We start from the raw sequence: 124432 nt of genomic DNA on the forward strand, positions 1-124432 counted from the left end.
CAGACATCTCTGAGACAAAGTTTTCAGAGTTGTGATTTCGATTTGAAGACAAATTTATCTTAAATATTTACATATAAACCCAAATGATCAAGTGAGACAAAGATCGAATGTAACACCCCCCCCCACCCCACCACACATATATCTTTCTTTTTGTCAGTACAAATGTAAAAATTTAGAACACATTTACAATAATAATAATTAAAAAAAATCTCAGGAATCAGATGCAACAGACTTTGGTAGTAGTAGTAGTAGTTGTCCTTGATTTAGGTATGATCACTTTTGGAAATTCTGTTCTTCATCCTGGAAGAAGACCCCAAATTTCATCACTATGCTCCCCCAAAATCATCCTAAGCAGGTTTTTTCTTTTTTCTTTTCTTTTCTTTTCTTTTCTTTCTTTTTTTTTTTTTGCTTAAATGTCTCACTTTCACATAACTGTTGCAACAACACCGCTAATAATATTTCTGTCCATCTTCCTTGTTGACTGGCGCAATACGGCGAACAGGAAATGTCCGGTCCAGGGCTTTAATGTCCGGTCGGTTGGAGGTTTAGTCATTGGTATTTGTTTCAAGGTGTTTCGAGCTTGCGCAAATTCAGATGAGCTAAGGGTGTTCCTCCAGCGTGTCAGCCAGAGTGTCCATTGGTGCGACCGGTCCCAGCTCTGGCTGCTTCAGCCTTTTTATGGTGTTTTTCAAAGCCTGCCTCTTATTGCAAAACCAAACGCGCACCACCTCGCGATCGTAGTTCAGTTTCTCTGCGATTTCGGTCATCTCCTGGCCCGAGGGGTGTGTGTTCTTCTCAAAGTGGGTGTTGAGGATCTCCAGGGCCTGTGGGGTGAAAGAGGTCCGGCGCTTGCGCTTTTTCGAGGGCTCGCTGCCGATAAACTCGGTCAGGTTCTGCATGCCGGAGCGATGGCGGGCTTCTGCCTCGGCCATCCAGCGCTCCAGCACAGGCTTAATCTTCTGCGCGCTTTTTGGGGTGATGTCCAACTTCTCAAACCTGGCAGGATATAAAAGGCCAGGGTTCAGTTTGCCTGTCAGACTGCTAGCTATAGTGTTCTCTTGGGCTTCCTGTGGTAGGAAAAAGTGGCTTCTCAGGATGGTGTGTCTGGGGGAGAATTGAGAGAGAACAAGCTTACTCGGGTGCCCTGGCAGGCAAGGGGCTTCCTGTCTAGCCCAGTATCCCAGGAAGGGCGTCCTGGTCCAAGCTGCTAATGGGACAGAGAGTCTCTGGAGATACCTTTGTGGCATCACTTCTTTGCTCTTTCAGCAATAGCATGCTGGGAAATGTATTTATCTTAGAACTAACAGCCAGTGATTGCTTTGTTTGGAATGCAGCAAATGCACTTCCTGTGCTAGATCGTGTTTTGACTCTCTGTGCCCACCCTGCAGTGAAGGACTGAGAAGACCCTCCCACAGACTGGAACAGAACAAGCAAATTCTCCACAAACAGTCAAGTAGCTAACCACTACAGTTGAGCCCAAGCGCCATTAAACATTTAACTGGGCTTAAATGTATTGTTTATCTTCATTACATGATCCAAAGACTTTAACAAAGCACACAGAGCAATGTTATCATCATGAGAAACATTAAAATGTTAAAATGTCAACTAGGTAACCCAGCATGCACTAAATCATAAGATCCATTATTTATTCAGATTTATGCTTTAAATAATTCACTGTAATGCACAAACATTTTAATACACAACTTCTTTTCATGCTTAAATAACCCTGCTACTCATTAAATGTTTAATGCTAATACATTTTAATCCCTCAATTTTGAATACCCCTGCAAGTTTACAGATTTTAAGGAAGCAAACATCATTACCCTACTTCTTTCTTTTGCTTTGACTTGACATAGGAACATTATTTGCTGAATACTGTAAAACAAAATGACTGGTACTAAAATGTTCTATTATTACTATTATTATTATTATTATTTTTTTAAATGTAAATATTAACAGGCTTACATACACATAGTTTCATATCACTTGACTATCGATTATTTATTAACTCAAATTGATACACTTGAGAGCTTGTATCTACACTTAAAACCAGTCCACAGTTAGAGCTCCAGTTTCCACTAGGTCTGCAGCATAGCAATATACGGTGCTAAAACACATAACAAGTCTCTCAGGCGCTCTAATGGAGAACTGTGTCAGTGCATCCACCGTTCTGGCCTTCTCCTAACCAGCTCATGGACACCTGTCAGACAGGCAGAGAAAAGCATGGCAGAGGGAGGAGAGGAGCGAGCTTCTGCTCGCTGAAACAATGCACTTCCTCTCAGTCCCAGGCTCCTCTGCAGGCTCCTGAGAGGACGCATTTGATGGAATCATAACTGGCATTTGAAGAGACGCCTCAAGCAGGGGCAAAGGCCCCTGGTCTCCTAGGACCCCAGATGCAAGAAGACACTTTTTTTAACCCTCTTTTTTAACATAAGAATGAGTGATGGAATGAATGATGGACCAATGAGGAAAAAAACAGAAACATGGCAGAGTGTGGTCCTGACGTGTTCATTGATTTATGAATTATTGCATTAGTTGTTTTTGGTCATATTCAACTCAACCAGGACAATTTTTCATCTGGTTGAAAGGTCAGTGTTTGCATGGGGTGTTTGTGTGTGGTGTTTTTACAAACATTGCACATTTCAAGCCACATTATTTTAAAAAAAGAAGTTGTCCACCATGAGACTATTATTTCTACAGGGCTTCTCCAAAGCAGCACTGTGGCTTTTCTTCAGCCTTTTTTTTTGCCAAATAGCTGGAAGTTGTGTCTTTGCAACGTGTAGCGGAGTGCAAGAGTACCAAAGTATGAGATCCTCTCAGCTGTGACCTGCTTTGCCTTGTGAATACAGCAAACATGATGGGGCAGACTTGAGCCATGAATTCGACACAACAGCTAATGAATGATACAGAAAAAAAAAAATCTAGGGGTGGCCTAAGTTTTATATATATATATATATATATATATATATATATATATATATATATATATATATATATATATATATATATATATTAGATTCCAGGTAAATAACTACAGTATACTGTAGTAAGAGATGTAGAGATATTAAAAATTGTACACACAAAGTACACAGAGTCTTCAGAGAAACAGAACGATTTTGACAGAGGTCCTTCATCACCTGTGCAAGCAAACTGCTTCATTCATATATATATATATACACCACCATTAGATTAGTTTTTTTAGTAATGGTAGTGACCATATAAAATTATTTCCCAGTCTTTTTATTAGAATGCAACCGGAAAATACAGGAAAGTTATATGCAGTATTAGAAAACAGAAAAAAAACAAAATCTGAAAAAAACTGCTTCTATAGTCTACAGTGGCAAATATTTAGTGTGACCGCCCCTTACACTTGAGCAATAGCAGGAAAATACTAAATCTAAAGAAGAACTCTGGGTGCTGAATGAAGCCTCGTATAATATACCAGAAGATTACTTCAGAAAACGTCAGGACAGTCTCCTAAAGAGTTCAAAGATGTGCTTAGTGCCAAGGGAGGTCACACTAAATACCGACTTGTGCATGAACCCATGAAAAATTGTGTTTTTTAAATGTTGTGTACATATTAAAAACGTTTGTATATTAACAAAGACACTTAGAAATGATCTATCTATCTATCTATCTATCTATCTATCTATCTATCTATCTATCTATCTATCTATCTATCTATCTATCTATCTATCTATCTATCTATCTATCTATCTATCTATCTATCTATCTATCTATCTATCTATCTATCTACACACACACACACACACACACACACACACACACACACACACACACACACACACACACACACACATACTTCAGTCTAATTCCCTGTGTAAATTTGTTGTGCTAAAATTCCCGCCCCCCCCCCCACCTCCTGGGAAATTAATCATTGTTGGGAAGTGAGTGTTTTAGTGTGGATTAATGGTGTACATTCATGCAGCTTAAATGTGGCAAAACAATTTCCATTTTATAATTATGCAAACAGTGACATCTTGGGATTGCCCATGTGCAATGCTGCATTCTGAGTATCTAAGTAGAGTGCACAGTGAGGGTGGCTGTTAATCATCACATGTAAGAATCTGATTTGTCACCGAAAGGTGGTGAAGAGCTCTCTACCAATCTGATGCAAGTGAATTAGCAATTACTCTGTATAGTATTAAGATTTGTGTCTGAAATCTACATATTTGTTCTTGTTGTTAAGAACTGTAAGATTATTAGAATTTGTATTACTACTCTTTTTCTTTGCCTATAAAAAGCTAAGCATACCCTCAAATAAAGGTGACATGAAGCCTGTTTGAAAGTCTTCCACAGATCAGGTCGTACTGAACATTCTCTGAGCTTTTTAATCAAGGGCCCACTTTGATCGGGGCTGACAATGTTCCTTTTGTGGGGGTTGGGACAAAGCAATAAAGCCTGTTCTTTCTTTCGTTCTTTCCCACTCCAACTTAAGTGATGAGATCGGACAAGATGGAGACATCTGTCAGCCTGAGTTTGAGTGAGTACGACTACAGCAGCCCCAAGAGCCTGCACGATAAGCTCACTCTTCTCCTTGTCCCCGTGGTCTTGGTTTGATGTTAACCAGGGGAAAGCATGAGAAGCCTGCCTTTAAACTCTCTGAACATGGAGCAGGGTGTCATGTCCAGTGTCGTACAAGTGAACAGAAAATCAAGAACAACCTGGGGCCTTTCTGAAGAGGTTTCCTGAAAGAACACGAGGTGAAAACCCATCGCCCTTTATTTCAGAAGCTAATGGCTCTTAATATATATTCAAAATATCTGAATTATGTATTGAGAAATCTAAATATTTCATGCAGAATTTTTAAGACCTTAAGCAGTAGTTTGAAGCTTCATCAGCTATTCCCCATGTCCTAGATATTTATACCCAGTATTATGTGGTATGCACTGATAAATGTATGTTGACACATCTTGTCTGATTAAAGTTATATAAGATTAAATGTGTATAATGATTGAATATGAAGGCCTTAAAGGTGGGCTTGTTTGAAGCTATTTGTAGTTTGACACTATTACTGAATATTTTATTAGTAATGCTCTATAATGTCCCTAGTCCATGTTGTTATAGCTCTGGAAAACATGTCATTTTTATTAAAATGTACATTGAAATATGGAAATGGACCTTAGTAATTAATAACAGTTTTAAATGCATCTTGTAATACTTCAACTAATGCATTTTGCACAAGTAACTCGATCCTCATGTATAGACAAAACGCAGTAGTAAGAAAGACACAGGCTATGACGTCAAAATGAATGTGAGTGGATTTGAGTGTGATGTAAATCACTTCTCTTGCTTTTTAATGCTCTTTAATATCTTAAATATGTCTGTGTAATGAATAAATGAATAAATCTGAGTGGTGGGAGACCAATGCACAAATGATAAAATAAAGTTCAGAGAGTATAGTAAAAGAGTGGTGTTTGGTGTGGTAATATTAAAAGCCTGCCAGTCTACCAGTCTACCATTACACATGTACTTTCTAGTAGCTAATTTCTTGCTACATTTCTTGCATCTCAAACCTCCAGTTGCATTCTCATTCTTTATTTGTAGCATGATAAGAGTGGAAAACTATTAAATACTGTAATTCTGTTCCTTATGAACATCTACTTGCCTAATATTACATATTATACAAATTCCCTGAGGGGACCTGTCAATCAATCTCTGTAGACACTGCACAGTAATGTAATATATTAAAAACTTATCCACTTATAATGAAAGTTCAAATTCTTAAATTTTGATAAGTTTTCATCTGAATAAAGTTAGCTTTACTGTCAGTGTATGACATTTTGTGTTGTATTAATTGATAATAAGGACAGTTTGCAAGCAATGATTACGAGCCTGAGAGATGATCTAACCTGTTATCTAATAGATGCAGCTGCTATGTTAACAGCACAGAGATGTGCAGTTTGTTGTTTTTGGGTTTAGTTTTTGTTTGTTGCCCTGCACTTGATCCTCCTTACCTGCAGATGGCAGACTGACTGTAAGCAGGCCCCTCTGTGGCGCTGAGGGCCTGGCCCACCTGAGTTTGCGTTAGGCCTAGCGACAGGCGGCGGATTTTAAATGCTTTGGCAAATTCTCGGATCTCCTCCAGGTTCACCCCGTCCACTTCGCTGGGGGCAGTTTGAGGGTCTGAGGAGCAGAAAAGGCATCCGTGTCTTTAAAAAGATATCAGTGTCTTTATAAAGTGTGCTTAAAAAAAAAAAATGTTATTCAGTAATAATCAAAAATTGAATTTCATAAATTATGATAAGGTATTTTGGGGGCACTGCACAAAACCAATACGAGTCATGATACTGAAACCACAATCCATAAAATATCTGTTTCTAAGTGGCTAATTTTACCCATGACACTCCTTGTCTCTGAAGGTGATACATTTCACTGAATTGTACACAGCTCTGAATTCACTGCTGATTTACAATTCTTCATGGTTCTGCATTTTCTCTTTATCCTCCAGAAAGTAAAAAATATTTGATTTATACCCCCTTACTGTTATGGCTAACAACTGATACAGTGATAGTTGAATTGAAAATCTAAGCAAGCAGTCTTTATATGTGAGCACCTTGCAAACTGTTAATTGCAAGACCAAATAAATAAACAAAAATTTTTCAGAAGGAACCTATATTGATTATGTTTAGGAATCTTGTTCTAGGTTAGAACATTCAGCAGAACCGTATGAACAAGGTAGAAAAGAAGTCATGTTTTGTTGTGAATCCATTCGATTACACTGGTTTTAGGAATGCAGCTTATTAGTTCCTGCTATCTAAAAACTTCTGGATAAAATAAATCTTTCATGCTTTCAGACTGAAACACTCTCTGTTCAGTGAAATATGATTTTGTGTTGTACATCACTGTCCTTTACCCCAGCAACCTGCTTATGAGTGTAAAAGTTTGGCAGATTAAATAATTCATGCTGGTCATTATCTATGAATTATTAAAGCAATCCTCCAGGCGTAGAAGAAAAAACCTACTGAACCAGTGGCCCCTTGTCATTACCGTTAAGTAAATGTGATCTTCACACATGGAGCTCTGCTCATATTAAACACAACGTTTAATGGGGCAGATGAACAGCAATTGAAGATGAAGGTCTCCTAGGCAGCCCGACAAAAGCCCAGGATGCAGATGAACACCATAAACAACACCATTGTATGGAAAAAGCAGTCTTAAAATCTATTTTTTTTCCCAATTTGCCTTACGTGCATACACATGATCTCAAAACAACTTTTGGATTTTTTTAAAATATACTTCATGAGAAATTTGCTATAGTGTACATTGTGACCGATACCACCATTAGTAATAGTAGTCAGATTAATGGAAACAGCAGACCTCTTTAGGGGCTTTCCCTTACACTAAACATTTACAGTACATCCTATAAAGTTCCAGTGTACAACCCCTCCTTCTATGCTGTGGATGGCGATGACTGAAAAAGCACACCAGGAATGTACATGAGGATGTAACGTAAGGCTTTGCATTTGTTTTTCTTCTTTTTGGGGGTGAATAGATAGAGCCCAGGACTGAACCCTCCCAGCCGAGCCAAACATTCAGCCGCGTAGAGCTGCGGGTCACTTTGATTTTTTCCCTCCATTCAAACCGTGCTCTCTGGAGTTAAGTGTTAGCCAAGGACATCGCAACAAATGCAGTCTGACATAGAAAGCTGCACCACGGCAGAAAATTGACAAAATGAATAGAGAACGCCGGTGGTATTATGTACATTTTGACACAGAATGGGGGTGGGTAAGGAGAAAAAAGAAATATGAAACAGTCCATTGGTTCTGTTCACAACAAGTTGATCAATGGCAACTTCCCTCTTATTGAATTCAAAACTCCATTGCAGATGCCTTTGAAATGGGTTTACGGCAATTGCCTGTGACAAATGAGAATTTATCTAAGTAAAGCAGTTTTTAAGCGGATGCCATGGCTGTGACAGGCAGCTGGGAGTGATTTATATATGGTGCTTGTAGAGACTAAGCATCCCTGCACACAACCATGTTTATGAACCGTACTGTTTTTAATAGCACCAAAAAAATACCTGAAATCCATTCTGCTACTGACAAAAGGATGTAGAAAGTGTTTGGTCATATAGATGGCAGACCTCAGCACACACCAAATATAAGCAGAGTGAGAGAGCTCTAAAGAAAAGGATGCTTCTTTGTCTTCCAAATTGAAAGGACCTTTATTTTTCAATCTTGTACGCAGAGGTACAGAAAATACACGAATGATCTTTGATCAGTAATGTTTTTGTTATTTAAAGTTTGTGTGTGCATGAGAGAGAAAAGTGTGTCATCAGTCCGTAAAATGCGAAAACGTAGGACAGGAAAAGCTGTGATCACTCACTGCTGACTAGCTGTCCCACGCTGAGCGCTGATGAAGAGGGCGAGGATGTGGAGGAAGAGGAGGAAGCTTGCCGGAGTGGGCTCTGGCTGTGTGGCATCCGCAGCAGGCCTGGCTGAGACGCGGGGCTGCCCGTCTGGGCCTGGGTGGCCTGTGGCACCTGCGGCGTGCGCAAGAACAACATGTAAATACCAACTTTAGGACACGAATACATTTACACTCATTCTTAACGATGCTTTTTCATTAAAACATCACACACTGCACACTGTAGAGAAAAGGTGTGAATACCAGAGAGAGTCCAGGCCATGTGACAGACACTGACACTCAGGCTGTTTAAACCTTTTGAACTGGTTGTTCTCTTTACCACATTCTCCCTCCATGAACACTCATGTCACATGCCTTCATGTGAGCACAGAATGTGGCCACGATGACAGTGGCGCGGGAATATCCCGTCTAACACGGAGCTGCGAGTGTACCATCTTCTCCATCTCATGTTAAGTGGCAGCAGTAATCAGGAACACACTGTTGCCGCATGGGCCGTTATTAGGAGCAATGTGGCATGAGCGCAAAGCTTTGTATTTTCATGTTTTATGCACTACTGAGTTGCTTTTAAAAGATCAAGACAACGCGTGTCCTCTCAGCATGAAAAGGGCTTGTCAATCTAAAAGTAGGCTGACTTCTTTATGTGTTCTTGTGCTATTAATTATGGCCTCCACAGTGTATGTGTATGTGTGTGCGTGTGTGCACGCACACGTGTGCTTGTGTGTGCGTCTGTGAGAGAGAGAGAGAGAGAGAGAGAGAGAGAGAGAGAGAGAGAGAGAGAGAGAGAGAGAGAGAGAGAGATAGGGTGTTTGTTTGGGTGGTAAGAGACGTCAGAAGAAGTGCTGCATACGCTGACAGGACTGTCAACAGCTCTGGGAGAATTATCTGGACTCTCCAGAGCTTTCGGTGGCCATTTCTGACAGCCGTAAATTATCGGATCTCAAAAATTGTTCACGAGTCATTCTGAGGCACAGACAAAACCATAACATTATTACAAATGCATTAATGTGTTCACATGGATGATCAAAGTGCCTGTGAAAAGGACACATGACACCTCCCAAAGAAATGAGGTCCACCAAGTGTACATTAAATTGTAGGGAAGGAAAGGGAATAAGGACCTGCACCATCTGTATTCAAGACAAAGGCCTCATGTAATCTTCTGTTCTGTTATCACACATTTGTTTTTTCAACCCAAGCAATGGCATTAATGAACAGAACTGGTGTAGGCTTGGGGGGTGCTGGTTGTTCATAGGTGTTCTATTGAATGAATGCCTTCTAGTAACTCTCTGACAGGAACCACATGCACACACAGCACTGGTAATACAAAGCACAACGAATAAACATCCCATCCAGCTCAAATAAGCACTTATGTTTACTGCATATTGCACAACCCACTCCCACACCCCATACATTTGTCATTCATTCACATGTTTAACACATACATACTACACGCTCCAGCACTTGTACTCGTACACACAAACTGACCACAGTACAGGCTGATGTCCTTCTCTTAACTCACAGACACACATTACCCATTCAAACATCCTGCTGCTTATTACCCACTGAGGAAGACAGGATCTTTTGAATTTGTCAACAGAGGAGTTCTCTTTGTGTGTGTGGGTGTGTGTGTGTGTATGTAATCATAACTAGCCATGTCAGTAGTGTTCCTCTGAAGGGAAACGGAGACAATGAGATCTTACGCTAGTGTACTATTCTCTTTCTTAAGTCATTCAGAAAGCGGGGATGAGGAGAGACCCTTTCCATGTCAAGTAGAGTCTGGCAATGGGAACGGAAGACTGGAATTTTGCATGGGGAATACAGGTCTAACTAGTTTGGGTTTTAAATGCAGTTTCTAAACTCGAGTAACCTAATCAGTCCACATTGAATTGAATGTGTGTTCTTTTTAAAGCAATTTTTACATATACATAAATAATAGCACTAATAAAAGTATTACGTATTCTATCTTGAAATTCTGTAATATTCAATAATCCTTACTGATCTATTTGTGTTTATACAATTTATACAAAAAACAACAGATTACATTAGATGTGCTTTTCTAATATCAGCATGGTAATATAATCAACATACATGTTAGTGTATTTGGTAAACAATATAAGACTTATTTACATTCCACTGCAAAGTTGTACTACACAGAGAAATAGAGTAATGTAATGTACCATTGCGTGCATACTACATTGTGTAGGGTATTTGCCTTCACCTGCTGTCCAGGTTTGATTGGCGATAGCGTGATTCCCTGGGTGTTGATGACTGGCAGGATCTGGTTCCCAATCACTGTAGCAATGATCTGGCCCTGTGCGTTGGTCAGCAGCTGTGGTGTGATTGGCTGGACTTGTAGCGAAGGAGTCCCACCCCCTGTTTGGTTGGAGGGTCCCGCAGAGTTTGGCATTAATGGGATCGTACCAATTATCTAGGAAAACAGGGGGAGCAATAGAAAATTCAGTAAAACAGACATCTTTAATAAAAAAAATCTTTTCAGTAGCTGCTGAAAATAGATATGTGTGTTTATGATTATCTGTGTAGCAACACATTTGGGCCAAATTCAAAACAAATGGTTTAAGATTACAACACAATCAAGAATGATCTAATCAAACATTAAACATAATATTCCAGTATTCTCTCTGATCATCATATCATCATTCTGTTAGACACATAATGTCACCCAGCCATAAGCTATACGTATTATAATAACATGTTCCACTTACACACAGAGAAAAGGTGGAGGGCTGAGGAAATGGATTAAGTATCCCAATAAGAGAAAGATTAGCTGGAATAGTAGCCTGTCAGCATGTACTCAGACAGTCACCCACACACATGCACGCAGTATCGCCAGTATTAAAGACCTCTGATGATTAGGCAAAGTCTTCTTTACTACAGGAGACAGTCTCAACCACCTGATTATCTGTCAAAGTTCCTTTAGCATATGGCAAATCACTGCTGAAGTGCAGACATATACACACACACTCATGCACCCCCCCCCCCCCCCCCCCCCCCCAAAGCCAGCCTGATAATGCTCACTCACATCTAGAATACACCTACAAAAGGTCAGCATCTGAGTACATTTGTGTTAGCTGGTGCACACCACTGACTCAAAGCCATTATAAGACCTAACGAAATGAGTGTGCGCATACGTGTGTGTGTGTACATGTCTGTTACAGACACAATGTCTACTCACTGGCTGAGTAAAAGTACTGCTTGTATGTGTGGGTGTAATATAGACAGCGGCTGAGTTACTGATGTGGCCTCTTAAAGCATTCCCTCCCCTCGCTACCCAGTGAGGGCAAGACACACACACACACACACACACACACACTTCAACTCCCTGGGTGCCTCAAAGGTACTCCTACCCTGCAAGCTCTCAATGCCTGCTTACTCTGACCATTGCAATTACAGTGAATTGCCACCACTGCAGACAAACATTCATAAAAAACATTTTAAGTCTACAGCAGGGCTCAGAAGAGTGATTGTGAGTACGGACCACCTATGCGGCATTCCGTTACACACTTAGCCTTTATAATAAGTAATGTCGCGGGGAGAGTCCTGTGATGTTAATGGTTAACTGCTCTACACTACGAGTGTGCACATGTGCGTTTGTGTGTGTTTGTGTGTGTGTGTGTGTGTGTGTGTGTGTGTGAGTGTGTGTGAGAAAGAAAGATTGATGTCCCACCTAGAGAGTGCGTAATAAAAAAAACATGGCAATGATCTCTGACGTATAATTTACTCTTGCCTGCCAGGAGACGCCCCAGTCACGCTAGCACGCCCGCTAATCCGAGACCGACGCTCCGAGCTGCCCCCCCCCCCCCCCGCCTCCCCCCGCCGTTCCACCGCTCGTTGACATAATAACGACAGAACGGCTGGGGGAAAAAAAAGGCCGACGATCTGTAATGCATCCTCGCCACGGCTCATTTGCCTGCGTTACTTCGCATTAACTGACAGATAATTTATCTCTCTTTCGCTCTGCCGCTCTCTTGCCGTCTCTCTCATGCACTCACTCTCTCTCTTCTTCCTCAGCACTCACGGCCTCCATTTAGCATATTTTATTGCGCTGGGTGACGATGCCGGTGTCCCCTGTCTAGGGACGCGTTCTGCTCAATTATTCATCCTCACTGGTCTAAGTGCCGGTCCTGTATTTAAATGAGCAGAGGGGAGCGCTGACAGCCCCCGCTTCCGGTCCCACACACACGGAAGCATGGGGCGTTCGCTTACCTCTCGTCTATGGACACAATTACAGAAAAATTCTGTGCGCTTTCTGCTGCATTTTAATTGCGCGCCATAACATGGAGAATGGAAAAAAGAAGTACAATAAAGATTCTGCCAGTAATTTCGGATTTAATTATTTAAATATGAGTGATCAAATTTTGTGGTAGCACTGAGATAAATGCAAATAACATCGCTGTAGTGCCACTGGCTTGTGGTTCAGGCGAACGGGCCATCACACGCATCCTACCTTTTCTCAGGCATTTTTAGCATTGATTTTAGCACCTGAGCTTAACAGGTGTAGAAGATAAAAGAAGGCAACTCTCCCAGGCCCACAAGCACTTCTCTCTACCGTTTCCTGGACACAGCTCTCCTCAGCTCTTAATTTTCTCTCTCCATCCTCTTCTTCTCTAGGTGCGGTTTTTACAGTATGTAGCCGGCACGTCTGTCCTCAGCCACACTAACCACCCCCACCCCACACTCCCCTCCTTGCCCGTCCTCCATGAGCAGAACTCATTAGAATTATCCAGGCACTGTTTCCCAGGGAATGTCATCTCCTTCTTCCAGCCAGGCCAATCTGTAGCGTTCGCCATGGTCACCAGGCAATATCCCTGCCCATTTTCTCCCCCTCTGCCCCCCTGTTTGAAGGGGAATAGGATTGGGACCCATATTGTGAAGAGAAGCCCAAACTTCTAACATCCATTACTGTCAAAGAAACAAAGCACACACGCGATCAATACTGCACCCAAAAGAATATGCTCTATGTGATTCTCGTTACAAACAGCGATTGTCTGGATAACGAGTCTGACTTTAATTGGTCAAAAAAGTGGTCTCACTAACCTGGTTCCCTGCTTTGCATTCTCTGATGAGCTCCTTATGATATTTCAGACCCTTTCTGATCACAAACACTCTCTGGTGAATAATGATAAGGGACATTGTAGGCAAACCTCAAACAACAAACAAAAGCCTAAAAGCCTGACACTTTAAAAGCACCTATTTACAGTGAGAGTGAGAGGGAGAAAGACAGCATTCACGATATAGTTGTTACCCCAAAGGCCACAAAACGACTCACAAAGGCTTTCCTAGATATAAGTGCCAGCTGTACAGCACAGAGAGAGACCTCTGAACTCACACGGCTTCTCAGCGTGACCTGATGGATTTACGGCTCACAGTGGACACTGCATAGGTGCTAGTCACTCTGAGCTAGATCCATTTTAATAAATGACATTTACCAGTCTCTTTATTCAAAACACCTTATTTGGATCCATATTCACTGGCCTCTTTATTAGGTGCACCTATGCTATAGGTGCATTTCATGCACATATATTTGCAGTGTATTGCCTTCTGTATCCCATGCACAATTTGTGTGCTGCTCTTTGCCTCAGTTCTCACTGGTCAGTTTCTGACCACAGAACTACTGCTGACCAGGTAGTATTTGGGTGGAGGATACAGTAGTAACACTGACAGCAGCATTGCATTGGCCCTGAACACACATGTCAGTGCCAGTGCTTGGACGACAGTGGCCTTCCCCACAAACATGTGCAGCAAACTAAAGTTAGAGAGTTCCTAAGGGCGGTCTGGGGCAAAAGGAGATGGAACTGTACGTCTGTATGTTTTTTTGGATGATTCTATGCTTTGTATGTTGATGAGTCTGTTCTCAAGTGCTTATATCTGTCTACACATGAAACCTTCACATTCACTCTCCCTAAACATTATGAACAATATATAAAAAACACTCTTCCCTCATTCCATTCAATAAGAGATATTTCTAGACAAGGACAGTGTTTTAGTGGGATCAGCTTGGAGGAGAAAATACCACATTTAGATCAAGCTCAAGGGAAACTGACCACACCTGTGATATTTTAGTCCTTTAACCATACACTTGAGCCTAAAAGCTACAAAGACTAACGAACAACATGGCCACTCCCTTTGATCTGAAATTCAATGCCCCCTCTTATCATTTTTTCTGTTTCATGTGTTTCTTTTTCTTTGCCACGTGTGTGGCATCATCTGGCGGTCCGGCGGCCAAGTTCAGGGCGTGTTTTACAATCTTTAAGGCTGAAAGCAGAAGGGGGAGGCAGGGTCTCCAGGCCAAAGGCTGGCTGAATAATGGCCGCCGTAATAAGGTCGGGAGCCAAGGGCCGTAGCCGCAGGCTCCGGCCGTCTCCGTGACCCGATTGTGTCACACAGTGTCCGCTGCCATGACAGCACAAGCGTGCGTCGTGGCCCATCAAAGTGGTTGTCGTGGCGACACGTCCGGGCCAGGCCCCTGCAGGCACCTTCAGACTCTGAGCAGGAGAGTACACATGGAGCTCATTAGTGATGTTTAGCCTCAAGTACCTGACTGTTCTCTCTCTCTCTCTTTCTCTCATACACACACACACACACACACACGTGCATATATATATATATATATATATATATATATATATATATATATATATATATATATATATATATATACGTGTGTGTGTGTGTGTGTGTGTGTGTGTGTGTGTGTGTGTGTGTGTGCGTGTTCTTCACTTTGTGTTCTTTAAAAGAAAGGCTGGCAGGTGATTACTACTTAATCATACATTCACACAATAATGCAGCTTGACCACAGTAAGACACCAAAAGAAATTACACACATACTGTACCCTTTTATAAACTTAGAAAACAGTGCATTTGCTAAACAGACTTAAAAAATGGCATCTTTGCTAAACAGACTTAGAAAACCACGTTTGCAACATGCTCTTCTTCAAACAACACATTCCGTCACTTTAACAGATTGCAAGCGCTAGCTTCCGGAGAGAGATGAGATGAGGTTTAAGGTAAATAACGTCAGCTGTGGCATGAAAGGGCACATAGTCTTACCCTTTTAATACGGCAGTGGTGTGCACCTGTGATAAGATGATTCATTAGATAGGGCTCCGCTTTGACAAGTGCCATCGCTCAGGCTTCGGGCTACTGATGGCACAATTCAGCAACTGCCTGCCATAAATATGACAAGGTCAGCATTTTGGTCCTCATTGCTCTCCACTGCTGACCAACCAAAATGGGACGCTATGCTTAACAACGTGCAAAACCAGGCCACCAACAAGTCATGCTAATCACACACAGGTCAGGCTAACCACTTCAGATTACACCAACATCTTTGAAAGAGAACAGCAAATTCAGTTCAGACTAACAAGATTATTGTGGGGGCAGGAATGAAATTGTGCTTATAGGGTAAAATAAATTTATTGAAATGTAATGTGTCTCTAGACCTGTAGTGTCAAAAGTGCATTCACAGTATATTAGTGTTTGTGTGTTACAGTCAGCTACAGTCAGTTGAATGAATGAAAACTTACATTGAAGCACTTGGCAAATGTCCCCCCAGTCTTGAATGTAATATGAATATACATACAGTACCAGTCAAGGTTTGGACACACGTACTATGTTTATTTTAACAAACTTCTACATGAAAAAAAAAACAGGGACGGTATCAAAGCAATGAAATAACACATATGTGTTATACCTTAGATTTCAGATTCTTCAAAGTAACTATCCGATTCTTTGATGACAGCTTTGCACACTCTTGGTCTTGAAGACATTCTCACATATACATAGCACTTGTAAGGTGAGGAACTAAAGTTTTAAAAGTTCTGCATCTAAAATTGTGTGTGTTTGTGTGTGTGTGTGTGTGTGTGTGTGTGTGTGAGTGTGTGTGTATGAGTGTGTGTTTTGAAAATGAATTATACATGCTAACTCTTTTCGCAAATTATATTTGTCTTAGAACCAAACTTAACCATAATCCATCAGGTAAAAAACACCTTTATTAGTACGTCAGTCTCTGTGTATGAATTATGAAGCATTTAATTCTTGTCAAAAAATGTGAAAAACATTGTGGTCAGTCTCTTTAGTAAGCTAAATGACTGACCTGAAACCCTTTAGTAACTGTGTATACATGTGTATTTGTGTGTGCATATGTGTGTGTGCACGTGTGTGTTACTGACCTGTCCCTGTGCATTGGTGACCAGTTGCCCAGTAACCCCCTGCAGGCTGGGGAGAGTGTTACCAAACACCTGTGAGCCGGCAATGGAACCCATCGCTGCTGCTGCAGCAGCTGCAGCCTGACTGGCCAAAGGATTGAGCTAGGGAAACACAGACACAGAATGACGTTATACACATGTACAGCACAAATGCCAAAATAACTGTTAGAACCCAACCAAATCAAGATCTGTTAAAAGAACTAACATTTGGTTTAAAGAGGAAATGGTATGTCTTAGAGTGTGTACTGTTGTCTTTCTCATTGCAGAACTTCAAACTGGCACCCCTCTTGTGCTAATTTGATCATAAAATCATAACATACAGCATGCAGCATCTGAAATGGTGCCAATAACCATCAGCTTATTACTGGCACTGTCCAAAATGTTTTTTTTTTCTTTTTAAAGACAAGTTTCCAGCATTTTGCTGCAGGCTAGTGACTCCCCTTGCCTCACCCTAACTGTGGCTACATGCTTTAACTACACAGACTATTTGTCTATTCTCCATCACTCACTCTTCTATCCACTCGGAGAGGCTCATATGAGACAGTAGCGTAAAACCCCTGAGTGTGTTTATTCTCTCTCTCTCCCTCTCTCTCTCTCTCTCTCTCTCTCTCTCTCTCTCTCTCACACACACACACACACACACACACACACACACACACACACACACACACACACACACACACACACACGTGCACATTAATATGATAGTGTGCGTTGCGTGGGCTGATTATTTGAGCTAAACCTCCATTGAGTTGTAAGAGTGCAGTTATTAAACAGATCAAAAACTCAAACACTCCTTATAACAGTAGCTGGATATGGAACACAGAGGCCTGAGAGAACTTTAATAACAACGGCTGCGTGAAATTCCTTATTTAGGATATCAATTTGGTCTGGATCATTAATGAGGTCCCAAATTAGAATGACAAAAGGAGCATGTTTACATTTGAAAATTAGTAACCTTATTGTTTTTGTAGGACATTCAAATGATTTTGTTATGGGTATAACATATAAGACAATGTTGTCAGTAATTACAACTAGATATTCCTGTGGTTCTCAGTATTACACTTAGCCTACTTAGAAAAATGACACAATGACAGCAGCTCTGAACTTTAACAGAAGACACTTTATCATGGCAAAGGAGATGAAATTTAGAACTGCAATTTCAAATTTTATCATACTTTATCATTATAACAATGTACTTGTCTGGAGGTCCTGTGAGCCGTTTCATGTGCTTTCCTTTTGCAGTTCACGTGAAGATTCTGTAAGATTTATTAGGATTTGTTTTCTGCAGCAACCACTGTGCTGCTGAAATAAATGACAGAGTGTACTACTGAGGGCAACTGACAATGGCAAATGTGTACCCACAACCTTGCAACATCCTATAATGTGTCCATAACAAGACATGCAGAGTGGTTTTTCAGGAGCCTTGTGTCGTAATTCCACATGCAGTAATTTCTGGAATCAGTTATAGGCTGCTGACAGAGTTACAGGATGCCATTTTCAAGTCTGAGCTGAAGCACATTCATATGTTATTTAGCAAACACGTATGTGCACACGTGCATACACACATACAGTAAAACGCACACACGCACGCATGCACATGCACACACACACACACACACACACACACACACACACACACACACACACACACACAGCTATACTATTACACCAGGATACATTTACTTATTCCACTGTTCCAATACTAGCTCACAGTCAAAAGTGCTTTGCTATAATTCAGGCTGATGAAATAATTCATTTTTATTTTACATCTGCATTTTTGGCACAAATGTTTCAGAACCCAACCGATTATGCATATTCTGTCAATACACAGTTTCACAGTGCACTGTAAATTGAGACTGCATGGTCCTAAGTTTTAATGAAATAAGTAACCATATAAAATATATGGGCTTTTCTCTGTACGTTTCTCTTGAGAAAAGAGAGATAGAGAGAGAGAGGAAAATCAACCTTTGTTAAACTGAGACCACTCAGTCTCCATTCATCTTTTATCATACCACACCACCAATGTATTACCAAGCTTTCTGAAATCAAATGATGAAAAAATGCCACCGAAAGATCAATACTTTTTCATTGACAGTAAAGGTTAAGCACATTAAGAATGACACCGCATTTGTCTTATGAAATCATATTTCATGTTGGTGGCCTAAAATTGGCTGAGATTGATACCGCGTCCCCAGGACTGAAAGCCATTCTTTTTCTTATTCCTAATCACAGAAATCGCCTTGCTTCGTCCGCTGTTCCTTTGTCCTTCGGCAAAAGTCAAGTGCCAGTTGATAATATCAGAGCCCTAAATGTTAAGAGCAATGATTTCCGCCCTTCAATGCTTCACTGTTTGGCCATTGTGCCAGATAAACGCACTAAGAGGCTTGAGGAGACTTACCTGTCCTCAAGAAGACGACAGCATAACACAACGATTCTTAACAGATTGTAAGGTAAATTAGCTGATGAGTTTAATCTACTGGTGAGAAAACTTGCGAAACAACACTAAAATATTTCAGGAGAAATGGTTAAGGGAGACTCTATAAAAAACAGAATTAAAGTAGAAAGATGGAGACTGCCAGATGACTGGAGTTGTCTATGTAGAGCATGTCTCATCCTGTGGGTTTGAGAGAGGAGGACAAGGTTAGCTATATCAACAAGGGATTGAATTTACAGATAATCCCCTCACTCTACACACACGCAGTCGAGGGTAGGATGAAGCCCAGTTCTCCAGGGAAGAAGGTGATGGACAAAAGAAAGATGAATGAGCTTGCATGAGACTTGCTTTTGTGGAGGGCCAAGGTGTTGGCCTACAAGTCTTAAATCACATACAGCTCATTTCAGGCCTAAGGTAGACCTAGTTGCCTTAGGAACAGTGAAATGTCTCCATTGTGTTGCTACTGCTCAGTATTGTTTTTTCGTTTTTGTTTTTTTTTGTATTTACATGTCGACGTTTTGGTTTTTGGTCACTATTTATGTATCCAGCCCCGGTCCCCTGCACCAAAACAGTACTATCAGAGAAACTTGAAAACATCTGTCCTGTGCTTGCTCCAATTCACATGAACCCTACCATCATATCTCCTTAAAAATCTAGCACTGTTAAAACCCTTCCCATGTTTGTATATCACTAATCACTCCACTTAACCCAGTGCCTAACAGGATTCCTGTCAGAATCTGCAGACCTCTCTTTAAAGGACAGAGTGCGTCTCCTACTCTCCAAACGCACTTCAGAGGGACCATGACTTGTTGGAAGTCCTCAAGGACATGCAGTCATGACAGGGCACCGCCAAACCACAGGTGCAACAGAAACCGTAAAACTAGCTCAGCCACTAGTCTCAGTTATTGATATATTTATTTACACAATTACAGGCACGCCTTCCTGCACGTGTCAATGTGACTCAAGCCTGGCGCGGTTGCAGAGGTGCTGGTGTGGGAGCACAGAATTAGAGCAGCAGGAGGTGTTGGAGAAAGGTGGAACAAGAGGGGAGTAGGGCTGCTTCGTTTAACTCCACGCAGGTGATGTTCTGCGAGGCTGCCTCGCCCCCTGAAGAGGGAGGGGGAGGAGCGCCTCCTCTCTACACTGGCGACGAGGGCTGGGTGGTTGGCCTCCTGCCTCACAGGCAAACATCAGGGTGAGCGCAGGAGGAGTACATTCTTTCTCCTCTCCTAGAAAGGCTATCTTTTCTTTTCTTTTTTAAACAAGTCTTTAAATAAAGTTTTGGTCACAGTTGACATATCATCAGTGATTGTGGAGTGTTTCAGATAAGTGTTTGTGTTAGTAGGATACACTTTTAACAAGGCTGAATTAATCAACACAAAAATATGTAGGTGGAACTCAATTTAAGTTTATTTTTACATTTATTAAGGAGTGATGCATTTGTGAGATAAATATTTGTGAGAAAAATATATATACTAACATTATTCATTACATTAATTTTAACATTAATGTCGGTATCTCTGTACTTTGGCTCAGGGGTAAAAATCTCTGCAAGAATGTACATATAGCAATTACAAATGCAAACCAAACTGTATGCCTGTATAATCAGCTTGCACAGTTGACTTCACTTTGACTCAGTGTGGACAGAATTATTACCCACATTTCAGTCCACTGGGTGAAAAAAACTCTTTTTCTCTCTCTCTCTCTTTCCCCCCCTCTAACACACACACGCGTGCACACACACACACACACACACACACACACACACACACACACACACTTTGCACCCTTTGGCAAAGCGGGGTGAGTAAATTTTAAACTCTATTAAGTTCTGTGAGGCCTGCAATGGTCGTTTGACCAGCGTGGTCAGATGGAGCAACAACCCATGTAATCTCCTGAACGAAGGAAAAATGACTCACTGTTAGCACGGAGAGAGACCTTTGAACATGAAAGTGGAGCGCACCAAAAGCTGGAGCCCATTTTCTACCTGTTCTGTTCAAACAGCAGATTCAGACTCTGTTGCTTTCATTGCAAACCAATCCAATTTGACAGCCCTTAAGGTGACTGCAGTAAACACCTTTGTTGCCATGATCTTCAGGAATTCATCTAGCCGCATTTTAAGGTAAAAATAAAGCGGAAATCATCATAGCGGTAGCCACGCAAGATCAGTGCTACCAAGTCCAAAAGATCTATTTCAGGTGGGTTTGGGGTCCAGGAAAGGCAGATGATCTGATTCAAATCAATAAATGAATAACACTCCCAGCACAATGATAGTTCTGATACTAAAGCGTATCAAGCAAAAAGAAGAGAAAATAGTGGCCAGACCAGGATTAATCTTACCTTCATCTGTCCCACCATCTATCTCTCTCTCTCTCTCTCTCTGTCTCTCTCTCTCTCTCTCTCTCTCTCCCTAACTCGCTCATCTCCATCTTTTTTCACTGCAGAAAGGACATAACCAGCTGTGACACAAGTCTTTGCTCCCCTCTGCAGACCTCCCACTATCTTTGCACAAAAACCTCTCCCTCTGTTTCTCCCTCCCTCTCTCCCCTGGTTTGGCTCTCCCTTTTGCCTGGGAACATCAAAATGCCATTAGAGCGGCCAAAACACCTCTGCTCCCTAGCCGAAACCCTGGGCTTTTCTGCCGGACTCTCGTCACACGGCTACCGCCACTTCAGTTCTACTGCTATGGCTGCCTGTCGACAAAGACGTGAACATTTTTTTTAAAGAAAAGAATGTGTGCTGACTCTGGGGATGTCCGGGTGCCAATGACAACAGCTGGAACCTCGAGGAAGGAAAAGAGTATGAAAAATGATTATGAAAAAAGTCACAAGAGCTAAAAAAAAAAAGAAAAAAGAAAAAAGCATGATGGGCCAACATCCCATAATGCACTGCAAGAACACTAAAGCACCACTTGAAAGTAAGCATCATGTGACCTAAGTGCTGCTTAAGACCAGATCATTTTTCCAATAAAAAGCAAAAATGACAAGGAAAAAGGAGGACAAAAGGGGTCACACTTAACGAGCATGAATGCAAATGAACGTGAGACGAGGCGGGGGATCAAGTGACAAACGCACCAATAAAGCTGTGATTGAGTGTCCAGCGCTAGCCGTCAATCATGTGACTCATTAGCTCCTTCGATAATTAACAGCAGTCTCTGTCGTTACGGAACATCTCCTCTTTTCGATCTTTTGCTCAATTGCTGCTCTCTGATTTCATGCAAGGATTTTAAGCCATCAGTCTTTCATGCCTGGTCACGGCCAACAGGGCTCATGGCCTGGTGTGTCTCATCTTAAAAAAAGTATTAAGGATAAAATTCCATGGATTATATTTTATTCTGTTGAAAAACCACTGCATATACTTGGTGATTTGTTCACATGATATATTAAAGAAATGAATAAAAATATTTTTTTATGCAGTGGAGCTTTGAGAAACTGCTGAGTTGAAAAACGCATTCCGTGCGTTCATTCATATCCTAACTGGATCAAAAAAAAAAAAAAAAAACTCACAAAGAGCTATGATGGTTGTGAGTGATGGACAACTAGTGCATGTGTTAGGGTTCTAGGGGAATGAGCACGTGTCTTAGGGGTCTAGGGGAAGTAGTGCATGTCTTAGCGGTCTAGGAAAATTAGCATGTCTTAAGGGTCTAGGGGAAGTAATGTATGTCTTAGGGATCTAGGGGAACTAGTGCATGTCTTAGGGATCTAGGGGAACGAGCACATGTCTTAGGGGTCTTGGGGACGTAGTGCATGTCATAGGGGTCTAGGAGAATTAGCATGTCTTAAGGGTCTAGGGGAAGTAATGCATGTCTTAGGGGTCTAAAGGAACTAGTGCACATCTTAGGGGTCTAGGGGAAGTAGTGCATGTCTTAGGGATCTAGGGGAACTAGTGCATGTCTTAGGGGTCTTGGGGACGTAGTGCATGTCATAGGGGTCTAGGAGAATTAGCATGTCTTAAGGGTCTAGGGGAAGTAATGCATGTCTTAGGGGTCTAAAGGAACTAGTGCACATCTTAGGGGTCTAGGGGAAGTAGTGCATGTCTTAGGGATCTAGGGGAACTAGTGCATGTCTTAGGGATCTAGGGGAACGAGCACATGTCTTAGGGGTCTTGGGGACGTAGTGCATGTCATAGGGGTCTAGGAGAATTAGCACATCTTAAGGGTCTAGGGGAACTAGTGCATGTCTTAGAGGTCTAGGAGAACTAGTGCACATCTTAGGGATCTAGGGGAAGTAGTGCATGTAGTAGGGTTCTAGAGGAACTAGTGCATGTCTTAGAAATCTAGGAGAACTAGTGCATGTCTTAGGGCTCTAGGGGAACTTGTGCATGTCTTAGGAGTCTAGGGGAACTAGTGCATGTCTTTAGGGCTCTGTTTTGCCATGGCTGGCAGGACACTTTGGAGATGGTTGCTTTACGGAAGATTAGTACTTATGTATTTGTAATGAATTTATATATTCAATGCTGTTTGTTTCTGTGCGATTACTTACTGGCACTATTTACCTTTTTGACATCAATGGTAAGTCACTGTAATAATAAAGGATAGACAGAAAAATAATAAAGGAAGAAGGCACAAAATGATCAATGGTAAACTCATATTACATGATTTAAAAAGTATAAAAACTACACAGCTTCTAAGAAAAGGTACAAAATACAGTATCTGTATGTGAGGTAACCTAAACAGTCCTAATTCATCATACCAAATTCCACTCTCCGACATTTGCAAAGAATGCCATCCCTTTTCACTTGCGTGCTGTTCTGACATACAAACCCAGCATTTGAATGACTTTAATATTGGCCTAATCAATGGTTGGTGATCTTTTGATGGTCTCTATTCAATCTGGCGAGGGTCAGCTGTGTCTAAGCTTCATAAACAGAATAATGGTAAATGATTACTCCTCACTATCATGCCCCAAACTGAGAGCCACTAATGAAGAGGAATGGCTGAGTTTTCAGCCACGGCTGCCACCTGCCATTTGGAGTGGCGAGCGGCGGAGATTAATGGTGACTGAGCAGGGCTGTGTGGCTATGATGTGGTCAGAGGCTCAATCGATACCACACACACACACACTCACACATCTTACAACCTTCTATACACACAAAACTCAACATACACACTTATACTCTTACAAGCATGCACCGCCCCCACCCCCCCCACACACACAAACACACAATAAACACACACTTCCAGTGTATCATTCCTAAGTGGAGTGATGAATTGACGACATTTGAAGCCAGCATTGATCAGTTTCTTCCTTTATGTTCTTCAAGGCAGCCTACAGGGGTCAGACCAAACCTAACAAGTGCTACACATTATTGTCCATCTGTTTCTGAAATTGTTTCGTTATCTCTTTGCAATGTTATTTATTACTTTCATTATGCAATTGTGTTGGCATGTGTGATTTGTGTTTGGGAAGGACACTCTCGCTGTCTGCGAGAACACCAAAAGACCATGTGTGCACGCAATTTGTAACTGCGCTGCCTCGAAGAAAGGACGAAGAAAGGTGAAGAGAAAGATCATGGGAACAGCACAATGCACTTACAGCACCCCTGAAGGTCGCCCAAGGAGCGGAGGTCGTGTCTACCCTGTGCGCCAGTAGCGCAAGCACACAATTGTGCTTTCTGCCCTTCACCATGGACGTGAATATTTTTACCCTTCAATTTGTCACCGCACACAGTACACACACAGGTGCTGTCTTCATGCACGTGGACAAAGAGTTTGGGAGAAAGCGCCAAGTCTGAATTGCCATCTGATCTCTGTCTTCACGATCTCAAAAAGTAAAGTGGCTGAAAACATTTCAAACTTTTACACAGCAAAAGCGATATCAATAAAAGAAGCTCGTGCATATTTGCCACCAGTTCATCTCTAACCAGGCACTTTCTGCTACCACTTTGGGCTCGCCTCTGTATTTATTTATTTATTTCCCTAAACATAATCCCTCATTTTGGGTAAATAAAATAAAAAGCTGCTTTGCTTCCACTGGCCAGTCTGCGCTCATGAAAGCCGTGCCATGCTTTATAATTATTCATATGAAATGTGCTGCCACTGCTGATGTGCAATAGTCTTATTTTCTGCTTCAGTCACCAGTGCCCATTTGTACTTTACATACAGTGAGCTCCTCGTTACGTAAGGCAATTTTCTGCCTTCTTAAGAAAGACTGTCTGCTGGCCTGCCTGCATTAATGAGAGAGGGAGAGGGAGGGAACGGAGGAGAACGTGGAGGAAACGAGAGAACGAGAGAAGTAGTGGAAAAGAGACAAAAGGAAGCAAAGATAGTGGGAGAAGAGAAAGACTGTTTATATATATATATGTCTTTCTTTCATTACAAGGTTAGCACTTGTAGTGCCAACAATCATCACTGGCATTCCTCTGGCATTAAGAGCTGTGGCTGCTCTCTCCGGTGGTGGTGGTGGTAGGGACCTTATTTTACACACCTTTAGCACGCCTGGTCTACAGGATGCCACATGCATGACCAGAGCAGGCCATCAAGTGGGATTACTAGTGCAAGGAGACCACAAGGGATCTAGCAAGCTCATTACTTTAATGCTATTTCATTCAACAGCTTTAGTCTGTGAGCTGCCTAATTGAAAAGGGGGCTTTTATAATGAACCCATAATTACAGCACCACACACCTTAGTCATTGAAATAAAGAGATACATTAAACCCAATAAGATCATTGATGGATACCATTATCTAAGGATGAAATCATTAGCAATGAGGTCCTTCTTTCTCACTAAGGGAGAGGGGAGTGTGAAATGTGGGAGGCTTGGGGAGGGAGGCCGGTGGCACGAGCCAGCGAACGAACGTCTGAAGATGGCCCTGACTGGAGAAGTGTTAAGTGAAGTGTGTGTGTGTGTGTGTGTGTGTGTGTGTGTGTGTGTGTGTGTGTGTGTGCGTGTGTGTGTGTGTGGAAGGCCCAAGGGAGAACAAAAGCAGTGAAGGTAGACAGAGGAGAATGTGCGTGCTTGAGTTTGTGCGTGTGTGTGCGTGTGCGTGAACGCACATGCATTTGTGTGTGTGTGTGTGTGCGAGCGTGTGTGTGTGTGTGTGTGTCTGACCTTGGCACAGATGGGGTTTTAGGAGTGTGCTGTAATGATGGCTGATTGCTGGGGAATGGTGGAGAATGGAGAGCGAGGGAGGGAGGGAGGGAGGGAGGGAAACAGGAGGAGAGGAGAAGAGGGGACAGTGAAAAAGAAGGAGGAGAAGAGAGAGGGAGGAGAAGAGGCCTGCGTAATTACAGCACTCGTGAGCCTGTGCCTCCTGTGGTACACTGATGTAGGGGTGTATCTCAGAGAGAGAGAGAGGGAGAGAGAAAGACAGAGGTAACGAGTGTGTAAAAGATGAAAGGCCAAAAAGAGAGGACAATCAAGAGATAAATTAAAATAAGTAAAAAATAAATAAATGCAACAGCAACAAAACGTCACAGACAAAATGAGAAATAATAGGTTACTTAGGGTCTGACAGTAAATTGGCTGTGTGAACTCTGGGCAGTAGTAATGTGTAATTAAGCCTTATGGCTTAGGGCTTAGGGCTTAGGACAGACAGAGACAGAGAGAGAGAGAGCGAGAGAGAGAGGAACCAGCGCAATGGATGTAAAGTCGGGCTGGACATCTTCCTCCACTCTCTTCTGAAATTTCTCACCCTTTTTTCCTGTCCGTCCTGCAGCCCTGGAGCCATGGAGACCCACTCTGTCTAGGTCAAGGACATTTAGTGAACAGACAGTCCACACACATGTCAAGGCTGAGAGAGAGAGTCAGAGAAAGAGACAGAGACAGAGAAGCCCCCAAAGCACAGGAGATAACACCTACTGCACTACATTACTCTGTACAGCTACATACTGAGTTTCTAGAGTGGTGATGTTCCAGTGGGAGAGGTGTGTTTGGCTGTCTGAGCATATGTGTGGGTGTGGGTGTGGGTGTGTGTGTGGTCTGCACCGCTCCTCTCTCTTGGCCATAGATCAGCATGTGTGTCAGTGTGTGTGCAGCCGATGTAAACCAGTGGACTGGCAAATTACAGCAGGCCTACAGCTGTAGGCCGACATTATGATTAATTTGATCAGTAATTTCTCCTGTTTTTCATTCTAATCGCTGCAACCATTCTGCTGTGGCAGGTCTTTCAGATCTAATTAAGATCAATTCCGGTGTAACCAGCTCACCACATATGTGGAGGCCCTGCACACACGCACGCACACACACACACACACACACACACACACACACACACATAAATCCCCGAGCTTCTTCAGCGTGGAGAAGCCCTGCTGCCCTGATCAATCAGCCCCACAAATCCAGCCGCCCCACTAATCAGCCCATTAACACACTTAAGCAAATTTCATAATCTCCTCTGTCTCTCTGTCATCACATAAGCAGCTCGGCACCTGCTTTCCTCCAGTGCCTTCCCTGTGTGTCTCTCAGTTTCAGAAAAGGCTGGGAGGATTGCCTTAGAGCACGGCGACACATCACCTAGAAGCAGCTTCTCGAAACCAAGCAGTTCTGCCTTATACAAAAGTGCACAGCACAAGGTCAGCTGTGCTGGTTATTCCTGCAGCTCTCTCTGAGTTCTGGCAACTGCACCACAGAGAGGAGGAAAAACAGAGATGGAGGAAAAGCAAGGCTGAAAGAAAGAAAGAAAAGAAATGGGAGCTGACACAATGTCAGGTTGTACGTTCAGCTACAGAAGGCCTCTCTCTTTAGGCCCCCAGGTCTGTTCTGTGGACACCTGCATGGCCCCCTGTGCTCAAGTTATTATCAAGGGTTGGAGGAAAGGGGGAGGGGGCTGAGTTGTACCTATGCTACCAGAAGGGATATTTATCTGGGCCCTGGAAACACACCTTCACTTAATCCTCTGGGTGATAGTGGCACCTAAGCATGGATATCCCTCGAGGCCAGTCCAGAGACTTGGCTGAAGCGTAGCCCAGCTATCTCACTCTGATGCAGATGCAAGACCAATTATCAACACATGCCAACCCAGGAGGAACACTGCAAATACCACACACACACACACACACACACACACACACACACACACACACACACACACACACACACACACACACACACACACACACACACACACACACACACAGTTTGTGTGGTGATACCTCCCCAGCAAAGAGATCACAACCCCTGAAGACTATACCCAGTCATGTATATCCACCCTTTCACACAGTGTCTTTCTTACTAGTTTGTATCACTTCTACTTACTCTCTCACACTCACTTAGTGTTTAGGTGGTAAAGTGTAGGGGACGATTTGTTGCCCTGCTACCTGGTCTAGCTCTCTATGGATTTAAAGGCTGCTGATTCAGAGCTGGGAATCAGATGCACCTTGGACAGGACAACTAGGCAGTAGCAGCCAAATTCTCTTGCAGACCGAAGCCTTTCCATGCAGTCCCTGCTAAGGGTGTTCTTCAAGGTTCTGACAATAGTTCTGATCCGATGTTGCACTTGGTGGTGACCCAGGAACAACATAAACATTTTCCTGCTCATGGCCCCACTGTTCCATTGGATGAGGCAATACTGTAATGAGCCGGGGTGTGTCCTGGACAGACAGCCATGGCAATGATGCTTTGCTAATTCTCTCTCAAAAGTTTAACCTGTATGTTTTACGACCATAAAAACTGCACCATAATTCAAGGACATCAATGTTCTAATTTTTGTGGACATCAACGATATCTTAATTGCTGATGTAAAACTAAAGGAACAGTTTAAGCCTCAATCACTTGAGGATGGTGAAAATTAAAATGATTGTGTCTAGCTAACACTGAAACTTCAGAAAGCGTTCCTGGTCATTGTCATTAGTTCACCAGCTCCCGTAACCCCCCTGTAATTACACCCATTTTATCCACCCCAGCCCCGAAAGAGCTAAATCACATAATCAAAGGGTTGACAATCACACGCCAACCTGAATCAGATGTTCTTTAGCCGTCAACAAAGAAACATCTGCAGTGGCTGCTCAGCCCCGAGGAGCCTCTTTAAAGCACACTAGTTGTGGGCTCCAGGGACCATTAAGCGCAGGGCCCTGTAGGGTCCAGCTGGTGTGTATAGGGGTTCTGGCACAGGGACAGAAGGTGAAATAAATGGCTTAAGATGATGGTAGCCATGATTTTTTATTTTTTTTTTGGGGGGGGGGGGGTTACAGGGCAGGAGCAATAAGGGTTGTGACGCTGATGAATGTGAGGAAGGACACAGAGGCAACCCTGGCCTCTATCAGGCTGAAATGAAACCACTGGGATATAAAGGGGTGGGGGGGGGGTGGGGCAGGTTATTAGAGAAAGAGTGGGACAGCCAGACATACGGACGGAAGAGATGGATGGATAGACAGACATGGAGAAAGAGAAGACGAGGGAGAGAAACAGTGAGGGTTGCCAGGTGCTGAATGGCATGAGGTGTTTACCTTTGGCTGGGGGTATTATTTAAACTATTATGCACTAGAGTCAAAAGTGGGTCCTCGGAAGTCTGTGAATGCGGTTGTGATATTCACTTTTTACAGGTTGCAAGGTCAGAGAACTGGCCAAATTCAAAGTAATGTTCAGTAATGTAATGAATTACTTGTAGATATTTAAAACAGATGGGCAAATATGCTTTTTCATTTTACAATGACTTTATATGTCACTATATTAATAAAATTGCAAGGAACCTTTGAAATATTCATTACAAAAACTAGATTTAATGGGTTAATTGAGAGAAATGACACAATGTTATTCATAGGAGTGAAACTACAAAATAATATCAGTTAAAATCAGTCACAAAAATCCAAGCAGTTAAGTGCTGCATCAGCTGTGTCTACTGCACCCATATGAAACATGTCAATAAGTAATTATCATGTAATTGATTCAAATTACATTACACCAAAACCATCATAACATGTAATTTAATATTCTGAAGCTCTTCATCCTCAATAATGCTCTATTGCTGTCGCAAGCAAGATGGCAGGGATGAACTCTTAACAATAAACTTTCAATTTTCATTCTTTCACAGGGACCCGCTTGGCAAACAAGTACCTCCTCCAGAAACAATATTTGTAATATCCAAGATTTCCCCAGACAGCTCCAATCACTCAATTGAATTACTGCCCCATTCTCTAAGATTCATCCTAGACCTTGTGTCACTCCTAACCTCCATTCTTCCAGGTATGTTGTGAATAATGTAGAACAATATGTCCTTTAAGTGGGGCAACATCATATTTAGGAGACATTATATGGATCAGTCACAGAGGTTTAAATGCCAGGGAGAAATCTGGTCTATCGTTCAATCATTATTCAGCACTTATGTCAACCACCAATGTTTACAGTTGCATTTACTCTGTAAGGAGCTATTACCAACGTGCAGACTGTCAAGAGAAATATGCCAGTGGTCAGTGCTATTTTTGGCACAGACACATAGGGTTTTTATTCTGCCTTTTCTCAGGGACCATTGTGTAATTCTTCAATTGTGTAAACTGTAATAAGAGTTACTATTATTATTTTAAACATGCTCTCTGTGTACTTTTGTATGATTGAAACAATAAAAAATAAAATACCTCAAAACATTCAAAAGCATGGGCTTACCTGCAGTGGCAATGGAGGTGTGACTGGAGAGGGCAAATTGCGAGCTGGTGATTGGTTTGGCCTGTGAGAGGGAGGAGACTGTGGAGGCGGAGCTGAGCCATGACTAGACGGGGTACAAGAAGAGGCGGTGCCAGAAGTTTGTGACTGAAGGGGCGGAGTCAGCTGACGGTGGGACGGCAGCTGATTAGGTGGCTGGAGGTGTGCTGGTCCACAGTGGTGTTCTCGCTCACGCTCACGTTCACGCTCGCGCTGATGAAGCTGCTCTCGCTCTCGTTGTTCCCGCTCGCGCTGCTGCTGCTGCTGTTGTTGTTGTTGTTGTTGTTGTTGTTGATGTTGATGTTGTTGCTGCTGTATTTGTTGGAGATGCTGAAGGTGCTGCAGCTGGGAGTTCAGTGATGAGGTAGCTGCACAGGAAGAAACAGCATGTGTTCCATTGTCAAGTTGATACTTTTAAAGGTATGGTAACACCGGTGCAGCAAACCACAAACCGCAGTAAACACTAACACGAGTGTTCATTTCCAGTGGCTTTGTTGCTTTTAAAAGCAAGAAGCCAGATCCCTGTGTCCTACCTTAGCACACTGAAAACAAGACTCCATTAATTATTATGACTTTGAGACTGACTCACAGTTCAACTCACATTAGGTTAAACCCATGAAAGACTGCAAGCAGGTAACTTGGTAAGAAAAAAGGAAAATACCATCATTTATTCAGACAGTTATGATAACAAAGTCACAGATTTTCCATCTTTAAAGGCAACAGGTCCCGTTTTCAATTCTTTATGCTAATTTGAATGCAGTGATTTAGATGACATTCCCTTTCTCTTAAAAGTAAGATATCTAAAAATCAGCCCTTTCAAACTACAGACTCACACACAGACTCAGTATCTGCTGGCTTCTAGAATTGACTAGGAAAGTGGAGTAGCATCTCTCAGGCTACTTAGAGACATTTCAAGTTTTTCTTGTCGGAATGTTCCATCCATACCATGATCTTTAGAGCCCGTTGAGTTGAGGTAGCATAATTCACCTATCACTTTGACTGTGTCTGGACCGTTTAAGAAAACTTTTGCTGCAGTTAAGACCCAAGACCTGTTTTTTTAGTCTACAAACTATAGTAGACTAAAAAAACAGCCTAATACGTATTTACTTGAGGCATACCTTAGAGACTCTTGTCACGGAAACATTTCTATATGGATGGGCAGAAGATTTTTGTCAGACACTTTCAATACCATTGTTCCCACTAATATTTTTCTCATGAATGTGCACAGATGCAAAACATCTATATAGGAGTATAGGATAACACTTTTGTCACCTTTCCTTTGAAATCATTGTCCACTTCAGCTGACTGCAGTGCAAAACCGAACCATTGAGTTTGTCCTTCACTTACTCCAAAAGCTCCACTGAATATTAGAAAAGCAGTGTCCTTTGGAAAGATTCCACAGTGTTGATCCATGGTATGCACTGCAGAGGCCATAACAGCACAGAAGGACATACACAACACCATCACAATTCCATTCCACACAAACAAAAAGGCCCAACTTTTATTTCAGCTTATGCCAAAGTTGTCTACCAAGACAACATATTTAATGAAATAACTTCTCAAAGTGAAGAAGTTCTCAAAATGAAGAAGAGCCACAAAAAAAATAAACATAAAAAAAAAATCAAAACCAAGCAAACAAAAAACAGGACAGTTTTGATTTGGGTCCAATTTAAAACCGGATATTTTTCTGTGTAGTTGTAGACATGTGTACAAATCAACATGATGTTTGTTTGCAGCTAAAAGTACTTTTAGCCTTAGAGGAGGCTATACACTAGCCATGCTTCTTCAACACGACAGTATCAGACTGCAAAGACTGTTGATTGTTTGACTGAAGGTCTATGCATAATGATCATAATTCAGAGATTTCACCACAAAAGATTTCACCACATTTACTACAGATGCTACAGATCATTTTGATTTGAAGAAAGTAAAGACTGAAAGAAAGCGATGCAACCTACCAAAGACAAAAGATGCACACATATGCTTATCTACATCAAGAATGAATCATTTTGATTTGTTGGAATATTTCATTACAGAAGCATAATCAGTAGCAAAACAAATGACAGATCAAAGCAAACAAGAGAGTCATACTTGTATTGACATGGCAAGTATTCAGTTGTGTGCAGCGGCACAGACAAGCTAGTGTCCATAATTAATTGATGCACCTGAATAATTAAAAACTTTCTCTTTTTTTTTTTCCTGGGAGATAACTGGACATTGGTGCTGGTGTTGCTTTGATTAGCGTGATTACACCTGCATCAGAGCTGGACAGGCAGGCATGCATTTGATTCTCCCTGAGCCACTCTGCTCTTCTCCAAGAGGCAAGAGAAAAGAAGAGAAGAAGCACAAGAGAGGGTGTCTCTCGAACAGTAAACAGCCCACTTTTATTCTTCTTCTATTGGCTGACACATTGACACCACTCTCACACCCTGCCATGAATTATATATGTCATCTGTGCCCAGGAAAAAGCCAAGAGTCCAAATCGTGCTTGAAATGTTGGGCCAAGTTGTCTTGCAGGCCTTGACAGGGCAAACGTATGTGGCTCTCTCTCACGCTGGAGCGCTCTGAACGTCGGCGCGCTAGGAACTCCGGAGCACTCGTAATGCTGCCACCGGTGGAAAAAGACAGACAAAAGGGGGGCCGAAAAAGATGAGGGGGAAAAAAAAAGAATTAAAGAACTGAAAAACAGATTTCTGTCAAAAAAGTACTGAAAGAAGAGGGAAGATCAAAGGCTAAGGGAGGGCCCTTCTCTTGCCTTCAGTCACAAGGCCAGAGAAGAACAAAAGAGTTTGATGAGAAGAAAAACAAACAAAGACAGACAGACAGGGAGAGACAGACAGCGAGAGACAGACAGGGATAGCAGCGCAGAAATCCCCCGTGGCCCTATTATGCGGTTAACCCTGCAGGTAACAGCAGTCCGTTATAACGGCAGTGCTTCATAAACTCTATCATCTTGTTAAGGGGAGCCACTGACCTTCTGTTCTCCTTAAATGAGGAGAGCGACTTCATCAGGCTGGGTCTAATCATAGGATCGCAGGAGCTCATTGTTCAGAAAGCGCCATGCACTGCAGGCTCCAAAGCGCAGATGTTAAAGATGTAATGAGCACGAGAAAATGACAAGGTTTTGGACACAAGCAGACTGTGATAATGTTTTTTTACACTGTACGTGAAGGCTCCCTTTCCCGGATAGATTTTTTTTCTCTGTTAGAGCAGTACTGATTCAGTACTCAATTGTTAGATCAATACTGAATCAGGTTGTGTATTTACACACCATATAAATATTATCATCATGTGGCGTCTACAGAGAACTAGGAGGTAATATCACGTTTATCATCCAATGTACAACATACCGTTTATAAGGAAAATGTTTTTGTTACAAGATGCTGGGAATCACAGCCCAGCTCTAAGCTGTGTAAGTACAAGAACGCAAAACGCTAACCAAATGTCTGATGCATCTCAGGCGAAATGGTAGTCTATGGTGTCAAATACTGCAATAAAACAGAAATACAACCTTGCTCAGAGGGCAACAAAAGAACACTAACTACAAGCGCTGGGGAATAAAATCACATCTGAAGTTCTCTGACAACCTGCTTGGTGACAGTGTCTGTTTAAAACAAACACAACACAGAACTATTTCTAAATGCAAAATAAAATCAATAAATATAACTTTGCCATTCTCAGATCACAGTTCATTTCTCTTCATTTTAGGAAATGACACCAGATGTTTACCATGGCTTCCTGTCTCATTTGGCTGAGTCCTACCACATTCTGGTTGGACTCCCTGAAGCCTCCTAAATTAGCACTCAGTTCTGGCTCTCCCCCTCCATACCAGAGTCAGGTGAGGGGGACAGAGAGTCAGCATCTCTCTAGCAGATCACAGGAATGCCGGTACTTAACAGAATCTCACTCAGCTGACCTCTCTGGCACTTTGTATGTGTGTCCAGCCCGTGCAGTGTGTGTGTGTGTGTGTGTGTGTGTGTGTGTGTGTGTGTGTGTGTACTTGTGCTTGTCATTTTTTTCCGAAAGCTCTCATCTCTGCTGAGCTGCCATTGTTAAAAAAAACTCACCTGTTGTGAATTTGAGCACTGACAGACTGTGTGTGTGTGTGTGTGTGTTTGTGTGTGTGTTTGTGCGTGTGTGAATTTTATTGTGTGGTGGCTTGTCAGAGGTCAGCACTGAGGCCATAGCAAACAGGCTGGATGGGGTGCTTGGTTGTTTTTGCTCTATGAACAATGCGTGGAATGGACAGACACCTCTCTCAGTACAGCGCACCACCTGTCCGCCCTAACACTTCACCATCGCCACAGCCATTTACCCACTGCAGCCTGATTTAGTATCTACCACATCCTTAGATCTCAGACAGTACTAAACGATCCACTGGCAGTGATCTGGATAGGGATCAGACAGTACTACATGAGAGGCTGACCGAACTGTAGTGAAGTGGGCAGGGAGGTTTTGGGGACAACAGAAAGCAGCTTGTCAGGATTACGCAAGAGCTAGCATGAGGAGACGCCCGGCACTGTCATACATATCAGTCATATCAGGGATTTAGAAGGCTTTGAGACATTCTTCAGAGGGTATGAGGTGGAAAAGTAGAGGGAAAAAAAGTTCCACATACAGCCAAAAGTTTATAACTTTTTTTAAAATATTTATAATATATTAAGGTTTAATTAGGGGAAATGTTTAAGGTCAGCCCACTGCCTGAAGTAGTCTCGCACCCACCACCGCTGCGGAGGTCTCTCCTGTGCCTGTTCTCATCCTCCCTCCATTGGGTGCAAGGGGAAAGAGACTCATGCAAAATTTATGCTCGCGCGGCAGTTTCAGTGGGTGGAAAAATCAATAGAGGCCAGCCCTGATGCGTCGGGGAGACAGAGTGCTGGTTGACAGACAGTAAAAGCCTCGGGTGGGGGGGCAGCCTTGTCAGGATGGTGGTTGGATGTGGAGAAGGGGCGAAGACATTTACTGAGCCAGAGACGGACCAGAGCGTTGCGTCCAGACCCACCCGATCTGCTCACCTCATATCAGAGCCTCATCGGGGATTATTTCGAGAACCACTCGAAGTGTGGCAGGGTTTAGAGCTATTATGCTATTAGAAACACCACTAAAAGAGGGAGAAATTTGGGCTTTAAAAGGATCACGGCCTGCTTCTGTCTGAAATAAAAAGCATCTGTTGTTTTGTTTGTGTGCGTAAGTGTGTGTGTGTGTGTGTGTGTGTGTGTGTGTGTGTGTGTGTGTTGGTGTTTTTTTCCCCTTTAGTAGTCGCTCTGCCCGCAGAAGCACCGCTGGGGCTGATAAGCGCTGGCTTGCACAGACAGACACGTAGAAATGAAATGATTTATCTGTAATGAAAAGACAATGTGTGCCCGAGGAGGACATCACAGGGCCTTTTGTTGTACGTGTGTGTGTGTGGGTGTGGGTGTGGGTGTGTGGGCCCACAAAGCAATGTGGGATGCAAAGAAGGGCAGAGAGAAAGAATTTCAGATTTCAGTGGGATTACAGGAAAACTGAGTTTGCTTCCCTCTCCTCTCCTGCTATATTCACTTTAATTATTCTCTTTACTCTCAGCATGTATGTACATTTACCCATAGTGTTGGTAGAAGAGGGGAGGAGAGGATAGGAGAGGATAGGAGAGGAGAGGTGAGGAGAGGAGAGGAGAAGAGAGGGGAGGGGAGGAAAGGTGAGAGGAGGAGCGGGGAGGAGAGGAGAGGGGTGGAGAGGAGAGTAGAGGAGAGGAGAAGAGAGGAGAGGGGAGGAAAGGAGAGAGGAGGAGAGGGGAGAGGAGAGGAGAGGGGAGGAAAGGAGAGAGGAGGAGAGGGGAGGAGAGGAGTGGGGTGGAGAGGAGAGTAGAGGAGAAGAGAGGAGAGGGGAGGAAAGGAGAGAGGAGGAGAGGGGAGAGGAGAGGAGAGGAGAGGAGAGGGGAGGAGAGGAGAGGAGAGGAGAGAAGAAAAGGCCATGCCCACAAGAACAGTGGTATGCCAGCCTGTTGATTAGCACGATGGTATCTGGCATGTTGCTACCTGTGATTTTTAATGCTCTATAAAACTTGTTCAGCACAGCCAGACTCATACGCAGTAAATAAAACTCCTGCTGATACAACACCATTATTATCAAGAGAAAGGGAATGATGCCTATAAATCATCATGCACTACATATCATCTGCTTTTCACTTTCGTACCCAGTTACTTGTATGGGTTCAAGTTTGCGCAAGACCCAAAGGAAAGCACGAAGCACTGCCCAGAAAAGCCAGATTTTACTTAAATAGCCCCACCCCTCCGCACCACCAAAAGACCCCAAAATACTACATTACACCATCACCGGGACCGTACTGTGTAACTACACCATTAATTACAGTGTAATAAACTGAGCATGAATGCGTAACAATGCAATGATACTGTGTACTTACACCATAAAAAATTCATATTATGCATACAGAGTGCACTGTATCAGTGCACTGGTACACATTGTCATTCATTACTTTGATTTGGTATGATTACCGTGTGCCATTAGCAGTGTAAAGTACCACCAAACCCAGTAACACCCATGCGTTGCTTTTACTCACGTCGTTTCTGCACTTGTCGTTTAATCGGAGCAAAGCCTTCGGTCGAAGCGGCGGCCTGCTCGTTTTTTGTCGGTTTAGTGGTTTCCCTCCAGCGTGGCGTGTAAGCACGTGAGCGGCGTATGATGAATGGAGCGGCGAGTTGCTTATGCGCTTATCGTGCTCGCTGCACGGCAACAGGTCCGGCGGGGGCCGATGGCAGCAAATGAAATTCCTCCCCGGGACAATATATCATCAGAGCAAATGTATGCATCCCAAACTTATACCCGCATGCAGCTCGCCACTCATCCCCGGCACTGACAAGGTGCATGACGGCTGGGGGAAATGAGGGTGGGGGGTAGTGAGTGGGGGGGTGTCTGGGCGAGAGGCAGCAACAGCAGGGGACACAGAGCGCATTTTCATATTAGCTTCTGTACATCTTTCTTTGCTTTTGGGAGTAAATCGAATATAGCATGGCTAATTTAGCACAGTGATTTTATTAAGAAGAGAAAAATTAATGAGTAAGACAGTGTAAGACATTGCTGTGATAAATAGAGGATGTCTGTATTCCACCGGTATTCATTAGAGTTTTTCCTCTCTAAAGAGTATTCAGCTGTCTTTTCAAATTCAAACAATCAAAGCGTAAAAATTCCAAATTGATGCCAAGAAGCAAGGGAAGATGGGTGGTGAAATGTGTGCACGCGAGCAGAGCACTGTGGGAGCCATGGACCCGTGGAGCCACACACTGAAGTTGGGTGAAAGTGCGAGGGCGACAAAACCGCGAGGCGAGCGTAACTCAAAGTCGCCGCTGATAGGGGAGAGGGACAGAAAGCAGGGCAAAGAGGAAAAGACGGGGTGAAAAGCTGCTTGTTCGAGGTTAGAGAGACACACTTGAGCTCTCTCTCCCCCACGCCCCCTCCTTCGCTCTCGCTTTTCCCGCAAGCCCCGGGCCCGGTTCGGGAGAGATGGGAGAGCTTTAATGTAATGGATATCTGGTCTTGGTGCTCGGCTGCGGTCTGCTCGTGTGCTACATGATCCGGGCCCAAAGCGCCTACTACGTCTTCACCAAGGGGCCCCCGGGGGCTATTACACTCTTTATTCCTTCCTCTGGGGCCTCTTTCGGTCCCCCTTAACACTTAACACAAGGCCCCCAAATCCGGCCCCCTTGTCTCCCTCTGCTTTCCACTGAAAGCATGGCTATTAATTAAGGTAATTAGGCCCTGAGCCGGCAATTAGAAACCGCAGACGGCTTTTAGCTACTGCTTTTCGCCTTCCAAAGAGGGCTTGGTTTCAGCACCATCTGCTGAGCTTGAAATCACAGCAGGGTCTTGTGTTTCGGGGGCAGAGAAGCATCACGTTATCTGAGATACAGACCTTCACCTGACCCGTGGGGTCAAATTTATAGCTCTCCTGGATTTTGAGTTTTCCCTTCTCTTTTTTTGCTTTCCAATATGAAATGAGAAATGAGACTGGCATCGTATGTCGGTAAACGCTTGTAACTGAATGGCACTGGAAGAGGAAATGATCCATTTTTGAAGTGTGATCCAGGTTAATATATAGTGGAGCACTTTAAGTTGTATTGATTTGTTATTATGCCTGAATGTTTTCAAATGGAGTAGGCAGAACTGCTTTTGTTTATATTTAAAAGCTGTTTGACTGGTATTGATGGGTTGATTCTTTAGGTATCGATTAAATCGTGAGGTCATAATGATAAGGTTAGATTTCTGCAGCATTTGTGTTGATTTCTTGGGTAAGTGCCCACTGATAAGCTGTTAGGTTTCTATTGATTGTTGTGGACATTCAAGACACTACTCTCTCATTAAAATATGTTTTCTTATTTCAAATGCAAGGGTCTAATTCTGTAATTTCCTTACAGTTTTGCCAATGAGGTATAACATATTAAAACACTATTCATAACACAAAAAAACTGTTCATACAGCTTAAGTCTTTTAAACTTTTTATATGTTACATTTTCCAGGGGCTTGAACTAAAAGGGGAGCTTAGCCTGTCAAAAAATCTTTATCTTTGCCTCACCCTATGTTTTAGTACCCTTCCCATCTGTCAGAGGGAACTTTCACGCTCTCCTAACGCAAAATGGCATACCTCTGCCTTCACTGTCTCACAAAAGGTACATATTTGTGTCAGTAGGGATGTTAGTCATTGCTCTCTCTTTCTGTAAAAGCTTCAACAAAAAGCTTCAAGCTTCAGTCCTCATAGTGAGTTTACATGGATTGAGGGGGTGGGGGTAGGGGCTGTACCAAGCAATAAGTTACATTGTACACACACAAACACACAAAAGGAGTGACATATGGTTTATAGGTTCTGGTGACAGAACTCAACTGTCAGCGCAGTGTGATAACCCATTTTCATTGCGGCTCACTCCCATGAAATTACCATTAGCATTATGACTCATGCAGAACTGAGATAAATGCAAAAACGTCACCAATTCTTACAAACAGGAATACCAGTTCCTCGAGATTATGATCTGTCTCTCTCTCTCTCTCTTCCTCCTCTCTCTCTGTCTCTTCTAGCTGGCTAGTCTAATATTTAATTTACAACATATCGTTGATTCTTTCTCCTCTCACTGACCATGTAAATCACTAATCAATTTCCATTTCCAGGGTTTGATGACGGGTTGCTACTGAAAGCATATGAATTGCCACACAGTAGCTTGCACGCGGCCTCTAATAACATGATACACAGGGCTTTATCGGGAGAGAAAGGGAGTTTGGGTAATATGAAAAAGAACGAAACTTCCCAACCTGATGAAATGGTAGATGGTTTCAGTGACTTGGCAACCTTTTTTCACTAAGAATAAAACCTAAACCCGACCTTTTTAAGCCTAAATTTAAAAGCTGAATCTGGATCCTTCAGGTTGTTGCTAGACAGTCAACATTTTGTTGGATGACTTTGCTGTAAGACTTTCGAGGGGAAGATATTTACATCTTACCATCTGTCACACCTTTCCTTCTTATCTTTGTCTTTTCTTGTTTATCTGAGCTTCCACCTTCTTCTTCTCATCCCACATGCTCTTCATCATCAGGCTCCTCCTCTTCTTCTCCCTTCTCATAATTTAGCACTTCTTGCTCTGCCTCGACATCATCATCGCCCGGCCACGTTAATGGGTCTTCGCCGATGTCCGGCTGTGTCCTGTGCATGATGTATGTGCATCCCTGACTTCAGCACTCCCTCTCTCTCATTACATATCTGAGTGAGCACGGGCATGAAGTCTCCCTCCCTGTGCAGCTAGACTCTGGGAGCCCTGGCACTGCATCGGAGAAAGTGCGCACAGGGCGATTTGTTTAATTTAATGCCGTGTTGAGAAGCTTAAGTCATTTCAGGCCTCTCCGCACCACTTCCTCATCGGAGCCGGCCGCACCCCTTTAAAAACCTTTATTGGGGCTTTCCAATTATTTGGGAACTTACACAATTACCATAAAACATGTACCAAACATGGATGAAGATTATGGAGAGGGTGGGTGTGGTGGTGGGGGATCCAGTCGAAATTACAGACACATACTGTGATTGTCCACCACGCATGTATTTCTGTTTGTCTTTTAACACAAAGAGCGCCTGCTCTATCAAAACAGACAAAGCCACAGACACAACAGCAATTATTATTGTTACTGTCTTCAATCTGCCCTCATTCCTTTCTCTCTGGGAAGCCGGCCATGGTTTTTCCTTTTGCCTTTTAAGCGATTTGAAGATGCCACCAGTCAGAAGGACGAACAGCATGCGGCAGCCCAGGGGGCAGCTGAGGTCACTTCGGGACGTCAAATGCCACACACATGCCACACAGTAACAGCAGGAGTTCAGCACATGTGCCAAGGACACCCCGCGCTCACAGTGATGCAGCTGTAGGACAAGCACAGATGAGGCAGGGCTTCTTCTGTTCCACAGCCTGTTCTGTAATAATCGGTAAGGGGTTGTTTCCATGAGGTCCACTTTTCCATGTTTCAGTCATAAAACAATAACCAATTCAAATAAGAACATGAGATGTTTGGATCTTTTCTTTTGCTACATCACATAAGGCCATGATGTGGATGTGGTATGGAAAATGGAGTACGTCTGTGTTTGTCCTTTGATGTGTAGCCATTAAGACATGAGGTGGTCTGTGTGTGTGTGTGTGCGTGCATGCACAGATGTTCCTCCCTCACAGTGTGCATGTGTGTACATTACAATTTGTGTTATTTTTGTGTCTAACCCACTGTCATATGCAGTCACCTGGCAACACGCTTGCAAGCCTCTTATTCAAGTCAGACAATACTGAGGGGGAGGGGGAGAGGGAACAGGATAGAGGAGAAATGGAGTGATATCAGAGGTGTATGGGAGATGAGAAGCTTTATTTCTGCCGGGATCGCCTTGGAGAAGGAGCAAGGTCCCCCCCCCCCCCATCTCCGTCGCCACCTCTCACTCTCAATTATTTGGCTCCTGTCACAACAAATCAATCAAATTACCCCAGCAAGACTGTGTGCAGGTGCTGCTAGCATGTCGCTAGTCGCATTAGCTTTGAAATGTATGAGGGCTCTGGCAATTTTACCACGCTTATTTATTTAATGCGACTCTCTCCCCTGCGAGTCATCTTACAACTGCTGCAAAGTTAAATCATTAAAGGACAGTGTAGAAGGCTGACTGTTGGGAGCACTTTAAATTAAACAGAGAGAGAGAGAGAAAGAGAAAGGTAAAGTGAGGTTTTGAATCAGAATTGTGTTGTAATAAAGCCAGAGCTATAAATTCAGCTATAAATTCAGAGGTTGTTTAAATAGAATCAGCATCAGTGAAACTTGGGCAGCCTTAGAGTTGATTTCTACAGCCACCTACACCCATTTAGATGAGCACACACACACACACACACACACACACTCACACACACACTCACACACACACACACACACATATATATATATATATATATATATATATATATATATATATATATATATATACACACACACACACACACACACACACACACACACACACACACACACATACATACAGAATAGTATACACATACCCTCACATACTTCACATGTACTTCAGCACCATGGACAGGTCACCCAGTCAAAGACACTACTTGCTGCCTGCTGCTCTGGTTTGCTGAGGAGGGTTGCCTTTATAGAGACATAGGCTTTGAAAAAAGCTTTTAAAGAAGTTTGAAACTGGAACAGAGTAGAAAAAAATCTAATCTAAATTTATACACTGCTTCTGGGCCCAAACAAATATATCAAACAATTACTTTATTCTTGCTTTATTCTTTTTCTTCTCTTTATATAAGTTATGTGTAATCCACATCTCATGGAAAACTCTAATTATTAACCTACCATTGTCTATTTACTATTAACTTTACGCACCCTCGGGGTTTGAGTTTGTCTTTGAGTACTTATAAACTAAAGTAAGGGAGTTTGAAAAGCTCCCTGATCTCCTCTGCCTCTACGCCAGCTAATACTCCTCCATCTAAAGCCATCCAGCACTATGACAGCAGGCATATCCCAGAGAGAGCTCGTGAGACTGCTCTCTTATTGAGGCGGGGGAACTGTGTAGTGATTAGAGTCAACATGCCTCCTCATTATCCTACATGAGCCAAGAGACGCAGGCAATTACCCCCTCATCCCTGAGTGCCGTTTTATGTTTCCAACAGTGGGAGCATGCAGAGGCATGCTGTCTCTCTCTCTCTCTCTCTCTCTCTCTCCCTCTCTCTCTCCCTCCCTCCCTCTCTCTCCCTCGCACGCCGTAGCCCTGCCGTCAACCCCCAGCTCACTCTCTCCACACACTATGCCATGTGCTCTGATGTGCTGCGACCAGGCAGCTTACAATATGAATATGAAAGAGTCAAAGTCTACATTCGTTGTGCATTAACTCAGAGCAGTTGATTGGGGAGTTGGGGTTTCATTTGGTGTGGTACGTCTGAGGGGAAAAGACTGGAGTGAAACATTAGTGTTTCCAAATACAATTACATGGGTCATGAAAAGAGAGTTATTTATGATCTATGCCTGAGCTGACATCTTTAGTGAGATGAAGCTTGTTGAATCATTGAAATATAGCGCAGCTGCTATTTTCACTGCTTGTCTCATTAAAAGAAACTTTGCTGTCGAGAGAAGCTGACTTCGTTATGCTGTATGACAGAAAATGTAAGAGTTACAGAATCAAAGCAAATGTTTCAGACAATATAATTAAATTTTCCATTAAAAGAAATAAAGAAATGTGACAATATGGGAAAGGCATGAGATGCTTTGAAACACGTCCTATCACCACCCACACTGCACTTTTCAAATAACTTCCACTTTTATTCCCCCCAATGTCTCCATTCTGCAGGACTGAATTCCAGACAGTATTGTACAGTTGGTAACACAGCGGCGTGATGTTTTTAGGTTGATAGACAAACAGGGCATAGGCTGCGCGTCCCTTTATGCCACAGGAGGCTGGTTCGCACCGTGCCCCCTCCAGATCACCTGCAGTCCATTTTCCTTTTTTTATTTTCTGAGGAAAATCACTTTCTTTACGGGACGCTTCCTGGCATTAATCTTCCTGACAAAATAACAAGCTGCTCCGGCACATGAGTTTAAGGGTGGTGCAAGCTCCGCTTTTAATACGCGCCAGCGCGTATGAACTTCACGACACTGCCCAATCGCTATGACGACCATTCATCACTGCGAAGATGAGGTGGCAGGGCGTGTATGCTAAAGGGCTGTTCTTCCCTTCAAATTCATATGTGCAGTCCTGGGTCAAATACCCTCTGCAAATTTTATAGCTGGGAGGGGGAGGGGGAGAGGCCTAAAATTAGAGGTCTGAAATTATAATATTTATTATTTTAAAAGTATATTATATTCATTTGTAATGCTTTTGTTTTCATTATCTTAAAGCAAGTAATTGATAGAAACAGCCTGAGAATAACTCCATAAACAGATTATTTTTTATAGTTATTAGATATGTGGTTCAAATATTTATTTCCAATTTTCTTTATATTTTTAGAAGGCTACTTTCCTATTAACAAGTAGGGCTTATTTCAGACCCTTTTTATTTGCTATCAGTAAATGAATTTACCTTCTTAAAAAACCATTTTACAGTAATGTTGCAAACACTGAGCTACATGGATTTATTAACTGCTTCTCTTCCAGAGCAAATGGGGTTTTTTTTGCTTTTAAACCCTCCTTCGCCATAAAGACTGCACTGGAATGATTGATTGCTACTTTGCTCTCACCTTTCTGTGCTTGGAGAGAGGCAGAAGCAAGCCCTAGAGGCAGGCCAAGCAGCAGCCCGGAGGGGTCCATGGTTCCCCTACAGCCGTGGTGCTGCTGTCCTCTCTGGGCTCTCCCTGAGCCAAGCTGTCTGCCTTTCTCCTAGCCGTTCTTCTGTGGCCAGGCTCCCTGTGCCAGTCTCACCTGCTGTGCCATGGGCTTCTGGGCTTGGGCGCTGCTTTTAACTGGATTGGCCCTGTGCCTACACTCTCGGCCCCTTTTTTGCAATCCACATTCTTTACCATCTGGCTAAATACTGTGGATTTGAATAAGTGCCATTCTAACCACTGTGTGCTAATTACAGCAATTTAGAGACAATGCTATAGTGATAGTGGCTAAACAACAATATATTGATCTGTTGGGGAAGCAGAATTGCTAAATATGAGCCCATATTTTGAATTTCATAGTATCAGCTTTTTGAATATTTTACATAAACAATAACTGTCACATCAAAAATATTTTCCCTGGACAAACCTGTATTTGAACTGTAATGATGTGTGTTCAGGTTGAGGCAGTGTTAGAGGGAAAGTACACACTACTGTGATCCTGCTAAATGCATTTGCCTTGGTTAGGAGAGGAGAAAAATCTGCGTGAAGTCATCTGTAAAGGTAGAGGAAACTCTGATTTTTTGCACAGACAATAAATCTTGCTAATTTGCAACTAATTCATTAATTAATTAGAATAATTAATTTGAGGTTTCAGTAATAGAAGCTAAGTGCTATTAATGACTAGAATAGAAACAATATATGCACCTATGACTTGTGGACAGATTGCCATGTTGAGTGTTATGTCCTTCAATGTCTGTTATAGCTATAGATGGTTTCTGTTATGAACTGGACAAATTACATTTAGTTTCTGAAAGTTGCTATATAAAATAAATGTACAATAATAATAATAATAATGTACAATGTATAATTATATTATTATTATTATTATTATTATTATTATTATTATTATTATTATTATTATTATTACTACTAGTATTATTAGTAGTGGTAGTAGTAGTGGTAGTAATTGTAATCTTCTAACCCATAGATGAGGGGTCATACCACACATATTAAATAGTTTTAGAATATCGACAGGAGGGAAAACATCCAGGATCCACGTGTCTGAGTAAGACACTCGTATCAGGCCCAGGGAGCCCTCGGCACTCGGCTGAGCCAACCTGACCCGGGTAGCCCTCGGCACTCGGCTGAGCCAACCTGACCCGGGTAGCCCTCGGCACTCGGCTGAGCCAGCCTGGCCCGGGGAGCCCTCGGCACTCGGCTGAGCCAGCCTGGCCCGGGGAGCCCTCGGCACTCGGCTGAGCCAGCCTAGCCCGGGGAGCCCTCGGCACTCGGCTGAGCCAGCCTGGCAGGAGTGCTGTGCCAGCAGCTCCCCGTCAACAGGGGTGTGAAGGGAAGGGGCAAGCTGCTGTGGAGAGGGACAGACACAGGCAAGACACTGAGCTTCAGACAGGCCATGTGTTATCAGGCCTTCACTGGCCCCCGTTTGCCCAAGATGCTCAAAACACGGGCCAAGATGTCCAAGCCGATGCCATATCTCTGTGATCATAGGATATTTGTTTCTTTTCTGCTCCTGTTTTTGTTTAATTTACTGCATTCTGTTAACGCAACCTATAACAATCTTCTAAATTAGACTGGTCTAAATGCAGTAGTACCAGTTTAGGCCTCAGTATAGAACGTTACTGACACACATGAATGTCAGTTGCCTAAGCCTCTGAATTTGTTGCTTTACAAAAAGAAAGTAACATTTAATATCCATGTCAAACACACATAAGGAGTTACTAAGTACTTGAAGCAGAGAGGCTGAAAAGCTTCCCTTGGGGCAGAATTGATGGACCATCTTAACTTTGAACATCAGACCCCTCCCTACTGTCTATTTTATAAGGTTTTATAAAAGAGTGGGGGAGGGCTATTATGGTGACTGTGGGAACTCTGGGTACCTTGAGGAGTTTTTCTACCCACATGAGTGTTTATTAAAAGCCCCCACTGCTCTCCCTGTTGTTATTTATGCATGTTTGTGTCCATTAGAGTCGTCCTCTCCATCCATATGCCTCATCCATCCATTTGCCATATCCATCCACTAACTTTTTCCCTGCCTGTGGATTATTTTAATCTCTAGCCTCCTGAAAAAAGGGGGAGGCATGGGGGGTGGGGGGGGGTTGCAGAAAACGAGCCACTTTACATGCACTTAAATTTACAACTTGGCATTTTTTAGTCAGGCATTTATAAAGGCACCTCATCCAAGATTTATTGCTGACGACCCCCCTCCCCTCCCCTTCAGTTTAATGGTATAAAAGAGACAATGTTTAAAACATTAAAATGAAAACCATTTACAACTATGATCAAAAGAGAACACTCACACATTAAAGTTTAAAAGGAACCGAGAAAGTAGGGCCATGTGGTGGGGGAGGGAGAGGGTGCCAGCCAGGGAGAGGCTGAGGTGAAGACAAGGATTCAGGAGCGTGCCAGCAGATGCTCCGATGCAGACAACAGAGAAGCATAAAGTGCTCTTGCGCCAGACTGCAAAATGCTGACCTGTAATGAATATGAACTCCTCTTTCAGCCTGATTCTCTCCTATCCTATTCCTCTACCCTGAGATGCACTCAGGTCCTGAAGGCATCACAGGTGCATCTTAAACATGCACCGGGTGGATAACAAAGACTTTGAGTAGGAGCCAGTGAGTGCTGCATACACTGTAAACGACAGGCTGTTACAACAGAAGAAAAAAAAAGTCCAAATAATGTAGTTCTTTGTGGGGGGGGGGGGTTTGTTGTTGTTGCAATATTTATTTAGTTTTTATTTACAGCTAAACTTTTAGGCTGTCGCTGGAGTTTCAGTAAATTTTTTGAACATGTTACCATGTGTCTCAAATTATTTATTTTTTTTCCTCCTTTCTGATGATGCTCTACTTTCTGATATTTTAAATTTTTAACAGTTTTACTAGCTTTTATGTCCTGAGTTTTCAGAGGAAAACTACACACTGTCTCATATAGCTGCAGATCAGATCCTTGTTGAGCCTGTACATCAATGAAGCTCCAGATATGCACACAATACACCACTGTTCACTTCAAATTAACTTGTCAACACATTGGACTTAAGTGTTTGGACCCGCAAACCAATGTTATTATAATGTTTTTATAAGGCTATGTGATTGGTCCATGCAAGACACACAGTCCTGTGTGTGACCAGTGTGACCACTGGACTCTTACCTTGCAGGTTCTGTAGGGGGAGAGTCATGATGCCTCCGGCAGTCGCAGCCGCCACGAGACCCTGGATATTTGCCGCAGTGGGCAGAGAGAGGACCAAGCCCTGCTGCCCACCCAGGTGTCCACCCGCATTGAAGGGGATGAGGATGGGCTGGTTCAGACCTGGCGCCCCGCCAGACATCACCCCACTCACGGCCGAGGCCAACTGTTGCGCCACCAGCAGAGACTGAAAAAGAGTTGAACAAAATATTCCTGCTATTAGAAACTAATATGTAATCAATGCAAGACATTATACACAAGAAACAGGACAGTCCAGTAAGTAATGTCATCACAGCAGGGATTTTAAGATGTTTTTAAAAAAATGTTGCTTCGTTGCTGGTAAAATATTGTTGGGATTTTTTTTTTTGTAACAAGGCATACCGCAGTGTTGATCCTTTAGATAGCCAGCGAGAGAATCGGATTTTGGGAAACTTTACCAAGGCTTTTTGACATCTTTTAAGGTCGGTCCCTTAGTATGTAATTGAAAATGTAACCAAAATTTTGGGCGGTAGGGAGGGGGGCAGCATACTAGGCATTTTGTGACAAATATCAAAGAGACAACAAAAAACAGTAGAACACATTTCAGTAAAACAATACATTTTCATATTGCTGAGTGTGACAAATCACGTCTGGATACAGACTGCAGCACTATCTTAAATTCAGCTCTCTCCAGCACAGTTTTACACTTTCACACAAAGAACATGTCTCTAATACTAAAGTGAATGGCAGCAAACACCTCACTCCACTTTCCAACCTGTCAGCATTTTCTCTATCCCTCTCTCTGGTGCTCATTCTCTCCCATAATGCACATACACGACACATCACCATCATTCATACGTGTTGTATTTATACTGACACATACTGGTTCACCACCTGCAGAAACTTACATAGAGGATTACCAGGGAATGTATTGCAGTACTTCATTTAATATTCTAGTGTACACAGATGATATTTTGATTGTATTCTACACAGCACTGACTGGCATTGTTACCGGGCAGGGGCCACATCAAAGTCATGCCTTGCTGAGTGTGAAGAGGGCATTAGAATGCTCTAAACTAAATGCATTTTGGTCGAAGGTCACAGGATCCCACCAGCTTCCCCAGGACTCGTCCAGCCTCCTGACCGCAGCCCGCAAGTAATCCGCATCTTTGGGGTTGGCGTGCGGCCCCGTGCCCTGGCACCCCCACACGCTCTGCCTGTGATAGCCAGAGCAGCCCGAGGGCTGAGGTGCATAGAGGGGCCCACTGCACCCACAGCAGTGCCACGGCAATCAGCGGCCGTGCTGTGCACAGTTAGGTCTGGGAAAATGGATGCTGGAGTTGCCTGGGTCCATCGGAACTGAACAGAGCACAATGGAATGAGAGAAGACTCCAAAGCGTAATGTCTTTCAGTCAAGCCTCAATAGGGAGAATGCTATAACTGCAAGAGGACTCCTTCACTTTCTTAAGGGCATTGACAATAAATACATAGAAGAGCATTCCAAAGTAAGATTACTTTAATTATTGGCTTTCATTCAACAATATTTAAAACTGGCTCTGCTATGTGGACTATTCCAACTTATAGATAAAGAAGGACAATTCAATGCTGTTTTATTTTCTTCCAAGGATTCACAAACTGAAATCAGCAACGAGCTGACAAAGAGAATTTCCTTCACAGGATTCACGTGTGAATCTTTTTGTTTAACATTCAACAATATGCCATTTGTCATTGCACTTGGAGAGGGGGTCTTTGAACGCTGACTTAAGAGAAGGGTGAAAAAAATCAATTAACCACTCAAAGGATGGCAACGGGGGAGGCTGTGACAGAGTCAAGTGACATATGCTTAATCTTGCTGTTTTAAGTGCATGTGACGTCGAGGCACGAAATCAAAGACAGCCTTTCAACATTCGCTCTTCATCTCAAAGTGAAGTGTCATCTCATGTGTCATATTCTGGTCTGACACTGAGATTGGTATGACATGGAAGAGAATGATAATAAAAGACATTCTAGCTCATACAGAAAGCACTGCTCATTTCTGACTGTACACACTTGCACCCAGTTATCACACTGTTATGATGAGCAGGCTTATTGCCCTACAGTCGAATCGTCCTTGCTTGGCCAAGTAACCCAGCACCCAGGAGTGTGGTGGTCTCGGGGAAAGAGGAGGAGAGGAGGCTTGATCACAAATGGATGTCAGGAATCCAGTCGAATGCCCTTGGCCAGCACTAGCGCTGAAAGGAAATGGGTTGTACAGTGTGAACGTGGTTTCCATAGATTGAAATTTTTATTTTTGGATGTATTTCCAAAACATTTCTTCCCTTACTCCACAGAGGGCAGTGTAACAGGCGTATGTCGCATGGCGCGTAATGGACCCACGCTGTCCAGCTGCTGAGTGAGTAAAGGGCCGTACTCTCAGTCTAACTAGTTTTTGCGTTTCAGGTTTCACAGCTGAACAACTGAAAATCAATAACATGATATAGGAAAAAATAAAACGATTTAGCCAAGTTCTTTACAGTGGGCACTGCTGGCAATCTTTCATTTTTTACATGTGCATGTAGCAACGTTTTAACATTTTTCTTAAGTAATAATTCCCATTAGGTAATAGGGCAAACAGGATTCTAGGTTCTATCTGATAGCTTAGTTTGAACATTTCTCATTGCACTGTGATGTGGTTAAAATGCACACTTGACCTGCCATGTGCCAATGAAGGCAGGGTCTGTAATAAAGCTAGTAGTTAACAGATATCAGCTGAGATTCTTTGGAGGCTTTGACTGAATGCGTTTTGATCCTTTGACGTCTTAAAGTTAGTAAGCCTAGTTCTGACCCAAAAGTAGTCACAGCACTTCTGAAAACTCTTTATAGCACTGACAGGGACAAAGCTGGAGGGATGCTTGATTTATTTATGAATGTGTGTATGTTTTGTATGGATGGATGTATGGCTCATCCACTCGCTCACTTTATTTAACTCATACATGCCTTTTCTCATAAGCCTCCTCTCCATGCTACAGGACAGCTGGTGCTCGAATCTAAACCCCAGCGTGGCTGTGAAATGGGATCTAATCAAAACACTCTTTAAAATGACCAGGAAACTCCACATTTGAAATCTTTCCTGTTCATTTGAGTCACGCTGTCTGCTCTCTTCGCCCAGTTATTTCTTCACTACCTCAAGACATTTTAGAAGATAATACAGTGTCATCTAAATTCACTACAGCTTGAGACATGCTGTAGGAAATCTTATGTTTTCTTCAGTTGTTTTGGAAATGGAAAATTGCTCAGCTCGCCAAGTTCACTGGTTTTTAGAGTAATCTATGAAATTCAGTTCTTTTGATAATATTTTTATCCACTATGAAAACCACGAACTGCAAAACACAGCTGAATTTCTCGGTCAGCATCAATTATCAACTCATTGTCTGTGATAAGGTCAGTATGGAATTAAGTCTGAAATTAAGCCAACTGAATCAACTCATCAGAGCATTTCTCAGAGCGTCTCAAAGATGTTTCTCAGAATATTTAGCGACTGTTTGACACCTCGGCTTCCCGCAGTTCTCTCCTCATTTCTCCTCTTGCGTTTGCACTCTCTCTCAACATGGGCTTCATTCTCATAAAAGGAACCCAGGGCCTCATGGCTGGCCAAGGTAGCTGCTGAGAGATTACCCACAATCACACTGATAGCAGGCCTGTGTCAGCGCATCAGAGAGAGCAGGAGAGCGCCGGAGGGCGAGAGAGAGAGAGAGAGAGAGAGAGAGAGAGAGAGATTCATGTAGGGCTAACTGCCCTCTTACAGACCCGGCTCTGTAATGGCAAAGTGCACAATATCCGACTGAGGAGTGAGAATCCATCATAACATATTGATCCTGAAAACAGAAGAATTGGCTGTGGCAAGAAGCGAGAGGATTGTGGGTAAGGAAAGTGTTTGTTTTGGCACTTCAGTCTTGACAGCGTTCATGTTTTAGAGAGAGGATCAAGGCATGGGACAGTGGTACAGCAGGAGAGTGTGAGATATAGCATTAGACTACCTTCAAACCCCTTCCTGATTCTTCATGTGCACATTGCCAAATATAACAGTTTTCGGCTCTAAAAGGTTTGTCAAGAGAGATTATTTACTGTGGACAGTATGGTAGGCCTGGACTTGGATGTGACGAATAAGTGGTTGAAATGTGAGTTGGTGTGGGTGTGCATGTGCTTACCTGTGGTCCAACAGGATATGCTGGATGGGACATGGGACCCTGCTCAGAGGTGCTGCTGCTAGCATCAGACTGGACTGAACCATCTCTGCCTCCTGACAGGGAGAGACAGAAAGTGCAAAAGAAAGAGCGAGAGAAAGGCTTATTTCTCTACCTGCCAAAAATTCAATCGTGTTTTCAAATACCATTACAATTGCACAGCCAGAAAACTATCAAAAATATATACTATCATTGTCTCCCGGTTCTTCTCACCCAAGAGAGACATGCTGTGGCGACAGTACGGCCTCAGCGGGATGCTGGGTAAGTGCTGGAGTAAAGTGTTTTATCAATACGTAAACACATGCAGCCCCAAACACATTACATCACCACTATTCCTCCCATTCCACACTACTCATCAGTTTACACACACCTACGTACACTTACAGACATGTTTACGCAAGACACACACAAACATTGCATTAAAATTAGAGAGAGCTAGAGGTGTCATATTGATGACACACCCCACAGAGAACAACAGTACCAGATCCATTAGAGCATGTACGTGCTTACGCCCGACCCACAATGAGGGCATGGGAATGAGTCAGGGATCTGGTTTTCAAATTCCACATCAAATCAGCTATGTTTTGTGACTTCAGCCACAACAGGCCCATCTGTCTCTTTTAGCACAACAGTGCTTTTCCTTTATTACTGGGTGCAGAGTTTTTATGGACCTTCACACAACGCTTAGACATTGTGTACGGCCTGCAAGCAAAATCGACCAAAACTGCAGCTCCTCTTTCGCTTCAGCTGAGTGTCCAAAAGGCGTGGAGTCTGACTCTTATTTCAAGGCAGACGGTGTCACAGACATGAAGAAAAAAAAACTCACCCACAAGGACACACAAACACATACATGCGTCTGGGCATATAGAAATAAAAGATTTCAAGCTCTTGTATGGAGCCCTTGTGTGTAGAAATGTAATTATGAGCTCTGAGAATGTTATCAGCTCAACAAAGGCCTGCATGTCTGCCTGACCTTGTACAGTGCATAAATACTTCAATACATCCGCACCGCGCAGGGATGTAAGTAAAATGTTGAATTAAGAAAGGATTTGTGTGATTTTTGTGTTTCTGTATATTTCTTTCTTCCTTTTTTATACCATGAACCAAGTGTAATTCTTTGTTATATATGCCTTTCAGAACATGAGTATATGAGTACAGTTTGCCTTATGTACTAGGTATCAATTGGGTCCATCAGCCTTTCACAGCTGATATCAATTTCCAAAGGTCAAGTCACTGATTATACTAACTGGACAAAAACAGAAGCTCAATATTTCTCATGCCATCTCTTATACAGAGTCATATAAGTGTCTGTTTAAACTTTTAGCCTGAACCCTGGCTTTAGATCATGGCTGGTTCTTATGCCAGTCTCTTGAATCTAGTGGATTGATTTTGGATCTTAGCCTTCAAAATGTTTTTACTGCCCACCCAGCGAGACTACACCTCTTTAGAGTAGTTCGACCAGACACCCCCACATGGGTGCATACATGCACACAGTCACATATAACTGAGCCAGGCATTTAACCCGGAAAGACTCGGGCAGTTCTGCACTGGAGATGCTGCTGTGCATTTTGGCTCATGTTGACAATCAACAAATCAGTCAAACAAACAAAGAACAGTAATGAGAGTAGTTGTAAGGCTTGTAATTTTCAACATAATTTTAAAACAAAATTTTTGTTACATGGAAAAAATAAGTTTCCTATCATGTCCTACAAAATATGCTAAAATCATGGAATTTTCATGAAATAATTTTATTACTTATCTAATACTGGAGAAAAGTGACAGGTTCAGGAAGAATCTAATGACAAACATGTTTTCATGTATAACGTATAATAGCTGGTTTATAAAAAAAAAAATGAGACTATTGCAAATTAACAATTTAAACTTAACAATTTAAGAACAATACAGCATGTCAAACCAGCTAATTATTTAACCACCTTTTTTTTTCACTTTCTCCTTACAACCAATAAAATAACTGATGCAAAGCCATAGCCTTCAACAGTAATTGAAAGAATCACTCTCCTGTATAATTTTAGAGGCGTCACACTTCCAGAATGCATAACAATATACAAATAATCGGATTTTTGCACAGTGATGCAATTAGTGTAACGTCACCACCTGTGGATAATACATTTCTCATACGCAGCTGCATACTTGGCTTAGCTTACAATATGTTCCTCCACTGCATGAAAGAAGAACATTTGATCCCTTCGCCCATAGCTGGGAAGTTAACGTGTTTTAGTTGTATGAAGGGAATGGAGGAAAATCAATAATGAATACATGCACATGGGGCTTCTCCACAGGCGCTTTAGTATGATTTTTTTCCTCCCTGCAATGAAATTAAAAAGCTGATGGAGGAAACGTCTGGGGATTTCAATGGCCATGCCGTCCCATTATCAGATCCCAGTGTTCCTTTAACCTGTTTATTAAAGGGAGCTGTCCTCTAAGTGGATTACCTTTTGAACATAGACACTGTACTAATGCCAAGGTTACAGAGAGAGGGGAAAGCTCTACTTTATACAAATATGTTACAGGAAAATGTTGCTCATACATGCACTTTAAGTATGTGCGATTCCAGTGCTAAATGTATTTTTAAGTAACAATGAATTCATTTCATGTCAATGATGTCATGTCACTAATTACTCATTTTCCTCAAATATTCTTTTAGCAACAACTGACAGATATAGGTGGTCTAAAATTTTTATTAAATCAATTCATCCATTCACTGTAAATTTAATGCATTCATGCTTTCATTCTCTGACTAAAAACCCAAAATGTAGCCTAACAATTACCGTTGTTCCAACTGACTGGCTAGCGTCTCCGTGTTAATCTCTGCACCTCCAGGACACTGAAGCTCAGATTCTGATGACAAAAGCACCAGATGCTTCCTAGACTGACGGAGCCCGATATGTCAGCTCTGACGCAGAGGTTACCTGCTGACTTTTCCTCATGGCCTCCACCTCTTTTGGGAGAGGAAAACATGCTATTTCAAGAGAAGTTTTTTAAAAAATCGGCCCAGGCCTTTGAAATATCAGGCAGAAAGAAAACTGCAAAATGCATTTTATTTAATGGGGTGTTACACAGGGACAAGATGTTAAGGTTCTTAACCATCCTTGAGCCAAGAAAATGCCTTTCTTTCTTACTGTGCTCAGGATGAGCCAGGAGGTTACTTGCTGTACCATGACCAACCTTGTGGCTAGCAGTGAACCATGTAGGAATCAAGTGTAGGAACTAATGGTCTCTTTCATGTTGAAAAACAAAGAGCCCTCAATGTCTCCATGCATGTCAATGTGGTCTGTTATTACATGACAGATTAGCAACAACAGAGCTACATACTAGCAGGTTGGAGCACCAACACCCACAATCTCAGCAAGCTAAAATTACAGAGTGGTACACTGGTACACTGCAGTACCAGATCCAGTCAGTTCAAGTTATTCAAATAGCTATTGTGAGGCCCAGCCTTGTAGAGAACCACCTGACTTCACTTATTAAGGGTCTTTATTGGATATTGGTTGTTGCTGAAAGAGGTGGAGCTCTGTAGGACTAAATTCCAAAGGAAGCCTCCACTTATTGGCCTCGTTTATCCCCCATGATGCTTTGCAGGTCCACCAGTTCCATCTGCTGAGGTCTAACACCAGCAACATCATCCTGGATTTAAAAGAGAGACAACAGTCTTGGTGTGGTGCGCAAAGTAAAAGGGTCGCCATTACATAAAAACGCATTGATCACCTAAGTGGCGACTGCTGAGTGGGAATGAATAGACCTGAGCGGAATGAGCGTTTTATTTCATTATTATTTTTTCCCCTAGAGTGCAAAGAGCCGGCTTTATCTGACCTCTTCCAAGCTCTGTTCCACTGCAGAGCATCCCCGCACCTCCCCCTGCCAAGCACAGCCACAAAACAGTGGGCCAGACCGACATCGTCGGTGCAGCAGTTCCACACGCCACCTCCTTGTAATCAAATGGCCGTTATTGAAAGCTTTGTAAAGCGCCTGCTCGCTTTCATCCCCCGAGTGCATTTATGAATCAATTTCTCTCTTTAAAAAGAGGAGCTTTAACACTTTAGCTATTTTAGTGGAAATGTGTTATATCATAAGTCAGCTGGTGGGGGGTGTGGGGGTGGGGGTTGCTGCTCAATCAGTCTATTCAGAATCAACAGGCCATGGCACTGTGAGCTCTTGGCAGGTCTTAAACACCTCACAGCATTGAGCTCTGTGCTACATTACCTATTTATCGTCCGATTTCATGCACATTCAGCAAGTGAACATTACATATTACAATGCCAACAAAAAGTGCACTCTCTGCTTTTCAGCTGCCAAACACAAGAACATAAGAATATGCTGATTCACAGAAAATGTACATTTGACATAGTCACAGCCTGTTGACATGTGATATACGTTATACGGTTAAAAAAAAAGCTTTCTTGGCTTTTGCCTTTCTTGACTTGTAAAAAATGACTTTAGGCAGTGTAAACACTAATCAAACATAGCAGTATAAATACTAATCAAACACAAATCTATGACCACTCTAGAACACATTTAGCCACACTGGGTTGGCTATATCATTTAGTCTATCATTTTGCTTCAGGAATGGTGTATACAGTAGGTTTTTTTCAATGTCTGCTGTACTGACAGTGAATCAATCAGTAATTGCAAAAAAAAAGAGGAAAGTCATGGTTTTGCTCAGAGGCATCTAATGTTTGAGCCTGATGAGGTACAGGTTGCATTTAACACAAGCTTAAGTCCAGTCAATAATCAGAACCACGTTTAAATTGCATGGCCTTTGTGTCAGCCTAGTTAATACAGTTTATGGGCATGGAGAAGTATTACCTTAGCGGAGAGACAGAGAAACAGAGAATATGAGGAGGGAGGGAGAGAGGAAGACAAAAAAAAGAAACTAAGTAAGGGAGGGGGAATTAAGACAGAAAGACGATGTAGAAACAGAAAATTGTTTCTGAAAGCGAAGAGTTCGTCAAGCCCCACAGTTATTCCTTGTCCTGCAGCTTTCAGTGAGATGGTGGTGGTGTCACTTTACTATCAGCAACACAAGAAATTGGAGTGTCACACATCTCAAAAGAAACAAAGATTCAGATACTACTTTTGCATGGAAGCTTCAATCATTTACATCATCTGGGTGGGTTTAAGATTATGAAATGGTCTGTTGCTTTTAGTTCAATTTTTGTGTTATTTTAACAACTTTACATAGTTCTGGAACCATGCCTCTGGAAACAAGATTACTCTATGGGGAAGGTTAATGTCTAAATTAAATATATGCATAGTAAATGCTCAGTTCAACTTTCTGTGAGAATGTATTAAAATGGGAACATGACTCTGTTAGAAAATAATGAATAAGCTATTGGCAGCCATTTGTTTATTCAGCTCAGTGTCCCAGTATTGCAACGGAAAATCCACAGGATCATAAAGCGTAAGAAGTTATAATGTAGAAAGAATGGAGGCAAAATATGTGTCTCAGCTTTGGATAATAAAAAAGTGGACTGGGGCTTGTCTCACATGTTTCTTTATTGGTGTGTTCAAACACCAGCCACTGTTGCACAGTAATCTCCCTCCAAATGAAGCGATAACCATAGAAAGGAGGGCGAGGAGGAGGAGGAAGAAGACCCCCAAAGAGGCAAACAGGACAGGGCAATGATTCAGTGCACCCCGAGCTCGAGCAGACACATCTGCTCATAAAGCTTCCTCACTGCTCCTCGTCCTCGAGCAACGTCAACTCAATTACCTCAGGGCTTAGAGAGACAACGACCTATCCAGATCAACTCCGCATCCTTTTAGGCTCACCTGCAAAAGCCAGGGTGCCGAGGTCTGGCCCTGCCTAAGGAATCTCTAACCCTTTTAGAGCAAGCCAGAGGAAAGCAGGGGTCGCTGTGCTTTTCACTCATGCTAACCCTTTCTTAAATTATCTTAACCACATTTGCAACAAATAGGATTCTGGCTCCTGACCTCCGTACTGTCCTGCAGAATGGGACGCCTCTCTTCTGCTTTTTGCACCCACTCTGAAAGCATCCTTCTTTCTGCTTTTCTGTATGTTTCTAGCTGTTTAGCCGAAAGCCCCTCTTTTCAAAACTGCTCCACAGCAGGTTCACACAGAAAATTCAGTGGTGATATTTTAAAATGCCTTGCTTGTCATAATTATAGAGTTGTTTAAACATAATTGTAACAAATAATTGGATTCAATGTTCCAGCTTTAAAACTTCTAGAAATAGTGTTAGTGTGAACAACAATTTGCATGTTTCTGATATTCTGATGTTACTTATATGCATTTGTCATTTGTCATTTTATTTTATTTGAAGTCTATATAAATGCTTAGCTCAGTTTCAAGAAGCTCCCTTAGCAAGTAATTCAAACATGCCTTTTTTATATATATCGTAAACATTTGTATTCTCTTTGCTGCAACAAATTTAAATTTAATGCTGTTACAATGTAATCAATACCCATGTAAATCCCATAGACTAAAAGAAATAATAAAATAGCTTGCAAAAAATTTACTTGTTATTGTTTAAAAGCAGAATCTAGATCCAGGGAGACAGAGAGGGTTCCCAGGGTGAGGAAATCAACACAGCAGATGCCTCATATGTCAGCTGCTGACCCATAAATCACCCATACCCACACCCACACCCACCCACACCTACCCATACCCACCCACAGCGTTTTCCCCGATTTAAGGCTAGGGACATACCAAACTCACAGTGAAGAACTGATGCCAACTGCAAGCGATTGATGATCGCCTTCCATCAGCTCACTGTCGCCCCTTGTCGCTTGTATATACTCTCTTGTACACCAGACTACAGCTGATGAACGGCATGTACATACGTTGTGTGGCTGTGCAAAAGAAAATGTTCAGGATTCTTGTAACGAGTATACTGAGTTCGGAGTGACTACCACCTCTCCTTGAGCACCTTCCATCCATAAAACGGCGTACGGCAATGTCAAGTTAATGACAAAAGTTCTACCTGCTCTCTAGATAGTTAGCACAACATAATCACTTTCAGTGTAGCAAAATATAATGTTAGTCTAGCACTCTGCCTCAGGAGACCAAGCCTCAATGTGACTAAATAACCCAGGAAGTTTGAGCCTGAACACAAAAAAGCAATTAACACTCCCTCCCCCCATAAAAACGACCAAGAAAAGGATGATGAGGTCTTTATATAAATTTGAACATGACTCCAGATCATGCAAGCATTGGAGAAGGATCGTACATTTTCACTACAAGATCTTTTTGTCATTTCTCCTCTTTTCTCCATCCCACCTCTATTCCCTCACCCACACATCCACCTCCTTGGTCTCCTTCAGGAGGATCAATACACATCATCATAAACACAAGCGATCAGAGGGGATTGCCGGTGACCTGCCACACCGCCTCTCTCTCACGCTCTCCCACACAAGGTCATCCCTGTCTCGCCACCCTGTGAAGGTCGCAAAGAAAGACTGCCGCTTTGAAGCCTTAGAAAGTCCATTCCGCAAAAGCCAAGGCGCGTGGTGTGTGTGTGTGTGTGTGTGTGTTTGTGTGTGTGTGTGTGGTGGGTGGAGGGTGATAAAAAATAACATAACTTCTGCTGATAGTCTCCTTCTCTCTCTCTTCCCCTCTTTCTGTATATCTCTCTCACACACAGAGCACACACATGCACTCACAATCCTTACTATATACGAAGACATGCACAACTCTCCTGCCTCTCATCTCCTCACTCTCTGGTTTCAAAGGAAGCGAATAAGCCAGAAGGACAGAAGGTTATGCATTAGTACTGGTCAGTGCTCAAAGAGACTCCGTCATAAATAATAAAGGCTTCAGGAAGAACATCCATGCTCTAGTTAACGTCTGTGTGCTGCATCTCAGCACATCAGAAAGATACAAGATTGTCATCTCGACCATCCACTCGATCTATATGATTAGGTGACAGCTTCAATTATAAAATACCATGGAGGCAGCCTGAGAAATCAGGAGAGACGAGTAGGAGTTTCTTAGGGAAGCTTTGTACCACATAGAACGTTTGAGGGTGATACTCCACAGTGATAAGTGCTTCTACAGTTTGCATGAATTGCAATGCAATTTGTTTTCTTTGTGATTTTCATAGCTGCACAAAACCCTATATCAGTGATGCTAACAGTAAATGTGGTTTAGGAATACCATGTCGTTTTGAAAAGGTACTGTCAATAAATTGCTTTTGATTCATCAGATACACAACTTTGAGAACACAGTGTGGCACCAGAACCCTACAAGTATTTACATTTCTCTTGATACAGTATGACGGTACAGACATATTGAAGGTGCAGAAAGAGAACCTGGAACCTTGGAAATCTTTTTTTCCATGAAACAATACCCTGCTTTTCATATGTCAGTCCTACCCTGGAAAATGGGCCCTTGGACATAGGCATACAAGGAGCAAATCTGAGTCAAGCCATGAACTTGGACCATACACAGCAGGGAGTTCTTCAACCAGTATTTTGCATGTCCAATTTTATAAAAGCTTTTAAAAGCCACCAAACTATACTGCAGAGTAGATGCTTAGGCAAAATTACTATAAAAAATAAAGGCCCAGTAAGATGCCAAGTACTTCCCTTTCTATCATTACTATGATCAGTAAATCATTTTGGAAATGACAAAAAGCCGTGCATGCAGCTTTTCATTGTTTTTCTCACCAATGCTTCTATGTACCCATTCCAAACTTGAAAACCCAGTGCTGGCTAATTTTCATAAGACCGCCTGTCCTTGCTCGCCCACCAAGAGGCACGTCTCAGAAACCAAAGTGGACCCAGTACTGCTCCCAGACTTACCGTCCCTTCCAACCCCCTTGTGCTTGAATCTTATCTGTAGCCGCTGGCACTACAGACCCATTAGTGTGTAGATTACACATGCTTGGTAGGCATGCATTAGGGAGATGGGGACAGGCCTCAGCTCTAAGTAGATGACCGAAGGCCTAGGCCAGGTCTATAATGAGATCTAACTCCTCGGGAGAGGCACTCGGGGCCACTGGGCTGTATTTACAGAGGCCGGTCTCATTTAAAAGACTGGCTCTGTGTCACTTTATTACTTAGCCCTGGCGTAGCACATCAAGGCTTCCTTTGCATTAAGACCACCCCCCACCCCCCCCATTTGCAGCTAAGCTGATTACACAAACATAATGTGTGTGTTTTGTGTGTGGGCCTGCAAGGGGGGGCATAAGTGGTAAGTGTCTAATGTGTGTGTGTGTGTGTGTGTACTTTTATGTGTATGAAGGGAAAAAGGAGGTCTGGGATAAGGAGGTAGTAATGTGTTTTGCTAGTGGCTAGCCATTAAAACAAACTAATTTATGTTTCCAGGTCAACTTTTAGATGAGTAGCCCACCATGACAGGAGTGGTGCTGCATTTGCACGACTCTAAGATGGCGCTGTCCGAATCTTTTTTTCACCACCATATTATTAACTAATATGTCATGTCCATTGTCCATGCTTTATACCTGCAGTACCTTGAGTGTTTTGAACAGTAAACATTCAGACCGAACAATCCAGATATTTCTCTTGACTTAAGAACAGTGAAGCATAAACCATATCCATCCTGTCCACAGCACATACATTTTCCTCTCAAAGTCCCCCTCAATTACACAAATCAATACACATTTCTTTTATCTTTTCATCCCCCCCTCCCCCCTCCTGTTGAAGGTGACCCCTGGGTTGGAACGTGTCCTCCATTTCGGCAGAATCGGTATAAGTGCTAGCCATTTGGCTCGGACGTTAAGTGTACAAAATGAGTGGTCCTGTCTCTCTGGCCCCCTCGTCCTGACAGGCTGATGATAGAAGCATCACATCCTGGGCCCACAATAAAATGCAAACTGACAAGAGATGAGGCTTTGGTGGCTGCATATAATGCTGGATTGTGCCTCCGAGTGGCTTATTATCTTGTCTCGAGATGTTGAAGAGGAGGGGGATTTCATGAAAAAAGAGTAGACGCCAGACTGTACCCCTACACACACACACACACACACACACACACACACACACACACAAGTTTGGCCTTCCAACCACCGCTTTTGGAGCTAATGTTCACTTTTCCCTGACAATAAACAGCACGGTGCTGTTGGGGATATTTGTGCGTGGCAGCTGGAGTGGAAAGCAGGAGAAATGAGCCTTTTTAAAAAGCGGAGGGGTTCACGTGGCATTGGGGGCTGGGGGGGGGCAGAGGAGAGAGAAGCCGCCTTGGTTTCACGGCAGCCTCACCACAACCGATGATCCACCAGAGCACCAACTCGGCACAAAGCTTTCGCACAGGAGGACATATATACACATAGCCACGAAATTCAAACCTTGGAATGAAAACAAATGACTTTTCTCTGATATACCCCTAAAATCAAAATTCCTACTGCATCAAATAGGGAGGTTTGCAAGGCGATTTTTGCAAAGTAAACACACACGCACAGCATGAAAAACGTCACAAACGTGAATTTACTATTGTCTTTGTAAAGACGCAGTTTTCAACAAAGACTGGAACAACATCAACGCTCCAAAGCCCACACTCCAGTGTTGAATGAATTTATATACAGAAATATTTTAAAGGAACATCATTTCATTCAGCTGAATTTTGTCTCAATATCAATTTCAAACCAAAGTGAAGGAGCTAATAAGATGCCACTGCGTGTCCTGTATCCTCTCCCCATTCTGTTGATGTCATCATTTCGTCATAACAAACCTGCACGTTGCCTTCTCTTCTCTAGGAATCTACATGAAGTCGACTTTCACAAAGCAGCGCATACACGATGAAAGATTTTCAAGCATTGCTCACCACACACTCTGTACAGTACATTTTAACTTTTCATGCCATCCTGCTTCATATTTTGCCTCGAAACTGAGATCAAAGCTCTTCAACCTTAGTGTCCACTGTCAAGGACAGTCTTTTAGCTACTGTGTGAACTTCTCTCTCTCTCTCTCTCTCTCTCTCTCTCTCTCTCTCTCTCTCTCTCTCTCTCTCTCTCTCTCTATATATATATATATATATATATATATATATATATATATATATATATATATATATATATATATATATATATATATATGCATGCATGTGTGTGTAGGGTTAGGATTGCTATATGTGTGAATGCACCTTGACACCACAATCGTCTCCATTTGTGATTTGTAAAGATTTGTCTCTTTAAAAAAACAGCAACACTTCCATCACGATTACTATGATCTCTAGCACCTCTGCAACACACTCCATCTAACTGGACAATACAACAAGGTGAGGACCTGACCAAATGCCATTTAAGCGCCCAAGCCTGTTGTGTTCCAATGCATCGGCGTCTTCTCAGACAGTCAGGGGAAGGCACACGGCACTACTGTGGTTGCATTTAATGCATCTATACACCATTATTGTGTGGAGCTCTGAAACATGTACTCTATGTACCACCTTTTAATGGCTACAACACATGTCGATACAATGTATGTCTGGGTCAAAGCCAGTGGCAACTCATTAACTCACAGCATATAAAAGTAAGCTAAAAAGAGATGATAACTGAGAACTCACCATATAGAAATATTTATCTGATTGTTTGTTTGTTTATTTGTTACTGCACACATAAGATAAGGTACTGACAATGTGTCTGAGGCTTTTCATCTGTGAATTACAAAGGTCCACTGCTGCTCCCTGCACTGTTTGCCACAGAAGATATTTTGTTGTGACAAAACAGAGTGATTTCAGGGCATGTTTTTGCAGATGGATACTGCGACCCTCTGACTGTTTACCATTCACAACAGTTCCACACACCTTAAGCAGCCGTCTCTCACTGCCTGCCACACTGATCTAATATCCATATATGTGTTTACCTGGATTAAAACATTTCACACAGGTGCATTTTCCCTAGGATGCATCAGACTTGGACAAAGCCTGTATTGACCATTAATTACCAACTCAGTTTTATTGCACATAAACACTATTGTGGTATTTATTACTGTGCTGTCACATAATGGAGGTCTTGCTGAATTTTTGTCTAAATCGCATGAAATTGCACAATGTTACAAATTCATTTCTAGAATACAAACTGCAAAGTTAGTTTTAAGGTCTTTATATAATCTACATACTACATTCATACTAAAGGTTTTTTAAAGATCAAATAAATGTTTCATTTTATATATATTTTTTGTAGTTCTTGCTACTGTTTCTATTTTTGTTACATTTTTGTTTAATTGGGTGCACCCAAAAAATTAAGTTTCATATGATAATAAATACATGATTTGCTGACATAAATGAACTATTTTTCCCTCATCGGTATATGGATGTAAAAGTCATAACTTAATTATCCATATATTCAGAATTCAATTCAACAGATAATATGAAATGTGTCACAAAAATGTTTAAAAGCCTGTTTATTATTCTAGCAAGATAGGTATTTCTTTAGGTATACATGATTAAGTGTGATAAATTATGAAAATATTTCCATTTTTAAAAAAAGATCAGTTTCACTGACATCGGACTATTAATGTGGATCCAAAACAGTGCAGCCAGTGCAGACAGGACCACCTCAGCGCTCCTCTCCTCCTGATCTTTTCATGCCTTTATCATGCATTTACTGAACTCTCTCTCTTGGAGGCAGAACATGAGCCTGGCTTAGAGGACAGGTAAGTCACAGGACAGACCATGGTCCTGTGTCCTGGGTCTGCCCCTCAGGTGGAACCACCCACCCCCCCAGGGATACCTCCTAGGTCTATCCATCAGGTCTAACCCTCCCCACTGGGTCTGCCCTGGGCCAGGCCGCCAGCTCACTCATGCTAGACAGTATTATTTGACTGGAGATGAAAGGTGCTGGCCAATAGTGTATCTCATGCCATTTCAAGGGAAACAAAATGTTTCCTGAACAAACAAGCTGAACTAATGTAATGTGGCTTCACACATCTACATATTGTACTACATACGATATAGCATGCAACTGGGAAAGATAATTAGCTTTGAATATCGCTGAATTCTACAATTCTATTGCTTATTGTAAATGGAATTACATGAATGCAAATAATTTAAAATGTGTATCTGTGTGTGTCTCTGTGTGTGTGTGTGTGTGTGTGTGTGTGTGTGTGTGTGTGTCTCTGTGTATGTCTCTGTGTGTGTGTGTCTCTGTGTCTCTGTGTGTGTGTGTGTGTGTCTGTGTGTGTGTATGTGTATGTGTATGTGTCTCTGTGTATGTCTCTGTGTGTGTGTGTGTCTCTGTGTCTCTGTGTGTGTGTGTGTGTGTGTGTGTGTGTGTTTGTGTGTGTATGTGTGTGTGTGTATGTGTGTGTGTGTGTGTGTGTGTGTGTGTGTGTGTGTGTGTGTGTGTGTGTGTGTGTGTTTGGTTGCATGCATTAAAGCTGGAACACCTAAAATACAGACAGCCTGTAGAAAAACGCGAAGGTATAAAGATAAAAAAGCGGCCAACAAAAGCAGGTTTGATGCTTATTAAAGAAAATTGTAACTCTGGCATTAAGAAACAGTTACTACTCTCTCCCAGTTCTCTCTTTTGGCAAATCTTGCCTTGGGATATCCTTAAAAATTCATCACACTGACAGTGGGATTCTCCAGACCGATCAGGAGCCTGACAGTGAGGGTCGGACAGGGATCAGAGAGACCCCGCCCGATCACCCCCAACCCTTCCAGAAGTCAAATCAGCAAAGAGGGCTGCCGTGGTAACACGCCGTCTCCTTGGTGACAAGCTACATCATGCTCCGACTCCCACCCCATAGCACTTCTTTCTTCCAAAAAAAGGAAAAAAGAAAAAAGTCCATCCACTCTCTAAAGCTTTTCTTTCTTTCTTTCTTTCTTTCTTTCTTTCTTTCTTTCTTTCTTTCTTTCTTTCTCTCTCTCTCTCTCTCTCTCTCTCTCTGTGTGTGTGTGTGCGTAACTTACACACAGGCTCTTGTTAGGATGCTAGACATTCATAAGGGGGTAGCTGATGTCTGATGTATAATTTATTTCAAAACACCAACCGATGCACTTTATACTTCCCTTTTAATGTCTACTGTAAGATACCTAACTGGCATGTCATCGGCTTACCTGTTTCAGTTTAATTAAACCAGATTAAACACCAAGTTCCAAACTGCACAGTAAAATCCCCAGTCCTGAATGAACCTTTTTTAGGTCCAGCAGGACCTAAATGACCACTGTATATTAAATCAACACTGTAGGAGTTCATTCAGCAATGAGGGGTTTACTGTGTAGTGTCGCCTTCACTAACAGGCTTGAATAATTCTCCATTATTTAGTTTAGATGAATTAAAACTGGGTATGTTATGTTATTATTGTGTTCAATATATCTTACAAATGTACTCTTCATATCTCATATACAGATATTTCAGTAAATTGATCTCATATACATACATTCCTAAAATACTAAAATTAATCAGTTAATTAATAAAATGTTAAGCATGACATGTTACCCTTCTTGGCTACCTCTCCCACTACTAACTTTACTAACAAACTTCTAAAATATTAAAATTTCTAAAATGTAATAATATTCTAAAATATATAACCTCAGAGTAGTCTACAGTGCAGGCTTTCTTCGTGAGTAACTAGGGGAGCACACACCAACACACACGCACACGCGCGCACACGCGCACACACACACACACACACACACACATATGAGAGAGATAGAAAGAGAGAGAGAAAGTAGTCACAACTAGTGTGTATCAAGCTTGACACAAGCCAAGAAAGAAACAATGAGAGAAAAGAGAAAAACATAAATCCCCAAGATGTGGTAACATTGTGGTTACATTACATTAACCAAGCAAGACCAGAAATTCATAAAGGTGGCTACATAAAATGAAAAGCCACATTTGAGACCTTTTTAAAATGCCAATTTACATTTTCTTATGTGGCTACTGCCGAAATGAATACTTTTGATGAAGGCACATAACAGTTTTTTATTTTTGTATAAATATATGGTATGTTTTATATTATCAAACTAGTACTAAAAATGTGCAATTATAATTAACGGCTCTTATATTTTCATCATTATAAATATTAATTCAAACTCAAACATCTATGTCTATATTGTTACTCAAATTTGAAAGGTGGCATAGACTAACTCCCATACATTTGTGTGTATAAACATGTACATATGTGTGCACATGTATGTGTTATGGGGTGATAAAGGGTGTGAACTGAACTAAATTTGGAGCTGGTACATTTGGAGCTTTGGAAAACCAAAGGAAAGGTAATCACTGATCTTCAAACAGGGATAAAAAATCTTTCTCACTCTGTTGAAGTTAGTCTAGTGAGTTAGCTAATAGTGAATTAGTACCTATTTTTCTATTCAGTGTCTATTCTATGAAAATCTACAAAAGAGTGCATTGTAAGAAAGATACTGGTTTCACTTCAGATATATTATTAAATAAAGTACACAGTTCATTTGAAAAGTCAGTCAATTAAAACAAAAGAGATCAGAATTAGTTATTAATTTTCTTTTAGCTTTGCTTTTGGCTTCGGGCCAATTTCAGGGTTTTGCCTAGGAACTTCAGTCATGCACAAGGGAACACACTGCAAAGACAAATATAAAGCGACACAGATTAGGTTTTACATTATTTAAACACTAAATAGAATTTAAAATGATAATGAATGATAACAGTGAATGCCAAATTAAAAATAAATCACATTAAGTTAAACATTAATATTATTTTATGGACTATTATGATACTTTATACACTATAGGATAATAAGTATATATTATAAAATGATAAAATCGCAAAATACTACAACACACTCAAATCCCCTTTTAAGAGTTGAACATTAGTCATTAAAAAACCAAAGCATCCAATTTTTTCTTTACTGTTCTTTTGTTCAGAAAGGGCACCCAACTCAAATCCTGAGCACACAAACCCAGACGAATGGAGAGTGAAAGTGTATCGCTGTGTGCATCGCACCTCTGAAGCATAGCCCAGCCAGATCAGAGCTGAGGATGAAGCTCTGGAGCTCTACACACAACAATCACATTTCTCTCCCCTCAGGCATCCCACCTTTCTCTCATTCTTATCTCCAGCCTCAGCCGAGGAGATCTTGAATGTGAAGAAACGTCACCCTGTATGACAGATGAGTGTGTGCGCGTGTGTCTGCCGTTGCCGGGTTGCCCCAGATTCTGTCAAATTTCTCTGCATTCGGTACGGCAGCAAAAACGAGAATGGCGTCCTCTCGCTCTGTTCAGCTGAGCCCCCTGCCACGTCCTTCCAAAGTTTTGGACATTTCCAAACAAAGTTTACCATAACTGAACATGACTTTTAGTCATTTATTATGCTTTTTAAAAAGAAAACAGCATTAGTACCCATAAAAAGACAGCCTCCTCATATGGCTCTCATCACATAACTTCACAGATAAGTACAATAGGATGGAACAGAGGACAACAGCTCAATGATTTACACATTACACACCTCCATAGACCTTAAAAAACAAATAAACAAAAAACAAAAACTGTAAATACAGCATGGAATTTAAAAACCTCTGAAAGACTGCCACTTCTCCTGAGTTAACCAAGTTGGACACACACTTTTCCCTACTGTTCTGACACTCTTTTCAAGTGCATCATCTAACACCATACTTTAAAAGTGCTCTCTGACACAACACCTGGCTTTTTAACAGCGCTCACTAAAAAATTCTTGTGTAAACCCTCCAACCAGGACTTTCACCTGCTTTACAGCACTTTCCAACTCATCTTGCATGTATGCACGCACGCACACACACAAACAGACACACGCACTCACACAAACAGTCACCAAGCAAACCTATTGCCTTGCTCCCCGACACTCGCCTGTGTCACACGTGGTTGCGGACGTCTGTCAGAGGCGGGAGAGATAACGGCGGGGTGACGGTGCTGTGACTCACCGTAGAGCTTGTCATCGGCATCGGTGTCGGGCGGCAGCAGCAGGGGCTCGTCGTTGGTCTCGCTGTCCGAGCTGGGACCTCTGCCGTCCTCCTGCATGTCAGCAGCTTCCATGTCTCCTCGAAGGGAGAGCAGTGGCTTGCTCAGCTGCCCTGTGATCATCGGAGCCGATCTGGAGGGCGATACCGGTGCACAGACCAAGCAGGTGGGGATGGAAAGGGGTTGGGGGCAGGGTGGGGAATAGAAAGAACGCCGGTCAGCTCTCGGCACACACCCGTTCTTTCGCTCTCGCACACACGTGCTCTTTCTTTCCGAGTCCCCTCTTTTTCTCTTTTCTCTCCCTCTCTCTCTCGCTCGCACACACTCTCCGGTACTGACTGCCCGCCTGCTCAGCTCTCTCTCTCTCTCTCTCTCTCTCTCTCTCTCTCTCTCTCTCTCTCTCTCTCTCTCTCTCTCTCTCTCTCTCTGCTGGCTGAGCTACTGCTCACTGTAGTCAGGTGGAGTGCTCTTATGGAACTGTAGAGATTCTAAATGATTCCATTTGGGTACCACGCTCTCTGGTACGCTCACAGGCCTCATTTAGTTCCTTCACTGTCATTACAGATTTACACTATAATGTAATGTTTAGATATGCTAGATATGGCAAGAAAAATAATACTTTGTTTAATCAAAAACACATTTGCGATATTAAGCTCTGCAGGTCTTGGCAGAGTTTTGGTAAAAATCTGTCACACTTTAGCAGAAGAGATGGCAGTGATGGCATTACTCTGAATTTTAATGCCGTGCTTCATTCAAGTGTCACAGTCATTTGCATACACTCTTAATTGCCTAAACTGCATTTCCACTTATGCAATCAACGTAACTCATGGCAAAGAGCACTTTTATGAGGTGACATGAAAAGTAGTATTTCTGTGTTAATTTAGCAGCAACTCCCACAGTAGTGTGGGAAGAGGCACTTCACTTTTTTAAATAAAAAAGATTTTTAAAAATTATTAATATAACTTACCTAAATGGTGTCTCCAGATTAAACTGAAAATTAGCTAGAAAACTACACTCCAAAAATATTCTTTTGCAGATATCCAAAGCTTAGGGATGAGTTAGAACATGTCAACATCTGCTAGAAACCAGTTAGAACATGCTCTTCACAAAGCCCAACACCAGTGTGTGCCACCGGGAAGCGCCTGCTGAACCACTGCTGGTCCAGATCTGGGGTTGCCTCTGGAGATTCAGCAGGGATGTCACCTCTACTATCTCTCTCTCTCTCTTTCTCTCACTCACTCTCTCTCTCTCTCTTTCTCTCTCTACCCCCTCCTCCCTCAGATGTACCTCCCCCCTCCTTTCCTGACAGCGAGGCACATAATAAACAAATAGAGGCAGGGCAACAAAAAAAAAAAGAAAAAAAGCACCTTTTTCTTCTTGCCTGCTGCTTTATTTATGGAGAAGTTTCTGCCTAAGCGGTTTTGAGATGGGGGTCAGGTGATCAGTTTGAATCTAGCCTGACAAAATAAGCAGGAAAATGGGGGATGAAAAAAAATTCAGGAAGAGTAGAAGGGGCAATGAGGCTGCCTAGACCTTCACACCATGGTGTCCCAAGGATCACTGCCCCCTCTGCCCCGGCCAAGCCCCCCCATCCCCCCCGGGGCAGTCAATGATTGGCGGCCGATGGGAGGTTTCTGCAAAGGCGCTCATCAGATAGAGTGGCGGGGAGTTTGATATGACGTGATAATCTATGAAAATGTTAATCAATAAGAATAGTTTAAGCTGTCATTGACAAAGCGGGGCCAGCCAGTCAATACTCATATACCCGGCAACAATGTCGCTTGTCATTGCTTCGCTGGAGGTTTTTCCCTCCCTTTTCTTCCTCTTTGCAGAGCACTTAAATCTGAGATACTCAACAGCGCATCGACACGTCCCCACGCTGTCTCCTCCGGAGAGAGGTAAACACATTTTTCCCCCAGTGCTGAACTATGGTGTCTCTCACTCTGCATTCATTTCAACTGAGCTCCCTTTCCCCTCCATCCATCTATCCATCCATCCATCCTTCCATCCCCTCTCCCCCCTCCACATTCTCCCCTTTGAGTTGCCTGATAGGTCCAGTGGAGGGCAAAATTAATACCTAATTGAATAGTGCAGTCATCAAAATAATCAATACTTTTTTATTATTTATTCTTTACACTCTGTTGACTGGTTGAGAGTTGTGAGGAGCCAAGGGAGAGAGAGAGAGAGAGAGAGAGAGAGAGAGAGAGAGAGAGAGAGAGAGAGAGAGAGAGAACAGAGCTCAGTGTAACTTTCAGCACATACTGAGAAAGAGCTGGACACACAATAAAACCTGAGGAAAAATTATGGCTGAGTAGAGGATAAAATCGGGGTGGAAAAGAATGGGAGAATGTTTCTCTTCACAAGTTATAATCAAAAAAGATAAACAAGATCCAGAGTGTCCTGAAAGCAGAAAAAGCCTCCATATCTCTGCCTTTCTTCCTCATGATGGCTTTCCTTTCTTTTGCATATACCAGATTAAAGTGGAAAAACACTTTTTACAGGATCCTTGTTCTTTTTGGATACAAGTTAAAACTGTTAATAAAAGCGGAGAGTTCTGATCAATGTACCTACTCACTCTATTTTAATTTAAGTTAATGGTGTTTGAATTCCCTAGGATAATTGGTTTCACATGTTTCAGAAAGCATATATGGAGAGATTCGTGGGGTCAAGAAGTTGGGGTGGGGGATGTTATGTGCACGCACGCACGTGTGTGTGTGTGTTTGGGGGGGGATTGTGCTTTACTCTCCTTCAGTCACAGTGAAGAAGCAACAGGAAAACACACTTCCCTCCTCCCTCCCTGCTCTGAGGGTCATCTCTATGTCCCCGCCCCTTTTCTCTCATAAGGTATCCAAGCTAATTGTAATTGTAATAGCTGCAGGGTGTATGCTGTTCACTGAGGTCGAGGAAAGGGCCAAAGATTGAAACAGTGAGAGGCCAGTCTGCTATGGTCAGAGAAGTCTTCTGTTCAGCTTCAGGGTCTGCTAAATTACACACCTTCTTTCACACTTAGAAGACAATAGTGCAAGTTCTCAGTATTTCAACATCTATATGGACAACAGAATATTACATTTCTAGTGTGAAACAGAGTGATTTTTTTTTTATTATTGTACCAGTATATAAGGTTCTTAATCATAGAACAGCATTGCATGAGACAATACTAATAAGAAGATCAGAGGATCAGATATATCTATATAGTGAGTCACCGTAATTTCAGATCAGTTTCATATATTATAAAGCATACTTTTAAACAATGTAAAACTTTCTATTGGGACATGTAGTTCTGTAAATTATGTTTCAAACTAAGAACTGATAAGATATTTTAGAGTAATATAACTCTGTAATGTTCAGTTCTGTTTTGAATTAAGCCTTTAATGTTCCGAATGTTGGATTCCAGCAATTAATTACAAAAACAGAACCCAGATACAAGACCAAGAGAGAAATATTTCTGCACAGAGATGCTGGACGAGACTTACACAAAAGTTAGGAGAAACGTCTACAAGCTGCTGTCCACAGAAAACACAGGAAGCATTTTCTTCACTATAGGCTGCAGATCAGGATGCACAGAAGTGCTCATGATCTTAAGAGCACATTCTGATGATGAAAACCAGAAGAGGATGCAGGTATTGCTGACTGAAAGCCATGTCTGACGCCCATGCAGCAGAGTTTATTGGGAATGTTAATGGAGTGGGGTACTGAAAACGAACATGTGCTGTTGGTGCTTCAAGACAGTGGTTGCAACATGCTCAAAACTACAGCATCTGACTGACATGCCAAATCTGAGCTGCGCTGCACACATTCTGCAGTTTGTGATTCATGATGGAATTGAATCACAGAGAGTAATCAAGGACATACTGGCTAAACTCAAAAATGTGCCACACATTTCCAGCATTCAGAGCTTGCCCAACATCGCATTGCTACAGGAGCTAAGGAATACTGTAGCACACCACCATCCACAAGATGTAATTCCAACCTATACATGATGCAGAAAATGCTAGACCAGAGAAGAGCTCTAACAGCATATGCCAGTGATTATGAACATTACACAACATCTGCTGAGTGAGACATTTCAAATTTACTTGATACACAGAGCCCACTTGAACAGATCAGTCTTGATATCAGTAAGGCATATGTATCTCTGTCATGCATCCCTTCTACAGCTGGAGTGCTTACACAACTTCAATCAGATGGGTCACACATCAGGGGTATCCAAACAATTAAGAGAAAAGGCTTGGCCTTGATGTTACACAGATTCTTGATCCTTGTTATAAAGATAGACCACTGAAACACAAACTCAAAGAGCATGCCAAAGCCTTTCTGGACAAGGAAGCACTGAAGGTCACACCAACAGAGAGACCTTCATCACCATGGATGAGCTCCAGCGCCATCTTAAAGAGCCTGTAATAGAGAGAAAAATAGGCAGCCCTTTTGATGGGTGGTGACTAAAGTGTAGTTGCTTTAAGCGCCCATCTGTCCAGACCAGATGGTATTTGGGCTGTCCACCATCACCATATCCCAGTGAATGTGTTTTTAGCATTGTTGGGTACATTTATTTGACAAAAGGAGCTTCCACACTGGACAAAATGCAGAGAAACCAAGACATTACAACTTACTAGGGGTGTAACGGTACATGTATTCATTCAAAACCATCATGGCACATACGTTACGATTCGTGCATTTGGCTAGTCATATGGAGAACATGTGAAGGCTTATGAATGTAATGTGGAATCAAATTTCATAAGTGTGAGCTCCACTCCTTAACAATGGTAGTACTAAGAACCAGAGGTACAAAGCATTTAATGGCTCTAAAAGATTAACTCCATTATTACACAAAATGGTTATGAATACGTTGTTTGATACCTGAGACATTGCTTTGCGATAGTTCTGTAATACGATTTTGGCCTAAAATGTAGGCAAGGTTTTTGCAGACTATGCAGAGGATGTTGAGGTCTTATGTTATACATAAGTTATAATGTTATATATAAGTTCACCACCATTCTGAACAAAATACACTTGTATCAGCTCCTCTGATGAATATTCACATATGAGTTTTGTTGACATCATGTGACGCACCCCTGCCTACCCAAACTACATAAAACACATGCAGGGCAGGTGTACACATGAATGGCATTGTAAGGAAAAAACAGTACCCAAAGAAATCTCCTTTTTTAACCATTATTTTGGATAAAAGATAAAATGGCTATATATGTAGCGTGGACAATGCTTCTGGTTCCTCTTACTGCCATTGTGAACAAGTCTGACTCAGTGGCTAAATGCTTAATTCTGACTCAGTCTCTAAATGCTAAACATTTGGTGCATTTCATACCAAAACACTCTTAGTGACTGAGGTTGGGGTAAGCAGTAAGCAGGCACGGAGGGGACTAGACCTTCCCAAAGGGGTAGCAAGAACAAATTCCAGAAGGGATTCTGGTGCAAGAAGGTTTACAAGTGATGAGAGTTTACAAAAACAGGTGCAACAAGTACCTGATGCTTTTATCCAAAGCAACGTACAATTATGACTGAGTACAACTTGAGCAATTAAGAGTCTTGCACAGGGGCCAAACAACGGCAACTTGGCAAAGGTGGGGCTTGAACCAGCAACCTTCCAATTATAAGCCACTGCTTACAAATGTTACTCCTGCTGGCTGCATCAAACAGCCTCACATAGTCAACAAAAGGATTCGAGCAGATTTGCAATACAAATCAAGTAGTAATAAGGGCTAGAACCAAAATGGGTTTTCCCAGCCAGGCAGCTAAACCTGGGGTTAAATTCATCGATCTGTATTGAAGTTAGACAATCAGAACTAGCATAAATAGCAGGACTGATAGGGCTAACTGCCAGCACCTCTCTACTCTCCCTCTATATACACCCCTTGTTTCCTCCGCTAATTAGTAGGAGCATACCATTACAGTTAAGGGTCACCGAGACAATCACAGTTAACACATTGTGATACTATACATGGCAGTTATATACATGTAACTTTGCATCTTCCTATTTTATGGACATTAGTTATTCCATTATTGATATGCATACCATCCATTAACTTTAATGTATCTTTTCTCTTTCTTGTCGTAGTTTGGCTTCCTCTGGATTCCTCTCCTTCAGGTATGCCACAGATCCACATGGGTCTAGAAAGGCCATATGTCTCCCTATAGGATGCCTTACATGTAAGTGCATTAGTCTTTTTTCAGTTTCAGTTTTTCACTTTTTTATCCGATTGTAACCTATTGCTTTTTGTTTTTTTTATCAGCCCTACATAAAAGCATGATGCGGGCAGTCATAGCTCAGTGGTTAAGGTACTTGACTAGTAATCAGATGGTTACTGGTTCAAATTGCCACTGTTGGGCCCCAGAGCAAGGCCCTTCACCCTCAACTGCTCAAGGTGTACTCAGTCATAATTGTAAGTTGCTTTGGATAGAAGTGTCAGCTAAATGACATATGCAAGAGTGCATGCTCACTATTTGCATCTTATTCCTTACACTATATGCTGTACCAACTCCCTCAGAGGGGACTATACGACACAAGGTGGAACAAACTATAACTTTTCTGTTCAAAATAAATGAAAAGAAACCCAGCTTTATGCAGTTGGAGGGATGTGTTGCTTATTTGCCCATTGTTCCGAAGTTGTAGGGAACCGTGATGTCCAATTCATGGTTTGAACTGAACCGTAACGTCTGTGTACTGTACACCCCTACAACTCACCACTATTAGATTGGGACTATTAATCAGCCAAACACTTGCTCAGATACATACTTAAGTATGTGTATAAAGTGAATACAACTCAATTAAGTGCCTCCTTTTTGTTCACATTTTGTTGTGACTTTCACAATAAGAGTTGGGTATGTTTATGATTGAATTGATATTTATAATCAAAAGTCAAATAACTGTTAAGAATTTAATTAAATAAAACAACTTTTGGTATTCAGTATTCTTCACATCTTAACCCTTAGATACATTTCAGAGAGATGGAGCACTTGGTTAGCTTCAGTCGATGTTTGAGGGGTGTTTTGTATAGTCTGTCTTTTATGCTTTGCACGTTTATCTTTTGTTAATGATAAAGTGATAATTGTGCATTATTGTTAGCATTAAAAAAGAAAATTCCTTAAAATTTGTAACCCTAATAAGAGTTATTGTTATTTACCTATTTTAGCTTATAAGGACATGTATTAGATCCTTATTATATACTTATATACTAATATTTCAATTATTTATTATACATTTCTGCTGCTTATTTGAGTAAAATAAAAAATGGTAAACCATGGTCTATCATGAAAAATATATCGGTTCATTGCTTTGGTTCCTTAAAAATCAATATCAGTGTCAAAATGATCATATCATTCTATGGGGTTACAGTAATTGACTCATGGGAAATCCAGAAAGGGAGAGAAGGCTATTTCCTAATCTTCTAAAGGACATAGAAAGGGATGGCAATATCTGTTTATCACATTCATTTTAGGCTATTTGTATTTAAACATATTCCTGACAGAGCAGGAAAGAAAATCAATATACTCTAATCACATAATAATTTAAGTAATTCTAAGCTATTATAATGTATTGCCAGAAATTGAAAAATCAATTCTAATCTATTGATTATCACTATCCTTATTATTCACTCAAGATCTTTAAGATCTTTTGTACCTTTATTTTTCAGTGCTGTTCCTGTGCTAAAGGCTTGTCGATGCCACAGGGTTTCACACAAAAACACGAACACCTCCACAGGCCAATACACTGTGATGCACTGTTGTAGAAAAAGTGAGTGTCTGTTTCAGTGTTAGCTATCCTATACCTCACCTCGGAGCGCAGGCAGAGCACTAAGTGCTAGACATTAAGCTCATGGGTTTGACTCCCAGGGAGTATATACTACATACCTGGTCATACTGATAAATGTGTAAGTTCCTCTGGATAAGAGTCTGCCAAATGCAGTAAATGTTTGCCATCCTTGTTAATTTTCTAATGATTTTTAAAAACAGTTTAATAAAATTCCATACAATTACAGGTTTTTGTACTTAACTGTTACAGTACACAAACCTCTAATAGTTTATCTTGTTCAGTCATTAATGATTTAGCCAAATGTGCTAATTTATCTTTCCATTTCCATTTTTTCTGTTTATTTGGTTTGGTTATAAAAATGAACTTTTAATGAAAAGTTCATGAAAAACAAGTTTTAATGGAGACCAACAAATGATTTTCTTTCTTCAGCAGAAAATCTGAACAAGTATAGTTTGATACAGGTATTTTTTTTTTATCATTCTGGTAGCTGCTTCCTCTACAATGCAGTCCTAACCCATCCACACCACAGACACGCGGGATCAGAGAAATGGCGAGAGATTGTGTCGTTGCCTGTTGACTATCAAAGCTGAGTGTTAGAAAAAGCTCTTTGATGCCCAAGACACTATAAGACCCCGCTGGTCCTCCTCAGATAAATATATATATATATATATATATATATATATATATATATATATATATATAAAAACATTGATCGAGAGGGAGTTTGCGTGCGGCTTTTTTTCTATTTTTTTTCTCTGTACATCGATCCTCGAGCTGACCTTCTGGTGCTTCATAGCCGTCCGTGGCTTATGTGCCCCGTGTATTATGGCCAGAGCACAGGGAGACCAGAAGAGCTGGAGACAGGGAGAGAGAGAAGGAAGAGTGGAGGTGAACAGACACAGGGTGGGAAGAAGGGGGACATGCCATTAAAAAGAGGAGAAGATGGAGAACCAAGGATGTTTGGATGAAAGGGAAAAGGGGCTCTTCAAAATAAACAGAATGTGAAGAAATGGCGTATGCGCACGAGCACTAACAGTGAGAGTGTATTAAGAAATCTTCCTGTGACGCTGTTCTTCTTGCTCATCCTCATACTCATGACTCTCTGGTCAGTCGCTGTCAGAAGTGGGGTATGTGTTGATTGGTTGTTGGGGCTGTGCTGCATCCAGGACCTGTCTGTGGGCTGACACTGATGAATAGTTTTTAATACCTGCAGCAATGCTGCATCATCTGGACCTGGGCTTACAGTGTTAGAGCACGTGCACACACACACACACACACACACACACACACACACACACACACATATTTTGGGTTATTTATTGGACATATCCCAATGCCCAATTTCCTAAAAACTAAAGTGGAATCCTTTGTAAACTAAATTTGCTGTGAAGTACAAATATATAAGATGCATTGCAACATGGGACTATTCTTTTGTACCTCATCTCACAGCGTTAATTGGGATAACAGGATATCCTGGAGTTAGAATGGATTAGAGCTGGGCAGCATGTCCAAAGGTGCTGCCATGATAAATTTTTCTATGTTGATCAATATAGAATTTATATTGTTTAAAATGTTAAGAGAATATCCTTCTAAATATTGCAGACTGAATAAAACAAATGTTCATTACTGTTTAAAATATTGAAATATATCAGAAAATAATATACATCCACAAAATATAAGAAAATATTTTATAAATCCACATAGAAGGATTTCACTGGACCTATGAATATTTACCTTTTGATTACCCTGCACAGGTAATGCAAGACTGACTATTAACATATTTCTATAAAATTATGGAGCTGTGTGTCCTGTTTATAAACATTATTTGGGCATTGTAAGCAAAAAAGGATGTTTCTCCAAACTTGATTAAAAATGGTAACTCTTTATTACAATAAAAGCAGTAACCATAGTACACAAATGTACTATGGATTCATGGAGCTAGACTGAACACCCAGTAATAGAAGTACACACCATATATTCATTTGAAAATATCACCTCCCACCTAAGCTCCTCCTGTGAAAGATGTCGTGTCAACTGTGTATGACCAGTGTTACTGCAGTTAGTAAGAAACTACCACCTCAGTATCAACTATGATGAATGAATGGAAATTGAGTTTTGTCACCTGCATGTGTCGGCCAGTTACATTTGTTTAGAAATGTTGATCATTCTTTATCAAAATTTAAACTTTAAGTTGATTGCATCTTCTGGTCCCTCCCCAAGAGCCATTGCTGCCCTTCCTGGTTTGCTTTGCCGTATGCTAAAGTCAAATGGTCAAATGGTCTCCCCATTTGGAGGGAGACACCCTGATTTGGACCTTGTATTATAACGATGCCACTGAGTGCAGTGAGGTAAGCCAGTCACCTTTGGGTCCATACTGTAATTTCTTACAGCTTAAACATCAAAAACATTTTAAAAGGTAGAAAAAGTAACAAAAATAGCAAAACATCTTCATTGCAAGGTTCTGAACAGTTTTCAATTAAGTGACTGCACTTGACCCAAAACAAGAAGGCTTGTACAAGTGCAAACATGTACCAGTGCAAATCGCCCTGCGATATGTCTAACACAATTTGCTGTTAAGAGTTTTTTGCCCGGCAGACTAATCCTGTTTCTCTCTCTGTAGAAGCTTTTTTTACATATTCCAGTGTTGCCATCTGTGGTTAACAAATAGTTCCCATGGTGAACTGGTAGCAAATAAGGCAGTGTACCGATTAGCTAAGAGGCTTACTTCAGGAATTGCTGGATGAACCTTCCACCATGCCAAAGAACTGACCTCACTGTTAGGCGTCAGGAGCTAAGAGGGTAGTTATTTCTGTCAGCTTCAGTAACCTGTTGTTCTGAGTTGAACTTGATTTAGTTAAAATGTTATTGTGTGCATTTTTCAAAGTGCTCCATTTGTGTATAAACCTGCCAGAAAAGCATAAATAAAAAAGGATTATTCCCTACACTGAATGTAGGCTATTGTAGCTATAGGGCAGGCTAGTATACCACGAGCAACACTAGTATACTGCAATGGTGTGAAACAGACCTGTCAGTTCTCTTAAATCCCCAGGATGCATGTCTATCTTCCTATGTCTATAGGAGATCAATTCTATGTGTGCCACCGGGAAAAATTCCTTTCGCAAACATCCACTTCGCAAATTCTTCTGCTTATTAATGTGATAAACAGGAAAATTGACACATGGTTCTGATTTAACCACTTTAGTGGTTGTAGCAAATAATCTCTCAAGATTTAGCTCAACTGGCTATTTTGGTGGGAAGTTAAGAACAAACTATACAATAAACAGACAAATATGAATTAAAGTTATGTAATTTGAATACCCTGAGCTTAACATAATTATTGAGAAAAACTTTATTGCAATACAAATCAAGATTATTTTATCACCAAACAATACATTGATGGGATGTTTCTCACACAAAAGTATAATTTGTAGAACAAGCATGCTAACTGCACTTCTGTAGCCTATAACACTCGCAATATCACTCACACACATACACACACACACACACACACACAAAGAGAGAAACAAAAGAAAAAAGTCAGCACTATCCCTCTGTCAAGCATGTACGACTGGCCGCATACGTGTATACACACCACACACATCTCTACACACACACACACACACACACACACACACACACACACACACACACACACACACACACACACAAAGCGACAAAAAGTGATTTCCCCAAAAAGCTTGCTAATTCTCCATGAAGGGAGAGGCCACAATCGATAAATCATTTCTAAGTAGATTGTAAAGAAAAAAAAATGATATCCTGGGTTCTGTGACACTGCATTAGAGACTCTCCAGCAGTGAAGGGGGATGGAGGTGGGATGTGCCTCACTTTCAATAAATGGAAGCCCCTCATCTGGCTGCTTTGATTAATACCACATTAGGAGAAACAACCTTAAACACCTGCGTGCATCTCTCTTCCCTCAAGCACAGCAGTAGGTTAGCAGAGAAGGCAACAGCTAGTGTCCTTCACGCAAAACTTAGAAGACTTTTGTGCCTGAAGATAATGCATGAGGGTAATGTGCCACTGAGCGCTAATAAAGAAAGTTCTTTATTGTTTCTTCCTTCATATTGTTAAGAATATTATCATTATTGTTGTATATACCATGCTTCAAAAATGCTATTCTGGGTAACGATGAACTAAAGTAAGTATTTCACAAATGTGGAAAGAATTGGATAGAATAGAATAGAACAGAAATTATTTATTTTCCCTTTTTCCTAGAGGTACAGAATATTTTTACTGGATATGTCCTACATCCAAATTGCGCAGAAAACATCAAGATTCAAGTGAATGTTATTTGTATAGTGTTTTTTTTAAAACAGATACTTTCACATAACAGCTTTGCAGAATTGCAGACCACTAAACAGCAAGCCAAAGGCAACAGTAGCAATGAAAAAGAACCGAAAAAACAACAGTGGCATTTCAGTGCAACCCTGACAAAAGTGATTAAGCAGCAGTATTCAGCTCATGCAGAGAGGCTCCACGCAGAAACGGTCCATGAACGAAATAAAAGCCTGAACAAATATATGATGAACTACTGACCATGATGAACATAACTGTTAGACAAGAGAAAAACACTTAAACATTTCCAGTAACACTTCCGGTAATCAGCACTTCTAGTAATCACCCACGCACGAACTATGATTCAGCCCTTGTCTTGAATTTACCATTTACCTCTTGACTGAGTTTTGCAAACCATGCTCATTAACTGTGTAATATATACTAATTGTTGCTGAGGAGGGGGGGTTGGGGTGGCAGTCGCAGTGCAACAGAGCATCCTAATGACTAGGGAGAGCAAAACAAGTGAATCAAGACATTGCCTCTCCCTGGTGTGAGTTAATTGCATGGTTCAGGCCTGGTTCCCACCTTACAAGAGAATTAGGATTAGTATTAGTAGGAGTAGGAGTATTAGTCTTTCAGGGAAATATCAGCATTCTCCACCCCACTATGGTGTCATATCCTGTGGGTGATTTTTGCTCTGGTCTTATGAATATAAAATAATTCCCTGAACAGTGTCAGAAAGTATGCGTGTGGACAATACAACAACTGGCGGAGAACCTGAATATTGGTAAATTTGATAAAATTTGATAAATGTACATATATTTTCAAGAGCGGAGTATATGTTATACTTTCGGAGGGTTATTATTTGAAGAAGAACTATATTACAGCTAATATTTTGACACATACTTCGACACAAATGATGGTGATCAACATTCTGTATCAACATCTTTGTGACCTTAGAATGTGCATTTTTGTAACTTTGTGACCTGTTTATCAAATGCTGCACATGAATGCAAAGTTCCACGCAATAAAAGGGTTTATGGAAAATCTTATTGATAATTGCAATTATAATATAGCATTGAAGTATATTAGTGACTAATTACAAAACTGGCATCCTTTACCTCATCCAATTAATTTTAGGGTACATGCAGTAAGTCATAACTAGCTTCAACATTGCCTGATATATATGTAGGTTAAGAAAGGAGTAAACCAGAAAATACACAAAGTTCATGGTGCATAAAGTTTGAGCAAAATGAAATAATTTAAGACACTGATGTGCTATTTTGATGATGTTCCATTTCACTCAGCAGGGATCTAAATGCTCTGAGATGAGTAATATGATTGTCTGAGAAGATATTATATAATCACCATTTATACTTCGCTCAAACCAACATACAGTACATGGTTGTACCCAAATTATATAAATGAAAATTGCACATGTATTTTGGATATAGCCTTATGCCATAGCCTGATAAAGACAGGGCCCAACAAATAGTTTAAATGGCTGTATAATTACTATTCAGGTGTGTTTAATTGACTTGGGCTGAAGCGAGCTGATTGGACAGTCTCTGAGGATATAATCGGGCAGTATAGTCTGCATACCTAAAGATGCCCACGGAGCCAAGCACGTTTGATGTGGCGTATCGAACGGGGCGGAAATGGCTCCGCTCCTGGAGCCCGCGTGTTGATTGTTCCCCCAGCAGGGCTGTCCTCGGGGCTCAGCAGGGGAGGAGGGAGGGTGATGAAGGTGAGAGGAAGGGCCAGCGCTCCTCGCTCGCCCCCCTACCCTCGCCCGGTCCGCCACAGCATGCCACCATCGATCCATCCGGGGAAATCGGGCAGGAGGGGTGGGGGGGGATGGTGAACGTGTCGAGGAATAGAGAAAAAGAAACAGAAGGAGACGGCTGGAGGGAGGGAACTGCTGAGCAGAGGGCAAGCTGAGGCAGAGAGACAGAGAGATGAAACTCTTCTCCATCTCTTTCGCTCTCTCGCCTCTCGTTCCCATAGTGAGGGTGGCAAGACCAAGTCCCCGTCATACACCCGCCCATGACTGGAGACAGACAAGTAGAAGCTAAGGAACCTTTGTGGAGTTTATAATTGAGACAAACACACAATAGGTTTTTGAAGTAGCGTTGCACTTCATGTTTGGGCACCTTGCGGAAATCATCTGTTTACTGTCCACACAATGTCCATTGCTCTTCTTTGAAAGAAAATTTTAAGATTTAAAAATAATGGTACAAAAAACCTTTTTCACTAATACAACAGATGGGTTAAAAACATTCTCAACAGAAATACTGGGCAATCAAAAAATCGTACACTAATGTGACAGTGGAGTGCTTTATGTAAGTAAGGGAAACACACAAGGGAGTTAAACACGGGTATCTTAAAGGGTGCATTTGTGTGTCCAGGTGTATGTCAGATCAGGCATTGCAATGGCACTGGCACCATATAGAGCTAAAAGGTCAACTCCTAAGGAAGACAATGAAGGAAGTGCTTTCACAGCAGAGACACTATTCCTCACACAAAAATAGACATTTCATACATGAAGCAGAGACCCAAACACAGCAGAGATCATTTATTGCGCAGTCCGTAAAATATTGGAATTATAGGGATTATACCTGTGTGTATGTCTCATTTTAGGTGAACAAACACAGGGACATTTGCCTGCTCAAGTGTTTCTTGGCCAATCATGAGTTGTTCTAACATTAATTCATACACATGTAGGGGTATACAAAAGGTGAGCAAAAGCTAAACTTCAGTGGATGCCTAGTCGCATAACTGCAAAAAGATGGATGTACATAAACCAGAAAATGTGCATGTTTTTAATTACCACTGATGTATTATTATTTAATCTGGGCAACATTGCAGTTTGGTTTCCTGTAGCTATTTTTTTAAAAACATACATTTATAACATATAATTTATTTACTTTAGTAAGAATGTAGCATCTTCATTATTTAGTTTTTATGGAATTTATGTTTAGTACAGATTAGTGGATATACTATATTTTCACCATTGTTGAATTTAATTTTATGGACTTAGTATTTCCATGGTTCTTACCCTCTACTGTGCCCATTTTATCATTCACTTACTTTTATTGTACAGTACTGCCAAAAACCTGTCTGCTTGCTCCCATTTTTCCATTTCATCACACCGAACGTTGCCAACGTGCTTATCTGTATAATTCCCCTGTGTAACAATTATGTCAAGAACACATCTGTTACATTACCTGATGTACAGATAGAAGTCAAAAGAAAAAGATAATTTCTTTAAACTGTTCATTTTGAGATTAGGCTCTTTTTAAAATGTGTCCCAGCTTTTTGCCTCTTATTTTAGCTAGCTAGCTAGTTAATTCACATACATCTAGCGAATATTAAACACTTGAAACTGACCTATTTAATTTATTGAAATGTAAAGGATTATTTACCATTTGTACATTTAAGACATTGGTTTCTTGCAGTTGCAAGGGTACATGAAAAATATCTAATGCCGTAATGAAGATACAGCAGATAGTTATGACAGACTTTAGGTTTATGAGTCATGTGGGCAATTCCTTGGTGCACACGATGGCTCTTTACACATTTCCATTGCTGTTGTCTCTAGCATAATGGCCAAAGAGGTACCAAAACCAGAACAAAGGGCCATTAAAACACTGACTGAATCAGAGCAAAAACTCTCAGATTTAGCAGCTATGTTTGTTAAGAACATTAGCAGACCCCCCACTGACTGAAGAAAACCTTCAGTCATAAAGAAAATCACTGAAAAGATAATGACAACTATCAACTATTTGGACAGATGTGTCAAAAACTATCATAAAGACAGGAAGACATCAACATACTGTAACCTCAGACCATTCATCACAGGATACAAATCATGTACTAAAATGCAATATTATACTTTTTTAATAAAGCATGGGAAAATGCCTAGAATGGAAAGCAAAAAATGTGAAACAGATGAATGTACCACTTAATCTCTGCAGCATGTTGTTGTTGGCAGGTATGAGTGCCTGTGGAACTGGTGGAACACTTGTCTTTCTTTATGATTGTGACTGCTGACAGCAGCCAGATGAAATGTGAAGGGTACTGAGCATCTGCTCAGACCCAATCAAATGCCTCTAAACACTTCACCTTTGCAGCTGGAGAACAACTAGAGAACCTTAAAGCTGCTATGGAGTTTTCAGTGGCCCAAAACTGAACTGAAGGCTGAAAAATGAGTTTGTAAAAATAGGAAGCGAAATTGCTGTACTTCAGGCCTGGAACTAATACACACTGGCTATCATTTAAAATGCAGCTTTTATATTTTACAGTTCATTGCAGATTTTATCCACAGTCAAAAGCATCACTGGCATGTTGGACAAACAATCGCTTTAAAGGAAAAAGGGGGAGACAGAAGTCACAACCCTAAAGGACCATCACAGGTGCCAAAACCATGTAATGAAAAGAAGTGAGAAAATGAGTGAATAATTTAATAGCAACAGCCTACAGTAAGACCAGTGAAAAGCACAGAGCTTTTTCTCATCAATTATTAGTACTTATCAGGATAATGCATTGATGAAGTGACCCCTACTTCGGCACCTGGGGGCTTTTCACAAATTTACCATGCTCTTTACCAAGAAAATAACACTGATCAAATCTACAGCTGTAATGGATGACTGGACATTAACACTTTGTTGAATGTAGCATCTGCCACAAAGGCTCTCTCTGGTGCTGTTCATAAAACATGGGGGAGACGGATAGTGTGCTCTGTATAAGGCTGCAGTCTGTTTTACGAGATAAGCCTGTGTGTTTCATCTACTGTTTTTTTCTCTGATCCTGTCTTCTTGTTTACCTCTTTCACATGATTTGGTCACTGCTATCTTTAGCAGACATTATGAGTCACGGGCTGTGCTGTGTTAAAAAAGACGTTGCTAAATAGACTGTTTGGTTCAAATTAATTTGTTGTGCACAATTTTTGGGTCAAACAAACCTCATGCTATGATGTCCAGTCAAGCCAAAGCAACAACAGTCCATATTGCTGCCAATAGCCTGTAATAATATAGCAATCCTGACCAAGATCAGCATAATCACGCTAGAAGTATTGACAGCAGGGCGCAAAAGACCCTATCCCAAGGCCATCTGTGGCAGGAGTCTGTTAAGAATCAAAATGTAAAAATGTCTGAGTAAATCTAAGCAAATGCCCCTGCCTCTCAAACACTTACGAATAAGCATTGAAAGTATAAAAACAGTATCATGGACATTGATGTATCCTTATCTGATTCCTAAGAAAACGGGGTATATCCTCAAATCGTTAAGATATAGTTAGGCACTGAACTTTTCCTGTCATTCTCCCAGTCAAAGGCTACCTACCTTTATTGTTGTCAGAATTGTATTTGTATTTGTCTGAGTTTGATTTGATTTTCTCTCCCACTTAGTGTTCTTAGTTAAACTAATATGATCTGAATCATTTAAAACTGGCTACGCTGAGACCAATCTCATAATCACGTTTGCACTGAATGATTAGATATTTAGATACTAGCTACGTAGACAGACTCCAAATCAAACTCCCGAAAACATCTTAGCTATCTTAGCTACCCTAACTTACCTAATTCAAGCTAGCCAACTAGCTGAATTTAAGAGACAGATGGCTTGGCTAAAAATTAATAAGCACTTAACCTAGCTAGCTAAAATGCAGGTAGATTTTACATATGTAGCTAGCTAACTTTTTTTTATGCTTACCTCGATCTGTCAACCACCAGATTCCACCAACGGTTCTTTTAATTTTATTTAAATAAATTACCTTACCTGAAAACCATTATGCTACAGTACATTAGCTATGTACAATATATTAGAATATTTTTCAGAGACCTGATTAAAATGCATATTGAATTACAAAAACCCATGGCTTCGTGCTGATTTTCTGCTTCGAATACTCTTTGTAGTCTGTCGGAATATTAGCTATAAAACACTCAGCATTTATGTATTTTGATCTCCATTACTCATTTGACATAGCGCCTATATAACTTATATAATTAAAAATTAAGGTGATGGAACGGTGAATTAATTGAACGTAAGCAGCAACCGCCGATCTCTACCGTTTAGAAAATCCCAAACATAGAACAATTACAACTTCAAAATGTTTTAAAATAAAGAGGGAAATCCTATTATTATTATTATTAGTAGTAGTAGTAGTATTGTTATTATATGGGAACGCTCACATATTTTGATCAAAACAGAGGCTATGGCCTAATTTTAAAAACAAACAAACAAACAAAAACCAGAATATCGGAATCGGGGCAGATCGTACACACCGATAATGCGCCGAAATACACACAATGTCTGAACTCTGCGGAAGTGCGAGACCGTGTTATGTGCGCCGAGAATCGGCCCAGGTGCGTCGTGCTAAGTGTGTTGTCATGACTAGATTCTGATCATTGTGTTTCTAATAGCTACGTCCTACTTCATATCCTAATGGTAAATGTGTAGAGAAATGTGATTTCCCATGGGAAAAAAAAACAGGTTTATACGTTTCCTTTTTGCTTTGCGAGCGGGCTAGATTAATTTGAAACTGCATTTCCCAAAATGCTCTTGCACCGTTTCCTGTTTTTATCATGTGATTGGTTGGATGCTACAGTGACATCTCTTCAAGTGAGAAGTCGTCAGCGTTTTAATTGTAGAAAGGGCTCGTGTACAAAATCAGAGCAATACATTATCTCCTAGATTTTCTGTCGCCGCTAATGTCTAAAAGATTATTGCACTAATACAATTTCGGCAGCTCTGTTTTGCTTTTATACGTATTCGGGGCTGTGGCTGGCCATTAGCTAGCTGGTCAGTTATGTCGGAAGTGGAGGAGCAGGTAAATTAACGTTATGCTGCCTGTTTTTGTACCACAGACATCACTGATTTCTATTGTAAATTTTAGTTGCTGTCTGTTTGTTAGACACTAACTGTATAGCTAAGACTAGCTTTTAACTTACAGCATCTGGCATTGGCCACAGTCATTAGAAGCATAGCCAGCTAACGACGTATACTGTCCTGTGAACCCGCATGTCTTCGTTTCTGTTGCTGTGTAAATGACTCAGTAGTAACTCCAATAGTCGATATTAGATAGATAACATATCCAGCTAACATAATGGGTGCGATTTTAAATGCGTTTCTATTTTGTAGGGAAGGAAACCAAGTGAAGAGTTGGAAGAGTCCACTGAGGACTCGGAGGTATGAATGTATTTTTTAGGAATTTCGGAGTACGTTGTGGGATAATGATTTCTTCTAAATCGAGTAGCCGGCATTGTGTTAATGTCGTTTCTTTGGGTGGTGGTGATAATTTAGGTATTATTTTACCCAAACGAATTCTGCTTTGCTTGTCTTTAATAGGCTAGAAAGGACAGTTGTTGTTTTTTTCGACATAGAACCTTAAGAACACAAACAAGCATGTGAATGAATAGTTGTTACATCGGAGAAGCTTTATATTTACTGTCTTGCTTTTTAAAGTATAGCTAAAATATTTTGAATTCATTAAATACTTGTTTGCTGTTATAAGAAAAAAAAATATGCTACTGCATTTGATGAGAGCTGTGCATATAAATAATGCACTCCTTGAATGATGTAATTCCTAAAGCAGGAACTTAGATTTTAAAATATGGTAGAAGAAAATTTAATAATGAGTTATCTCTCATTCAGACTTGAATTGCTCACTGATATATAACGCATTTTTTCAAAATACTTGTGTCTGTAAAACTGATTTTTGCTTACTATTTGAAATCTGAAACAAACTTAAATCAAACCTATTTACACCATAGGTATGAATGTTCTTGAACACTTAGTAGTTCTATATTTTCATGAAGGATTACATTTCTAATCATTAATGGAAAATAAAATCTCTATGGCTCCTTTTGGAGCATTCAAGTGAATCTCTGACCATGTAGCATCAGAGCTATGTCCTGGTTCATGTTTGTCTAAGTGACTGAGATACATGAGGGCAGTAAGGTAAATGTGAAAAGGTGTCAAAAATACACTCTTATTCACCAGAATGTACACTTGGCTGATAGTGGGTAAAATAACAGTGTGACGGACTGAAGTGGAATGGAGTCTTTTAGTGATCCAGAGGATGAATCAGGAAGACACTGGACAGATACTAGTTCCACTCCTGTGCCTTAAAAATGAGAATGAATGTAAAAATAACATAGCTTCAGTGTAAATTAAATCTTTGACTGTCTATATAGTTAGACACCCATGTCTTGGTTATTGTATGTGTATGTATGTGTCTGATATTTCTGCTGGACTACTGCAAGCCTTTGTATATTTTGTTATTCATTATAATGCTTCATAGTTCTCGTTCTTTTATTCTTTCTTATTCCCCTGTCTGTTTGGCTCTTGCCTCTCCTCACTTTTTTTCCTTCAAAAATATACACATGCACACAAAGTATTTTGTATTTTGTACTGACATCAAGAAGACGCTGTCAGCACACAGACAGACTTGCCAAGTTGGTGGTCAAAAATGACCTTTAGTCTTTAGGTTCTGTAGGTGTTGTCTGTAGGCCCTTCATGTGAACATTAAACCACCCCCATCGTTGTCACACACACATTCTCTCTCTCTCTCTCTCTCTCTCTCTCTCTCTCTCTCTCTCTCTCTCTCTCTCTCTCTCTCTTGTTGTAGGCAGAGGCATTTCAGTATTTATTGGCATAACCTACAATCACAAAGCCACTATCGAGCTGCTCTGAAATTTCTTGCCAGGGAAGAATTATGTCCCACTTCAGTGTGGAACTGTGCTGCAGCCTAGAGACATGATGTCACGCAGGGAATGGAAGGAGGATGCAGGCTTAGGCTGACATTAATCTGTGTGTGTGTGTTTGAAGCTCAGCTTCAACGTAGCCACGCAATCTGCTTTCTGACTAGAGAATTGAGCGGGTGAAAGAGAGTGAGGAAGGGGGGGAGAGAGAGAGAGAAAAATGAGAGAAAGAGAGGGTGAAAAGGAATGAAGGGGAGAGAGGGTTGAAGAGCGTGCTTGAGTGGCAGAGGAGTGTGTGGATGGTCACACCACTCCTGGAACAGGGCAATTAAAGACAGACTTCCCTTCATCCCCTGCTCCCCAGGGCACCAATTAGGAACAGTGTGGAACGTCAGCACAACACTCATCCACCACGTCGGCGTGGCAACGACAAACACTAACAAGAGGCAGAAATTATGGGATATGAAACGGAAGAAATAACACCAGCCCAACAAACACCCCCCCCCCCCCCCCGCCTTCTCACAGCAAAGAAAGTTTGTTTCTTTTCCCTTCTTGGTTTTTCTCTCTCCTCCACAACTATAATGGCTTTGTAGACCATGACAAATGTCCAGGCATTAGAAATTTCACATCTGGAGTGAACAGGAAATGGACACGTCTGCCTCTGGGTGATGGGAAGAATGTGGAAGTGAAAGCATCTTCAGAAGTACCTGGAGCTTCTCTCTACTTACAAACTCCACTTCTTAACAATCCAGCCACACAGCTGCACCACCACAAGCCAGCCTGCTGTCTGGCAAGGCTTGGCATTGTTCCACACGCTTTATCTGGTTAACAAACTTTAACCAGTAGAGCTTGACATTCTTACCAGAGGGGTTGGCTCAACGAGAGGGATGAAGCTGAATGATTCATTGTCCATTGTCAGCATCTGTGAGAGGATTTGCTGAGGTAGAATAAGTATGAGGGCATTCTGTGCTGATTAGATGGAGAATTAGCAGCCTCAGGACAGCTTTGGTCCAGATGATCAGCAACTGCCAATAAATCATTTTACCTTAAGTTACACATTCACCTAGTCTACCTCAACTTTTGTGTAACCCAGAAGCTAAAGGAGAGGGGCCACTGAAGTGTATTGGTCAGAAAGAGGTCTGAGATTTTAACAGTCATTTTTGAGTCATTCTGTCCAGTACCAAGTTTTTTTTTGTGTGTGTTTGCGTGTTGGTTTCCCTAGGAGGAGGACAGTGAGGAGGAACCTAAGCTCAAATATGAGCGACTGGCCAATGGGGTGACGGAGATTCTGCAAAACGATGCTGCCAGCTGCATGACTGTGCATGACAAGGTAACTTAAAACAATGTTTCAAGGTTTGGTCTACATTTATTTCGCAAAGCCTGCATGGAAAACCGTTAGGAGTTGTGATACATGACTTGTTTGTCACCCAGCCCCCTTCTTTCATCCCGTTTTACGTTTAGCCCCCTGGATGGGACGTCTTTTTCAGTCCCAGACTTGTTCTTCTCAGGGCTATTCTTCCTTGGCTGAGCGATCTGTACTATGGCTGGCACAAGCAGCCATGACAGCAGGTTCAGTCATGCATGCCTGTTCTGGAGTAATAGTCATACTTAGTTATGTGTGCTCATCTAATGTTTTATTAAACATTATTGATTTCTATTCTTTTTTTCCTCTACTTTCCCTGGGGTCCCTGCTCCCCTTCTGCTCTTCCATCTTACCAACCCCCACGCCATCCCCGAGCAACACTGCCAAAGGAAGAAACACCATGAGTCTGAATTTCCAATGAGAGCCACCCCGATGCTTTTCCATTCTTTTGCTTACTCTCTTTTTCTCCCCGTTTATGGGTGTATTCCTGCATAATGTCTGCAAGCTAGTACTATGCACACAAGACTTCTCTCACCTAGTACCACACTTCAGCAAGCCTAATGTAGCCTCATATTTTAAGTGCCCCGAATCAGAATTTCATTTGAGCAATTCCATTTTGATAAATCCCTTTAAGAGCTACTCTGCTCTGGCGAGGCCACCCCTTTTATTTATTTATTTTTGGCTGATTTTATTTGGGGAGATTGTGTGCGCAGGAGGGGGGTGGCTCTGTCGGACATGCTCCACTGTGCCTGTAAATATAAGCATTTCATTATAGACTGCACTGAAGCATGGGACCACTCTGTGTGCTGCGCAAGAGGGTGGTGTATATGCGTGTGCGTGTGTGCACGTGCGTGGGTGTGCGTGCACGTATGTGCACACGTGTCTGTGTGCAAGGTTCCCAAAACCACATTGTTCACTGTATAGGAAATTTCATGTTTTTCCTGCTGCTTTCCTGTTCTGAATTTCCTTATTGCTGCTGTAATTGTGATGCTACCATGTGTCATTTAGCACCCTGTAACACATGTTTAGCAGCCTATCCAGTGCCATTCTTTAAAATAACTGTTGCTTCCTATGATGTTTTACTTTTCCTTTACTGTAAGATCTCTGAATTGGAATCAGCTTCTCCACATTCTTATTGTGTTGAAAAATCAACCCTGAATACACATTCCCCTACTATATGTGTTCTCTGTGTTAGTTAAACTTCATTTGTCCTCCTGGGCAGTGGGTTTGATTGTTGGGAAGGAGGTGGGAGCATGTGATCCACAGAGCATATATTATGTTGAGGCGTTTTGATATGTCAAAAAATGCCATTTCACACTGGCGCGCTCTGATAAATAGGCTTTTCTGTCCTCCAGCAATTTCACACTTTTTGCCCCCGAGGGGACAAGCTGGAGCCCCCCACCCCTACACACACAAACACATGCACGCACACACACACACTTCCCTTCAACCAAGCCTGGTAAGGTGCATTAATACCCCAGTACTGCAGCTTAAAGTTCAAATTCATGCTAAGCTGTGGCAGTTTGTTGTGTGTATTGTACATAAAGTGTCTGTGCCTTTGCTGGATTCCAGTTTTTGGCCCTGGGGACTCACTTTGGGAAGGTCTTCCTGCTGGACATCCAGGGAAATGTCACGCAGAAGTATGAGATTGTAAGTAAACGAGTCATTGTGCTCTGAGGCAGTCATAGCTCAGTGGTTAATGTACTTGACTTGTAATTGGAAGGTTGCTGGTTCAAGCCCCACCTCTGCCAAGTTGCCACTGTTTGGCCCCTGCGCAAGGCCCTTAACCCTTAATTGCTCAAGTTGTACTCAGTCATAATTGTAAGTCGCTTTGGATAAAAGCGTCAAGTAAATGTGCTTGATCTTCTAAGAAGAAGCTGTAGAAAGTCAAAATTAAGACGTTAACGCTGTTTCTTCGCTTCATGAGGAGTAGCGTTTTCACACTTTAAAATAATAATCACAATGTGTTTCTATACACCTGTCTGCCTCTTTGCGTGTCTGCCACAGAGTTCGGTGAAGATAAATCAGATCAGTCTGGATGATAGCGGGGAGCATGTGGGCATCTGCTCGGAGGATGGAAAGGTAGGCCCTTTGCTGTCACTAGGGATCACTGAACCAGACAATCACGATTCAAGCTATTCACCATGCCATACAGGCTGAAAGATCCCCTGTTCCCAAGGCTTTGGTGGCTAAGCACTGGGAGTGGGTGGTGAGGTCATGTAATGTCATGTAGTGACTCCCTTATGAAGAGGCAGAAGGACAGAACAGAAGAAAGCATCATATGGTCTGGCTGACCAAAACTAGACCAGAGAAGATAATTTACAGATCCTTGAGAGTTTAATATGTGCTTGTTTAGGAAAGCATTAGACAAGAAGTTTCTTTTGGTGCCAATCGACAAACTGGAAAAATGACTATAGCACTTGGCACTGTGTCTGTGGTAACCAGCACCTGTATTAGTGTGTTTGCAGCCACATTAGCAACATTCATCTCCTCATCTACCCATCTGGGCTGCCTTTCACTTGTCTTCACCCTATCTGCATGGTGATCTGAGCACAGGCATTCAGCGACCCTACCGGGCCTAATCATCACTACGACGAATGGCTCTCCCAGGTTGATCTCAGATCAGATAGCCCTCTTGTGCACCCTGCTCTCAGCCTGATCTCAGACCAGATCTCAGCCTGATGGCATAGCAGATAGCTGTGTCACGCTCCTTGCTCAACAGCCTTACCAGATTCTTCTCATGTGCGCAGTGACTCTGGCAATTAAAATCGTTGCAGCAGCCATTGTTCACAGCGAAAGGTTTTAACACCAGTCCCACTTGCCCTAGGCTTACATGATAGCTGAGATTATGTCAGACATGACAAACCTAAGTAGGAAACACTCTTCTGGCTGTGTCTCAGGGCTAGTTATTTATTCAGTCCTTTTCATTTGTTAACATCATACTTTTTAGGATGCTGTTTAAAATTGCACTTGTTTTAGGAACAACTTGAGATTTGTGCAGTAGTCCCTAAGTAGGATTTTACAGAAAAGTTTATAAAAAGAGAAAGAGAGATAGAATAGCTCAGAAGCAAGGAGGCCTTGCTAGCATGAGTTTTTGTTCCTGATCAACGTTATTTTGCGATCAATTTGTGTTTTGCGCCCACTCCCCAACCCACCCCGCCTCCAGCTCAGACAGATAGGTGCAGATGAATTTCTGTGTCATGACTTGCCTTTAGCCATCTGGGACTACAGTACAGCCAGAGATTAAGACCGCTCTATGAAAGCTTGCCAGGGCAGAGGGAGTTGACCCGGCTACTAATTGGGTGCCTAGTGGATGCCTAACTAGCCCACCATAAGATGTGATGTTTTTGTGATGCCTAGCCCAGGTCACTCCGAAATGCACTGACATTGTTTTGACCTAAAATGACACTTCTAATTATTTTTGTTATTGTCTGGGTTTTTCCCCCTTAACATCCTCTTATGTCTTGTCTTTCAGGTGCAGGTGTTTGGCCTCTACACCAGAGAAGGCTTCCATGAGAACTTTGATTGTCCCATCAAAGTAAGTTATTGTGCTTAACTTGTTCATTGTTCCCCTGGCAACTCGTTCATGTCTTATGGGCAATTGCCCTTTGAGTTTGACTTCCTGCCAGAACAAGCACTATTGTTTTCCTAAATAATATGATTTCAGGTCCCTGCAAGTTTTAATTGATTTCTCTTGGGCATTCTTAGCTTGGATAACTCGCAGATATTACCTAAGCAGGGCTAAGAGGGACTCTGTCGAGTCTAATACTGTACAATACTGGAAGGCAGGTGCTGGGTTACAGTATACAGAAGCAGAACCCTCATTTCAACTGCAAGGCAAATTGGAAAGTGAGAATCGATCTTCAAACCCTACTTGTGCAGTAGCATCCCAGTCACGTGACACCTGTTCTAAGGGAGTCTAAGCAAACTGTTGATAAAATAGTTGCTAGTTGCAACTATGTGATCTGTGCTGTTGAGAGCAACCATTTCAAAACATAGACAAACCTAGAATTTTAAATACTTTGTAAATACTATCATAAATGTACTGATATCTATCCATGGAAATAGCACATTTCTATGAGAGTAGAGAGTTGGAAACAAGCATATAGCTGGATTAGATTAGAGAGAGGTGGATCTGTGAACTAGCACTATGTTTTGTGCACCTCTACCTTTGCTCCAGGTGGTGGCTTTACATCCCCAGTTCAGCAAGTCGAACAACAAGCAGTTTGTAACTGGAGGAAACAAGGTGAGATATGCGGCTAATTTTAAATGAATGACAATCTGAATTTGAACAGGTCTTTTAGCGCAGTGACCTCACTAATTTCTAAGTCTGAGGAGGTCTTTTCTATGACTTCAGGCGCTGAAACAAATGGCTTCTCTTTGAAATTTCATATTAGCAACAAATGTTCTTTTTGTCTTCTTTTAAGCACACCACCTTTGTTGGCGTTTAGTAGTGATGCTTCACTACTAGAGGGGTGGGCAGTATATTTCACAACACTGAACTCTGTAGCTTCTGTGACTCTGACTTTTGACACTTTCTATCTTGGCCTTGTGGCAGGGTCAGAGAGAGAGAGAGAGAGATAGAGAGAGAGAGAAAGCGAGGGGTCCATTTTCTCCGAGTGTCGCTCTGCTCACCGGGAGAGAAGTTGTTTCCCCACACGCAACAAATTACAGTCATTACATCCAGAGTGCCATAGTGTCCACAACATGTAGAAGTTGGACTAAACAAATAGGCTTTCATTTTTCAGAGAACGCCACAGTACCTAGGCAGGGTGTCTTTCTGTCTTCAGAGATGAATATGGCGATCATATCTTACCAGCACGCTGTTCGCCTAACACACCTTTAGAAACGGGCCGATAAGAGCTCTTTTCTAAAGGGGCAACTTGAACAGTCAAGATGCTGTTAGCTTGGGTGGGAGGATGGGTAATGCATCCTAATCTTGGCCATCTCCCATATATTACTTATATTGGAAGCACAGAGAGAGATTTGAGACTTCATTTCTTTTAGTTGTAAATATTTGGCTGTACAACTCACAAAATGTAAAGCTGATTTCATTGCCAGGTAACTTCATGAAATGACTGCTCATCTTTTTTCCATGTCATGTATAAGCACTAAATAAGTGCCGGTTGTCCCGTGTTTTGTCCGTTCTTTCATTCCCGAGTGGAGCTGGACTGTGTTGGCCGTCTTAGGCTCCCCCACTCGGCTGATTTTCTGCTGTTTCCCTGGCTTAAGGTGCCCGTAATGCAGCCGCGGTGTAAAAATCAATACGGCTGAGGACACATCTTGTCAAAGGCAATTCAATCTGTCTGCGCGGCTCCTGGAGTGTCATCTCCCGTTGGCAAGCCGTGATCTGTTAACATAGCCCAAAAGTGCAGAATCTGAGTCACGCTCGTTTCTGCATCAGGCCGGCCAGACGGCGCATATGTGTGCGCAGCGACCCATCATGAGAAGATGTGTCTCGTTCCAGCGGGCTAGATCCATGCAGCATGCCTGCTGCTGTTTTATGTGCAGTGATTTTCACATAACTTGCCATCACATGTATAACGTGATCCAGAAATATTCAGATCAGGCAAGACCAGACATGAGTGGTCTTGTAGATTGTTTACCTTGAGAAAAGCTTAGATGAAAGTATTTCATACATTACATTACAGTATTACTTACATGCATACAGTATTTCATACATTACAAAGCTTTTCATGCATCTTTTGTCTCCGCATCAGATCAACACAGCACCCCAATGCACACTTCAGGATCTCATATACTAGGCAAGACTGCTGTAGTTCTTAATCATGTCTCAGCAGTGTGATAACTTCGTATTTCTGTAGATTACTGTACTGCAGCATTCTGATATGTAATAAGAGGATTGGGGTCAACATTTAATGATTAAATAAATAATGCTTTAGCTCAAAGTGGCTTTCAACAGGAACTATTTGCAAAGTGTACCTTTAGCTTTAATGTAGTTAGACTATTTAAGATGCCATATATTTTATTATGTGTATGAAGACTCGGTCTGTATTTTATGATTCCTCAAAGATCATAAAAGCTATGGTTATTGTCTTTGTAAGATGATGATAGAAACCTCCCGTACCCATAGCCAAGCCATAAACAGCAAAACTTGTTTCAGATTGGCACCAAAGACGAACAACTCTCTCTCTCTCTCTCTATCTATCTATCTATATCTATATCTATATATAAATAAATATAAATAATCAGTCGAGGGTTGGCTGGTGGTACTGTGTTCTACCGCCCTCTGCTGGTGTATTTGAGATATCACTAGTTAGAGCACCTGTTCCTAGTTCTGCGCGTTAGTAAAGTTAGTCAACATGGCTGGTTTAGAAATTCTTTCTGTGTGATGTAGCTGCTACTGTATGAAAGAAACTGGCTGAACCGCTGGAAGATGTCCACTCTGCATGAAGGAGAGGGCACCATCACCAACATCAAATGGAGGGCCAATCTCATCGCTTGGGCTAACAATGTGGTACGACTAGACTTGTTGCAAAGTGTGGCTAAATTATTTTGGAGCCACTTTATTATAAGAGCTTTTAGAAATGTTTATTTTTATTATGCCACTGCCAATTTTAGCTGACATGATCTTGGAAATATAATGGCAGCTGTTGATTTTTGAAATACCGAAATGGGGACGTCACAGTGATCTGGGCTGATTTTATACACACTGTTTAGTCTAGCATAGCTGATACATATATATTATCCTTTCAAAATTAGCCTTTCAAAATTCCTGTTCTAAGAAATAATCAGTTCTAATATTAACAGAAATTTCAGCAATTATTTAAATGCTCCTAGAAACTCAAAGGTTATGTAACTTTTTTTTTTTTTTAATCCTAATGATTTTGTTGGCTAGATGTTGCCAGTATGTCATGTTTTAGAGTTTTTCTCTTGGTGCGGATCAGGGGGTGAAGATCTATGACATCAGCAGCAAGCAACGCATCACGAACGTGCTGCGGGACAACACGACTCTGAGGCCTGATATGTACCCCTGCAGCCTGTGCTGGAAAGATAACGCCATTCTTATCATCGGCTGGGGATCTTCTGTCAAGGTGAGTGAGAGAGTGTGGGTGTGTGTTCAATCCCATGTGAGAGTAGTGCTTTCTAAACTTCAAGTACACTTGTTCTTCTTGCAGATATGTGTGGTTAAGGAGCGTGACCCTACAGAGATGAGAGATTTGCCCAGTCGCTATGTAGAGATCGGTAATGCCACATACACACCTGTAGTGCTGTTGTATGCCTGAACATTAAGTTGCATATTGTCAAAAAAATATCAGTGTGAAGGTGGTTTGCTAATCTGAGTTCTTTATCCCTTGCAGTGTCAGCATTTGAGACAGAGTTCTTTATTAGTGGGCTTGCTCCTCTAGCTGATCAACTTGTTACCCTATACTATGTCCAAGAGAATTCAGATCACATGGTAGGACTCCTCACTGTTGTCAGTAATAGTCCCCTTGGCCCAACATTGTACGTTTTTGTGTTCTCCCTGATCAAACACATCTGTCCAAGCTCTTGTCTAATAATAGTAACATTTGGCCTACGAACTGAGCCAACTGGAAACTGAAAGTTGCCTCTTTAAGTGATCTTTGCCTGAGATATCAGTGCTTTGCATGTTTAATTTTGAGTTTATATAGGCTAAACCAGTGTTGCTTGGAATTTGTTGTAGAACAACACAGGTCCAATGTATCTGTAGTAATTGCAGAAATATTAAAATTAAAAGTAGTTACAAAGTTTGTGTGTGTGTGTGTGTCACAGGAGGAGGAGTTCAGGGCACGGCCACGCCTGGACATCATCCAGCCACTGCCGGAGAGCTGTGAAGAGATCTCATCTGACGCTCTCACCGTCCGCAACTTTCAGGAGAACGAGTGCCGTGACTACAAGCTGGGTAAACAAGAGAAGGGGAGGGACAATTGACATTTTGGGACAGTCCACTACTATCCTCAGACTGAGAGTAGGAGATTCTCTATAAGAGGATTTAGCACTTTTTTTCGTGAAACAGGCCTCAAAAAGTGATGTTTAATAATTTTAGCTCTACTTCCTGAGAACTGAATGTAGGATCTCATCAGGGAGATGGATTATGCCTGCAGCTCAACTGTCTCTACATTTATGACTGTCAAATGCACAATGATTCAGACTTAATTATACAATATGCTGATGATTGGTCTCATTTTTTGGAAGTTATACAAGTATAGGAAAAAGATGCAGGACCTGAGTGAAGTAAAACAAATAATTTTGTTTTGAATACTAACAAAATGAAGGAGATTTTGATTTCAGTAAGCGTAGCTCATATCTGTGTTATAATAAAACAACAGGGGTAGAAATGCTGGACTGTTTTAAGGTTTTCATTAGTTTTAGAGTTTTCATCTGACCTCTCATGGCAAATGAATATTCATTTGCTGAATATGAAAGCTCAAAAGAGTTAGAATTTTTTAAGGACTTTAAAGATAGTGTGACTGAGCATAAGGATCCTGAGCAATTTCTACAGGTGTACTAAAAAAGTATATAATGTTTCTATATTAGTTTGGTACAGGAATTGTTCTGGTTGGAAAACTCTGGACAGAGTTTTATGTTCACCGGTGAGGATTATGGGTACTGGGCTTTCTCATCTATGATCTCTACGTGGATCACGTATGTTCACAGGTGCTAAATGTCCTGGCAGATAGATACCATCCAGCAGAGGAGAACTTTATTGTCTTGCGCTTTGGGAAACGGTATATGTCGATTAAATCTGGAACAGCATGACTGTGCAATAGCTTTTATCGTAGGGCCATACAATGCACGTTAAATACATTGAGATGATCAGTGGCACGTTGTGCATGTGTATGTATTGTAGTTTAATATATTTATTTGTGTCCTTCTCATATTTCTGAGTGAGATCCACACATTCATGCCAATGTATGTACTTTTATGTCCAATAAAACTGAATCTGAACTAGACTTTCCCACAGCTTACATCGTTATGATACATTCGGAGATGTTCTTACATTGTCCTCATGGTTTAGTTTAGGTGAACCATCCCACAAGAATTCAGAGTCAACGTGTGTCTTGCTTTCGCAGAGCACTCAGAAGGAGAGTCTCTGTTCTACATCATCAGCCCTAAGGACATTGTGGTGGCTAAGGAACGTGATCAGGACGACCACGTGGACTGGCTGCTGGAGAAGAAGAAATACGAGGTGGGTGTGCACAGCTGCCCAGGGTTCAGTGGACTACTCTGGACTTTGCGCAGCCTTCGGGATTTACAGTTTTGAGTCTGTTGCTGATTGTAATTAAGCTGAAACGCAAGGGCTGTGCACAGGATGTGGTGTTGGAAGCTTAACCGTTTGGGCCCTCTTACAGGAAGCGCTGATGGCAGCAGAGATCAGCTTCAAGAATGTCAAGAGACACGACGTTCAGGTACAGCCTGGAAGCTTTCACCATTTGAGTCACATTTTAACCAGCTATCTTGAACAAGAAAAGGTTGATTCTGAAATAACATGAAATGATGTATTCATGAGCAGCCTATAGTATTGTGATACCTCTATTCTGTCCTGAATGAGCAGAAAATCGGAATGGCCTACATCAACCACCTGGTGGAGAAAGGGGACTATGACACAGCAGCGAGGTGCTAGAATAGTGCTGCAGAGGTTTTCAGGCCAGTCCTCAGGACCCCTCAGCCAGACCACATATTTACTCTGTTTCTGCTCCCAAAGCGACATGGCCAGATAGTGACCATCTCTACAGCCTTTGGTTTGGTACTTCTGGTGCATGGGGAGCTGGAACAGAAGAAAAACTTGCTCTGGCTGGGGTTATTCAAACATGAGATTGAGAAACTCTGTTCTATATTAAAAGGTTTGATATTGAGTGGGAGGAAGCCTCAGTGTGTCTGTCTGTCTTGTTTACAGAAAATGTCAGAAGGTGCTAGGCAAGAATATGGATCTTTGGGAGAATGAGGTGTACCGCTTCAAAACTATTGGGCAGTTGAAGGTGAGTTAGTCCTGAAGGCCTGTATACTCTTACCTGATTTCACCCAAAGATGACAGCTTAGCATTGATTTTGGGAGGAATGTCACCAGTATACTTTTAGACAATGAGATATATAAGAATTTCACATCGTTCATACTGTAAGAAAATGGATAGGGCCTGTCACTTTTCTGCAAAAGGACACAAAGGTCTCCCATGGCAGTAATTAACAAAGATTTTGAAACGGAGTTACAGAAATTGTTTGTATGTTCACACTGCATCCTAGATGTCACAATCACATAGATGGTAGCAACTTTTCACTATGATATTGCCATATCCCTAAAAGGCCGATTGACCCATTATAGCTCCTGAGGGCATTCAGTCCCTTAGAAGTATTCACTTCACCATCCCTGTGATTTACTTCCCTAGACAAGTCCAATAAAGAGCGCTTACAGCTGGGCGCCCCACTTTGTCATATAGCTGCTCAGTCTGAGGTCCCTCCCCAATCTCAATCTCTCTCTCTCTCTCTCTCTCTCTTCCTCTAGGCCATTAGTCAGTACTTACCCAGAGGAGACCTCCGCCTCAGACCAGCCATTTATGAGATGATCCTGCATGAGTTCCTCAAGACCGACTACGAGGTGTGTGGGTGTGGCCGTGTTTCGTGTGTACACATGCTGGAGCACAGGATTTTTCTGCTCCCTGCATAACTGTCATTTCTGATCCCCACAGGGCTTCGCCACGCTCATCCGTGAGTGGCCAGGAGAGCTGTACAACAACATGACTATAGTTCAGGCAGTAACTGACCACCTAAAGAACGACCCCACCAATAGCATCCTGCTCACCACCTTAGCTGAACTGTGGGTAGCAGACAACATGCTTGGGTGTACATTCATTTGATTTTATTGCTTGGCTGGGTTTGCTTAACTATCTGTCAGTATTGCCACAGTGTTAAATACACGGTTACATATGTAGAAATCTGCAACTTAAAAAAAAAAAAAATGGACAATGCTCCGTAAGCAAGAGCTATGGTGCAATTACAAAGCTTCCTCAGTGGTGAGCCTGTAAAAAGTGTAACTAGCTCTGTCATTCTGCCTCAGATACACGTACGACCAGCGATACGACAGAGCTCTGGAGATCTATCTGAGGCTGCGGCACAAAGATGTCTACCAGCTCATCCACAAACACAACCTGTTCTCATCTATCGATGACAAGATCGTCCTCCTCATGGACTTTGATAAGGAGGTGAAACATCAGAGTTGTTCCTCAGAGATTTTTACACTCCTGTGAAGAGCATAGTTTAGGATCGTGGAGCGAGACAGTTTTAAGAAGCACATCACTGTAGTCTGGCATTTAAAACAAATATAGCTGTTTGAAAGACTTAGTGACACATGGGTCTCTGCTTTATACTTTTGAAATAGAAAAGTATTTAAATATATAAATATATGCATGATATTTTAGAAGTGCACAATATATCAGTGACAATTCTATTATTTGCTGATAACAATAATTCAAAAATTGTTCTTATCAATTTGATATTGAATTTCAGAAGATGGTTACAAACAGAATTTTCTAAATTATCTAACCAAGAGATTAGGCCTTCTATTTCATTTGTCTTGTTTGTATTACTACACTTAAAAGAAACTTTAGAAAGGTTAGAACATCAAATGTAATGAAGCTGTTTTGTTCACCTTTGGGTGAAGTATAAAGTATGATTACAATTATTGTGATGTCTGATTTACCTGAGACATAGCTATGTTACATTTAATGATCCATTTTAGAGTTTAAAATTTCTAACACCCACTGTACTTCATATGTAGATTATAGTTTGAATTTGCTTTAAGATGCATTAAGTTAAAATGATTGGTTCTTAATATTGGTATCTGCAACACAAGGTGTTAATTATCAGTCATGTTGATGTCTGTATGTCATAAGACATCCAATTAAGGTGTGTCCTTAATATATATTATATATATAACCTATATATTTTAATATAACATCTAATGGTAAAGACATAAAATCAAGATATATTTAGCCTGGCATTATCTGAAGCTCTTACTTAAAGCGAGATTTGACAGAGACAGAGAGCTTGGATTAATTGTCGCAGAGATCTGAAAGATGTGTCCGCATCTTTTGCTCTTGATTTCAGAAAGCTGTTGACATGCTGCTGGATAATGAAGATAAAATATCAGTGAGTTCACCCTGATGCCTCTGGGCTTCTGATTAAAAGCACACTGGCTCTGTTTGCACATGAATCTCTCTATATCATTCTCTCTCATGCTTTTTCCCCCATCAGACAGACAGAGTGGTAGATGAACTGAAAGACAGACCAAAGCTATTGCATGTGGTAAGCAGCGATTAATCTTAGGTACAGAATGAGTTTCCTTTTTTTTTTTTTTTTTTTTTATAATTAAGCAGCAATAATAATAATGATGATAGTAATTCACCATTTCTGCTGGTGTTTAATGTTGGCATGCTGCATTAACTTCATCTGCTACCTTGCCCCAGATCCCTGGTCTAAATCAGTATTTCTGAGGCGTTTTCTCCAGAAACTGTTTGATTTGATGATATGAACACATGATATTATTTGGCAGAATGACTAAGTAATTATTTCTAGGACTATACACCATAATTTAACATCCCAGTTGTTACACTTAATTAATACTGCCACTGGACTTGTACTCTTCCAGTCATCCGTCGTGATAGTACTGTTACTTTTATTTTGACTTTGGTTTTATGAAGGATTTAAATAATTACATCAATATAATAACATTGCTCAGCATAACCGTAGTCATTTTAAGTGGACAAGAGCAATAAGAAATGAGCACACCCAGGTGAACCCTTAGAGATCATACAGAAAAACATGGTGTTGATATCAGCCAGATATTAGGAGAATGGTATGGTTTCAGTGCATCCCTAATGACAGAACTGGCAATGAATTAAAATCTTTTACCATAGTAGGTGGATGTGGTTGGAGGAAAAGGTTGTGAAATGACACCCAGACAAAAATATTCTGACTCCCCCTCCCCCTCTATAGTATTTTCCCCACAATCTGTTGATTCAGTTGTTCATTACTATCTTAATGGATGCTGCTGTGTGAGCATGCAACATAGTGTATCTGATATCTGCTCTGCCATATCACTGTCATGTCAGCTGTTACCAAAAGAATAATAGAAATGTCTCTGCTGGTCTTTCTCCCAGTACCTTCACAAGCTGTTTAAGCGAGACCACCACAAGGGCCAGAAATACCACGAGAGGCAGATCAGTCTGTATGCAGAATATGACAGGCCCAACTTGCTGCCCTTCCTCCGAGATAGTACCCACTGCCCACTGGAGAAGGTACGGCTATGGTATTGTTTTAACCACATGATGGCCTTTTATTCTTCATCGTGTTTATTTAAGACTGCCTGATCATGCTTTCCATAAGTGAGTGATGTGTTTCATAAGCAAGGGCTGCCCTTGTCTTTTTTAGGCATTAGAGATCTGCCAACAAAGACACTTTGTGGAAGAAACAGTCTTTTTACTCAGTGAGTCTTGGATTTCACATGCTGTTTTATAGTTAGTGGTGGAATACCTCTCATGCAATTCTCAAAGAACTGACACATAGCTAAAGGAAGCCTGAGAAATAATGTAAAATAAAGAGAGAAAGAACTAGATTCTTGGCCTCAGACAAAATATCATTTGGATCTATGATCCATTCCATACAATAGTATTTATAAGGGCAAAAAGGAGGCAAACCTGATCCTGGATCAGTGCTGTTACTCTGAAGAGAGGGAATAAATAAATAAATAAATAAATTTTATTTATTTTTATATATATATATATATATATATTTATTGCTCACCCCTGCAGGCCGGATGGGGAACTGCAGGCGGGCACTGCAGATGATAATGGAGGAGCTGGGAGATGTGGATAAGGCCATAGAGTTTGCCAAAGAGCAGGACGATGCTGAATTATGGGAGGATCTCATCTCTTACTCTATAGACAAACCACGTATGTCTCATCTCTGTCTGCTTGCTGTAGTGTTATTTGTGTCATTTTGGGAAAGCATTTTATAAATCAAACATGTTTAGAAGATTTTCTGGTGTTGATATTAATGGGTATAATTCAGTTAAGATATATTGGAAGATAAACACCCAATATAAATGGCTTAAATTTTCTGAAGAAAAAAAAACTATTACTTACACCTTCTCTGTTCAATCTCCAGCTTTCATCACAGGGTTGCTAAATAACATAGGAACCCATGTGGATCCCATTCTCCTAATCCATCGCATTAAAGAAGGCATGGAGATCCCTAATCTCAGAGACTCGCTAGTCAAAATCCTACAGGACTACAATTTACAGGTAGAGTTACCCATTTAACTTGCTGTGTAATTAGGAACAAAGCCCATTCATTTGTTTTGCAGTTCAGAAATGTGGAGGTTTTAGGATCTGAGTGTAAATATAAATTGTTTATGATTATTCTTATAATTAAAGTTCATCAAAAAAAATCCAAATAGAAGAGGATTAACATGATGTGCAAAGACCGTATTTAAGCAAATGGATCTTCCTTCAGATCTTACTACGTGAGGGTTGTAAGAAGATTCTGGTAGCTGACTCACTCTCTTTGCTGCAGAAGATGAACCGAACGCAAATGAGGGGCGTTCGAGTGGATGGTAAAACACCAGTGAAACCAGTAGCATCTGACTAGTTGAATTTTTTAAACACCACAAACTGAGCTAGTTTTGGCTGGTTCACTGGAATGCATCAGGTTTACTAGTTTTCTTTTTCTTTTTTTTCTTTAAACAGAGGAGAATATCTGTGAATCTTGTCATGTCACAATATTGCCATCAGGTATGCTTACTTTCTCAAATGCATTTTTTTAAAATGTAAAAACATCTAATTTTGTTTTAACCTGTGAACGACCGTGTAACTAAAAAATATAATTATATAGCTGCTTGTGTTGCTTGTATTTTAGACACAGCCCAGCCTTTCAGCGTGGTGGTGTTCCACTGCAGACACATGTTCCATAAGGAGTGTCTACCCTCCTCAGGAACCGTAAGACTTTGCTCTATTCCAAACACAAGAGTCATTATCTCTACAAACGGTCCACTAACCTAAGACATGAATCACTTTTTTAGATGATTAAATCAAATTTCATGACCTGTTTCACCCAAGCTCTACTCGAAGTAAAAACAAAAATATTACATGCAGAGTTGACAAGGCCAGACTCTCCTGTCTTTTCTGGCAGATTCCAGGTGGACAGTACTGCAACATTTGTAGTGCCAAACGGAGAGGCCCCGGCAGTGGTATTCTAGAGATGAAGAAATAGCGTCCTTTCACCCAGTGGCTCCCATGCTGGGCTCTAACATCTGTTGTGCACCAAGCTTCCCAAGATGACAGCATCTTAACAAGTTTAAACTATAAGCCTCAGTGAATGTCAAAGAATCGTGATATAAAAGCCCTAGTGAATCTGTATTAACACTTACTATTTATGCATCACTTACATTTGCTCATGTTTGTTCTAAACTGTATGGTACTTACTAATAAAAAATTTTGCAATGCTTATCCATTCTTTCTTGTTGTTTTGGTCATTGATTTAGGCACTGATCATCCACAACTTTAAAACCACTGACAAGTGAATAAAATGTCACTGATATCTGTCAAGAGGTGGGGATATATAAGGCAGGAAGCAAATGGTATTTTCTTGAAACTGATACTTTGGAATGTAGGAAAGATTATCAAGGATCTGGGAAACTGATAAGGGCCAAACTGTTGGCTAGAATAGTGATGGCTTCCTTAGACCACTTTTTGACCTACCAAAAGAAGTCCAAGGAAAGAAATGTTGCATGAGTGTCTGGGCAGCACTACTGAAAGAAGGCAAGCTGGCAGGGGCAGTGTGATGCTCTGGGTAAAGTTCTGCTGGAAAACCTTGGGTCTTGGTAATCACGTGGACTTTACTTCAATATTGTAGACCTACTCTACCTAAACGTTGTGGTCCAAGTACAAACCTTCATGGCAATGGTATTTTTCAGCAGGATACTGTCCCTTGCCACACTAATAATTGTTCAGGAATAGCTTGAGGATCATGACAAGAGCTCAAGGTGTTGACTTGTTCCCCAGCGTTCCATCCTACCAAGCATTAGGTATGTGCTAGAAAAAGCTTTCAGGATTTAAAGGATCTGCTGCTAATGTCTTGGTGCTGGATACCATAGGACAGCTTCAAACATCCTGTGGAGTCCATGCCTCAATGGATTACAGCAATTTTGAGGGAGAGCAACACTGTTTTAGGTAGGTGGTTTTAATGTTATGGTTGATCGGTGCATATATTGATTCTTTCACTGAGTTAATGGCCCAATTTTATGAACATCTTGTTTTCACCACATCTTATGGCTAGTTTTTATTTAGTGCTAGTTTCAACTTTAAGATTTTAAAGAAAATCACTGCAGTTCTATTTCAGAATACTTGTCTGATTAATACTTGCACCACTTGAAATTGCCACTCTAGGCCAGCTTTGGTGGGAAAAGTAAGCAACAGTACTTTTTACTGTAAAACATGCACGTTAAATCTGCCAAGTCTGTAATTTAGTTAACAGTGGCAATTCTGGCAAATAACCATTTCATAAATATTACAAACCACATAATAAAAGCCTGAACCTGAAAAGCAAACAATCTAATATAATGGTGCATAACACAGACTACAACCGTGCAAAACGGCAAGATCTGCTGTGTTTCAGAATGCAGTGCAAACCCAAAGCAGCACTGCTGCCATTTATCTGAATGTCAAACATGACATGATGCCAAATGAGGAATGCAGCATTAAGTTATTCTTATCGTGGTGTCGGGTGGGTGGACATTGTGCACTTCAGTGCTTTAAGTCTTAAGTCATGGCAGAGAAAGGTAAACTAACCCAATTCTGTAACTATGGCTTGCAATATAGCAAATCAAAGATACTGGTAAAGACACATCATTAGAAGTTTAAGCTTTAATAATAGTTTGCCAGTCATTAAATCAAATAAAAAGTATATTCAAAAGGGAAGTAGGGAGAAAAGTGGGAAGGAAATTAGAGGGAGACAGTGGCGGTCAGTTAATCAACAAAGGGCATTTTTTGGGACACAAAGTAAGCCTAGCACCTAAAAGGGACTGTTACAATAAACAATCTCCACTGTCAATAAATTGCAAGCCTAATCAAACACTATGCTTATTCAATGTCCAGACAAATCAGATCATTTTTAACTACAGCTCGGCACTGCAATCTGATACAATGATGTGCAGCAAGGTGGTTTTTAGTCTTCAAAGTGGCAAGTTTCAGGCAAGCAGGAGCCTACCACACAGTCAGGAAGCGTCTCTCAAGAGGATGATAGATTTTTTTTTCTCTCACTCATATATATTTATATATTTCCATCACTTTTTCCTATGCTTTTTACTCATTTTTTTATACAGTAAGGCCACTTTAAATACCATTTCAATACAAAGTCTTTTCCCCCTTGTTGACAGATATTAGACTTCCTCACATAAGGGAGGAGGGGAAAAAGAGGAATCTTCAAGTTTAGGATGAAGAGTTAATTGCGCCTCTTCGGCCAGGATTGTTTTTGTCCCAGTGGCCGACCAAGACTAAGGACTTAATCGACATGGTAACCACAGATATGCAACTGAGGTAGTCTACCCTCTCACTCGTGCCTAAACCCAAAGCTCCCAGTTTGCTCATGTCACAAAAAAACAAAACAAAAAAAAAGAAACAAACAAAAACAACAACTAATGTTCAGGAGAACTGCTGATTTAGCAAAGGAGAAAAGTATATTTCAACAGCAGTTCCTAAACTGACGACACCCAAAATCACAAAAGTCCATCCTCAGAGTAGCTTTTCTCAGAGTTTAGGTGATGTCCTGTGGTGCAGCTAACCATCCAACCACTGCTCTGAGTAAATCCACCACTGCAAATACTCGTCTTTTGCCGCTGTTGCAGTATCACTCATTGGGGGTTGCTGTCTTATAAAGTAGGATTTTAAAGTCACTCAGTCCCCATTGCCACAGCCCTTTTGAATGCATTAGAGAGGACCTTGGCCAGCCAAGTTTGCATGTAATATATGAGGGCATCTGTGAGTTTCTTTGTTGGGCATGTGTGTTTGTCTATGTATGCATGTGAGAGAGAGGATGACTATGTAGAGAGGGTGTGAGGTGTAGGTGTGTGTGTGTGTGTGTGTGTGTGTGTGTGTGTTGCAGGCATCTCCAACATGGTCAGGACTGCATCAGCACAGCGGCAGGTCATCTTGGCCTGCAGTTTGGACTGCACCATGGTTGTGGGCTGAGGAGGGGCCGAGGAGGTGGTGGCGTTTACTTATCCCCCAGAATGGCAAACTGGTTGTCCAGCTGTAACTGTTGCATGGAAGCTTGGCCCTCCCCCTCTCTGGCACGGTTTTTGTGCTTCACGACCTCAAAGGTCTTCTCAATCTCTCTGTCCCTGCAACAAAAACCATCTGACTTAATGTCAGCTAGCCAAAAATGGGAGCCTACATTTGGAATTTGTCTCAGAGTAACATTTTTATTGTAAAATCAGATTGCCCACCTGAATAGTCCACATCCAAACACTGTACGACAGAGGAGTGAGACACCTATGTCTATGCATATAATCAGAAGTTTAATAAATGTGAGCTATTCTACTGTTATCAACCCAGATGAAAGCCCAGCATCTTACTTGCGAGTCTCCACATGTTTGGCAGTAGCGAGCAGTGAGGGGAACTGGGCTTCGTTGAAGATCTCTGGAGGCCCCTGTGATGGGCCCCTCTTCGAGGTGGTAAACCTGGCCCCAGGGGGACGATACACCCCAGTAGGTTTGGTCTCAGGGACCTCTTTCTCCTCTGCAAGCACAAAAATACCACTATTCAACTTTCAAAAATATATTCGTTCATTACATATTTACAGCAGTTACATGTCCCTCCTCATGTTTCCATAAATCCACAATCCATTCTGGTCTCTTGGGGATAATGGCTAACATGCTGGGGTGACCACACAGGACTGGGTGTCAATTCACATAGGTATTACCCAGTTAAAATGTTTCAAAAGAATTTGATGTTCAGTACTTTAGACAATATGCATGTTTTGCAACAAGGAGTGTTATAATTTGAAATTTGACTGGTATGATAACTTAGTCAAAAATGTATGATTGCATAAATGGAAATTATAAAGCCCCTCAAGCTGTTGATGAAAATTAACATTTATTATGAAAGTTTTTTGTTTTTAAACAAGCGTCTGCATATGTAGCCTATACATTTCAAACAAAAAAGATTCTTTCTTGAAGTGGCATTATGAAAACATTAGTGGTGAGATAACCATACACTTTGACAAACCCTGAAACCGTGACACCCTAACAACCTTAACAGTAACTGCAATAAAATGTGGGCTACATAATTTAATGTAAGTAAGTGGATATCAATGGCTGATCTCATTCAAGTGCAAAACATTACTGGCTCCTCGCAACACTCAGAGCAAGAGAATGGCTGTATGGCTGTACATTTTTTTGGTTGTTTTTTGCAGTTACTTTAAAGGCTACTAAACCAGCAATAATACAAGTAATAACAAGTAATACAGCACACAATATAACAACCAATTCAACACACTGAATTTTCATAAAAGCTTTTTGTTTTTAATTCTACACTTTCAGAAGTCTCTCTGTTGAATCTCCTGGTTGTGTTGTGCAACTGTAATGGTGCATTGAGTGTGCATGCATTTATTGTCTAATGTTTTCAATGCCTTCAAAGTGAATACATTTAATTTATTTTTCTGATGCTTTGCGTCTTGAAAGAATCATTAAATAAAATGCAACATCTGAAACAGTTGGACCACTTTGCACCATGCCAAATCAGGAATTTAGAGGCTAAATGAGTATTAGATGTAAACTTCTTATGTTCTACCACTTTTAAAAATTACAGTGCATTCTTATTCAAAAACAAATATTAATAAAAACTTTTATTAATAGAAAAAATATTGAAACTAATAATCTATTATGGAAACTAAAAAAAGAAACTATTGTCCTGGTTAGAATATAAAAAACAAACAATACCTATATAGCATTACAGTGAAAAAGATGAATAAAATTGTATTTATTAAAAAATGTATTTCAACCTTTAGGAATGTTTAGGCAATACCTTAACCTGGACAATCCTTAAGGTACAGCCTGTGCTTCTTAAGCGAAAAACCCCACAAAACACATAACCTCTGGACCCTCTGTGTGCGTTCATTTACTTACCCACAGGAGCAACTGGGGCAGGAGCGCCGGACTTGTTCCAGGGGCCAGAGACTTTATCTCCACTGACCAGGATGACCTCTCCATCCTCTCCTACCTCCTCCTTCTCATATTCCTCCTCTTCTTTTTCATCACTGTTAGATGCACACAAATTCACATCATTATGGCCTAGAAACATGAAATGACAAAGAATGAACTGCATTCCAACACATGACTGACAATATCTGAGGCATGAATTCTGTTCCATCCAAATGCAGTTGCTCGTTGGGTATGATAAATGCGGTGCAGACAATGGGTGCCACTGAAAATTTTAGCATTCACCAGTCTTCTCCCTTTTGTGTTGGTACAGTACTTTACAAAGCAAAATTGGACATACTTTTGGAGTAGATTTTTTAGGATGTATGAAATATATGAAGACGTACGTCTCAACTAGGCAAAGGTTTCTGCGTTTATAGAGATCTCCTAAATCCCAGGTTTGGCACTTACCTTATCTGCAGAGCCTGAAGCCTCAGGCCACTGTAGTCCACTTCCCTATGCTCAAACTCCTTCCACTCCTCATCCTCCTACCAATGGAAAAAGCAGGAAAAAAGCAGCATACGGGACATTACGGAAAAAAATGGGATTAATCTATGCAAGGTCTCATTAGCAGAACCGCTGGTTCCAACTCCAACTGGAGTTTGAATGTTTGAAATGTTTGTAGTTCAGGGACTGTCGAGTTATAAGATTGACGGGGCTAATTTGGACCCAAATATATTTATAAAGCCAATTAACATGGACATTAATGACTGCACTCTTTAGATTATTCTTGTGGTTTTAAAATTCTCACCAGGTTGGGAAAAGATTCAAACTGGCAGAGATCTACCAAATGTGGAATAATTAAACAGCTGAATAAGCCCCCTTGTTTCCCAGGGTTATCCCTATCACATTTAAATGAGCTGTAAGGGAGAGGGGGGCAGGATCACAAAAATGTAATCTAATGCGCTCCATTTTTAGTGACAAGAATAGCTTTCAGTAAGTGAACATTTCCAATCTGGTGGACCCTAATTTGATCATCAGTGTCAAGTCCACTTGGCCTGGATATACCAGTGTCAAGTCCACTTGGCCTGGATATACCCACTGGAACTTGCCACAAATATGAAGCTTTAATACATTTTTGGATTATTGAAAGTCTGAAATTTTCAGACACCATTTTAGACCTGAAGAATGGTAAAATACTTCCAGTTAGACACTGGAAAATAACACATAATTGGATATATCTTTTGGCCATGCTGATTAAACATCTCTCATAAATCTAACTATAACCCTCATCAGGGAAACAGTCAAGATATTGTGATTTACTAAGAAGAAATTACAAAAAATTACTAAAACAGTTAAGGACTGTTAAATTGACTGCCTTATTGAGCTAAACCTACAAAAGGGAGGGGCCAAACTTAAGTTTAAAATAAATAATGAAATTCTGAAAGTAAGTTGTATGAAATAAGTTCTGATTTCATACTATTTTATTTATTTTGTTAAACATATTTCATAACCATATTTTAGCAAAGTTGGAGAACAATGTTCCACCTTTTCATATTGTAAACCATCTAGCCTATCAATCACTTTTAGAATAAAGCTTTGATCTTGCCTATCCAGTTTCCCAAATTTCCCTAACAACCTTTTTTATTCATTAAAACATTTCCACTACTGAGTATGTGTTATTCAAGCAACAGCATTTAAATAAGACTTGTAGTGCTGCTGGAGAACAACCTTCATATTCATGGACATATGGTCTCAATCAACCGTGACATGACATTTATTAGTCAATAAAACTTGCGTTTCAGTGGTGACAATTCGCCCAGCAGAGCAGAGTATGGTATATTAACCGCAATCATCTTGTCGGGTAAATAAATGTTTACTTAAATGGTATTTTCATTTTCAACAGACAGGCAACATAAAAATCCGTCTTCGTATTAGCCTGCTAGCTAAATCTGTCTAGTTTTACACAAGTTTAACGATGCCAAGCGTTTTAAAGTGACTATCAGCTAGCCAGCACAGCTAACGCTAACATTTCCACCAACTACCACCATCTTATGATCTTTATGCTCGACGCATTTGGAAAACTCACTCCAGCATGCTAGCTAGCCAGGTCAACAGACGTTAAAGGCCGAGTATTCACTGGCTGACTGGCTATCAAACTAGTTAAGGATATAACCTCTATAGCTACGTAAGTTAGGTTAGCTTGCGTAGCAAGTATATCCCCAATTTTAGGCGATTTATACTAGGTGAACAAGGGCAACTGAGCTAACTCAAAGGAATATGTGCAGAACATGGAATGGTTAGGTTTAAAGCAACAAATAGCTTTATTGGTAAATGGCTTCACTATTTCCCAGCTAAATCTGGCTGCTAGCTGCCTAATATTTAGCATGATGACACTGCAGCAGTCGCAATCAATGTTAACGTGCCACACTGAAGGCGATTGGATTAACTTAGCTGGCTAGCTAACAGCTAACGCTAACAAATGTAATAAATGCTATATAACTAGCTAGCTAACGCTAATTAACTAACGTAGCTCGAGTATTAAGCCGACAAGACGTGTCGGTTTTTACTAGGTAGGTAGGGTAACGTTGGGTAGGTAGATAGCTAGCTAACTTTGCGAGCTGCCATATGGATACAAATGAGTTATTTGGCTAATTAGCCATCTAGCGTTAGCTAGGTCGCTGGGAATGGGGAACTGATCAAGTATCCAGGGTAACTCTAGCTCTCTAACCCAGAAAGCGACCTCGCCTCACTGCTAGCTTGCCAGCTAACATTTTGACGGGCAAGGCTAACGTTAGCATTACATGCTCGCTCGCATGGCAGTTTCGACTTGTACCTTCTCGACCAGCGCGTCTTGGTTTTCGTTTTTCATCGACTTTTCTTTCTCTTTCTTCGTCTTTTTTACGGGGATCGACGCGCTCCCTGTCCCCGGTTCCTTCGCTTTGCCCTTTTCTTTCTTCTTCTTTTTATCCCGCTTGGCAAAGAAGTCGTCAAGGCTCTTTTCCACGCCAGTTGTAGCAACATCCGCCATTTTCTTCAAGGAATCTTAATCGTAATTTTTACTGAAAAACTTAAGTTATCAAAAGGATGACATATACATCAGGAAAAACCTTTCGAACCAAGCGTTCTGACAGGTTTTCAACCTCCGACGAATGTCAATACTCAACACGATATGTTATCATCGCCCGGCTTTAACTCCTACATGCCACATTGACCAGTTAAGTTACTAATGTGACTTGCCGCTGCTGTTTGACACAGTCAATGAACCAACCGGATGGAATAGCTTCCCAGGCCTTATACCCCGGATCGGAAAACTTACGACTGACTTACAAATTTGACAACTTCAGAAATAAACTAATACAGAGGATACATAATTTAGGATATATAACGGATAGGTCCGTTCTTGAAAAAAAAATGCCCCAAAATGCATATGCATACAAGAGTAAAACAACGTAAAGCCACTAGAAATATTTATTAACGTTCTTACAGTAGGTACACTACACATGCTTAAAATACACATCTTGACAAAAGATATACAAAAACAGATTATATCCTGAATACTAACTGTACTAGGTGCACTTAAATCTATATTTGATCACAATAGGCTGACATGCATTTGACATACATTTGTCAGTTGTATATTGTAATCCACCAGCCCTGGCACGACTCGCCCCTGAAGTTGGAGACAGTCTTTGATCTCTTGATCGACGTGGTGATCATAAGTGACCTGTTGACTGAAGAAAAGGTATTAGTTGGACGTTTTAATTAAACCTTTATACTGTAGATCACACTGGACAAATGTTTACAAAAGGCATGCTTCTGAGATAAAATTAGAAAAATTTAATTAAGTTGAAGTTGCTGAGCACGAATTTGAGAATAGAAATGCTGACTTGGCTACCCTTTCTTAGAAATTCAGTTTTTTATGCATTAGAAAAATTCTGAAATAACACATAATGTAACAGAAGTCCTGTCTATCTGAAGAAAGGCTCTAACTGCAGATGCCGGTTTCGATACAAAGTCACTCGTACATTTTCCTGAAGAAGATTCCATTGCTGAAGTCTTGAGCCTAGTAATTCTGCTTTATTTTTTTGACAGCGCCAGATCACGAACGAGATTGTTCAGTTCTTCCTGCGTTATTCTGTGTGGCGCAGATGATGCACCTTGACTGAAGTCAGGATAAGTTTCCTGATGATCATCCGCCTTCGAAGGAAAACTCCAGGAAACTCCAGGGTCATTTCGTCTCCATCGTCATCGTCTGAAGGAACTTCTGCCGGAGTTTCGGGAACAGGAAGTCTTTAGCAGAGGGTATATTTGGATACGCTATTGCCCACTTCTTCTTCTTTGTAATGCCTCCAGAAACAGGAAGCACCATGCAGAAGTAGCAGTCAGTTATGTGATTGCTGAGCTCCCTCCAAACCAACGGAAAGGCAAAGGGCATCGACTTTCTTTTTCCATTCATCCACTGTGACAGATTTGTTGCACACGTACGACAACATATGTGTGGGGCCCTGGACTTGTCCTGGTCACCGATCTTGCACCCGAAATACAGATGATTTGCCTTCTTCACTTTTGCATTTGAAGCAGTGTCCTTCTTCTGATTTGCAAAAGTCACTTCCCCACAAATGTAACAAAAATTGTCCGCAATATTGATAGTTACGAGACATTAATACTTGTTGATTGACACTATCTGAATCACTTAAGTAGTGTTTATAACGCAGCTGAAATTACATTTAACCTAACGCATCTGAATTTACATCTAACATGACGTTTAGCACAAAAAGTAACAGAAATAAATCGCTCTTACTATGGTGTCCTGCTTTATATATTTCCCTATTGCGTATTCTTACGTCAGTGATTGCATACTTTTACGACAGCGATGCGATAGACCTTCCTGGGTATGATCATCGTGATCTGATACAGTATGATGCACTATTTCGATTTTTTTGATATATTAAAAATGTTCATCTTATAGCTGGACCTAATAAAATATCTTATGGATCACATGGAGTTATCGTTAAATAGGGCCAATAACACATTTTTATGGTTATATCCGCGTCTAGGACGTTGAAATCATTAAGAATTGCACATTATTAACTCAGAAGCATTTTTGTTGTTGTCCAGTGTCACCTGTATATACTCACGTAGACTGTCAGTTACAATTTTCATTTTTATGGAATATAAGCAATCTTCCCAACTATTAAATTTGTAAAATTTTGCTTCTGCTCTTGTTCACTACACATGGATATTTTATTACAGGATATATATACAACAAATACGTTTTACTTGAATATTTGAAATTTTATTAGTCATTGATTTCTTGGATGAATAGTCTTAATAAAATGGATGTTTGGGTATGTGGAATATTCCATGATGTCTTTATTGTTGCTTAGGATTCAGCTGTGTTAGGTTTTAATACAGTAAACCGAATGACAGTGTGAATTGAATAGCTTAATTCAGCATTTTTTTTTTGGGGGGGGGGGGGGGGGGGGGGGGGGGGGGTTAAATAAGAGGAAAATAGAGATTTTCCTCAATCAGAGTTTGTTCTTCTTGATGTTACTTTTTTGTGTGTGTATTTATGGTATTGACATGGTATTGTTTCTGCACTGGTAGGTATTTTTAGTTAAGGTCCATCTTAGGCTAGCTTTCTCTGTGTCTGTGAGCCATACAAATCCAAGATATGGTGCAGCTTGGGAAACTTTTTTCAGCTTGTATACAGATTCTTCTTAGTTGACCTCACATCTTGATGTCACTGCACCATTTGAAAAGTGAACCATTTGAAAGCCTCATGAGCTCAGTGGACCAAGTCAATTTTGTATTTAGAGCAGAAGAAATGTCAGAGTCAGGTTAGGTATAATGCTGATGTTTCAGAATATGAACATGAAAATCTGTAAAAAAAAAATCTTTAAAAAAAAAAAAAAAAAAAAAAAGTATTGAGAAATATAGATTTAAAAAGAACACTTTGTTTTACTATGTATGTTTTCAAACTCGTCCTGGACATCTCTAGTACCATATAGGTATTGTTTACCTTGTTTCTTTACATCTAATTAAACTCAGTAGTAATTATCGATTAGAATCTTTGTGCTTTGCTGTCATCTAGCGTCTGAGTCAAGGCAAGCCTTTTTATAAACTCTCCTAATAAAAGTAATTTTTTTTCTGTTTTGAACTGGTTTAAATGAATGGCATTATTTCAGAACCACCATGCTGCTAGTGTATGCATTTTCTATTATGAATTTTTATCCAGGTCTCCAAGCCACATAGTGATGCTAAAATGTTGCTATAATTACAAACAAAGCATCTTAGCAATTTCATAGCATGTCTGACAATGTCTAACACAGCATTATCTGACCAGATTAATGAGGCACCAAATACCCTTAACAATTTTGTCTTTTATTGCTCAGCAGTAAAAGTAGAGTTAGTGCTACAATACAAAAGAAGTTGAACATATAATCCTGTCTGTCAACTCTCTTTAAAACAATCAACAGTAAACCTGGTTTCCCTCCTCAATAACATACCTAATAATGAAATGCAAAAAAGAACAAATGCTAAAAAAAAAAAAAAAACAAAGAAAAACAAATAATAAATCTAGTGATGACAAAAACTTTTACTGAGCAAACACAAAATTTGATACATTTAATGAAAGATTGGATAACGATGTTTGTTCATAAATTTACTCACCTCTGTATGCTATAGCATGTGCTCAAATAAACACTGCAGTATAAAATAGCTTTTCTAATTTGATAATTTACCTCTAATACTTTTACTCTATTACATCCAGTGATTTATTGTCAAAACTGTACAAACAGCAATTAACACCAGAACAGAAGTACAAGGTGACAATAAGATTCAGTTTTGGTCTTATTCTTTCACCATAAAACAATGCAGGCCAAGACATGACAAACCTTGATGCTCACAAAGGGACTCTATTTAATGGTAGGAAGCCATACAGATAGACACAAGGGCTTATTCCCCCCAAGCAAACACAATCTTGTCCTTTTCAGATAAATGGTTTGTGTCATGAGAGATTCATAACATGATTAATTTACAGTCACCTTTTGAGCTAACAGTATTGTCAATATATTTGAAAATCATAAAGAACAAGTCCAGTTTAAAGTTTAACAGAACGATTACACAACTAAGCAGGTAAAGATACAAGGTTGTTGGCCAGTTGACAGACACAGCTAAATTCAACCAAGCAAGCAAACGGAGGAAGATAATGAAGTGGTAATGTTAGAATATACGGCTCTGTAGGAAACATATCCTACACCGACATCCAAATTTTGTTTGATTCACTAATGTTAAGTATTCAGAGCGTTACTAAGAGATTTTGTAACATTTAATATGACTCCTAATCTAAAACACACACACACACACACACACACGCACACACACACACACACGCACACACACACACACACGCACACACGCACACACGCATACACACACACACACACGCACACACGCACACACGCGCACACACACACACACGCACACACACAAGCACACAGAGGCACACACAGACATACAAACACACATGATAAACACAAGAGACATGCGATTGGACAGAGAAACACAGAGTGCTGTCAGCAACAGCTTGACTCAGGGACTGCAGACAATCTTGTTTCGTCCACAGGCTGGTGACTCATTCGGGAGAAGCCATCTCAAAAAGTCTTCCTTTCACCTACAACCAGAACTGGAAGTTTCTTCCATTGGTAACATGAGCTGCTTTGTTAACTTTCTAGACCCATCAATCAGGCCATTCCCCTGACTTTGCATCCCCACAGACAGAATTCAAGTTCAGCAGGCTTTAAGTTTTTAAGTAATCAGGTTAAGTGTTTTGGGTAAGCTCACGCAAACGTCTTTACAGCATACATCACATTTCTCTGTATTCCATACGCCACTAAGCCACTTGGACGTCACAGAAACCACACACATACCATTTTTTTATTCAAAAAGACATAAAAACCCTTATCACAATTAAGCATCTGTAGAAAATGTACATCAGAAAAATACGCAAGGGGGACACCCTCACAGTAAAGAGTGCTTTTGTCTTATTCATTTCTCTTTTTAAAACCATTTTCTATATATCATAATATAAAGCACAGTCTCTGCAGGTCCACTATGTTATAAAAACCTTTGAGAAGGAAAGAAGATGCAGGCAAGCCAGGGAGGTTTTTTTTGTCTCGCTTTGATGACAGTGACAGCAGCAGGCATTGCACTCAGATGATAGACGCCTTGTCTCTGTTGATGAAGAGAGTCTCTTGGCAGAAAGGATTGACCAGCACAACCCCGCTGTCACTGTAATCACCATTAGGGGGCAGACATGTCTCTTGCTCCTGGAAAACAAAGACGTAGACAGCAGTTATTGGTGCTGAGTCGCATGCCTGTCATCAAAGGGCCAGTCCCTCAGGAATGATAGGCAGGATTTACTAGGCCAAGAACTCGTGATTTTTTTTTTTTTTTAAAGAGTGAAAACATTGGCGCTCCAATAAGGTGCTTTCTGAATCTCATCACCATGGAGATGGGAAATGGGGGTTTGTGATGCACACACACTTTGACAAGCATACACACGCACACAAACAAACAGCTTGTTAATGACTGACCAGATGCGCTGGAGATAAATAAAGGGATGTCTGCAGCAGGTGCTTGAAGAGCGTAACGAAAAAGAGAAAAATTCTGACTTGTGCAAAGGAAACAGAGCAAGGAAGACAGGAATAGGAGAGAGAGAGAGAGAGAGAAACCAAGGGCAGACAGAAGACCTGTGTGTCACCAGCATGTCAGCCATGATCCTTCCTCATCATCCTGTGAAAAGGCGGCAGACAAGAAGAGACAGAGAACTGACAGAACATACAAAGATATACAAACGAGAAATTGGCAAGACAAAACGGAAGGGGTGCTCCTGAAGGACAGCAATGATGACCCCAGGATGGCAGGAACTGGCTGAGCCAAGACTGAGAGTGAAGTGTATCTGACTATGCAGCAGGTGGCACTACACGACCAGTCAAATAATGCTTTCCCCAGTGCGCCCCCAGAGTCCACAGAGTGGAAGGTGCAATTGGCTTGGTACGGCAGCAGGAGAGGCCATCAAACAGACACCATGCCACAAGACTGCAATGAAAACATCCAGCATAGGCCCCCACACCCTGCTCCTCTCTCTCTAAACTCAGAGCTAGCCTTGGGTGCCCTGTCACACTCCGCTCTTATTACAAACCACTGCTAATTATTAATGCAGTGAAGTCCTACAAGGGTAGTGTCTATTTTTTATTTTTTATTTGTAAAAGTCTATTTTTACTCCTAAATTGCATCTCACGTACATATTACGTCATTAGCGCGTGAGTAAACTCCATTATTCCTTAAATCTTTTCCAGCGCAGGGATAACGACAGCATGAAAGTTGATTTACTGCTGACAAAAACAATTCAAATGAAACAGAAATGAAAAGTAAGCACGCAAAACTAAATTCCTGAAGGCAAACACTGGTCTGCTAATAAGCATCCAGACTCACATTCTGCCTAATCCCAGACAAAATGAGTCTTCACTTATTAATCTTTTTCTTGAATGATTTGAAACCTTAAAACCTACAACTGCACAAATAGGTCTAAAGCCTGCAGTGAAAACCAAGACATAACCATCTAACACAGTGGTTCTGAAGACACCACGCCCTGCACATTTTTGTGTCTTGTTTGTAACAATTCCGACCCATCTTATTAATGGTTTGATATTTACCTGATCAGGGAGGGGAGGTTGGCGTAGATTTAGTAAACTACAAAAATGTGCAAGGCACAGCAAAATCCCTGCTGCTGAATTAACACCTATAGATGAACAAAAATGAAAACTATTCATTCAAAGAATTGATATAACACTGGGGAGTTTGCTGGGATCCTACTCATCTAACGTCTCTTTTTATCAAGGTGGACAACGGGGCTGGATCTGTGGGCTCTAGGTCTATGACAGGATGCTTAGCCGTACATCAGCAGTCTCCAGCGGCTGGATTTCTCGCGGGAGCTCTACGGCGTGGCGGCTGAAGTAGTCCATGGTGATGGCGTTGTTCCAATAGCTCAGGTTGTTCTCTTGGCTTGCTGATTTCTTCTTCTTCTTCATGCAGCACACAGTCAGCAACACAGCTGCAGAGGAAACAAGGGTGAGCTTTCAACCAGGAAATTAATTCTGAATTCATACTGATTTCATTCTGGTTAAAGAGCATGTAGTTCTGAGATATCCGATATCCTGTATAAACATAGAAGGATTGTATGGCTTTGGAAGGCCAAGGTGTGAAGGATGTCATTTGATTTGGTCTAGAACATCAAGTTAATTCAAGGTAATTGACAAGCTGTGGCGCTGTTATGATGTTGGTGTCAACAAACCCAATGGGATATTGGGTCTTGACTGGTCAGATGTGGTGATACTTACAGCAGGATGACACAGGCACACTGATGGCGAGCACGACCCATATGATGTCCATCTTGCTCAGGCAGATAGTGTCATGAGCTTGGGGGGAGTCCAGAGCAGGGCCTGACTGGTTGCTTGAGCCCCAGGGCCCCCGCGTGGTGGCAGGGACCAGTCTGTTCAGGAAGCTCCCGTTCGCCACTGAGGATGGTTCAGAGGAGCCTGAGTCATTTGCGGATGTATGAGACTCCCAAAAATATCCAGTGATATTATGAATGGGGCCTGTAGCATTCATGTATGCTGCGTTACCCAGAGGGGAGACAATGTGATGGGGCACATCGGTAGACACACTAGTGCTGCCTGTGGTCTTTGTCACGTTGCTGTCTAAAGGCAGGTCGGTGACCATGTTAACCCTTGGGGATTGTGTATCCTTTGTATCAGGGCTGGGGTTGGTGCTTGTGCCTGGGCTGGAAAGCTGGGGCAGACTAAGGGGCGGGGACATGGATGGGATGACCATAGTAGACAACGGGTGGGTGGGGTCTTCAGCGGGGATGGACGCATCACGCAGAGTGATCGCGTGTGTATGCTCCCTGAGAGTTTTCCCTAGTGTGTTAGCAGGAGCAGACCGCGACAAAGATGACAATGATGCACTCTCCTGAGTGCCATTGTTACCTGCGAGACCCATCTGCTTCTGTTTCAAGGTGTTCCCTCTATTGATTAGGGTCTCTGAATGCTTAGACTCCGTGTTCTGGGCGCCCCCTGATCCAAGAGCCATGTGATGTTCAGTTCCTGAGAAAACAGAGCTAGCATAAAGGGTATCGGTAGCTTCTGTTTTACTTCTACTCACTCCAAAGGACTGGTCTATCGAGGCCGTACTAGGCGTAGGGATAGGAATTTCTGCAGTGGTAGTTGGGGCAGCAGTGCCATGGTCCAGACTGGAGGACAGGGTCTGTTTCCATGCCAAGGCAGAAAGGGACGGGGTGGGGGAGATAGCGCCCATGGGGGCGGGAGGTCGGCCATGCTTGGAGATCGGCGAGAGCACAGGGAGGGCCCTGCTGCTCGTTACCATGGGGTCAAGGCTCCGGGGGGTCCAGCTGGGGTAGAGTTCCTCAGCAAATGATACCAGCTTCTCTGGCACTGACAAAATCAGAAGAACACCTGGGGGGGGGGGGGGGGAGAGATTTTTGAGTAATGAGCAGCATTAAAGCACCAGGTCTCAGTCTGAGCATGGGACAAGCTTTCAGATGGTGTGAACTGTGTAGAAGAGTACACCTGTTTCTCACTTTAGACATGTAACATGTGCATGTATGTTTGCCTGGCTCTATGTAGTATAGTCTCTCTGCAGAAGTACAGGTTTGAATACATTATGATGTTCTGTTTTGTGCTGTTCTGTTTTATTCATCCTTTTGGCACACACACACATGCACACACAGCTGCAGCACGTGAGGTGCTACAGTAAGTGTGTGTAATGAGGTTAAAGCAGTGCTGTGGTCTAGGTAGTAGAAGGCCAGTCTCTCCAGGACTCTCCAGTACTGACCAGTTATAGCCTGATAGGACATGATGAACAGCAGATTGGACTCTGCACCCCTTATAGGCTAATGCGCACCAGCGAGCCTCTAACACAGTTGCCAAGCACAACTGTTTTTGCCCTGTGAGCCAAACCAGAGATGCGCGAAGGCCATGAGGGCAATATGTAACACAAATAAGGCAAGTGACATGTAAACACCACTTAAAGTCCATGAAGCATGAAGATTATGTTGGCCAGAATTAACTTCAAGTTAGTACTTCTCATAGAGCATAGCTGAAAAACAACCCAGGGCACAAAAGTAATAGAATTCATGCCTGATTGTATGGCTCCCCCATCAAACTGGTTTGGCAGAGGCCTGCAGGGAAGTAATTCCCTTATGACGAAGACTGTGGACAGCATGAGATGGTAAAATTGGTGTATGAGTTGGTGAAATGAACAGTCGAGCAGTAAGCTGATACTGAGTTTTCCCCTACAAAGACTGTGAACGTTTCACTAGTCATCCGTTTGTGATTACTTTCATATAGTCAAGGTTCTGCTGGATCACACTCACCACTAGCTGGACAGAAGAAGCAGAGAGGAGAACTAGAGAGAGAGAGAGAGAGAGAGAGAGAGAGAGAGAGAGAGAGAGAGAGAGAGAGAGAGAGAGAGAGCAACAGCAAGAGAGAGAGGAGGAGATAGAGTCAGAAAGAGAGAGAGAGAGAGAAGGAGATAGAGAGTCAGAGAGAGACAGAGCAAGAGCGAAAGAGAGAGGGGAGAGGGAGGGAGAGAAAGATAGAAAGAGAGAGAAGGCCCTCATAGGTGGTGAAACATGAAATTGTGTCTCATATAGAAGCCCAGTGAGAGAGACCTTCGGCATGGTGAGGCAGGGAGATGCGGAACCCAGAAATAGAGGAGACAGTTACAGTGACAGTGGTGCATCTCTCCCTGACTTACATAGGAAAGATCTTTTAGATTGGCAACACATGCGTGTGTATGCACCCACACACGAACATGCATGGACTCAGTGCTGTGACCCAGTGCTGTGACCCCAGTGTGAGGCCATTGTTTCGACAGCGGGCTACCTCGGTTGCTATGGAGACCAAGCTTTAGCTCTTGGGGAAATAGGGAGAGTAAAGGTGGGAGATTTGGTGAAGAACGTCAGAACAAACAGAGAGAAGAGACATGCCTGACATTGCTGTAGTCCTCAATATTGCTTACAAGCACAGTGTTACAAGAATAGTCCAGAATTTAAAAAAAGACAATATATTTTTCTGCATACACAGCTTTGTAATAATTCAATTATTAATCTTGCCTAATATTTCCATTTATATGTCGCAATGGATAAGGAATTTTGCTTGTGTTGCCAGTCCTGCCCATTGGAAAACCAGTAAGGTCAATTTGGATTCTGCAAATAAAGGCCATGCTAGCACCATGCTTCAATTATTCCTACATATATTTCCCTAAGCACAGTGTTCTAGTTAGAACAGGATTTTTCCACAATAACATTGTTATTGACTGGGGATGACTAACTGTGACATGTGCCA

General features: G+C 41.4%; 4 protein-coding genes across 9 annotated transcripts in view; 1 reads left to right on the forward strand and 3 right to left on the reverse strand.

The window, feature by feature from the left end:
- Nucleotides 1–495: 495 nt before the first annotated feature.
- On the reverse strand, nucleotides 496–68824 carry pou6f2 (POU class 6 homeobox 2). The gene is made up of 9 exons (XM_027004385.2): nucleotides 68665–68824; nucleotides 51814–51905; nucleotides 47612–47834; nucleotides 30588–30991; nucleotides 16578–16715; nucleotides 10607–10816; nucleotides 8350–8506; nucleotides 5979–6147; nucleotides 496–1104 (listed from the first exon to the last, which is right to left on the reverse strand). The coding sequence occupies exons 1-9, from the start codon at nucleotides 68822–68824 to the stop codon at nucleotides 600–602; spliced, it is 2058 nt and encodes a 685-aa protein (XP_026860186.2). The 3' UTR covers nucleotides 496–599.
- An 18536-nt stretch (nucleotides 68825–87360) lies between these two features.
- vps41 (VPS41 subunit of HOPS complex) lies at nucleotides 87361–106320 on the forward strand. The gene is made up of 29 exons (XM_027004324.2): nucleotides 87361–87594; nucleotides 87906–87953; nucleotides 90690–90797; nucleotides 92403–92480; nucleotides 92838–92912; nucleotides 94306–94368; nucleotides 95011–95076; nucleotides 97189–97308; nucleotides 97739–97885; nucleotides 97970–98036; nucleotides 98153–98250; nucleotides 98586–98715; nucleotides 99887–100002; nucleotides 100166–100222; nucleotides 100369–100430; nucleotides 100711–100792; nucleotides 101313–101405; nucleotides 101497–101624; nucleotides 101865–102009; nucleotides 102914–102955; nucleotides 103061–103111; nucleotides 103966–104103; nucleotides 104237–104291; nucleotides 104617–104757; nucleotides 104972–105108; nucleotides 105320–105419; nucleotides 105553–105597; nucleotides 105722–105801; nucleotides 105995–106320. Exons 1-29 carry the CDS (start codon nucleotides 87574–87576, stop codon nucleotides 106073–106075), a joined length of 2574 nt encoding a protein of 857 aa, XP_026860125.1. The 5' UTR covers nucleotides 87361–87573; the 3' UTR covers nucleotides 106076–106320.
- A 1389-nt stretch (nucleotides 106321–107709) lies between these two features.
- cdv3 (carnitine deficiency-associated gene expressed in ventricle 3) lies at nucleotides 107710–116302 on the reverse strand. Of its 2 annotated transcripts, none has more exons than XM_027004326.2 (6): nucleotides 115160–116302; nucleotides 113836–114733; nucleotides 111471–111547; nucleotides 110988–111118; nucleotides 109437–109599; nucleotides 107710–109202 (listed from the first exon to the last, which is right to left on the reverse strand). In XM_027004326.2, exons 2-6 carry the CDS (start codon nucleotides 114028–114030, stop codon nucleotides 109076–109078), a joined length of 693 nt encoding a protein of 230 aa, XP_026860127.1. In that variant the 5' UTR covers nucleotides 114031–114733; nucleotides 115160–116302; the 3' UTR covers nucleotides 107710–109075. The 2 variants fall into 2 exon arrangements, with proteins under 2 accessions (XP_026860127.1, XP_026860126.1); XM_027004325.2 differs by having other exon boundaries at nucleotides 115028–116302.
- Nucleotides 116303–118774: 2472 nt separating this feature from the next.
- tmem108 (transmembrane protein 108) overlaps nucleotides 118775–124432 on the reverse strand; it is a 40669-nt gene continuing 35011 nt past the window's right edge. For all 5 annotated transcript variants that reach the window (XM_035526359.1, XM_035526357.1, XM_027004349.2 and 2 more), the window contains 3 exons: nucleotides 121406–122539; nucleotides 120965–121119; nucleotides 118775–119332 (listed from right to left, as the gene is read on the reverse strand). In XM_035526359.1, the coding sequence (XP_035382252.1) occupies nucleotides 119216–119332; nucleotides 120965–121119; nucleotides 121406–122539 (1406 nt within the window). In that variant the 3' untranslated portion in view covers nucleotides 118775–119215. The remainder of the gene's footprint in view (nucleotides 119333–120964; nucleotides 121120–121405; nucleotides 122540–124432) is intronic.

This window comes from Electrophorus electricus, chromosome 5 (genome assembly GCF_013358815.1).
Source record: "Electrophorus electricus isolate fEleEle1 chromosome 5, fEleEle1.pri, whole genome shotgun sequence".
Taxonomy (NCBI): domain Eukaryota; kingdom Metazoa; phylum Chordata; class Actinopteri; order Gymnotiformes; family Gymnotidae; genus Electrophorus; species Electrophorus electricus.

Coding starts and splice junctions, on each gene's coding strand:
- cdv3 (XM_027004326.2), bottom strand. CDS start 114,030: ATGGCGGATGTTGCTACAACTGGCGTGGAAAAGAGCCTTGACGACTTC. Junction 111,548..113,835: donor AAGACGCGCTGGTCGAGAAG/GTACAAGTCGAA, acceptor TTCCATTGGTAG/GAGGATGAGGAGTGGAAGGA. Junction 111,119..111,470: donor CTTCAGGCTCTGCAGATAAG/GTAAGTGCCAAA, acceptor TGCATCTAACAG/TGATGAAAAAGAAGAGGAGG.
- vps41 (XM_027004324.2), top strand. CDS start 87,574: ATGTCGGAAGTGGAGGAGCAG. Junction 102,010..102,913: donor TCATGGACTTTGATAAGGAG/GTGAAACATCAG, acceptor TCTTGATTTCAG/AAAGCTGTTGACATGCTGCT. Junction 105,598..105,721: donor TGTCACAATATTGCCATCAG/GTATGCTTACTT, acceptor CTTGTATTTTAG/ACACAGCCCAGCCTTTCAGC.
- pou6f2 (XM_027004385.2), bottom strand. CDS start 68,824: ATGATCACAGGGCAGCTGAGCAAGCCACTGCTCTCCCTTCGAGGAGAC. Junction 16,716..30,587: donor CACCTCCATTGCCACTGCAG/GTAAGCCCATGC, acceptor GTGTTTCCCTAG/CTCAATCCTTTGGCCAGTCA. Junction 8,507..10,606: donor CAATCAAACCTGGACAGCAG/GTGAAGGCAAAT, acceptor CGCACGCCGCAG/GTGCCACAGGCCACCCAGGC.